Source organism: Ranitomeya variabilis, chromosome 1 (assembly GCF_051348905.1).
Source record: "Ranitomeya variabilis isolate aRanVar5 chromosome 1, aRanVar5.hap1, whole genome shotgun sequence".
Lineage (NCBI taxonomy): Eukaryota > Metazoa > Chordata > Amphibia > Anura > Dendrobatidae > Ranitomeya > Ranitomeya variabilis.
This window is the reverse complement of record NC_135232.1, coordinates 724,516,737-724,660,915: the sequence shown is the minus strand read 5'-3', so window position 1 is coordinate 724,660,915 and position 144,179 is coordinate 724,516,737. Positions and strand designations below refer to the sequence as shown.

At 46.6% G+C, this 144,179-nt stretch overlaps 2 protein-coding genes across 6 annotated transcripts; one reads left to right on the top strand and one right to left on the bottom strand.

The window, feature by feature from the left end:
* The first annotated feature begins 37,408 nt into the window (after positions 1 to 37,408).
* LGMN (legumain) lies at positions 37,409 to 65,903 on the top strand. The gene is made up of 14 exons (XM_077268006.1): positions 37,409 to 37,529; positions 39,811 to 39,955; positions 40,259 to 40,356; positions 40,456 to 40,537; positions 40,623 to 40,708; positions 41,063 to 41,138; positions 41,805 to 41,867; positions 42,045 to 42,111; positions 42,847 to 42,965; positions 45,447 to 45,536; positions 46,946 to 47,146; positions 54,486 to 54,656; positions 54,980 to 55,047; positions 65,014 to 65,903. The coding sequence occupies exons 2-14, from the start codon at positions 39,818 to 39,820 to the stop codon at positions 65,054 to 65,056; spliced, it is 1,302 nt and encodes a 433-aa protein (XP_077124121.1). The 5' UTR covers positions 37,409 to 37,529; positions 39,811 to 39,817; the 3' UTR covers positions 65,057 to 65,903.
* An 853-nt stretch (positions 65,904 to 66,756) lies between these two features.
* On the bottom strand, positions 66,757 to 120,495 carry RIN3 (Ras and Rab interactor 3). Of its 5 annotated transcripts, none has more exons than XM_077267943.1 (10): positions 120,324 to 120,495; positions 102,928 to 103,105; positions 100,561 to 100,666; positions 99,981 to 100,053; positions 98,832 to 98,923; positions 89,377 to 91,131; positions 88,505 to 88,813; positions 85,333 to 85,464; positions 84,673 to 84,836; positions 66,757 to 67,669 (listed from the first exon to the last, which is right to left on the bottom strand). In XM_077267943.1, the coding sequence occupies exons 1-10, from the start codon at positions 120,347 to 120,349 to the stop codon at positions 67,370 to 67,372; spliced, it is 3,135 nt and encodes a 1,044-aa protein (XP_077124058.1). In that variant the 5' UTR covers positions 120,350 to 120,495; the 3' UTR covers positions 66,757 to 67,369. The 5 variants fall into 5 exon arrangements, with proteins under 5 accessions (XP_077124058.1, XP_077124076.1, XP_077124069.1 ...); XM_077267961.1 differs by having other exon boundaries at positions 102,928 to 103,097; positions 120,324 to 120,450; XM_077267954.1 differs by lacking the exon at positions 120,324 to 120,495 and adding an exon at positions 114,997 to 115,025.
* Between the last annotated feature and the right edge of the window lie 23,684 nt (positions 120,496 to 144,179).

Sequence of the window (144,179 nt, the reverse complement as noted above, 5' to 3'; positions counted from 1 at the left end):
TTATGATTAGGCACCACCTGCTGGCAGGTAGTAAACGCCCCCAATGAAAAGAAATAACACCCACTTGGCTCTTCCCCTTTTTTTTGGCCAAATGGGTGTAATCAGTTCTCACTGGGGGCGTGTACTACTCCCAGTATGTTTCCCAATCCTAACCAGGCAGCTACACTCAAAGAACAAGGCCCACCACAATTTAGATGTCTCCATGTGTGAGATGTAAGGACACAGCTCTGATCTCCTGGTTCTACGTGCTGCACGAGTCAGTGTGGGGGGAGAGCAGCTAAGGCTACTTTCACACTAGCGTTAACTGCAATACGTCGCAAATGCGTCGTTTTGCCGAAAATACGCATCCAGCAAAAGTTCTTGCTGGATACGTTTTTTCGTCATAGACTAACATTAGCGACGCATTTGCGACGCATTGCCAAACGTCGCGTCCGTTTTGCGACGCTTGGGCGTGTGGTAGCGGACCGTCAGGAAAAAAAAACGTTACATGTAACGTTTTTTGCTCCCGACGGTCCGCTTTTTCCGACCGCGCATGCGCGGCCAGAACTCCGCCCCCACCTCCCCGCACTTCCCCGCACCTCACAATGGGGCAGCGGATGCGTTGGAAAAATACATCCGCTGCCCCCGTTGTGCGGCGGAGACCACGCTAGCGTCGGGAACGTCGGCCCGACGCACAGCGACGGGTCTTTCCCGACGCTAGTGTGAAAGTAGCCTAAGTCCATCTGTGACACACTACAAACCCATCAGCTCTCATAGCACTGTGGCTCTGTTGTACTGTCCCTCTCCTCTCACACTGACTCATGCAGGAGATCAGAGACACATCCTTATAGCTCACACACAGAGAAACCTAAGCTATGGTGGATGCATGCTCTTTTATTTGAGTGTTGTTGCCTGAGACTCATACTGGGAGAAGTACAAGCCCTAAATGAAACCTGTTAAAGCCCCCCAAAAAACTTTGTGCACATGGTCTAATGGGCTGTAAGTTGGCATGCATAGTGCACTACACATATGTGACCAGCATCTTCTATACATGTATCTGCGTGCATCTATAATAGAGCATCGACCTCTCATGGACATTGATCATATTTTCCAACCGTTCTCTTCCATCCCTGGGGTCATCTGCATCCTTTGAGTTGGTATTCACCACATACAGGTAAGTTTGGCCTTTCTTTTTTCATTTATGTTGGTTTATTTTTGCTCCTAACCCAAACTAGTGTAGAAAAAAGGTGAAAATGACTGTGTCCTCCATCTTTATGCTGTAACTTCCTGCTTTTCCTGCCGCTCAATGGGCTTCTCCTGAACAGAAGGAAGCGAGGTCGCACATGTCCCCGACTTGCACCTTTCAGGTAAGGTCCTTGTGGAGGAAGAGTAAGGGCAGCTGAGTTTAGCTGTGTAACATTACAATCCCTTCCATCAGCTCTGCTCCTCTCATCAGGCTGTTCGCATTGCTGTGCTGCACCTCCCCCACACTGCTCTTCTGAAGAGAAGTCACAGGTATGTCTGTTGTGCTCATAGCATCTTGTAATCTCTCTGCAGTCAGAGCAGAGCTGGGTGTCATTGCACCTCATACAGGAGGAGCTTGTTGTGCTGTCACTGCAGAGTGATTACAAGTTGCCTTTAGCACAACATGCATAAGTGTAGCGCCCCCACTGCCGCAGGGCCGAGGGGGACCCGGTACCGGGCCTCTGAGTCTCTGCCCTGGGATTGTCACAGTGGCTAGACCCGGTCCGTGACCCTGCTGAGGGGCGCCCAATAATAGGTGTGGAAAGTGGTGGTAGTGCGGTGGAGTGCCGGTCGCAGTAAATAACGAGGACACCAGGTTGCAGTCTCTTTACCTCTTTACTGAAGGCTTCGAGTTAGCCAATCCAGAGCACTGTTAACCGAGCTGTCTGAGACCGGCCGGTCCAAAGGCACATTAGGAGTTCCCTTTGACAGGTGAGAATCAGCGTCTACCTGCTAGCGCCTATGTGTTGTAGTCCTTCCCTGCTGAGCACCCCGGGATAGTCCTCACAACTGATTCTGTCTGCCTCTGATGTTCGTTCTCTCTCCGTCCCCCAGATGATATGGCTAGGACGCACCCGTATGACGGGTAGGCTCGGAGTTCTTCCAGGACCCTAGAGTCGCCCCTCTCCTGTTGTTGCCCCCTATGTCTTCTTAGGTGAATTGGGTGAGACAGCCCGCCTATAACTGACTGTCCTGCCGTAGGTTTGAAGTTAGGCCTGGAGCTCTATACTTCCTCGGCGTTCCGGCCACCGACTGTTTGCGCCTCAGAAGGATGTTGCCTCGATCTTACAGCACGACTCCTTCTGGTCCTATTGCCTCTTTGCTGTATTCCCGTTGCTCACTTGTTGCGTTGTTCTCTTAGGAGTCTGCCAGGATCCCATCCCAGACAGGTCCTCTCTCTAGCTCTTCCCAGTTACTTCTCTCTCTGTCTTCCTGTCCAACCCCCAGTTTTACCAGAGTGTGAGGAGTGGCCTACTAGATAGAACCACCCCCCCCGGTGGCCAGAGTGTGAAGTGTAGTGTGTGATACCTGGTCAGGTGAACTCCCTTAATGCAATCAGACGCAACATCACTCCCCTTAGCGGCAGAGCGACGTTACTGCAACGACCAGGACTCTGGGGCGCTGCATAAGCGTGACTCCTCTCCAGACGGACAGTGTGGGGGAGGGATAGTACAGCAGAGCTGACAGTGCTATGATAGTAGTGTTGATGTAAGGGTTTGTAATGTGGCAAAGCTAAACTCAGCTGTGCTAGCTCTTACTCCTCCAGTGACCTTACCTGAGTCATCTGTGCTCTAATCTCACAGCACTTCCTAATCATACAGGAGGTTGGCCAGACTATCAGAGCTGTATCCTTGCAACTCACACACTGAGAAACCTAAGTTATTGTGGGGTGTGTTATTCTTTCTTTTGAGTGTTGCTACTGCTTCTGATAGGGAGAGTACTTTTCTGTGTAGGAGTTGCAGAAGCAGGCAGCAACCCTCAAAGGAAAGAAGGACTGTCTGCATAGGATGACTGTTCAAATTAAGCACAGGCGTTACGTGTAGTACACTTCACCTGCTTGTTTTCCCTGTACAGCCCCTACCCACACCCATTTCGATTGTCAGCTTTGGCTTCATAGAACCAGAGAACAGTGGAGGTAGGAGGGAACGAAGTTGCTCTTAAAAGTTTGAACAGAACAGTCTTTCTGTGCTGACAGTCTCTTCAGTATCTCAGTGGGTGAGATGTAAGCATTCAGCTCTGATCTCCTGCTGTAACTTGCTGCCTGAGTCAGTATTGGTGATATTGCAAATGTGCTTGGATAAGGCTGTTAGGCAATCCCTGCATGTGTTGTGGCTGTCGAACAAAAAATCACTGATGTGTTGCGGATGCTGAACAGCTGCAAGATATTTAGCCAAAGGGATTTGAATGTATTTTTCGAGCAAGCTAAAGACAGTCGGTTAGCACACGAGCATGCTCGGATAACTCCTTATTTGAGCACGTTCGCTTGTCACTAGTCAGTATGGCAGAAGGTCAGTGCAGCTGAGTTCAGCTGTGTCACATTACAAACACTTCATCAGCTCTCATAGCACAGTCCTTCCCCCACACCACCTATCTGGAAAGTAGTCTAACTTATGTATGTGCTCACAGCATCTTGTAATCCCTCTGCAGTCAGAGCATAGCTGTGTGTCATTGCACCTCACACAGGAGTAGCTTATTGTGTTCCCACTACAGAGTGATTACAAGTTGCCTTTAGCACAAGATAACTTAGTGAGACTCCTCTGCAGATGGGTTGTGTGGGGGTATTATGACAGAGCTGATAAAAGGTTTATAATGTGACATAGCTGAACTCGGCTGCTCTACCCCTTCTCCCTACATGGATATTTGGGCAGCAGATGTGAGGATAAAGCTCTGATCTTACACACTAAAATCTAAACTAAATGTCAGGACTCTGAACATTTTTTACCTTTTGTGCATTACTGCCCTTTTCCAACATGGCGTCTTTGGTCTCATGTGCACTTGTCTTCCTGCTATAAAACTCCACCCCAGCCTTCAGTCTGTGCTAGATTATTCTGCTTTGCATCCAGCTCCTGATTACTCCCTGGCCTTGCACCTGTACCTGCTCCTGTGAACCTGTGTTGGAGATCCTGCCACTCTGCTCTGAGTTCCTGCTGCATACACCAGTGTTCAGTAATCCTCCTTCATCTGCTGCTCCTGTTACTTCCATCTGCATTTGCTGGACATGTAAGCTGTGCTGCTCTGCCATAACCTGAGACTATTAACCCTATCCCCTTGACAAAAGAGCTGACACCTTCCTTAAAAAGGCTTGGGAATCAGCAGGGGGAAGTCTAAGACCAGCCATAGTAGCTACATGTACCTCTAGGTCCGTAATGATATGGGTGGGTAAGTTAGAAAAACAGCTGCGGGAAGGAGTACGTAGGAAGGTGTTGGAATCCATCCCTATAATAAGGAGTGCAGTGGATTTGAGTCACCCAGCCAGGGCAGTGGGGTACTCGGTACCGGGTCCAGTCCATCCATCGTGGAATGTCACGGTGGCTGCGACCCGCTCCGTGGCCCTGGGGCTCAAAGTTAAAGGGGAACGGTCTTTAAAGAGAAAAATGTTTGAGTCTGTCGTGACGCCACCTGTGGTGTTCGGTCAGTAGTGGGACCGACGCTGCATTGAAGGGGTCCCCTGGGGGATGTTGTGGCAGCACGGGTGTTACACTTCCCACAGGTGAAGCGGGGTCCTATGGTGTGTGGCCAAGATGATGGTATCTGCCAATGAATAAATGGAGGAGACAAGCTGTAAGTCTTTACCTGGTTTACTGCAGATGGTAGGCCACAGTCCAGGGCACCGACAACAGGTACATTAGGAGTCCAGGCAGTCCAGAGACAAGTGGAATCCCCTTAGCAGGTCAGGTTGGGGGCCTTCCACGCTGCGCTTGCTGTGTCTGAGGTCCGTGCTGCCACTAAGTGCTCCAAACAAGGTCCTAGTTGTTTCCCCTGTCCTGGCACAGGTACCTGTATGGTAGGCAGCTAGAGCCATCCCTTCTGGGGGTCTCCGCATGGTGACTGTGTCTGAGGTCCCTGCTGCCACTAAGTGCTCCAAACAAGGTCCTAGTTGTTTCCCCTATCCTGGGACAGGTACCTGTATGGTAGGCAGCTAGAGCCGTCCCTTCTGGGGGTCTCCGCACGGTGACTCCCGGCTCCAGGGTGCTGCTGTACGACAGGTGCAAATGGGCAATGTCCGTATGATCTTATGCCCTCCAGTTCTGCTGAGAGTCCTGTAGTTCCACTCTAGCCTCGGGCTCCCGGTACCCGGTCTCTATGCACTGACTCATCGGAGGCCTATTCTCGGCCTCCTTGAGCCCTGAATCTCCTCTGCTCCTCTCCTGTCTGTCCTCGCTCACAGACTGTCTGTACAAACTGAACTAGCTCCTCCTCCAAACCAGGATCTTTATCCAGGGATGCTGCCCTAAAACAGGGTTTTGAGCTCCCCCTCCTGGCCTGGATATGGAAGGTGTTGTGTGTGATAACTTGGGGAATCTCACTTGTCTCCAGGCATAGCACTACCCTCCCCGAGAGGAAGGCAGCACTACTGTGGTACCCGAACTCCTGGGGAGCCACAGATTCATCGGCTGATTTAGTTAAACCTACATCTAAATCCGCAGCCCTTTTAAATGCAGCCCGTAGGACACTGTGGCTCAAATGTTGGCTTGGTGACTTACAAACAAAACTTAAACTCTGCTCAATCCCATGTGAAGGGCAATTTTTGTTTGGGGACACCCTGGACAATATCCTGCAAAAAGCGAGGGATAAGAAAAAAGATTTCCCTAATTTGGTCCCACCATTACTGAAACGGTCCTTTTGGAATAGAAATTTTTTTTCCGTAGAAAGACCCCAAGGGAGCCAAAACAGATGGGATGAGGGAAAAAGGAGAGACAGGGGTTTCCTCTTTGGGAATTCCTCCCGGGATAAAAAGACCTCCAAGTGACAATCTTCCCCCCACCCTGGGGGAGCTATCTCATTTCTTCCCGGCCTGGGAAAAAAATCAACTAACCCCTGGATATTAAACCTGATCAATTCGGGGCTTCGGATAGACTTTCTTTCCCTCCCTCCTCAAAATTATGTGGTGACTCCCCTAAGGTCCTCCCTCCAACAACAAGAAGCCCTAGAATGTGAAGTAATGAAACTAATAGACAAGGCCGTCATTCAGGAAGTCCCTCCTCAGGAAAGGGGGAAGGGTTTTTACTCCCCGTTATTTCTAGTTCCAAAGCCAGATGGGTCTTTCAGAACAATAATAAACTTACAGAAATTAAACTGTTATGTAAGGAATCATAAATTCAAGATGGAGTCAATAAAATCGACCATCAAAATTCTGTTTCCGAACTGTTTTATGGTTGTCTTGGATCTCAGGTACGCGTATTGTCACGTCCCCATTCACAAAGACTCACAAAAATACCTCAGACTCGCGGTGTCCAAGAAAGGGGAAATAAGGGAATTCCAGTACAGAGCCCTTCCTTTCGGCATATCAGTCGCGCCCCGCATATTTACCAAACTAGTGGCGGAAATGATGGCTCATCTGAGAGAGCAGGACATTTTAATAGTCTCATACCTGGACAACTTTTTGATTGCAGTGTTGAGCAGAGTCACTTGCTGACAGCAGCGGGACAGGGTAATGAATACCCTATTAGATCTAGGCTGGCTTCTGAACCTGCAGAAATCAAGGCTAGAGCCAAGCAAGGTTCAGGAATTCTTGGATTTAATATTGGACTCTACAAAACAGGAGTGCCGCCTCCTGGTTCAGAAAAAAAAAAGATTATGAATCTAGTATCGAAGGCGTTGTTAAACCCCTCCATGACATTGAGAAAGGCGATGTCGCTGCTGGGTTCCCTTTCTGCCTACCAGCAGTTAGTGGCCACAACTCCACACAAGGGATCTCCAATGGGACATTTAAAAAAAAACAAGTTATTGTTATTATTTATATAGCACCATTAATTCCATGGTGCTGTACATGAGAAAAGGGGTTACGTACAGGGTTATAGATATCGTTTACAGTAAACAAATTTACAGAGGGGAGAGGACCCTGTCCTTGCGGACATACATTCTACTGGATAATGGGGAAGAGACAGAAGGTCGGGGGTGCGGCAGCTCTGGTGGTGGTGAGACGGCAGCTCTGGTGGTGGTGAGGCGGCAGCTCTAGCGGTGGTGACGAGGCAGCTCGGGTAGTGGTGAGGCGGCAGAATGGTTACTGTAGGCTTTCCTGAAGAGATGCGTTTTCAGGTTCCGTCTGAAGGATCCAAGGGTGGTGGATAATCGGACGTGTTGAGGCGTGGAATTCCAGAGGATGGGGGATATTAGGGTGAAATCTTGGAGGCGGTTGTGTGAGGAAAGAATAAGTGTGGAGAAGAGTAGAAGGTCTTGGGAGGATCGAAGATTACGTGAGGGAAGATAGTGGAAGATTAGTTCAGAGATATAGGGAGGGGACAGGTTGTGGATGGCTTTGTAGATCAGTGTTAGTAGTTTGAACTGGATTCGTTGGGGAATAGGGAGCCAGTGGAGGGATTTGCAGAAGGGAGCAGGGGAGTAGCAAGGAAAGAGGTGGATCAGCCGGGCAGCAGAATTGAGGACATACTGGAGCGGTGCAAGAGAGTTAGCGGGGAGGCCACAGAGGAGGGTGTTCCAGTAATCAAGGCGGGAGATGAGGGCATGTACAAGAGTTTTAGTAGATTGTGGGCTGAGGAAGGGACATTACACTAAGGGGTCGCTTAGAGGGTCACATGACTCTAAATTCAACCACTATTCATTCCCTAGTTTGGTGGAAGGATATCAACAACCTGTCAGGAGGAATCCCTTGGGTGATAGAGATATCTCAGATAATTACCACCAACACAAGCCCCATGGGGTGGGGAGCTCACCTTGGCAACGAAGTCACTCAGGGGGAATGGATAGGTCAAGAGCGCAAGGCATCCTGAAATCAAAAGGAACTTTGGGCAGTGGGTCAAGCCTTATCAGCCTTCCTACGCATTCTACAGGGCCATAATGTTCGGGTATTCTCGGACAATCGGGTGGTGGTAGCCTACCTAGACCATCAGGTGGGAACCAGATCCCGAGCCCTAATGGACCATTTCCAAAACCTTCAAGTTGGCATAGAACATTCTTCTATCCCTTTCCGTGAAAATCAGAAGGCAGACTTTCTGAGCCGCACTCAATTGAGACAGGACGAATGGGTATTAAATCAGTCCATTTTCAATCAGATTGTGAAAATGTGGGGGACCCCAGTAATAGACCTGTTTGCCAATATTAACAACAGGAAGGTGAAAGCCTTTTTTTCTCTAGACCCCAGTGGGAACCCTCAGGCCTTAGACGCTTTCATGAACCCTTGGACGCAGAGTCTTGCATACACCTTTCCCCCCAACCATCCTTATCGCAGCAGTTCTACGGAAGGTCAGAGAGGACAGATCAAGGCTAATATTAATAGCTTCCTTCTGGCCAAAAAGAACCTGGTTCTCCTGGCTGAGGATGCTATCGCTTACCGATCCTTCGGTTCTTCCAGACCTTCTGTCTCAGGGACCGGTGTTCCACCCTCAGTCAGAGAATCTCCACTTAACAGCATGGAATTTGAAGGGGTGCTGTTGAAGGGAAGAGGGTTTTCGGATAAATTAGTCACTACACTAATGAAGAGTAGGAAAAGCGTCACCACAAAAATCTGTAGCAAAATTTGGAAAAAATTACTGTCCACTTCAGGTGTAAAGCCCCCGTCTCACATAGCGAGATCGCTAGCGAGATCGCTGCTGAGTCACAAGTTTTGTGACGCAACAGCGACCTCCATAGCGATCTCGCTATGTGTGACACGTACCAGCGATCAGGCCCCTGCTGCGAGATCGCTGGTCGTGTCGGAATGGCCTGGACCTTTTTTTGGTCGTTGAGGCCCCGCTGACATTGCTGAATCGGTGTGTGTGACACCGATCCAGCGATGTCTTCACTGGTAACCAGGGTAAACATCGGGTTACTAAGCGCAGGGCCGCGCTTAGTAACCCGATGTTTACCCTGGTTACCAGCGTAAATGTAAAAAAAAAAAAACAGTACATACTCGCCTTCTGATGTCCGTCAGGTCCCTCGCCGTCTGCTTCCTGCTCTCACTGACTCCCGGCCGTACAGTGAGAAGTGAGAGCACAGCAGTGACGTCACCGCTGCGCTCTGCTCTCACTGTACGGCGGCACTCAGTCAGAGCAGGAAGCAGACGGCAAGGGACCTGGACACCGAAAGGCGAGTATGTACTGTTTGTTTTTTTTGGTAACCAGGGTAAACATCGGGTTACTAAGCGCGGCCCTGCGCTTAGTAACCCGATGTTTACCCTGGTTACCCGGGTGCTGCAGGGGGACTTCGGCATCGTTGAAGACAGTTTCAACGATGCCGAAGTCGTTCCCCTGATCGTTGGTCGCTGGAGAGAGCGGTCTGTGTGACAGCTCCCCAGCGACCACACAGCGACTTACCAACGATCACGGCCAGGTCGTATCGCTGGTCGTGATCGTTGGTAAATCGCTTAGTGAGACGGGGCCTTAAGAGTACAGGATGGGATCCCAATTACTGAGATCTTGGAGTTTCTACAGAAGGGACTAGAACTTGGCCTGACAGTAAGTACCATTTAAAGGTACAGGAAGCAGCCCTAGGAGCATTGTATAATGAAAATATAGCGGGCAACCCTTGGGTAGCAAGATTTATCAGGGCAGCCGCAAGGTCTAAACAGTTAGCTATTCAAAGACTACCACCTTGGGACTTAAATCTAGTTCTATCAGCTCTAACAGATCCTCCCCCCCATTTGAGCCTATAGAGTCAATCCCTTTCAAAATCATATCACTTAAAACTGCCCTCCTGATAGCTCTAACGTCAGCCCAGAGGGTAAGTAATCTCCAAGCCTTGTCTGCAGGTCCTCCCTTCACAAAAATTCTGGATGATAGGCCGGGGTCAGGTTTTAGGATAACCCTATCTATTAATGCTAGCATCCCGATTCCATAGGTCCCAAGAGATAATCCTTCTTTCCTTTTGCCCATTCCTAAGAATAGGGAAGAAAAATTTCACACATTAGATATGAGAAGATGTCAGGTTCAGTAACTAAAGTCTACCCAGAGGTGTAGGAAGGAAGGGTCTCTCTTTGTATGTTTTCAGGGACCTAGGAAAGGACTCAAGGCTTCCAAGAGCACTATAGCGAGATGGATAGCAGATGCGATAGCCTTGGCCTACTCATCTACTTGAAATGTAGTTCCAGAGGGGCTGAAAGCTCATTCCACATGGGCTATGACGACTTCCTGGGCTGAAAGGTCGGAGGTATCAATAGAACAAATCTGTAAGGCGGCCACCTGGTCATCACCTTCTACCTTTTTTTCAGGCACTATTGCCTAGACCTAGACTCTTCTACTGACAACCTTTGGAAGAAGGGTTCTTCAAGCTGTGGTCCCTAAAGATACCGTCACACTCAGCGACGCTGCAGCGATATAGACAACGAGCCGATCGCTGCAGCGTCGCTGTTTAGGTCGCTGTAGAGATGTCAAACACAGCAGCTCCAGAACGATGCAGGAGCGATCCTGTGATGTAACGGTGACTCATTTATCGTTCTCACAGGTCGTTAGCTCCATGTAAAACATTGCTGGCATAGTTGCTTTTGCTGTCAAACACGACGATACACGCCGACCTGACGACCAAATAAAGTTCTGGACTTCTAGCTCTGACCAGCGATATCACAGCGGGATCCAGATCGCTGCTGCGTGTCAAACACAACGAGATCGCTAACCAGGACGCTGCAACGTCACGGATCGTTGTCGTTCTCGTTGTAAAGTTGCTGAGTGTGAAGGTACCTTTAGGCTACGTTCACATTTGCGTTGTGCGCCGCAGCGCACAACGCAAACAAAAACGCGGCAAAACGCACGCTAAAACGCTGCGTTTTGCGCCGCATGCGTCCTTTTTGGCCGAAAGTTGGACGCAAAAAAAATGCAACTTGAAGCGTTTCTTGCGTCCAACGCTTGCGGCCATGCGGCGCAAAACGCAGCACAACGCATGTCCATGCGCCCCCATGTTAAATATAGGGGCGCATGACGCATGCGGCGCCGCTGCGGCGCCCGACGCTGTGGCGCTGACCGCAAATGTGAACGTAGCCTTAGTTACAAATCTCTGTAATTCTCTCTGTGGTGCTGTCATGGGGGACTGAGAAAAGCATAGTTACTTACCGATAATGGTATTTCTCTACCTTTTACCAGACTCTCCCCGCTCCAATCTGTCCTGAATGCTGCTGCCAGGATCATATTCCTCGCCAACCGTTACACCGATGCCTCTACCTTGTGCCAGTCATTACACTGGCTACCCATCCAATCCAGAATCCAGTACAAAACTACTACCCTCATCCACAAAGCACTCCATGGCTCAGCACCACCCTACATCTCCTCTCTGGTCTCAGTCTACCAACCTACCCGTGCCCTCCGCTCTGCTAATGACCTCAGGTTAGCATCCTCAATAATCAGAACCTCCCACTCCCGTCTCCAAGACTTTACACGTGCGGCGCCGATTCTTTGGAATGCACTACCTAGGTTAATACGATTAATCCCCAATCCCCACAGTTTTAAGCGTGCACTAAAAACTCATTTGTTCAGATTGGCCTACCGCCTCAACGCATTAACCTAATTATCCCTGTGTGGCCTATTAATAAAAAACAACAACATAATCACGTTCCTCCATCATGTTCTCATACACTTTATGCAGTTAATAGCCTCTGTGTCTGTACTGTTACATACTTAGGCAGTTAACTGGTTCATGCAGCTTTACATGAACACCCAAGCCTTACACTATGGCTGGTCCAAATAACTAAAGCAATTGTTACCATCCACCTCTTGTGTCTCCCCTTTTCCTCATAGATTGTAAGCTTGCGAGCAGCAGGGCCCTCATTCCTCCTGGTATCTGTTTTGAACTGTGATTTCTGTTATGCTGTAATGTCTGTTGTCTGTATAAGTCCCCTCTATAAGTTGTAAAGCGCTGCGGAATATGTTGGCGCTATATAAATAAAATTATTATTATTATTATTATTATTTCTCAGAGCCCATGACAGCACTCGCTTATTCCCCCCATCACGTATGTTGAATGCCCATCAGGGCTGTGGAGTACTCGGAACCGGATCTGGTGCTTTAAGGGGATGTGGCGGCGACCTGGTCCGTGGCCCTGGGTGCCTATTTAAAGGGAATTGAATAAAGTTTGTGATGCCACCTGTGGTATTCAGTCAGAGGGGACCGACGCTGCTTAAAGGGGTCCACTGGGGTGATGTTATGGCAGCTAGATGGTATAACTTCCCACAGGTGAAGTAGGTCCCCAGGGCTCCCGGTGTGTAGCTGGTGATGGTGGGTAGTGTATAAAGAAACGGAGGACACAGGTGTGCAGTCTCTTTACCTGGTTTACTGGAGACTTCAGAGATCCACAATCCAGGGCACCAGATCACAGGTGCAGGCAGGGTCTGGTCGGCTTGGAAGCAAGTTCACCTTTACCAGGTGGAGTTAGAAGCCTTCCTATTAGCGCAGTGATGTTGTAGTCCCTTACTGCCTATAGCTTCTGGCAAGGTCCTCACAGTTTTCTGTTCTCCATGAAGGTTAGGGCACAAACCCATATGACAGGTGGCTAGAGCCTTTTTATAGGGTCTCTATCACGACCCGGGCTCTGTGTCTCCTGGGTATTAGGGCAGACAGGTTACTTGTAGTAATCCATCTGTCCTTCCGGTTTCTGCTGTGCCTCCTAGAGTCTGACACAACCACAGTCTTCCGGCTACCGGGAATCTGCGCTCCACAGGGAGATAGCCCATGCACTGCTGTCCGTCCCTGGTGTCACTCTCTTGCATGCCCACTTTACACTGTTCTTCCTTCTCTGTTTCCCTGTCCAGGAGCTGCAGCACCTCTGGCTGCACAGCCCCTCACACGTCTCTCTTCTTTCCTCTTTCCGCCAGGAGCTGCAGACCTCCACGTCTGCTCAGCTATTCTCCTATCTTACAAGCTCCGCCTCAGCTGGAGTTCCGTGACAAGCTCCTCACTGGCTTTTTCCAACTCTCCTTCCGGCCTCAGACTGCTCCAGTCTGCTTTCTGGCCCTCTCACTCACTCTGCTTTGTCCCTCTGACAGACTTCCTTCTCTCTTGGTCTCCCTGGACTGACTGACCGCTTTCCCTCCAAGCCAGAATGTATAAATAGGGAAGTTCCCCTGAAAACCAGATTCAGAGCTCCCCCTTCTGGCCTGGAGTGTTAACATGTTGTGTGCATTGTGGTTACCTGATAGAAGAGATCTTCCCTTGCTTCCAAGCATGACATCACTCTCCCCGAGAGGAAAGCAATTCCACTGTGACAACCAGGACCCTGGGGCGTCACATGCAGTGAGCACGTTTTTATTTTATGTAGTGTGTTTATGTATAGACACGGTGTGTTCCTATTAAGCAATATGATAACAGCATATTTTTTGTTGTCACTAACCTGGAGGACCTCCGATGCTCTGTAAACCAACTGATGTGGGGGAGAAGTACCACCCTATTATTCTGTAGGTTCCCTGTCCCTGAAGGGTGGATCCCCTCTCTCCGTGGTGCTGTTATGGGCTCTGAGAAATACCGTTATCAGTAAGTAACTATGCTTTTTGTTTGCATTTTAGAAGGTTTAAAAATGTAGCAGTAATCTTTCATGGAAATGTACAAAACTTTTTTTTTTTTTTTTTAGGGATTTGTTAGGTTTCGAAGTGACTTTGAGGGTTCTATATATTGGAAACCCCCCAAAACTGATACAATTTTAAAAACGGCACCCCTCAGCATATTTAAAATTTACCTTCAGGTAGTTTATTAACCCTTCAGGTGCTTTTCAGGAATGAATTCAAAATGGCATAACGGGCATGAAGAATTTGATTTTTACCACATAAATGTTGTATATGTTCATTTCTTATGAAGAGACTCGTCTTGGTGAATTAAAAAATGAGATTGATGCTGTTAATGCTGATCTGAATGGCTTTAAATCTTGGTCTGAATTTGATAACGGCATGAAAAAAGTCCAGAATAACATCAAGTCCATGGAAGAGAGTATAATTAAGACTAAAAAATCCAAGCTGTCCAGAGACACTATGGACTATAAAAACAGCAAGGTATATACCTGGAACAAAAACTCATTTCATAGTACTTTTAAAAAATCCATATTGAAAAATCAATCTTTTGACCGCCAGGTGGGATATAAACATAATAAGATCTGTTGTTTTTTCCTCATCTGAATTCAACAGTTCTGAATTTGATTCTGATAATTCCATACATGGACTTGATAACTGCCAACATGAACCAAGACACCTTTCTACTACTCCGGCAAAAAATGCAGGAGGTGCAGAAGAGGAGGTCGGAGGAAGAGAACAACACACCTGGAAACGTTATCCTGTGAGAAACAGGCGAACAAGGTATTACAATCCGTTTCCTAGTGTTGTGGTTTTGACACCTAATGTTCTCTCAGGCTCAATTGGGAGTTTTCGAAAAGGGACCCAATTTTGTGCCTACCAAGAAATTTGTTTTATTCCAGACTATAAAAGACGTAAACAGATTTACAAGATTATTGACGGTTAAAAGACATTTTGTCACTCACGATATTGGTGCAAAATCATAATTTGATCAACACCGTATGACTATTGAGAATTCTGCTGCTTTTTCCTTACTGGAACAAAAAACTATCACAACTTTATAGTCTCTGCAGGATCCTAGATGTAATCTGGATGCTATATGTGACATTCCTCAAAATTCATCATATTATCCCTTGCAATCCAGACTACAATCCCTGGATTTATTTCAGTCATTGGTAGAAAAAGATCTAAAACTTTTGGATCCGAAAACTAACACGTGTGAATATTTAAATAATTTGTCAGTAAATGAATCTCTGGCCATTAAGGAATTGCAAAATAATTCTAACCTTGTAATCAGACAATTGGACAAGGGGGTGTACAGTGGTATTTGTCCTTCAAACCGCACATCCAAGCTCTTTCCACCTCCTGTCGCCTCCAGCTCAAAAATATCTCCAGAATACGTCCTTTCCTCAACGGTCAATCTACTAAAATTCTTGTGCATGCCCTCATAATCTCCCGCCTTGATTACTGCAACATCCTTTTCTGCGGCCTTCCTGCTAACACCCTTGCACCTCTCCAGTCCATCCTTAACTCTGCTGCCCGACTAATTCATCTCTCTCCTCGTTACTCCTCCGCTTTCCCCTCTGCAAATCTCTTCACTGGCTCCCATTCCCTCAGCGTATCCAGTTCAAATTACTAATACTGACCTACAAAGCCATCCATAACCTGTCTCCTCCATATATCTCTGAACTAATCTCCCGATATCTTCCCTCACGTAATCTCCGGTCCTACCAAGACCTCCTTCTCACTTATTCGCTCCTCAACCAACCGCCTCCAAGACTTCTCCCGAATATCCCCCATCCTCTGGAATTCTTTGCCCCACATGTCCGACTATCAACCACATTCGGATCCTTCAGACGGAACCTGAAAACCCACCTCTTCAGGAAAGCTTACAGCCTGCACTGACCCTCTTGCCTCCTCACCACTACCGAAGCTAATGCCTCACCAACAACAGAGCTCCTACAACCCTCAACCTATTGTCTCCTTCCCCACCATCCTGTAGAATGTAAGCCCGCAAAGGCAGGGTCCTCGCTCCTCTGTATCAGTCTGTAATTGTTAGTTTGCTTACTGTAAGTGATATCGGTATTTTGTATGTAACCCCTTCTCATGTACAGCACCATGGAATTAATGGTGCTATATAAATAAATAATAATAATTAAATAATGATTTATATATCACTTTGGTACACAGCATACTTAATGATTCATTCACCTATCTGGCTAATACCTGATCACCCTATTGTGTCTATTTTTCATGGCCTTCACAAAACCCATAAAAATGTTTTTCCCCCTCCCCTCCATCCTATTATATCTAGCATCGGATTAAAATCTGGGTTCATGGGTTGATAGTCATTAGTATCCATTGGTTGTCAGAATTCCAGGGTACCTTGAGGGTATGTGTACACACTGCGGATTTTGCTGCGGATCCGCAGCGTTTCCGCAGCTGCGGGTCCGCAGCAGTTTCCCATGACTTTACATTACAATGTAAACCTATGGGAAACAAAAAACGCTGTGCACATGCTGCGGAAAAAAACGTGCGGAAACGCTGCGGTTTACATTCCGAGGCATGTCACTTCTTTCTGCGGATTCCGAAGCGGTTTTACAGCTGCTCCTATAGAAAACCGCAGTTGTAAAACCGCAGTGAAATCCGCAGAAAAAAACGTGGTAAATCCGAGATAAATCTGCCGCAAAAACGCAACGTTTTTGCCCTGCAGATTTATCAAATCCGCTGCGGAAAAATCCGCAGTGGACCATTATACATGTGCACATAGCCTAAGGATACATCTTCTATTTTGACAGCATTGAAACTGTATTGGGAAGAAAATTATTACATTTTCACATGTGATGTGAATCTTTATTCATCTGTACCTCATTCTTTGGCTGTTCAGGCTGTCAGTTATCATTTGGATCGTTACAGCGACTATTCTGCAGAGTTGAAGCACTTTATTATCAGATCGCTCACATATCTGCTCAAGCAAATTTTTTTTATTTTTGAGAATTTTTTTTTTCTGCAAATTCTTGGTGCTCCTCTGGGCTCGAAATTTTCACCTTCGCTTGAAATTTTGTACATGGCTTGGTGGGAGGAACATTTTATTTTCAATGATTCTAGTCCTTTTGCTGATGATATACAGTGGGGCAAAAAAGTATTTAGTCAGTCAGCAATAGTGCAAGTTCCACCACTTAAAAAGATGAGAGGCGTCTGTAATTTACATCATAGGTAGACCTCAACTATGGGAGACAAACTGAGAACAAAAAATCCAGAAAATCACATTGTCTGTTTTTTTATCATTTTATTTGCATATTATGGTGGAAAATAAGTATTTGGTCAGAAACAAAATTTCATCTCAATACTTTGTAATATATCCTTTGTTGGCAATGACAGAGGTCAAACGTTTTCTGTAAGTCTTCACAAGGTTGCCACACACTGTTGTTGGTATGTTGGCCCATTCCTCCATGCAGATCTCCTCTAGAGCAGTGATGTTTTTGGCTTTTCGCTTGGCAACACGGACTTTCAACTCCCTCCAAAGGATTTCTATAGGGTTGAGATCTGGAGACTGGCTAGGCCACTCCAGGACCTTGAAATGCTTCTTACGAAGCCACTCCTTCGTTGCCCTGGCGGAGTGCTTTGGATCATTGTCATGTTGAAAGACCCAGCCACGTTTCATCTTCAATGCCCTTGCTGATGGAAGGAGGTTTGCACTCAAAATCTCACGATACATGGCCCCATTCATTCTTTCATGTACCCGGATCAGTCGTCCTGGCCCCTTTGCAGAGAAACAGCCCCAAAGCATGATGTTTCCACCACCATGCTTTACAGTAGGTATGGTGTTTGATGGATGCAACTCAGTATTCTTTTTCCTCCAAACACGACAAGTTGTGTTTCTACCAAACAGTTCCAGTTTGGTTTCATCAGACCATAGGACATTCTCCCAAAACTCCTCTGGATCATCCAAATGCTCTCTAGCAAACTTCAGACGGGCCCGGACATGTACTGGCTTAAGCAGTGGGACACGTCTGGCACTGCAGGATCTGAGTCCATGGTGGCGTAGTGTGTTACTTATGGTAGGCCTTGTTACATTGGTCCCAGCTCTCTGCAGTTCATTCACTAGGTCCCCCCGCGTGGTTCTGGGATTTTTGCTCACCGTTCTTGTGATCATTCTGACCCCACGGGGTGGGATTTTGCGTGGAGCCCCAGATCGAGGGAGATTATCAGTGGTCTTGAATGTCTTCCATTTTCTAATTATTGCTCCCACTGTTGATTTCTTCACTCCAAGCTGGTTGGCTATTGCAGATTCAGTCTTCCCAGCCTGGTGCAGGGCTACAATTTTCTTTCTGGTGTCCTTTGACAGCTCTTTGGTCTTCACCATAGTGGAGTTTGGAGTCAGACTGTTTGAGGGTGTGCACAGGTGTCTTTTTATACTGATAACAAGTTTAAACAGGTGCCATTACTACAGGTAATGAGTGGAGGAAAGAGGAGACTCTTAAAGAAGAAGTTACAGGTCTGTGAGAGCCAGAAATCTTGATTGTTTGTTTCTGACCAAATACTTATTTTCCACCATAATATGCAAATAAAATGATAAAAAAACAGACAATGTGATTTTCTGGATTTTTTTGTCTCAGTTTGTCTCCCATAGTTGAGGTCTACCTATGATGTAAATTACAGACGCCTCTCATCTTTTTAAGTGGTGGAACTTGCACTATTGCTGACTGACTAAATACTTTTTTGCCCCACTGTATATTGGTCTGGCAGATATGTGGACGATCTGATCTTTATATGACAGGGTTCTACAGCAGATCTGGAAAAATTTCATATATATCTTAATACCAGTGATTTAACCCCTTAACGACCGCCGATACGCCTTTTAACGGCGGCCGCTAAGGGTACTTAAACCACAGCGCCGTTAATTAACGGCGCTGTGGAAAAAGTGAATAGCGCCCCCCAGAGTCGGATTTTCTCTGGGGTCTCGGTTGCCGAGGGTAGCCGAGACCCCAGAGAACATGATTCGGGGGTTTTTTACCGACCCCCGAGTTGCGATCGCCGGTAATTAACCGTTTACCGGCGGTCGCAACAAAAAAAACAAAAACGCGATGTGCCGTTTAATTTCTCTGTCCTCCGATGTGATCGCACATCGGAGGACAGAGAAATAGGGTCCCCGATGGCCCCCAATAGCCCCCCGATACTTACCTACCTCCCCCGGTGCTCCTCGTGGGTCCCCATGGGCGCCGCCATCTTTTTTCCGGGAAAAAATGGCGGGCGCACGCGCAGTACGCCCGCCGCCCGGAAGATCTTTGGGGTCTCGGCTGCCGGGGGTAGCCGAGACCCCAAAGAACATGATCGGGGTCGGTTTGCACCGACCCCTGTTTTGCGATCGCCGGTAATTAACAGTTTACCGGCGACCGCAAAAAAAAAAAAAAAAAAAAAGCGATCTGTATTTCTCTGTCCTCTGATGTGATCACACATCAGAGGACAGAGAAATAGGGGGATTCGGGGACCCTAAAATACTCACCCGGTGTCCCTGGGTCCTCTTCTGTCTTCTCCTGCCAGCCGGCTTTTTCCTTATGGCGGGCGCATGCGCAGTGCGCCCGCCATCTGCTGCCATCTGCCGGCCGGCAGGAGAAGACGAGTTGGGGCTAAAATTAGGGTTAGGGTTAGAGTTAGGGTTAGAGTTAGGGTTAGGGTTAGGGCTAGGGTTAGGGCTAGAGTTAGGGTTAGGGTTAGAGTTAGGGTTAGAGTTAGGGTTAGAGTTAGGGTTAGAGTTAGGGTTAGGGTTAGAGTTAGGGCTAGAGTTAGGGCTAGAGTTAGGGTTAGGGTTGGGGCTAAATTTAGGGTTAGGGTTAGGGCTAGGGTTAGGGTTAGGCTACTTTCACACTAGCGTTTTTTGGCTTCCGTCGCAATGCGTCGGAGAAAAAACGCATCCTGCAAAAGTGCTTGCAGGATGTGTTTTTTCTCCATTGGCTTGCATTAGCGACGCATTGCGACGGATTGCCACATGTCGCATCCGTCGTGCGACGGATGCATCGTGCTTTGGCGGACCGTCGGCACAAAAAAAGCTACATGTAACTTTTTTGTGCGACGTGTCCGCCATTTCCGACCGCGCATGCGCGGCCGGAACTCCGCCCCCGCCTCCCCTCACAATGGGGCAGCGGATGCGTTGAAAAAACAGCATCCGCTGCACCCGTTGTGCGGCGCTTACAACGCTAGCGTCGGTACGTCGGCCCGGCACACTGCGATGGGCCGAGTACGACGCTAGTGTGAAAGTAGCCTTAGGCTTCTATCACACTTGCGTCGGTACGGGGCGGTCGCAATGCGTCGGCCCGACGTACCGACGCACGTTGTGAAAATTGTGCACAACGTGGGCAGCGGATGCAGTTTTTCAACGCATCCGCTGCCCAGTCTATGTCCTGGGGAGGAGGGGGCAGAGTTACGGCCACGCATGCGCGGAAATGGCGGACGCGACGTACAAAAAAAAGGTTACATTGAACTTTTTTTGTGACGACGGGGCTAAAGTTATGGTTAGGGTTGGGGCTAAAGTTAGGGTTAGGGTTGGGGCTAAAGTTAGGGTTAGAGTTGGGATTAGGGTTTGGATTAGGGTTACGTTTGGGATTAGGGTTAGGGGTGTGTTGGATTTAGGGTTTTGATTAGGGTTATGGTTAGGGTTGAGATTAGGGCTGTTTTGGGGTTAGGGTTGTGATTATCGTTAGGGTTGTGATTAGGATTATGGATCGGGTTAAGATTAGGGTTAGGGGTGTGTTGGAGTTAGGGTTGGAGTTATAATTTGGGAGTTTCCACTGTTTAGGTACATCAGGGGGGTCTCCAAACACGACAGCCAATTTTGCGCTAAAAAAGTCAAATGGTGCTCCCTCCCTTCTGAGCTCTGCCGTGCGCCCAAACAGTGGTTTACCCCCACATATGGGGCATCAGCGTACTCGGGATAAATTGGACAACAACTTTTGGGGTCCAATTTCTCCTGTTACCCTTGTGAAAATAAAAACTTGGGGGCTAAAAATCTTTTTTTGTGGGAAAAAAAAATATTTTTTTATTTTCACTACTCTGCATTATAAACTTCTGTGAAGCACTTGAGCATTCAAAGTTCTCACCACATATCTAGATAAGTTCCTTAGGGGGTCTAGTTTCCAAAATTTGGTCACTTGTGGGGGGTTTCTACTGTTTAGGTACATCAGGGGCTCTGCAAACGCAACATAACACCCACAGACAATTCTATCAAAGTCTGAATTCCAAAATGGCGCTCCTTCTCTTCCGAGCTCTGCCGTGCGCCCAAACAGTGGTTTACCCCCACATATTGGGTACCAGCATACTCAGGACAAATTGGACAACAACTTTTGGGGTCCAATTTCTCTTGTTACCCTTGTGAAAATAAAGATTTGGGGGCTAAAAAAATCTTTTTTGTGGGAAAAAAATTGTTTTTTATTTTCACTACTATGCATTATAAACTTCTGTGAAGCACTTGGGCATTCAAAGTTCTCACCACATATCTAGATAAGTTCCTTGGGGGGTCTATTTTCCAAAATGGGGTCACTTGTTGGGAGTTTCTACTGTTTAGGTACATTAGGGGTCTGCAAACGCAACATAACGCCCGCAGACAATTCTATCAAAGTCTGCATTCCAAAATGGCGCTCCTTCCCTTCCGAGCTCTGCCGTGCGCCCAAGCAGTGGTTTACCCCCACATATGGGGTACCAGCATACTCAGGACAAATTGGACAACAACTTTTGGGGTCCAATTTCTCTTGTTACCCTTGTGAAAATAAAAACTTGGGGGCTAAAAAATCTTTATTGTTAAAAAAAAAATATTTTTTATTTTCACGACTCTGCATTATAAACTTCTGTGATGCACTTGGGCATTCAAAGTTCTCACTACACATCTAGATAAGTTCCATGGGGGGTCTGGTTTCCAAAATGGGGTCACTTTTGGGGGGTTTCTACTGTTTAGGCACATCAGGGGCTCTCCAAACGCGACATGGCGTCCGATCTCAATTCCAGTCAATTTTGCATTGAAAAGTCAAATGGCGCTCCTTTGCTTCCGAGCTCAGCCATGCACCCAAACAGTGGTTTACCCCCACATACGGGGTGTCAGCGTACTCAAGAGAAATTGTGCAACAACTTCTGGTGTCCATTTTCTCCTGTTACCCTTGGTAAAATAAAAATTTGGAGGCAAAAAGATCATTTTTGTAGAAAAAATGCGATTTTTTTATTTTCACGGCTCTACGTTATAAACTTCTGTGAAGCACCTGGGGGTTTAAAGTGCTCACCACACATCTAGATAAGTTCCTTAAGGGGTCTAGTTTCCAAAATGGTGTCATTTGTGGGGGGTCTCCACTGTTTAGGCACATCAGCGGCTCTCCAAACGTGACATGGCGTCCGATCTCAATTCCAGCCAATTCTACATTGAAAAAGTAAAACGACACTCCTTCTCTTCCAAGCTCTGCGGTGCGCCCAAACAGTGGTTTACCCCCACATATGGGGTATTGACGTACTCAGGAGAAATTGCACAACAACTTTTGTGGTCTAATTTCTCCTGTTACCCTTGTGAAAATAAAAATTTGGGGGCAAAAAGATCATTTTTGTAGAAAAAATGCGATTTTTTATTTTCACGGCTTTACGTTATAAACTTCTGTGAAGCACTTGGGGGTTCAAAGTGCTCACCGAATATCTAGATAAGTTCCTTAAGGGGTCTAGTTTCCAAAATGGTATCACTTGTGGGGGGTTTCCACTGTTTAGGCACATCAGGGGCTCTCCAAACGCGACATGGCATCCGATCTCAATTCCAGCCAATTCTGCATTGAAAAAGTCAAACGGTGCTCCTTCACTTCCAAGCTCTGCGGTGCGCCCAAACAGTGGTTTACCCCCACATATGGGGTATTGACGTACTCAGGAGAAATTGCACAACAACTTTTGTGGTCTAATTTCTCCTGTTACCCTTGTGAAAATAAGAATTTGTGGGCGAAAAAATCATTTTTGTGAAAACAAATGCGATTTTTTATTTTGACGGCTCTACGTTATAAACTTCTGTGAAGCACTTGGGGGTTCAAAGTGCTCACCACACATCTAGATAAGTTCCTTAAGGGGTCTAGTTTCCAAAATGGTATCACTTGTGGGGGGTTTCCACTGTTTAGGCACATTAGGGGCTCCCGAAATGCGACATGGCGTCTGATCTCAATTCCAGCCAATTCTGCATTGAAACAGTCAAACGGTGCTCCTTCACTTCCAAGCTCTGCGGTGCGCCCAAACAGTGGTTTACCTCCACATATGGGGTATCGGCGTACTCAGGAAAAATTGCACAACAAAATTTGTGGTTAAATTTCTGTTTTTACACTTGTGAAAATTAAAAAAAATGGTTCTGAAGTAAAATGTTTGCAAAAAAAAGTTAAATGTTCATTTTTTTCTTCCACATTGTTTCAGTTCCTGTGAAGTACGTAAAGGGTTAATAAACTTCTTGAATGTGGTTTTGAGCAGCTTAAGGGGTGCAGTTTTTAGAATGGTGTCACACTTGGTTATTTTCTATCATATAGACCCCTCAAAATGACTTCAAATGAGATGTGGTCCCTAAAAAAAAATGGTGTTGTAAAAATGAGAAATTGCTGGTCAACTTTTAACCCTTATAACTCCCTAACAAAAAAAAAAATTGTTTCCAAAATTGTGCTAATGTAAAGTAGACATGTGGGAAATGTTATTTATTAACTATTTTTTGTGACATATCTCTCTGATTTAAGGGCATAAAAATACAAAGTTTGAAAATTGCAAAATTTTAAAAATTTTCGCCATATTTCCATTTTTTTCATAAATAATCGCAAGTAATATCGAAGAAATGTTACCACTAACTTGAAGTACAATATGTCACGAAAAAACAATCTCAGAATCAGTGGGATCCGATAAAGCGTTCCAGAGTTATAACCTCTTAAAGTGACACTGGTCAGAATTGTAAAAATTGGCTCGGTCATTAAGTACCAAATTGGCTCTGTCACTAAGGGGTTAAATTTATCTTTTACCATCAGTGGTGTAGGCACAAAAATTCCTTTTTTGGATGTATTGTTAACAGGTGATTCCATTTTACATAAGGTACATACCTCGGCATACAGAAAAGGTAATTCAGGAACTTCTCTACTTCTTTCTTCCTCCTCTCATTCGAAACCAACTATTAAAGCGATCTCTAAGGGCTCATACTCACTTGCGAGAAACTCGGATGAGTCTTGCACGGCAATACCCGGCACTGCACCCAGCACTCAGGAGCGGAGCGTGCGGCTGCATGTATTCCTGTGCGGCTGCACGCTCCGATCTGAGTGCCAGGTGCAGTGCCGGGTATTGCCGTGCGAGACTCATCCGAGTTTCTCGCAAGTGAGTTTGAGCCCTTATGGTGAGTTTATCAGAATCAAACGCCTATGTTCTAATCAGGATATATATATATATATATATATATATATATATTTTTTTTTACAAGAAAGTCATGTTGTCCCTGAACGTTTGATAGATAGAGGTTATAATTGTCATTATATCAGAGAAGCTTTCAACAAGGTTTGCAGACAACCTAGATCCCTTTCATCCACCCCCTATAGTCCCCAATTTCACTTAATAAAAAATATAGTGAAAAAATATTTACCTGTAGTTAATCAGGATGACATATTGCGTCAAATTACCAGGAATGGCTGCAGATATGTAGCAAGGAAGGGTTTTAGTTTAGGAAATGGGTTTCTCCTAGTGTTCTCTAACAACATTCTACTCCTAAATCCTGGTTGTTCACTACTGGTTTTTACAAATGTGCTGGTAACCGTTGCAATGTGTGCATTTATGCACTTGATAACACTAAATCTATTAGTTCTTTTTCAGGTTTTTCACAGAAGGTTACGTCTTTCATGAATTGTGACACACAATATGTAATTTATTGCATCTGTTTATTGCATCAGACTTTCAAGAACTCGGATATGGGGCGCCGTGTGTATGGCAAAAATTTTAATTTTCCACGGCCACGACCTCTCCCCAACACTCAAGGTCCACCGATGCCATTTGTTATGGTTGGGGATGAGGCCTTTCAGATGTGTGAAAACCTACTGAAGCCATATTCCAGTCGGGACTTGAACCACACTAAAAGGATCTTTAACTACAGACTGACCAGGGCCCGAAGAACAGTAGAGTGTACCTTTGGGATTCTAGTCTCAAAATGGCGCATTCTTGCAACAGCCATTAATCTAAAAATAGAGACAGTCGAAGTGGTGGTCAAAGCCTGTGTGGTCCTCCACAATTACATATTGGCTAAGGAGCGACCCAACATTGAACTGGATGAACCAGTTGCAAACCAATTGCCAGATTACCAGCATCACCCGCTGTGGTCAACTGCTGAAGTTGGCCACGTGCGGGACCAATTTGCTGCCTTTTTTGATTCTGATATTGGACGTGTGGCATGGCAGGACAATATTGTGTAAAATGTCCTGTTGGGTTTGGGTCTGTACCAGTTATGTTACTAATATTTGTTGTTAATAAACTTTATATTTTTGGTATCTTGACCGTGTCTCCTATGTATTTCCTCTACAAACCACTTAGATTGTTAGTGGTAAGGTTGTTGATGTCATTGCGTCCTGATTCTGTTCTGCAGTATCTATTGGACGTTGACTGAAGAGACGATGGCTGTTTAATACAAAACAGATCTATACTCATCAAGTCAGGTATCAGAAATAATGAATTCATGATGCACATATAACAGCCTTATGAATTCACTATTTCTGACACATGTCCAGGTGAGCATAGATATGCCTTGTATGACCGCCATCGTCCCTTCACTTTGTGTGAAATAGATTACGTACACATAAGAGAAAATGGAGGTTATACAAGGCAGTTCTCTAATCACCAGGTCAGGTGTCCTAAGTAATGAGTTTTTGGACACATGATCTGTTGAGTATAGTTCTGCATTGTATTGTCGCCATTTTCTCTTCAGTCTGCAACACTAGTCACAGACTAAGCAGAAGGAAGAGATTATGGATAAAATTCAAGTATACATTTTTTGGCCCACCTCATACAGTTATATGAAAAAGTTTGGGCACCCCTATTAATCTTAAGCTTAATGTTTTATAAAAATTGTTTTTTTTGCAACAGCTATTTCAGTTTCATATATCTAATAACTGTTGGACACCGTAATGTTTCTGCCTTGAAATGAGGTTTATTGTACTAACAGAAAATGTGCAATCTGTATTCAAACAAAATTTGACAGGTGCATAAGTATGGGCACCCTTATCATTTTCTTGTTGTAAATACTCCTACCTACTTTTTACTGACTTACTAAAGCACTTTTTTTGGTTTTGTAACCTCATTGAGCTTTGAACTTCATAGCCAGGTGTATGCAATCATGAGAAAAGCTACTTAAAGTGGCCACTTGCAAGTTGTTCTCCTGTTTGAATCTCCTCTGAAGAGTGGCATCATGGGCTCCTCAAAACAACTGTCAAATGATCGCTTTTTGGGATCGGCGCTGCGGTCTGGGGAGCCTCAGCGGGCTCATTTCTTGTGGCCTGGTCATAGTGGCCAAACTGTCACTGTCTTTGTCCCGCTGCTGCGTCTGCACGGTTGCGGTAAGAGTTTGTAAGGCCATGCCAGGGTCCTGCTGCATCGTGGTGGCGGAGCGGAAGGCCATGCCAGGGTCCTGCTGCATCGTGGTGGCGGAGCGGAAGGGAATGCCAGGGTCCTGCTGCATCGTGGTGGCGGAGCGGATGGGAATGCCAGGGTCCTGCTGCATCTTGGTGGCGGAGCGGAAGGCCATGTCAGGGTCCTGCTGCATCGTGGTGGCAGAGCGGAAGGCCATGCCAGGGTCCTGCTGCATAGTGGTGGCAGAGCGGAAGGGAATGCCAGGGTCCTGCTGCATCGTGGTGGCGGAGCGGAAGGCCATGCCAGGGTCCTGCTGCTGCATGGTGGTGTCAGTGGAGAAGGTCCAAGCAGGAGCAGCAGTTGTCATGGTGGTGGCGGTGGGCTGTCCAACAGCACTCGGCATGGTGGTGGTGCTGTAGTGGTGGCCGGCAGTGTTTGGAATGGAGGTGGCCATGCAGTGGTATGCAGCAAAGGTCGGCATTGAGGTCAAGCGTGACAGTGTAGGCACAGGTGGATATGCCGCAACTGTCTGCTGAAAATACCAACTCTGCTGCATAGCCTGCACGTAAGTAGCATTGCAGGCCTGCATGACACTAAGCTGAAGATCAGGAGTAAGGTGTTCCGACATGCCCTGTTCAATTTGATTAAAAAAATGATGTGCTGGCCTCTGGAGGTCGGCTTTTACTTGGTCAAGGCTTTTGGTGACCTCCTGGATACGTGTATTAATATGCCTAATGGCAGTATCCAGTCGGTCACCCAAAGCCTTAAGTCCATCGTGAAAAACCGAGCTCAAGTGCAAAAACTCGGGCATGAGTGACCTGTCCGATGCCCTCTGCCGCTGCCGGGAGGAGCCCCCCAAAAAAAGGGGCAGAGGCAGAGGACTGGGAAAGGGGAACACCTGATGGACCAGCTTCCTGGTCTCCAGTTAGTGTGGCAGGCACACTTGCTGCAGCGCTGCTGGATGGCTGGGACGGGTCCGTGGCTGTCTGATGGAGGACCGCTCCAGAACCTGGGTCAACAGTGCTGCTCCATGTGCTGTGAAAAAAAGAAAAAAAAATTAATACCAAAAATTTAGAAAACGCCAACTCCTGTGGAATAGAAACATACAGATTATGGCAATACAACACAACTTAATACACCGAAAAATTTCTTACGCTCACTGGGCAAGGACCGGTCTTAAAAATGCCAGAATGTAGTGGTATTTATATTTTCGGATCCTTGCTCCAGAACCACTGGTAACACGGCTCTCTTTGACGCAGGTCCTTGTTGAAGCAGTCCTTAATTGAACGCCAACGTGTTTTGACTTTGAGCACTGTTGAAAAAACAAAAAATAATGGTTAGACAATGGACTTCTGGCCGTGCTCACACAACTGTGTGTGATGACAGAAACTCCTGAGAGTTTCTGTCATCACACAGAGTTTAGTGATCCCGGCCAAGGTCTCTGCTGCATCACACTGCATTGCAATACTTACAAAATGCATTTCGGACCCGAGTCGGGGCATTGTCCCAGCCATCCCACATCGCTTTGGCCACCTCATTCCATAGCCGCTGGATCGTCACGTTGTCCGAGTGCTGGGGAACCCGGGTGTCCCACAAGGGGACTCGCTCATGGACCATGGAGATGAGGATATCGTTGTCAATGAGGTCCTCATCCTGTTCTGGAACCTAAAAAATAAATAAAGACTTTAATGTTGGATACATTAACATAAGGAAAAGAAAGAAAACAGAGGCAGAGAAATGGCATGAATAATGAAAGTCAAGATAAAAAAGGAGTCCAGAAGAAAAATGTAAAGAAAGAGGAAAGTAAAGAAAGCAAGATTCAAGAATACTAAAGTGAGGATACAGTAAACAGTCAGCCAGGTATACCGTATATACTCGAGTATAAGCCGAGATTTTCAGCCCAAATTTTTGGGCTGAAAGTGCCCCTCTCGGCTTATACTCGAGTCATGATCGGTGGTGGGGTTGGCGGGTGAGGGGGAGAGAGGACTGTCATATACTCACCTAGTCCCGGCGCTCCTGTCGCTGTCCCTGCCTGTCCCATGATCTTCGGGTGCCGCAGCTCTTCCTGTCAGCGGTCACGTGGTACCGCTCATTAAAGTTATGAATATGGACTCCACTCCCATAGGGGTGGAGCCGCATATTCATTCCTTGTAATGTGCGGTAACGGTGACCGCTGACAGAGGAAGAGGCTGCAGCACCTGGAGACCATCTGTCCGGGAGAAGGAGCCAGGGACCGCGCCGGAGCAGGTAAGTATGTCATATTTACCTGTCCACGTTCCACACGCCGGGCGCCGCTCCATCTCCCCGTCCTCTTGCTCTGACTGTTCAGGTCAGAGGGCGCGATGACGTACTAGTGTGCGCGCCGCCCTCTGCCTGAACAGTCAGTGCGGAGAGACGCCGAGACGGGACGCTGAGGAGCTGCGGGCAGCAAGAGAGGTGAGTATGTGTTTTTTTTTATTACAGCAGCAGCATTATATATGGCACAGCTTGAAATGGAGCATCTTATGGGCCAATAATGATCGCTATAGAGCATTATATATGGCACAGCTTGAAATGGAGCATCTTATGGGCCATAATGATCGCTATAGAGCATTATATATGGCACAGCTTGAGATGGAGCATCTTATGGGGTAATAATGATCGCTATAGAGCATTATATATGGCACAGCTTGAAATGGAGCATCTTATGGGGCAATAATAAACGCTATAGAGCATTATATATGGCACAGCTTGAAATGGAGCATCTTATGGGGCAATAATGATCGCTATAGAGCATTATATATGGCACAGCTTGAAATGGAGCATCTTATGGGGCAATAATGATCGCTATAGAGCATTATATATGGCACAGCTTGAGATGGAGCATCTTATGGAGCAATAATGAACGCTATAGAGCATTATATATGGCACAGCTTGAGATAGAGCATCTTATGGGGCAATAATGAACGCTATAGAGCATTATATATGGCACAGCTTGAGATGGAGCCTCTTATGGGGCAATAATGAAGGCTATAGAGCATTATATATGGCACAGCTTGAGATGGAGCATCTTATGGGGCAATAATAAACGCTATAGAGCATCATATATGGCACAGCTTGAGATGGAGCATCTTATGAGGCAATAATGAACGCTATAGAGCATTATATATGGCACAGCTTGAGATGGAGCATCTTATGGGGCAATAATAAACGCTATAGAGCATCATATATGGCACAGCTTGAGATGGAGCATCTTATGAGGCAATAATGAACGCTATAGAGCATTATATATGGCACAGCTTGAAATGGAGCATCTATGGCGGTAGCTGCTGCATTTCCTACCCTAGGCTTATACTTGAGTCAATAAGTTTTCCCAGTTTTTTGTGGCAAAATTAGGGGGGGTCGGCTTATACTCAAGTATATACGGTACTTACACGCTGCCGCCTTACCACCCGACCGTGAACCCGCTGCTCCTGCTCACCCTCTGCCGCAGTGGAAGAAGTGCTCTAAAAAAAAGGAAAAATCAATTGTCACATGTGTAGATGTGACAGTGAATACTTAACAATCTGAGGAGTTGAGTACTCACTTCACTGACATGTTTGGCTTGTGAAGGCCCAGGATGTTGCTCCTCATCAGAAGAAAATGACATTCTGATGCATGCAGAAAGAAAGAAATGGCAGAAATTAGGACATGTAGAGACAGAAAATAGAAACTAAAGGCATTGGCTAGGATATACTCACATTATTCAGTCTTGTTTCCTCCAAGGTGATTTTCTCTTTCTGGTCTGCTTCTCTGCTGAGTAGTGACCTGCAAATGTCCACTCCCTCCCTTTATCACTTAGTATGTGGGGGGTGGCTAATCAGTGTCTAGACATGTTTTCCTGTGGTTCAACGCATGCGTTCACACACGCAAGCAAACGCATGTGCTTGCGGCCGCTTGCGTTCATATAGACAGCAATGCGTTTTTTTGCCGCATTCCATCCGCATACGTTTCTAGGCGGCAAATTGACGCCTCTAAAATTACTACATGTAGCGTTTACTGCGCCAAACCGCAGACGACGAAACTACGCATATGTCGTCAAACGCGGCAAAACGCGACCGATCGCAGACACATGCGTCTCTAATGTTAAATATAGGAATACACAGCGCATGCGGAAAATTGTGGAAGAAACGCTGCGGACACAACCGCAAATGTGAAACCGGCCTTATCTCCCAAGCCCCTCCACCTGCCCCGGTAGTTCCTCCTGCACTTGCCCCCCCTCCAGCCACTGTCCCTCCGCCCCCTCTTATACAATACCAGCATCCTGCCCGTACCAGTTCCCAACCACATCATCTGCGCCTCCACTACCACCAGTCTCCTTCCACACCCATCATGCCCCAAACACAACCCTCTTCTCCACCCACCAGCTCTTCTGCCTCCCAATCCCTCCACTCCACCCCTCCAACCTTCCAAATTCCAAACACTACTCCTGGTTTCATGTCCACACATTCTATTTCTTTCTCCACCCCTTCACCTTCTGTTTTTCCTCCTGATCCGTCACCACCACAATCCTAACAATCAACAAGAAAGAAAGAAAGATCATGCCCACATGAATGGGAGCACCTCACCATATAAAACATATACAATTTTATTTGTCAATATAAACAAATAAAAAATATATATACAAAGGACACATAACACACAAAGACTTAAAAACACTAAAAATGCAATAGGCAACACGAACCTATATGTAAGTCATGCCCTGATAGGGGGGCAATGACATCCCACATACAAAATCCCCCAAAGCAATGATATAATATAGTGCAATAGGATATCATATAATATGGCTTCTATAATCAGTTTGATGGAATTGAATATCCCAGCCAAAATAAGGAAGCAATAAACATATATAGCCGCCTCAATATCACAGTACCATATAGGCCTTGAAGAGGGACAGAATTTTGTCCTGGCACAAAATACGTGCCTACTGCAGGAACCTGCAGAAAAGCCTACAGAAAGAAAGCCCTTACAAAATTGGCATAAGTGCAACAGACCTATGATGGAAAAACACATCCAGCAAAACCATATTGGGAAAAGAGCAGGGGGAAGAAGAGCTCAAATGAACAGACCTGATAATCAGAGCAATGAGTCCCTGTGCCCAGAGTCCAGTGTATCCCTATGCTCAACATCCCAGAATTCAACCTATCGCCATGTATGCAATGGGGGAGAGAAGAAAGAGGATGTGAGATAGGCTCCCACGCGTATCGCCGCAAGAATTGCGGCTTCCTCAGGGAAATAGCAAACATTAGTACAAAATACCAGCAATAACATTACAGTTATAAGTCAGCTTTAATAATAGGAGATACAACAAAAATAGTTTAAAAATACCAGCAACATTAGTTATAAGTGCTTTAACAGTAGGAGATACAATAAAAATGGCTTACCTAAGAGTCACCATCAGACTCTCTGCCAGTGAAATGGAGAAGCAGCAATATGTATCACTTCTTGCGATGAGGTGTCCAATCCGTTCCACCAACAATTCGACGTTCTCAGCATTCATCCGCACATAGCTGAAAAACTTCTCGGGGTTTCCTCGTAACTCCATGTATAATATTGAATACACCCCACGCGTCATTCTCTGTGCTGCGATAGGGTAAAGCCACAAACGTCGTTGGCGCTGACGCATGATGAGCTGCTGTCTCTCTCGCTCCTTCTCCAGAACAATCGCTTTCAAACAATTCGCCTCAAAAGTAAAATCCACAGAAATCTTCAGAATGGTTTGCCATCACGCCTTCCATCTTCGCCACATGCTCTACAACCTGTCAAAGATGGGCTGTAGGAACACTGTATATATAGGATTTTCAGTAGCCAATCACGTTTGGGAGCCTCCCATGGGTGTTTTTAAAAACCGGATCCGCTGTAAAACGGTTTAAGAAAAAAAAAAAACGGACGACACGGATGCAAAACGTTTTTTTTTGCCGGTTCCGCTAGTCGGATCCGGTGGAAAAACAGATCTGTCCCATCAGTTTTTCACAATTTACGCCGGATCCGTCGCTCCGTTGGATTCAGCCTGACAGCAAAAACCTGATGTGTGAAAGTAGCCTAAGGCTTCTTTCACACTTCCGTCGGTACGGGGCCGTCACAAAGCTTCGGCGCGACGTACCGACGGACAGTGGTGGTTTTTTGCACAACGTGGGCAGCGGACGCAGTGTTTCAATGCGCTCGCTGCCCATTGTGATGTCCCAGGGAGGAGGGGGTGGAGTTCCGGCCGCGCCTGCGCAGTTCAAAATGCAGGACCCGACGTACGAAAAAACGGTCCCTTGAACGTTTTCTCGCTACGACGGTCCACCAAATACTGACGCATCCAGTGCACGACGTATGGAACGTGTGTCCATACGTCGCGATGCGTCGGTAATACAAGTCTATGGAGAGAAAACGCATCCTGCAGCCAACTTTGCAGGATACGGTTTTTCTCCAAAATGACGCATTGCGACGGAGGCCAAACGACGCAAGTGTGAAAGTAACCTTAGGGCTTGTTTCCACTTGCGAGAAACACGTCCATGTCTCGCATGTGGAAACCGAGCTCTGGCGCCGGCACTCCAGAGCGGAGCGTGCGGCCGCATAGGAACACATGGAGCTGCACAGCTCCGCTCCCAAGTGCCGGCGCCAGAGCTTGGTTTCCACATGCGAGACACGGACGTGTTTCTCGCAAGTGGAAACAAGCCCTTAGAGAAAATATCAAACCACGGGCAATGTTACAATATAGCCAAGCTCGGACTGGCCCATAAGGTAACAGGGCAATCCCCCAGTGGGCCCCTGTGCAGATTTGGGCCTCCAACTCCCCTGGGCAGTACTTGGCATAATTCACTTGACTCACTCTGTACAGGAAAAAAGCAGCATCTCATCATTCACTAACCAAACTACCCAGTTTATTATTATATAGAGATATAGGTACATTTGTGAACAGGGGTAGCGTAATATTTGAATGCAAGTGAAAAGTGGGCCCCCTCCCAAAGTCAATCTTACTGGTGGTCCCTTGTCACCCCAGTCGCACACTGAATATAGCTGTTATAAATCCCTTCATTCACTTTTAGGCCGGCGTCACACTGGCGAGTTTTACAGACGTAAGAGCGCAGAAACTACGTCCGTAAAACTCGCATAACATACGGCACAATTATTCTCAATGGGGCTGCTCCTATCAGCCGTATATTACGGTTCAGTATTATACGGCTTTCTACGGCGGTACAAAATCGCAGCATGCTGCGTTTGTCAGCGTATTGCGCAAAAAAATTGCCAATGAAAGTCTATGGTGGCGAGAAAAATACGGATTCCACACGGACCAGCAGTGTGACTTGCGAGAAATACGCAGCGGTGTTAGTGAAAAGTCGGGAATTCAATTGCCGGCTTTTCATTTCTCCTTCACAAACCCGACAGGATATGAGACATGGTTTACATACAGTAAACCATCTCATATCCCCTTTTTTTTGCATATTCCACACTACTAATGTTAGTAGTGTGTATGTGCAAAATTTCAGCGCTGTAGCTGCTAAAATAAAGGGTTAAATGGCGGAAAAAATTGGCGTGGGCTCCCGCGCAATTTTCTCCGCCAGAATGGTAAAGCCAGTGACTGACGGCAGATATTAATAGCCAGGAGAGGGTCCATGGTTATTGGCCCCCCCGTGGCTAAAAACATCTGCCCCCAGCCACCCCAGAAAAGGCACATCTGGAAGATGCACCTATTCTGGCACTTGGCCACTCTCTTCCCACTCCCTGTAGCGGTGGGATATGGGGTAATGAAGGGTTAATGCCACCTTGCTATTGTAAGGTGACATTAAGCCAGGTTAATAATGGAGAGGTGTCAATTATGACACCTATCCATTATTAATCCAATTGTCTGAAAGGGTTAAAAAACACACACACACACATGATTTAAAAGTATTTTAATGAAATAAACACAGCGGTTGTTTTAATAATTTATTGCTCTCTCAATCCATTTCCAGGCCCTCGCTTGGCAAAATAATAAACGCACAATATACATACCTTCTGCTGACCCGTTACGTCCCACGAGGTAATCCATCTGAAGGGGTTAAAATAATTTACAAGCAGGAGCCCTGCTAATGCAGCTGTGCTCGTGCTTGTAATTCCCCGGCGAATGAATGAAATGTAGGTCATTGACCTACATTTCCTTCAGTCGCGGTGATGCGCCCCCTGGTGGATGTCCTCATATGACCTGGAGCGTGGGAAAAAGTTCCCAGGCTGCAGTTCATGAGAACATCCAGCAGGGGCGCATCACCGCGACTCAATGTAAGTACAGATCCAGCTTTCCTTTCAGCACCCGGGGGATAACAGGCACGAGCGAGTGGTTTATCGCAGCTCGTGCCTGTAATATTAGTTAACCCCTTCAGATGGATTACCTCGTGGGACGTGATCGGACATCAGAAGGTATGTATCTTGTGCGTTTATTATTTTTCCAAGCGAGGGCCTGGAAATGGATTGAGAGAGCAATAAATTATTAAAACAACCGCTGTTTATTTCATTAAAATACTTTTAAATCATGTGTGTGTGTGTTTTTTAACCCTTTCAGACAATTGGATTAATAATGGATAGGTGTCATAATTGACGCCTCTCCATTATTAATCTGGCTTAATGTCACCTTACAATAGCAAGGTGGCATTAACCCTTCATTACCCCATATCCCACCGCTACAGGGAGTGGGAAGAGAGGCCAAGTGCCAGAATAGGCGCATCTTCCAGATGTGCCTTTTCTGGGGTGGCTGGGGGCAGATGTTTGTAGCCGGGGGGGGCCAATAACCATGGACCCTCTCCTGGCTATTAATATCTGCCCTCAGTCACTGGCTTTACCATTCTGGCGGAGAAAATTGCGCGGGAGCCCACGCCAATTTTTTCCGCCATTTAACCCTTTATTTTAGCAGCTACAGCGCTGAAATTTTGCACATACACACTACTAACATTAGTAGTGTGGAATATGCAAAAAAAAGGGGATGTGAGATGGTTTACTGTATGTAAACCATGTCTCATATCCTGTCGGGTTTGTGCAGGAGAAATGAAAAGCCGGTAATTGAATTACCGGCTTTTGACAGATATCGCGCTGAATGAAATCTAAATACAGAATATATATATATGTGTCTCAATGATATATATATATATATACTGTATATATGTTTTCCCGAACATTTGAGCACATAAATCCATTAGATGTCGGTTTTGCAAGCCTGCGAGAAAATCTCGCAGTACGGATGCCATACGGATTACATACGGAGGATGCCATGCGCAAAATACGCTGACACACCGTGACTACGGATCAATATTTTGGGAACATTTCTCCGTATTACGGCCGTAAAATACGGACCGTATTGTCTTACGCCGAGTGTGACGCCGGCCTTATAGTGTTTTTTTTTTAGGTTATTGCCTAGGTTACTGACCACCTCCTCAGGTGTTCAGTGCAAAATGGAGGCATGGAGTGATCCAGAAGCTTCTCTCTAAGGTCCCTCACCCCTTTCTGTGAGGACTGGGTGCTGTAAGGGTGCGTGTCCACGCTCAAGATGGCCGGCGGTATCGCCGCTCGACGCTAAGCCCCGCCCCCTTTCTGGGACGCGATGGTGCCGGATGTGTACAGTTCACATCCGGGATCATCGCACCCCTCGCCATAGGGCCCTGTGATATGCCTTGCGGGGACGCTGCGTCCCCGCAAGGTGTACGGACATGCTGCCATCTGAAAAGACGCGCAGCATGTCCGGAGTCGCAGGGCCGCCGCGTGCGGGTTTCCACGCATAGTGGACACGGGATTTCAACAAATCCCCTCCACTATGCTGGAACATCTGGACGCTGCGTGTTTGACGCTGCAGCGTCAATCACGCAGCGTTTACTTACCGTGGACACTCACCCTAACAGAAACATATGCACCACTTCTGCATTTATCACCCACTCCTGGTTTTGGCTTACAAATCCTGATGAAAAATCCTGACCAAATCCTGAACGTGGACATATACCCTTAATCCGGCTAATTTAAAAAAAAACGGATCAGGCGAATGTTGCCGCCGGATCAGTTTTTTTCCCATAGACTTGTATTAGTGCCGGACTGCACCAGATGCTATTGCGTTTCGGCCAGTTTTTGCAGGATCCGGCAAATCTGCCGCTTCCGGTTTCTTGAAAAAACGTTCATTGCAAAGTTTTTTGTCTCCGGCGAAAAAGCCTGAAGCGCCGCATCCGGCGCTTCGGGCTGTTTGCTACAATGAAAGCCTATGGGAGCTGGAAGGTGTCGGATCCGGCGGCCTGATCCGGTTTTGTAAACTGAGCATGCTCCAAATTTTTTTCTTTATCCAATACTCTAGATAGGCTAGCCGGATCCGTAAAAAGAATGGATCCATTGCATCAGTTTTTCAAAATCTGCGCCGGATCCAGTTTTTCCAACATTCGCCGGATTTAGGGCTTGTGCACACGCTGTGGATTCCATTGCAGAATTTTCCGCCGCGTTTTTGATAAATCCGCAGTGCAAAACCGCTGTGGCTTTTACTGCGGATTTATCGCGGTTTCCTCTGCGGGTTTTCACCTGCAGATTTCTATTGGAGCAGGTGTAAACCCGCAGCGGAATCCGCACAACATGCTGCGGAATATAAACCGCTGCGTTTCCGCGCAGTTTTTTCCACAGCATGTGCACTGCGGATTTCATTTCCCATAGCTTTACATTATACTGTAAACGCATGGGAAACCGCTGCGAACCCGCAGCTGTGGAAACGCTGCGGTTCCACAGCAAAATCCGCAGCGTGTGCACATACCCTTAGCCTGACACTGAAAACCTGATGTGTGAAAGTAGCCTTATTGTGCCCAGCTGGCTATGTACAAACATGGCGGCCAGCAGTGAGGGGGAACGTCGCTCTCTGCTGTTAATTAAAATTCTGAGGTAAATTTATCAGAAAATGTTTAAATTGAGCTCAGTAAGTGCTTAGTGTTCATCCTCCAGGTCCCATTCTGACATACGACCCTCAGAATATGACCCCAATTGAAACGGAGGGGGGGAAGGTTCCTCGTCTATGAAGTTCTCCCGCCCGCCACAGCTCTTCTAGGGACCCGTCACCCCCGACAATGAAAACAGTAAAATCGACGAGTCAGGGTCACGCGCATCCAGGCACATGACTCATGGGCGGGATTTTTTATGGGATAACAGGTGTGTGATTGGCTGTTCCCGCTGGTCGGTTGCCCTCGGTATTCCCGCTTGAGGATTGGTCTCCTGAGCTGTCAGTGTGTGTACGCCCCGCCCCCTGTTGTGTATAGAGCTGAGGTACAGATACTGCAGAAATTACACTGTGACCGCAGCGCGACCGGAGCAGGTAACGAACGCGGGGGAGAGGGAGACTGTGTGTATGGTGTCATGCGGTTATCTTTGTACAGACACTTATCAGCCTGAGTGGTCTGCTCTCCTCCTGTCAGTGCCTGGGGTGGGGGTGGGGAAATGATGGCTCCCTGATCTCCTCCTGTCAGTGCCGGGGGTGGGGAATGATGGCTCCCTGATCTCCTCCTGTCAGTGCCGGGGGTGGGGAATGATGGCTCCCTGCTCTCCTCCTGTCAGTGCCTGGGGTGGGGGGGAATGATGGCTCCCTGCTCTCCTCCTGTCAGTGCCTGGGGTGGGGGGGAATGATGGCTCCCTGCTCTCCTCCTGTCAGTGCCTGGGGTGGGGGGGAATGATGGCTCTCTGCTCTCCTCCTGTCAGTGCCTGGGGGGGGGGGGGAATGATGGCTCCCTGCTCTCCTCCTGTCACTGCCTGGGGGGGGATGATGGCTCCCTGCTCTCCTCCTGTCACTGCCTGGGGGGGGGATGATGGCTCCCTGCTCTCCTCCTGTCACTGCCTGGGGGGGATGATGGCTCCCTGCTCCCCTCCTGTCACTGCCGGGGGGGGGGGGGGTGATGGCTCCCTGCTCTCCTCCTGTCACTGCCTGGGGGGGATGATGGCTCCCTGCTCTCCTCCTGTCACTGCCTGGGGGGGGGGGGGTGATGGCTCCCTGCTCTCCTCCTGTCACTGCCTGTGGGGGGGGGTGATGGCTCCCTGCTCTCCTCCTGTCACTGCCTGGGGGGGGGTGATGGCTCCCTGCTCCCCTCCTGTCACTGCCGGGGGGGGGGGGGGGTGATGGCTCCCTGCTCTCCTCCTGTCACTGCCTGGGGGGGGGTGATGGCTCCCTGCTCTCCTCCTGTCACTGCCGGGGGGGTGATGGCTCCTTGCTCTCCTCCTGTCACCGCCTGGGGGGGGGGTGATGGCTCCCTGCTCTCCTCCTGTCACTGCCTGGGGGGGGATGATGGCTCCCTGCGCTCCTCCTGGGGGGGTGATGGCTCCCTGCGCTCCTCCTGGGGGGGTGATGGCTCCCTGCGCTCCTCCTGGGGGGGTGATGGCTCCCTGCGCTCCTCCTGAGGGAAGGGGGGGGGGTGTGTGTGATGGCTGGCTCACTGCTCTCGGTGGTTGGCACGGTGTCAGTTTCCGCAGTAATTTTCATATCTCGGCGATGAATAGGTTCTTCTGTCACCCTTTATCTGGGACATCGTTCCTGCAGAACAGGTCCTGCGGCGGCTCTGCACAGTTAGATCAGGAATCTCCGGTGTTCCTGATGTTTGGTGTCTCTGTGGCTGCTGGATTTCACTGTGGCTATAATGTACACTTATTTTATTTTTTTCCATGAAATTTCCCCACACTTGTAAAATCTGCTCTTCTCATTCCCCACTCCCTCCCTGGCGGCTTCTCTCCTCTTAAGATTTGTTCACTGCACATTCTTCTGTTATCACAGATTAATCATTTCTGTTTAAAGTGGGAAATCCTGCAGATTCTCCCCTGACCGCTGTGTCCCAACATACAGGATTATGCGTCATGCCTTACCTTATTAATTCGGTCTGAACAAGCAGAGCTGCAGTGTAAAGCAGTGATGCATTTGCTGACACAATCCATACAGCTGATGCAGCGACATAGATGCCCCTGTGGTGGGGGGATCCCATCCTCATGATTTCCTTTCCCCAGGACGTCCGGCTGGGTCATCTGTCATGAAGACTGCTGGTGTGTATTTAGTGATTCACCGTCATCTGGTGCTGTGTGCCCTTACGTCACAATTATAATTGTCCTGTGCTCTTCTATCAGGGTCGTCCAGTAATAGACATATCCCCCGCCATACCGTGCTGTTCTATAGAAGGTGTCCAGTAACCCGCCGCCGTACCACACTTCTATACGGGGCTGTCCAGTAATAGATGTATATCGTGCTTTTCTATGAGTAATCCAGTAATAGATCTATCCTGCCGCCATACCGCGCTCTTCTCTAGGAGTAATACAGTAATGGTTGTATACTGCTGCCATACTGCGTTCTATATAGGGGGGATGGATGTATACCACAGGTTAAACTGGGGTGGTGTTTTTGGTTTTTTTTCTCGCCCTCTCCATTCTGGCCTCCACAACTTGTGCTGCCTGCGTCACATCCACAGACACAATGTGATCTCTGACCACGAAACGCCATGTGACCTGAGTTTATTCCTTGTGGCTGTCCACATGACAGCCCACAAATGATGAGGATAAATGATCCAGGGCTGGAGCTGTTTAGTCTGTGACCGGCCATTAACCTAGTGTTGTCTCCTCCGCAGGTTCACCATGGTTCCCACAACTCTTTTGCTGTTTTGCCTCGTGGCTCTGTCCACGGCGATTCCCAACGAGGATCCTGAAGATGATGGCAAACACTGGGTAGTCCTGGTGGCCGGCTCCAATGGCTGGTACAACTACAGGCATCAGGTGACTTGCATGTAGTAATGGGGGTTATCCCCCACACCCTCCTTTGGTACTGTCACATGCCAGTGGCATCATAGGGACGGTAATACTTTGGGTTATGGCAGCATTCCTGCCACGTCATGACCTTTTACTCTGCATGAAGGATTTTTACTTTGCGTTCCATAACCTCTGTTTAATTTCCTTAACGCTCTAGATCTCTGCTTGCTGCCCGTGTTATTTTACATGCATTCGCTGCTATGTTTGCTCCCGAGTTGTTACTGACATGACTTGGCCTCATAATGACTTTTCCTTCCCATATTCCTGCAGGCCGATCTGTGCCATGCTTATCAAATAGTGAAGAAGAACGGCATCCCCGACGAGCAGATCGTGGTCATGATGTACGATGACATTGCCGACAATGAGGAGTAAGTGTGAATCCCATTGTGCTGCCATGCTCGGCGCGCTGTCCGTAAAGTGCATATGGCACTGCTTCACAAACCTGTTTATGTTCTTGTCTTTTGCAGAAACCCGACCAAAGGCATCATCATCAACAGACCCAACGGGTCAGACGTGTACGCTGGGGTGCTGAAGGACTATACCGGGGAGGTAGGGGATGAGGGTGACACTGTAGATTTAGGCTGTTCTGCTCCAGGAACCAATAATGATTTTCAGTCTTATTTCCTGGCTCTAGGATGTCACCCCAGCAAACTTCCTGGCTGTCCTGAAAGGTGACTCAAAGGCAGTGAAAGGGAAAGGATCCGGGAAAGTCATTCAGAGGTTTGCCGATTGCTAGTAGGCTGCTATATCCCAGAGCAAACATGGATGTCCTGATAACGATTGCCCCAGTGTGAGGGGATTATGTCTATGGCTAGCTCCACACTGACCTTGCAAATACCTGGCCTTAACCTGGTGTCTGCAGGGGCTGAGCATGAACATGAGACTCTGGATTTTGTGTATGTTTCAAGGAGATGAGCAGTGTTGCTTCTGCTTACTTCCCCACCCCACAGTGATTGACTAGGGGAGTGTGAGTGGTTTGTGGCCTTTTATCTGCGGGTTATTGTATCACTGCTGATAAGATGCATTATCCCACCAGATCAGATACTGACTCATATATTCTATCCTGTCTTTTAGTGGCCCGAATGATCATGTGTTTGTCTACTTCACTGACCACGGAGCCCCGGGACTGTTGGCTTTCCCCAATGATGATGTAAGAGACCTTTCCATCCCTGATGCTGTTTTGCTCTGTCAACTCGCTGCCCCCGACTTTTGGTCATCTCTCTGTTCTTGCTGCTTTCGGCTTCGTCCTTGCTGCCTCCGCGCTAGTTTGCCTCTCTGCTCTGTCCTTGCTGCCTCCCCCCGCTTTCGGTCACTGCTCTGTTCTTGCTGCTTTCTACTTTGTCCTTGCTGCCCCCTGCTCTAGGTTGCCTCTGCTCTGTCCTTTCTGTCCCCGCCCCCACTATCTTTTCTCATATTCTCAGTGTTCCCTTCCTTCTCTCGGTCCTTGCTGGGTTTAGTCTTATACAGCAGTTATTTTTATGTATCTGGTATCCAGATGTAGAGAAGAGCAGAAATTTAAACTAGAAAGCATTATCAGAGTATTTGCATTTATTAACTCTTTATTGCTCACTGTGGAACGTGCAAATCAGAAATATAGGATTCAGCTGCAAGGAGACTGCAGACCCACTCAGGATTTTTTGCCCTTGGTCAAACGTCACCTCTATCTCCTCTGTTCAGAAAATGTCAGACGTTCTTTATAATTTTTCTGATTTGTTGCATTGAGCTTTGGGGAATAATGCCTTATATACAAGTGACTTGATTCTGCTGCATTAAGTGATATATAGCGTACGTGTATAACCAGTGTTTTCTTTTGCAGCTGCACGTTGAAGATCTAAATAAGACCATTAAGTACATGTACGAAAACAAGAAATACAAACGGGTAAGCGCATCCCTGGTGCTGACGTTTGCCCCAGATTTATATCGGTCGTACATCAAGGGTTAACCATAGTACAGCTGAACACAGGGTGATCCTACCGCTGTCTGGATGGGGACAAAAGTGTTGTACAGAATATCTATCTATCGATCATGATGTGGTGGCTTGTCTTTTCTCCTGCAGATGGTTCTCTATATTGAAGCCTGTGAGTCCGGCTCCATGATGAACCATCTCCCCAGCACCATTAATGGTAGGTACGGTTGGGGGATGGAGGGGAGTAAGTTTTTGGCCGCAATCTGATTGGCTGTTCTTATGAATGCACTATAGTAAATTTATCAGTTCATGATTTAGATGTACTTTTTAAAGCAGCATCCCTATCAAATTACAAGTAGTTTATCTGATAATCCGGCACCTGGGAGCGTTTGGTGTAGTCTGTCAGATCACAATGGAGTCGTGAGTGTGAGACCCAAAAAGCGGTGCATCGGGGTGCCATTGTGATCTTTAGGGGCCAGCTAAATGTGTGTATTCGATAAAACCGAGTCAAAAGATCAGAAGATCCGATAATTTCCCTTGTAGTCCTGAAGGTGCCGGAGTATTGAAATGTTGCTGTGGTGGTTCATGTTTGCCTATTGCATCTCTTCCCCATCCCGTAACTACACCCATCACCCTCAGCACAGCTGGCAGTAGCTCGTGACAGACCATCATCACCCGCTCGTACATCACAGATGCAGAAGTGAAACTGGTGCAGGATCGTGTGGGGAGGCCTATGTGTGTAGCTGTCGGCCGTCATGTCCGGCGCTGAGCGATCATGTGATCGGCTGCGTACGTTCCAGAAGTCAGACTGGTTGATCATTGAAGAAAATTCCGCTGATGCTTCAAAAAAATAAAAAGTGCTGGATCATCAGACATTAAGGACTACAGGGTGTTAGTAATTTTATTTATTTTCATCCTCCATCTAATAAACTATTTCATTGTGTATTTCCAGTCTACGCCACCACAGCTGCCAATCCTCACGAGTCGTCGTACGCCTGCTACTACGACGCCGAGAGAGATACCTACCTGGGCGATCAGTACAGCGTCAGCTGGATGGAGGACTCCGATGTGGTGAGCCGTACTGGCCTGCATGTTTAGTAAAACTAACAGCACGCTCAGGTCTTCTTACCAATATTGACGCTGGGCATTAACTGGCGAAAACCCTGCAAGATCCAATCAGAATGGGTATTCCTGGGCTAAATACTTCTACTGAATACAGTCTTAGTAATATTCATTAGCGCTCAGGTTTTGTTTTTGTTTATTTGTTTTTTTGCTCTCGACTGCAAAGGATTAATTTTAAGTAAGTGCCTGTCTGTCGTGGGTGAATGCCATCCATTCTGGTGAAACCTGCTGCTTCAACCTGAGCATTTTCCCCCCCCCCCCCACTGTTTTTGATATTCCTTACAGGACTTGAAGCAGCTTCGTCCGATCGCTTGGTATACATGGCAGTGCTGATGCCCTGCAATACATAGTTGAAACTGCGAACTGCTATGAATACCGGCCACAGGCTGCCGTTCACAGGAGATTCATAATGCCAGGCAGAGGGGTCATCTGCAAACCCCCAGCCTTCATAACAACCCATCAGTGTCCCACAATCGTATCATGGATGCGCTGATGGAAGCATGGAATTATGCACCCTTTCCCCCACGGCCAACTGTTAAATGCCACTGTCAGATTAACAGCAATATTTAACAGGTTAACAGCCTCAGGCCGAGATCCACTCCAAACATGGCTGTTGGAGGCACCTAATGGCAGATTAAATCAGTCATCATGTGCAGGGAGAAAATCCGGGCTCTTACATTTCAGAGCTTTTTGGTTCACATTACTCACCTGGAAAGCTGCTATGAACATTCAGGGCTGAGCTCAGGTTTTGCACGGCTGCCTCTCACGTGGACTTATCCATGCCGTAGTTCACTGACATTTCTAACCCATGGTCTCCAACGGTTGTGATCAGTCCTTCTTTATGGCAGGCGCTGTGATCCCTCCCAGGGTAGATAACTTTGCCCTATCTCTTCTCTCCTCTTTCTCTGCGTTCTGGGGTCACCAGCCTCACCAGGCATGACCTTATCTAGCTGGTCGTAGATGCTTCATGGCTGCTTCCTCCTAGTATGACCTCCTTTCACAAGCTTCTCTGCTCCATCCCAGATTTCCTCCTCTGTTTTAACTCTGTGGCTGTTGTCGGCGAGGAGGTTCTGAGATTTAAAGGGTCTGACTTGGTTGGCCAGACCATGCCAAGGTTTATCACCTGACCTGGAGGTTCTAGTTTGGTGTGATTCTAAGGATTTCCATCTCTATTGGGTCCATTAATTTCTGTGATTCTTCTTTCTTTGCTTCTTCAGTTTGGTATGGATGTAAGCCTCATCTTTGCCTCCTTTTTAAAAGGCACAGGTTTCTTCCTCTCAGCATACCGTAGCTTTTCACAAACAGATTAAGACCTTCGTTTCAGCGGTTGGTCATTACAACCCTCCTTATAGGTATCGGGGGAGCCTTGGGACCTTCAACTTGTCCTGTGTCTGCCCCAGGAGTCTCTCTTCGAGCATCTCCCCAAGTTTCCTTTAATGGAATGTTGCCCTTTCTGGTGGACATAACCTCTATATGCCGGGTGTCTGAGCTCTTCCTGCAGGTCTCCATCAGGACAATGGGTTGTGCCTAGCTTTAGCTTCCACATCGATGGGGGAAATCATCCCGCCCTCATTTTTCTAATTTCCAGATCAATCCCGGGATGGTTTTTTTTTTTTTTCTTCTGTGTCCCTCAATCCTTTTAATGTTTGTTTGTTCTCTCTTTCCAGCAGTTTTTTTTTGTTCTATACATTTGGGGTACACAGCTCCCACCCTATTCCATGTTTTCCTGGCTGGAAACATGTTCTTATTGTCAGGGGGCCAGTGTGTGTGTGTGTGTGTGTGTGTGTGTGTGTGTGTGTGTGTGTGTGTGTGTGTGTGTGTGGTTTTTTTTGTTTGTTTTTTTTGGTGCACAAACTGAGCTGCCTGGTTTCTGAGGAGCTGCATTTTTCAATGCAGTGTTGCCTCTTCTAGTGGCATACTGAATACTCCTAACCCTGGGTCTCTGCACATTCCCCACCCCCAGTGAACAAGCGAGGGATTTTATGGTATCTATTTTATGTAAAAATCAGATCTCAGTTTTTCCACGATGAACATGCTTCATGCAGATATGTCACAGGGAGAAAATAAATGTTTAGAATGTGTTTTTTGTTTTTTTGTGTTTTTTTTTCTATTAATTTGGGAAACTAAAGTAAAATTGCCCAGTGTTTGAGAGGATTTAGGAAACACAATAGTGTCTAATACTTGTGATTTGCTGTCAACTCCTTGCATTTTTTTCATGAGACGTTTTAGTGTGGCTCTATTCACAGCCCAAGGCAACAGAAAAAAATGTTTTAATTTATATATATATGTATATATATTACTGTATATATAATTTTGGAACAGCACCAAACACAGTACCTTAACAAAGTGCACTTGCAATAGTGGAGAAATGTAAAATATATTATATAATTTCTTTTTTTTTTTTTTTCTTTTTTTTTCAATATTTTCCAGGAGGATTTGACCAAGGAGACCCTACACCAGCAGTTTGTCCTAGTGAAGCAGCACACGAACACCAGCCACGTCATGCAGTACGGGAACCGGGTGAGTGACTGAGCACCTTCCACTATAGGTGGGCATTCAAAATGTTTTACTCTGCGTTTTTTTTTTTTTTTTTTTTTAATGCTTCTAAGGCTACTTTCACACTAGCGTCGTGTGACGGACGTCGCAATGCGTCGTTTTGGAGAAAAAACGCATCCTGCAAAGTTGCCCGCAGGATGCGTTTTTTCTCCATAGACTTGCATTAGTGACGCATTGCGACGTATGGCCACACGTCGCATCCGTCGTGCGACAGATGCGTTGTGTTTTTGGCGGCCGCGACGCACAAAAAAAAGTTCAATGTTACGTTTTTTTGTGCGTCGGGTCCGCCATTTTCGACCGCACATGCGCGGCCGAAACTCCGCCCCCTCCTCCCCGGAGCTCAGAATGGGCAGCGGATGCGTTGTAAAACTGCATCCGCTGCCCACGTTGTGCTACATTAACACACTGTCCGTCGGGCCGACGGTTTGCTACGGCCCGTACCGACGGACTAGTGTGAAAGTAGCCTAAGAGGGCTGGGAGCTCGCCAGTATGGCTGCCAGTTTAAAATTTCCAGGGACTATTCTGTCACCGATTTCATGCTTTGGTATGTCAGCAGATTTTCTACTCTAAAATTGCTGTCCATAAGGGTATGGCTCCACGGTCCGGAGGGGCGGCGGTATCGCCGCAGCGGCGAAGCCGCTCGGCGCTAAGCCCCGCCCCCTTAATGGGACGCGATCATGCCGGATGTGTTAACTCTTCACATCCGGGATGATCGCTCTCTCCCATAGGGCCCTGTGATATGCCTTGCGGGGACGCTGCGTCCCCGCAAGGTGTACGGACATGCTGCGATCTGAAAAGACGCGCAGCATGTCCGTAGTCGCAGGGCCGCCGCGTGCGGGTTTCCACGCATAGTGGAGACAGGATTTCATCAAATCCCCTCCACTATGCAGGAACATCTGGACGCTGCTTGTTTGACGCTGCAGCGCTGCGCAGCGTCAAACAAGCAGCGTTTCCTGAACGTGGAAACATACCCTAATAATGGCATAGACCTCACGTGTTCATAGGATACGTGTCTGATTACCGGTGTCCCACCGCTGTTCCTGAGAAATGGGGTTTCTATTTTTGTGTGATTGAAATGGCTGCTGCTATGATCGGTGAAGAGGGCATTGATTGCACTTGCAGTAGATTCAGATCATTACCAATCCATTTACATGGGACCTCTTGTAGGGTCCCAGCTGTCGGACCCTCACAGATTGGTATCCTGTGAACAGGTGACCCATTTTGGACACCGGACAAGCTCTTTAAGAAAAGCCGAAAACCTGTTGGCAAAAACTAGGTTTACTTCCCCAAATAGGTTCAGACTTTGCAGCAGAGCTTGCAATCTCCACTCTCAGTTCTGACGTTTTCCTCTGGCTTTCCTCTTCTTTTTGCAGACCATCGCCCACATGAAGGTGAAGCAATTTCAAGGCAGCGGTAAATCTGTGGCCCCTCGTCTCAGCTTGCAGCCCGTGAAAAAGTTGGATCTGACCCCCAGCCCTGACGTTCCCATGGCCATCCTGAAAAGAAAACTTATGGCTACTAACGACCTGACATCGGCTCGGGATATTATGGCGAGAATCAAATCTCTCCAGGAGGTAAGAGACAGTGGCCCAATGACTGGTGCTCAATGTTGCGTTTATGATGTTCTCTCAGGAGTTGGCGTTTGCTCAGTACATAAGTGGAATGTACTACTTTTTTGGATTAATAAAAAAAAAATAAAAAAAAAATCTCATATGGTTATATGAAAAATATCAACTTGCCCTCAATGATATGGTGTGCGGTGCACATTTTTGGTACTTGGTGCAAAATCCCTTTCTCATTAACTTAATTGGGAGACCCTTAGAATCATGGCTGCAGCAGCTTACGCCCATGGTTTCCTGTATCCACCTCAATGACGTGACAGAAGAGGTGTGTTTTGTGTGGTGTTTTTTTTTTTTTTTTTTTTCTTTTCCTTGCACTTTTACTAAAATCCCTTTCTTGCAGCCTTTATTGGGGACACCGCTAAACTATGGGTGCATGCTGCTGCTATGGTTTCCTGTGTTCCACCCCTCAATGAAGCGAGTTAGAAATAAGAGTTGTGGTATTTAAAAAAAAACAAAAAAAAAACTCCTGGTCAAGGTTGAATTGATTGATTCTTTTTCCTGGTCATTGGTTCGTCCCATCCCAAGTAGATCTGGTCTGTGGTTCAATGTCTTCTTGCAAAGCATCATCATTGCTAAAGCTTCTCCATAGTATTTCTTTATCGCTTCATTGGGGGACACACAACCGTGGGTGTATGCTGCTGCTGCCAGGAGGCTGACACTATGCAAAAAAGGAAAGAGTAGCTCCTCCCTGACAGTATACACCCACCGACAGGCACCAAGCACCTCAGTTTGTGCTTAGTGTCTGTAGGAGGCGGACCTGGATCGTCAGATCCGCTGCTAACCTTTGTTCCCTTACAGGTTTTATTGTTTTTAGTAACATTCTCTTTTTGTCTTTCAAATACAGCATTTGAGGGAAACGGGGTGTTATTCTCACTCTGCCTTCCCAGGAGAGGCGGCTGAGCAAGCAGTGTGGTGTCGCCCACATCGCAACTCTCAGACCGCCGGCAGGACATTATCCCCTGTCACCCTCACAGGTGCTCCAGGGTCTAACTGGTGGCGGTCCTAGCCAAAAATGTCCCCCTCACCTCTCTCCTCTGAGAGGAAGACTGTGGTCACCGGCGGTGACCTTCCCCTGCGCTTTAGGGGTTGATGCCGTCTTCAGGATGAAGGATTCCTGATCAAGCGACCCTCTCTATCATGGGCCCCTGGACGATCCTCATATCATGTGGAGCCGGCTTACAAGGAAGGTAATGGATCATCGTCCCTTAGCTCCACATTAGTATTCTAACATTACCAGGTGTCCCGGCGCTCCTTCGGTTCTCTTCCTTCCCGACATCCTACTTTCACTTTCGCAGCCCGGCTGGCCACGCTCCCCGCATCGGGCGCGCTTTCTCGGTGCTCTTTTTCCACCACTCAAGACCGCTCTTTCAAATGTGGCACGTCCACTTTATTGCTCGGCCCTATCAAGAGCTTTGCATCACTCACCTCAGCGGTCAATCTTTAGGCACGCTCCTCCTCTTCACCGCAGAGACTCCTGCTTCTGCAACTCTGTGCACGGAGGGATCATGGTGGGGGGACTCAGATAACTCTATCTGCACTATGGTAGGCTTGTTTTTCGGCGCTATCTCTGCTCCTCTCCTCGGTATCTCCCTTATACCGCTACAGGTTCACCTAAGCCTGTTATTATCAGTATAGCGTTTTCAGAATCTCCTTATGTCCAACTCTTCTGGAGCCTCCCTCTCCAAACCTACCATAACTCATTACACCTGCGCTCGCTGTCAGAAAAAGTGGTCAGTCGGCCAGTCGTCGCCTTTCTGCCAGTCCTGCAGGCCTCCTACCATGTCTGCACCGCAGGAAGCTTCCAACTCTCGGGATGAGTGCACTCCCCCTCCCCCAGAGTGGGCCGTTGCTATGGCCCAGTCAGTATCTGACTTGACTAAGGATTCCCAGTCTCTGGTCCAGGCGCTTGAACGACTTCCACAGCTGTCCACAGCCATCAGTGCTCCGAGCGTCTCTCATGGCGATTCGCACGCACCTGATAACGACCCTCAGAGAGACAAACCAGCCAGCCGTTATAGAAAAAGGACTCTGTCTGGCTCTTCATCCAGCTCTCCGGGTCCCTCTGCAGCACTCACGCTGCTCTCCTCTTCCCAATTCCCCTCTTCGGAGGAGGACCTTAGGTTTGATGTGGATTTCCAGTCCTGGTCTGACTCCGGTTCAGACCAGACTTCTAGTATGCAGGCTATCGTGGATAGTCTCATCTCAGCTATTTCTCAAACTAAAACAGGACGAGGCTTCTCCCCAGGATCCTTCCGTTTCCTTTAAGCGGGTCAAACGTCCCTCTCGCTCCTTTCCCGACCACGAGGAGTTTGAGTCTACCCTGTCTAAGAACTGGGAGCATCCCGAAAAGCGTTTTTCGGGCAGAAAACATCTGAACGTTCTATATCCTTTTAATGCCGATCTTCTTTCTAAGTGGGCAGAGTCCCCCAAAGTGGACCCGCCGGTCTCTCGTCTTTCTTTTAAGACTGTTCTGTCCTTACCGGATGGTGTGTCACTTAAGGACACAACGGACAGACAAATTGAGGCACTAGCCAAATCAGCCTTCGAGGCAACGGGTGCTTCCCTCTGTCCCAGTTTCGCCTCCACCTGGGTGGCGAAGGCGGTCTCTGCCTGGGCCAAAATTCTTTGCCGGGGCATTTTGGCTTCAGCTTCTCCAGACGAGCTAGCCGAACTTGCAGACCAGATTAACCACGCCAGCAAATATCTTCTCACTGCCTCCTTGAATGTAACAGCCTGTGCAGCCATGGCGAGTAGCAACATCGTCGCTATTCGCAGCGTTCTTTGGCTGAAGGCATGGAATGCTGACACTACTTCTAAGAAGTCCCTCACCAACTTAGCCTTTCAGGGTTCCAGGCTTTTTGGAGCTCGGTTGGACCAGATTATTTCAGACGCAACTGGAGGCAAGAGCACATCCCTTCCTCAGTCCAAGCCATAACGCTTTTTCAACATAAAAGGCCCTCGGCCATTTCGTCCCTTTCGCCCGTTTGCAGCCTCAGACTCCTCATCACAACAAGAGCGCCCCGTGGCCTCGGGCGAACGCAGAAAACCTTCTTAAAAGCCAGCCCCCAGTTGGAGGCCCAGGGGTCAACCCTCCAGGTCCTCTGGGTCCCATTCCAACAGATACCTTTCTAAGTGACGGCTCGCCCCCACCTAGGACTCTTTCCAGGGTGGGAGGCAGGCTTCTTTTCTTCAAGGACATCTTGTTGTCGGCGGTCAGCAACTCCTGGGTCAGAAAGATCATTACCTCCGGCTACAAAACCGAATCTTCCTCCTTCCCGGAAAATCGTTTTTGTCTCTCTCGTCCACCCAAACAACCATCCCAATTACCCGGTTTGCTTCAGGCCGTGGCATCCCTGGTTGCCGCCGGAGTAGTCGTCTCCGTTCCTTCCAACGAGCGGTTTTCCGGTGTCTACTCGAACCTCTTTGTAGTCCCCATGAAGGACGGTTCTCTCCATCCGATTCTGGATTTAAAGCTTCTGAATCGCCATGTTTGACCCCACCACTTCAGGATGGAATCCCTGCGGTCATTAATCGCCGCCATGGAACCCGGGGAGTTTCTCTGCTCGGTGGACATTCAAGATGCGTACCTTCATGTTCCCATTTGTGTACGGTGTCAGAAATTCCTTTGGTTTGCAATCCAAGACAATCACTACAAATTCACGGCCCTTCCTATCGGCCTGGCATCTGCCACCAGAGTTTTCACCAAGATCATGGCGGCAGTCATGGCCATTCTTCGTTCCAGGGTGATTCTAATTATCCCTTACCTGGACGATCTGTTGATCAAAGGGTCGTCTCATCGAGACTGTGCTCGAAGTCTCCAAATCTCTCTGGACACTCTGACTCGTCTCGGCTGGATTCTCAACCGAGACAAGTCCTCTCTGATTCCTTCCCAGTGCCTGTCCTTCCTGGGCATGCAGTTCGACACGAACTTGGCTCGGGTTTTTCTCCCGAAAGACAAATTCACCGTTCTCCTCAAAGCGGTCCGTTCTCTGAAACACCCAGCTCCCCGCTCACTTCGGTTCAGCATGGGGAGTCCTGGGAAAGATGGTTGCCTCCATGGAGGCCGTACCCTTCGCCCAGTTCCACACGCGCCCTCTCCAGCTGTTTCTGCTATCCACCTGGAACAGGTCCACGAATGTCCTGGACCGTCCCATTCGCCTTCCTCTCCAAGTTCGTCAGTCCCTAACTTGATGGACTCTGTTCTCCTCAGTCCTGAGAGGAAGATCCTTTCTTCCCCTTCAGTGGCAGGTCATCACCACCGATGCCAGTCTGCTCGGATGGGGAGCAGTCTTTAGAGATCACACAGCGCAGGGTCGCTGGTCCACCCAGTAGGCTCTTCTTCCCATCAACCTCCTGGAGATCAGAGCAATCTTCCTTGCCCTACTCCACTGGCTGTCTCTCCTGACGGGCCTACCCGTCCGCGTTCAATCGGACAATGCCACGGCCGTGGTGTACTTGAACCACCAAGGCGGGACTCGCAGCAGTCAAGTAATGGCGGAATCAGCAAAGATTCTTCGGTGGGCGGAACGTCACGTTTCGGCTATATCAGCCGTTCACATTCCAGGGGTCGAGAATTGGGCAGCCGATTTCCTCAGCCGCCAAGGTCTGGCAAGCGGGCGAGTGGTCTCTCCATCCCGCAGTCTTCGATCAAATTTGTTTTCGCTGGGGCACTCCGGACGTCGACCTTATGGCGTCTTGGATGAACCACAAGGTGCCTCAGTTTGTCGCCAGATCCCGGGATCCTCTGGCCATCGGCCACGACGCTCTGGTAATACCGTGGTTCCAGTTTCAACTTCCCTACCTGTCCCCCCCCCCCCCCCCCCTCTCTTCCCTTGATCCCAAGGGTAGTAAAAAAGATAAAGTTAGAGGTGATTCCTGTTATCCTGATAGCGCCACACTGGCCAAGGCGTCCTTGGTACGTGGAGCTAGTAAACATGCTCGCGGATGCCCCTTGGAATCTCCCAGATCGGCCAGACCTTCTCTCGCAGGGCCCTCTCTTCCACCAGTGTTCTCAGTCTCTGAGCTTAACGGCATGGCCGTTGAGGCCGCGGTCTTTAAGGAGTCCGGCCTTTCTCCACAGGTCATACAGACCATGATCAGTGCCAGAAAGCGGGCGTCTTCTCGCATTTACCATAGGTACTGGAAGGCTTTCTTCCGGTGGTGTGAAACAAATGAAGTCTTTCCGATGTCCTTTTCCCTTCCGGACTTCCTTGGCTTCCTTCAGTCAGGTCTCGACTCGGGTTTGTCCCTCAGTACCCTAAAGGGTCAAGTCTCCGCTTTGTCCATTCTTTTCCAAAGGGACTTGTCTTACGTTTCTCAGGTAAAGACTTTCTACAGGGAGTTGCGCATCTTGCCCCTCCTTTCCGTTCCCCGTTGGAACCTTGGGACCTTAATCTGGTTCTCGGTGCTCTTCAGGCCGCTCCCTTCGAACCTCTTCAGGACGTGTCATTTTCCCTTCTTTCTTGGAAGGTGGCCTTCCTCATTGCTATCACATCTATTAGGAGGGTCTCAGAGTTGGCAGCCCTATCCTGCCGTTCCCCGTTTCTGATTCTTCATCAGGATAAGGTCGTTCTTAGACCGGTCCCTGAGTTTCTTCCCAAGGTGGTCTCTGCTTTCCACATCAATGAGGACATCGTCCTCCCCTCATTTTGTCCTTCCCTGGTTCATCCCCTACAGCGGTCTCTTCACAAACTGGACGTGGTCAGGGCCATTCGGGTCTATCTTTCTAGAACTGCCTCTTTCCGTCAATCCGATTCTCTCCTTGTTGTTTCCGGGGGTCATCGGAAAGGCCTTCAAGCGTCAAAATACGCAATCTCGCGTTGGATTCGATCAGGGATATCAGAATCCTACCGTGTTCATGAGACACGGCCCCCTCCGGGGGTGCGGGCCCACTCCACCAGAGCTGTCGGAGCTTCTTGGGCTGTTCGTCACCAGGCTTCTGCCTTGCTGGTTTGCAGGGCCGCAACCTGGTCGTCTTTGCACACTTTTACGAGGTTCTATAGGGTTCATACCCAAGCCTCGTCTGATGCAGGTTTTGGTAGGAAGGTACTACAGGCGGCGGTTGCGCACTGGCCGACCTGAGCGATTCTCTTAGTTTCTTTCTACCCACCCTGTTCTGGGACTGCTTTTGGACGTCCCACGGTTGTCTGTGTCCCCCAATGAAGAAAGTGGGATTTTTGATACTTACCGTAAAATCTTTCTTGCAGCCTTCATTGGGGGGACACCGCACCCTCCCTACTTGTTTATTCTGGTACCGTGTTTGGGGCCTGGTGCCCCAGTTGAGTTGGTACTTAACTCAGTAAGTATATGTCGCGTCTCCTGCTTTTTACACCAACTGAGGTGCTTGGTGCCTGTCGGTGGGTGTATACTGTCAGGGAGGAGCTACTCTTTTTCCTTTTTTGCATAGTGTCAGCCTCCTAGCAACGGCAGCATACACCCACGGTTGTCTGTGTCCCCCAATGAAGGCTCCAAGAAAGAGATTTTACGGTAAGTACCAAAAATCCCTCTTTTGCAATTATTATTGCTTTCTTCTTGTCTCCATAAACTGATGGAGGAAAGATTTGTCTGCGGCTCCGGGGCAGAATGGGGTCATACACTGTAGAGGTGCCTTATAGTTTGGCTCCATTTCTCTAGCCTTACACTATTCTGCAGAAGGATGGGGGAGTCCTGAATTAAATGTCCTTACTTAACATAGTCTGTAACTTGTTAAAAAGGGATTTTTTCGGGCCAGACTATGTCTCTACTGTCCACCAGTCAGCAATCTGACCACTGCAACTGGGACTGATGCATCACGTGATGACCCTCGTGTCAAGTTCTGAACGGCCTGAATTTAGGCTAATCAGGGTTGTTGTTTTTTTTTTTCTTCTTCTTCTTCCTCTTGTTTTGACCTCAAATTAATCCTGCTGAGCAGGTTCTGCTGTGCACATGTCCCGCCTGAGTCATTATATTGTCGGAGTTCCTCATTCTCATGAATCCATATGAGGATGACGTAGATAGATTGCTGAGCCGGGGAAAACACATCTGTGTCACATGAGAACCACATGGTCCCTTCACTTCTCTGCCGGTTACACAGTTCCTGTGTAGAAGAAGAACTCTGCCCATCGCTGGCGCTGTGGTTCAGGTGCTGACAGTGACTGGTCCGTGGCACCGGTTTATTGAGGACATGAGTGCAACGTCTTCCAGCAAATATTGGCTGCGTTTAGCACACAAAGTTCTGGAACGTTAGCCAGTATCTACATTTGTGTTCTCAGGTGACTTTATTTTTTTCCTTTTTTTTTTTTTTTTTCCTCAGGCAAAATCATTGATCCAAGAATCGGTGAAGAAGATCATTTTACTGGTGACTGAATCTGATGAGCTGGCAACTGAAATCTTCAGCGATCAAGTGATCATCAACGATGTGTCCTGTTACCGCTCAGCGGCTGAGCACTTCAAGACGCGCTGCTTCAACTGGCATTTCCCGCTGGTGCGACATTATGGGGGGCCTACGGCAGACCACCAGTCCGTGATGTATTAGTCGTCTTATCTCCTACCATGTGGCATCAGTCAAGCAGACGTGCCCCCATTACTGGCACTCGGCTGCTCATACTAAGGGCACAGTCGGCTCCTCATTCCTGGCTGTATTTATATATTGATTAGGCACTGGGCTATAATATATAATTTTTTTTTTTTTTTTGTGTTGTTGAATTGGAAGCTGCTGCAGTGTACCCAGGATCTGCCTGATATTATTTCCTGCTGGTCCCAGTAGTGTGATTTGAGCAGTAATGTATTTTGTTTTTGTCCCTGCAGTATGAATATGCCATGAGGCAGTTGTACACGCTGGTGAATCTCTGTGAGGCCGGCTACCCCCTGGACAGGTAACATTTTGACGTTCTTAAATTCAGACAGAACAGAGAAGTGATATCTGCCATCAGTCTGTTCCGTGCTGGGTCGGACCAGCCGAATCTATCTCTAATCACTAACCAAATATTTCTGGCTCCAAATTTAAGCATTTTAGCGATTTATAGAAATGGATGTGGAATATGTTTTGCTGATCAATATGGGCTTCTGGTGCAGATTAGATTTTCAGCTTTAATTTGAGGGTATTTACTTCCTAATTGGAGGAAGCGTTCAGGAATTACAGCTGCCTAATATACAGCTGCCTCTTTTTCAAGGGATCAAAAGTATTTGGACGTTTACAGTGCCTTGCGAACATATTCTGCCCCTGGGAACTTTTCAACCTTTTCCCACATATCATGCTTCAAACATAAAGATAACAAATGTAAATTTTTGGTGAAGAATCAACAACAAGTGGAACACAATTGTCAAGTTGAACAAAATTTATTAGTTATTTTAAATTTTTGTGGAAATTCAAAAACTGAAAACTGGGGCTTGCAATATTATTTGGCTCATTTTACTTTCAGTGTAGCAAACTCACTCCAGAAGTTCACTGTGGATCTCTGAATGATACAATGCTGTCCTAAATGCCTAATGATGATAAATATAATCCACCTGTGTGTAATCAAGTCTCTGTATAAATGCACCTGCACTGTGATAGTCTCAGGGTTCTGTTTTGAAGCACAGAGAGCATCATGAAGACCAAGGAACACAACAGGCAGGTCTGTGATACTGTTGTGAAGAAGTTTAAAGCCGGATTTGGATACAAAATGATTTCCAAAACTTTAAACATCCCAAGGAGCACTGTGCAAGCGATCATATTGAAATGGAAGGAGCATCATACCCCTGCAAATCTGCCAAGACCTGGCCATCCCTCTAAACTTTGATCTCAAACAAGGAGAAGACTGATCAGAGATGCAGCCAAGAGGCCCATGATCACTCTGGATGAACTGCAGAGATCTACAGCTGAGGTGGGACACTCTGGCCATAGGACAACAATCCAACAATCAGTCGTACACTGCACAAATCTGGCCTTTATGGAAGAGTGGCAAGAAGAAAGCCATTTCTCAAAGATATCCATAAAAAGTGTTGTTTAAAGTTTTGCAACAAGCCACCTGGGAGACACACCAAACAAAAAATTGATGGGAAGATGGATGGAGCCAAATACAGGACAATTCTTGAAGAAAACCTGTTGGAGTCTGCAAAAGACCTGAGACTGGGAAGGAGATTTGTCTTCCAACAAGACAATGATCCCAAACATAAAGCAAAATCTACAATGGAATGGTTCACAAACGTATCCAGGTGTTAGAATGGCCAAGTCAAAGTCCAGACCTCAATCCAATCGAGAATCTGTGAAAAGAGCTGAAAACTGCTGTTCACAAACGATCTCCATCAAACCTCACTGAGCTCGAGCTGTTTGCCAAGGAAGAAAGGGCAAGAATTTCAGTCTCTCGATGTATAAAACTGATAGAGACACACCCCAAGCTACTTGCAGCTGTAATCGCAGCAAAAGGTGGCTCAACAAAGTATTACGTTAAAAGGGCCGAATAATATTGCACACCTCACTTCTCAGTTTTTCAATTTCCACAAAAATGTAAAATAACCAATAAATTTCATTGAACTTCACAATTGTGTTCCACTTGTTGATTCTTCACCAAAAATGTACATTTGGTATCTTTGTTTGAAGCATGATATGTGGGAAAAGGTTGAAAAGTTCCAAGGGGCCGAATACTTTCGCAAGGCACTGTACATTAAGTTCTTTTAATGGCCTTCTCCCTCATTAGGGTATGTTTCCATGTGGCGTACCAGCAGCGCTTTGAACAGAGCGGATCCCCACTCCGGCCAAAGCGCTGCCGGCTTTTGTACGTGCGGTGATTCCACATGTGTTCATTGAACCATGCGGTATCACCGCATCCTATACATAGAACGGTGCTATTTATCTTGCAGAGACTGAGCGTCTCCGCAAGATAAATAGACGAGCCACGTGTGTAAATGCAGGATTGCCATCTGTGTTTTTGTACGCACAGTGGATATGGGATTTCATAAAATCCCATCCACTATGCTGTAACATCTGGCCGCGGATTGGACGCTGCAGCTATACGCAGCATCCAACCCGCAGCAAATACTGAACGTGGAAACATACTCTTAAAGGGAACCTGGCGTGTTTAACTAAAAGAGCCAGCTTGTGCAGCACTAATGCTGCATTCTGTGAAGGTGGCTCTTCTTTTTCTGCTCCCTTCCAATACAGCAATATTAATTTTTATAATTTTTGCACCATACCTTTAGTCTGTCCGGGGGGCACATCTTTTCCCCTGGACACAACTGCCTCCCAGCCATCAGTCAGCCCCTCCGGGCGCCGCCTCCTCTGTCTTCAGTAACATACCCGGCGCCTGCGCTGTACTTTTCTTTTTCGGGCATGCGCTGCCCTTCGACTCACATCACCTGATGGAAGTCATCTCGCACCTGCGTGTACCAGAGATCCTGTCCCGCAGTGTGAATAAATCAGAACACACGGCGGGTGGGATTCTCAGGATTCTTCCGCCCACCAATGTCCCTGGACAGTCAGGTGGCGAAAGACCGCACCCCAGCATCTGTCGTCACCACCTGCCACGGGAAGAAAGGACCGACCCTGGAAGATGAGAGGGGATGACAGCCACCAATTGAGAGATCATTTGACTCGGGGAGAGAGCCGAATAGGGTGATCCAGAGAGAGAACAAACCTGTTCCACAGAGAGAATGGCCTGCTGAAGTGGTCTTGAATGGAATTGCGCAGAAGAAATTGCTTCAGACGCTGCCACCATCCTTCCAAGGACTGTCATGGCTGTACGGAAAGATGGAAGCTGAGGGCCCTGTAGAGAACGAACTCCCTGCTGGAGGATTGCTCTCTTCTCTTTGGGAAGAAAAACCCTTGTCTGGTGGGTGTTAAACAGCATGCCTAGAAAAATGAGGACCTGAGTCAGAACAAGGCAAGACTTTGTCTCTTTTCGGATGGCTAGTCAACAAAGCAGTGTGTCCAGAGCGATGGCCAGACGTTCCTGGGCCTGAGAGAGACTGATCCTTGAAGAGGATGTTGTCAAGGTACAGGATGAGCACTAGGCCCCTGATCCGCAGAATGACCATTCACGCTGCCGTGATTTTTGTGAAAACCCTGGGACCGGTTGTGAGCCCGAACGGCAGGGCGATGAATTGAAAAGGTCTGCAAAACACAGAAATCTGATGCCCTAGTAAAATAGGGACAATGGAGATGGGGGTCATGGATGTTTATGGAGTACAGGAATTCCTGCCCCTCTATGGAAGCAATTACTGAACAAAGGGACTCCATCCTGAAATGATGCAGGCGGACCCGTTTGTTCAGTAACTTTAGATCCAGGATGGGACGAACCGCACCGTTCTTCGGCACCACAAATGGGTTTGAATAAAACCATGTGAACAGTTCCCGGTCTGGAACGGGAACAATGACCCCCTGAACTGAGAAAGGCGATGGAAGCAAAGCAACCCAGAAACAGAAGCTTCTCTTGGAGGACGAGATTCGGAGAAACTCTCTCGAGGCCACGTAACAAAATCTGTTTTGTATCCTGAGGATACAATCTCCCTGACCCATGCGCCTTCTACTGAGGCAAGCCAAAAGTCTCTGAAAAACAGAGATGACCGCCCAGCCTGATAGACCTGGTAATCTTCCTTGGCATGACTCATCTCAAGATCCCAGCGTATCTAAGTCTGGTGGATCTACTCTGGGCGATACAGGGACGCCAGGAAGGGGTGGGTTTAAAGGAAGCCTTTTTCGTATCCTGGCGATCCTGCGGCCTCTGCTGGTGGGAAAAATCCTTCGTTGCATTGAAAGGAACAAAAATCCCAAAACTGATGCTTCAGAGGAGATCGACGAGGTTTGAACTGAGGAAGGAGGGAACTTGTGCACCCAGTGGCCTCTTTAATAATTTGGTCCAACCTGGAGCCAAACAGACTGGATCCTTGGAAAAGCAAGCTTGTAAGGGACTTTTAGAAGATAAGTCTGCCTGCCAGGCCTTAAGCAAAATCTGACGAATGACCACAATATTGCTTGAAGCCTGAGCCGTGCATGAAGCAGTGTCCAGGGAGCCAGATACCATGTACTTCACCGCATGATAAATTTGATCCACCAGGTCTGCCAGTTTCTCCGGTTGAGCTCCAGCAAGAATGCCCTGACGCAGCTGTTTAGCCCATGCAGATATGGACTTTGACACCCAAGTAGAGGCAAAGACTGGGCACAACGTAGAAGCAGCCGCTTCAAAGGCTGACTTTGCAAATGATTCTACGATCCTGGTGAGTCCTTGAGGGATGCTCCATTAGTAAGCGGGAGGACAGTGTTGGACAGTCTGGAGACAGGCAGGTCCGCAGTTGGAGAAGCCATCCAATTAGCCGTGAGCTCAGGGGCGAAGGGATATAGGATGCCGGTGCGCTTCCCTCTTTGGAAGCGTCTGGTTGGGTTCTCTTTCCCTGGCAAGAACCTCCTCAAATTCTCTATGTGGGGCAAAATCCTTGGGAGCTGGTTTTGACAGTCTAAACGAAACCGCCTGTTCTGCGGGTTCCGTAGAGGTGTCCTTAATGCTAAAGGTCTGGTTGACCTCCACAATGAGGCTCTGGACCTTGTCTCTCATGTTAGAGGCTTGGTCCGGTCATCCTCTGATAGTGCGTCTGAAAACGCTTTGCCTGACTCTGGAGAGGAGGATCGGGAAGAGGCAGACCGCTGGGGAAGACCGGAGGGAGAGATGGAGCAGGAAAAAGACATAGAACAACGCACCTGCCTGGATCTCTCACGCCCTATGGGTTTAGGCACAGTCTGAGTTCTGCGACCCACTAGCAAGGGTGGAGTCTGGGAGGGGCAACCTGTCAAGAACGGACACCAGGGTCTATGATGCCGTGGTGAGGTCTGCCACGGACTGAGACAGAGGGAAAGCCCACACTGGGATAGGGGCATCGCTATCACCTGGGACAGAAGGGGGCTCCTGGGTGGTGGGCACAGGGGGAATGCTGCAGTCGTGACATAGAGGAGAAGAATGACCTGAAGGGAGCTTGCAGTTACACAAAAAGCATACAAGGTGTCTGACAAGAGCAGAGGAAGCAGGGGGACGGGAACGCTCTCCTTTAGGATTAGGCATGATGAGCAGACCCACTAACTGATTCAAGAAGGTTAGGGGACAGAAGGGGAATGTAGAGTAGAGTGTCCGTCTGCAGAGCAGAGCTACTCACAGTAAAATGCAGGTGACCCGTAGTCTGCTTCCAGCTGTGAAGGGCGATGAAGAGGAGATGCAGGTCCCACAAAAACAAAATCACCTTCCGGATCCACACAGACAATGGCGATCGCAATGAGGGTGAAAAGGATCTGCAGCAGGGTGAGTGAACGCTGAAGGTAAAAAAGCCCGCTCTAGGGCTGGAAGAAGGGGCTGATCTAACAGCCGGGTCCGGAAGGAAAAAGATGCCGACTACTGCAGCGCTGCCTGAATCCGGGAAGAGTGGGCGGAGCTAACCGCCGGGAGAGGAGGAAGCGACTGGCTGGAGAATGGGAGGGAGAAAAGCTTTCCTCCCGCCCAAAGTGCTCGGAAGAAGGTGCTGAGAAGGGGGCGGAGCCAATGCTAGGCTCGAGAAGCAAGGGCCTAGATTGCAGCCGGTGACCGCCGGAACAGAGGGGAGCTGTGCGTAGGCCCTAAAAGTGCAGTAAAAGGTAGTCCAGCGCCCCAATCTAAAAGCCCTACTACCCCAGCACCCGTTAAAAATAAAGAGAAAAAAATACACTTCTGTCTTCATCCTTTGATCTTTTGTATCTTCTTCTTTCTGTGGATCTTTACCTTGTCGCCTCTGGAAGGAACCTGTAGAAAAAGGAGATGTACTTATCTATCCAGGAAATGTCAGCCGTCCGAAAATGCTGTCTTGCAGGACGTCCTCACCTCCTAAAACAGGCTCTGGTGGGTGAGTGGGTAGGAGATGGGAGCCACGACCAAATCCGGATCACCTAAACATTCTTCTGTGTTAGGGGGTTGGGGTCCTGCCGATTAGACATATGAGAATACGGGGTGGCAGTACACGCCGTACTCAGTCTCGACGTGGGAGTACAGTTGTGGTTGTTCACACTGTATCCCCCCCAGAGGTAGGGGAAAAGATCCATCTGAAAAAGGAGACGTTACTGGAAAACGATCCGTGTCGACCTCCTACTGACACTAAGCTAAAACTGATTAACCTAGTCCTGGTCGGTGGGGTGTACCCTGCTGAGGAGGAGCTAACTTTTTTTTTTGTGCATAGTGTCAGCCTCCTAGTGGCAGCAGCATACACACCCATGGTTCCTGTGTGTCCCAATGAAGCGATAGAGAAAAACCTTCACTACATCCCTCCCAAGTGGACTTTCCAGGAAGTTGGTGTCTCGAGATCTAAGTCCACCATTAAGAGAAGATGTCATAAGCGCAAATACAGGGGGTCACCACATCGTGCAAACCATCAATCAGCCTGGAACTAGGCCAGATTAGATCTTGCATTTAAGGAAGCTGCCCAGTTCTAGAAAAGCAAAACAAAGATCAACCTGTCCCAGAATGATGAGAGAAAAAAAAAGAAAATAGGCCAGATTAGATTTTGCCTAAAAATTTAAGGAAGCTGCCCAGTTCTAGAAAAGCAAAATCAAGATCAACCTGTCCCAGAATGATGGGAGGAAAAAGAAAAAAAAGTCTAGAGAAGGCTTGGAGCGGCTCCTGATCCCTGGCTTCGAACATCCTCTAACACATGGTGCGGGGATGCATGGCTACCAAAGGTACCAAGTCACTAGTGGTTATTGAAGCCAGAAGCCAGCGGATGAATCCTGTGTATCGGGCGATACTTTCTGCTCTGATTCAACCAAATGCAGCAAGGTTGATTAACGGCACATCACAGGACAGATGAACAATGACCGAAAATATCCTGCAAAAGCAAAGAAGATAATCTGCAATGGCCGAGTCCTCACCAGGTTTCAGCCCATTGAGCTGTATTTAACTGGCTGAAGATGAAATTGATGGCAGAAAGAGCCACAAACGAGCGAGAACTGAAGTTACTGCAGTAAAGGCGGCAAAGCCTCACATGGTAGGAGACCAGTGATGGTGACGTCTATGGCCTCCAGACTACAGGCCGTCATTGCTGCAAAGGATTCTCTGCAAAGGGTTAAAAATGACCATTTTGTTTATGGGAAAGTGAATTTGTTCAACTACTATTGAGCCCCTGAAATGAGGTGGCTTTGTAGAAAAATGGCTGCAATTCCTAAAATGTTTCACAGGAGATTTAAAATCAACCCCTTCAATTGTAATTAAACCCTTTCTGACGTTGGGCGTACTAGTACGCCCACGTCTGCCTCCCTCCCTTTGATGTGGGCACAGCTGACCTTTGCCCTGGACAGATATAGATTATTAAGTGCACAGTAAACATGCGATAATGCTCAAAAACATAGCTCAGTCTTAGGGCATATCATTAACACAAAACTGAAAATAAAAATTAAGAAGCAACCACAACAAGACTGATTTCATCAACCCAGGCATCATTTTATTCAGTATAACGGCACCGACCTGACACTGGCTGTAGGTTACTGTGCACAATCCTGCTGAGAGGTTCTTTTTAACATGCATTTCCAGCGATCGCGTCGGAAATCCACCAATCTGTAACGCCCCCCATCACGTGATCATGGCACAGGCATAGGTAGGCATGACAACCAGAGGTTTCCTGGAGACCTCTATGGTTGTCACTGCCGGATTGCTATGAGCACAACCTGATGGTCGGAGCTCATGGCAAGTGAGGTATTTGCTATATACAAGTGATTTGATCATCGCCTACATGTAGCAGAGCTGATCGGGTTATGGCAGCTTCTAGCCTCCCATGGAGACTATTGAAGCATGCCAAAAGTTACAAAAATAAAAATAAGTTCAAATCGCCCCATTCAAAATAAAACAAACAAACAAAAAAAATCAAACATACACCTATTTGGTATCACCGCGTTCAGAATCGCCTGCTCAATAAAAAAAAAAAAAGTCATAACCTGATCGCTAAACTGCCTAACGAGGGGGAGTGGGGGAAAAATCAAAACGATCAAATGCACGTATCTGCGTCAGCTCAGCACGCAAAAAATAAGCCCTCACCCGACCCGAAATCAATGAAAAATGGAGACGCTACTTGTAACGGAAAATGGCACTTTGTTAATTAAAAAAGAACCTAGACATGTTTGGTGTCTAAGCGGTGAAATTTTTTATCTATGAACTCGTAATGACCTGGAGAATCATAATTGTAGATCAGTTTTAGCATTTAGTGAACCTAGTAAAAAAAAAAACTGTCGGATTGCACCTTTTTTGCAATTTCACTGCACTTTTTTTCCCGTTTTCCATGATATTACATGTTAAAACCTATAGTGTCGTTCAAAATTAAAACTCATCCCGCAAAAAACAAGCCCTCACATGGCCATATTGACGGAAAAATAAAAAAGTTATGGCTCTGGGAAGAAGGGGAGCAAACAGAAACACAAAAGTAAAAATTTGCCCAGGGTGAAGGATTTAAAGTTGGACTTCAGAAAGGCAGATTTTAATGGACTCAGAAAAAGGGTAGGAAAGGTCCAATGGCTGGAAGTTCAAAAGGACAGAAATGTCCGAGAAGGATGGGAGATTTTGCTAAATTAAATTTTCTATGGCTCTGGGAAGAAGGGGAGCAAAAAATGAAAATGCATAACCAAAAATGCCTGCGGTCATGAAGGGGTTAAAGTGGAGACCTTCAAGCTTAGTTTTGTTTTTTTTTTTATTAAAAAAACAAAGTGTCCTGCAGCGGTGAGATTGGTCAGATCCAGAAATATTTAGCTTTTCACTAAACAGATTTATAAATGTTTAACCAAACACTAATCTTCCCAGTGCTTCCTATTCACATGCAGGCGCTGTCATTCTAATATGGGCACAGGCACAGCTCCTCTCCGCGCCTTTCCTCCTCCAGACTCTTATTTGGCCTCGGTCCCTTCTTCTTACCACCACATTAGCTGCTGCATACTCTCTGCCCAACGCTGGTGGCCGATCTCATGGCTACAAACCTTTCCTTATTTTTATGCAAAAGAATAAGTCAATTGGACTCTAAATGACAGAAGGAGAGTTTGCATATTAAAGGTTTTGTTTTCCCTTTTTAATATATTTGGTAGCTGTGACTCCCCATTTGCAGACTTTAGCACTCACAACCTCGGGTCCATCGGTCCTGCTGGATGGGGGTTACTTAGCACGAGAAGGATTTCTGGAGTTGTCTGAACTGGGTGCAAAAAGCTGTTCCTCCACCTATCATACATGTGTGTAACTTCCAGTTGAGACTGGTTTGATGCCGCACTGCTCCTTGTAGCCGGAAGCGTTGGATTTTAGAGGATTTAAGTGTAAGCAGAGTAATTAGTTTAATTTGATGTAATATGCACTGTATATGCAGCACATCCAGGCTGCGGGGGCCACATATTGATGGGATCCGCTGCAGGACATTTTTTTTTTTTTTTTTTGCCTGGACATTTTGCACTTTTGGCCAAGGCCGTGTTCAGTGACATGAAAATGTGACTTAATGTCAAAATTAACAGAAATTTACAAACTTACAAAATACATAAAAATCACATACACAATGTATAATGTACTTAGATTAAAAAAAATAATAAATTCATATGATTAGTACCAAGATGTTCACCAATTGCCACAGTTGGGTTCTCTAAGAGCAGTATTAAGTGTGATAAAACACCCCGTCATGCAAACTTCATTCTATTTATGGCTTTAAAAAAACAAACTGCATTGAGTGTAAAGGGGCCTCTGGGTTTCTTTGGGGAGGACGCAGGAGTTATTGGGGGGGGTAATTATATTTTTATATATTTATTACGCGCACTCATTACCACTTTCAGGCCACCAAATGAGTTAATATGCTCCATTGTGATCTGATGTAAAAGTCTGCCATCCTTTTTTCTGCAGAATCCTCCAGGTTATGGAGAACGTTTGCCACAATCTGCACTGATGGCTGCCAATCACCAGCAGCTTCTGTAGGGAACCTGATCACTACCCTCCAGCTGCTCGTCCGCTCCTGGTGCAGCAGAGCCAAATCTGGGACCCCCAAGGTGGCTGCTCACACTACAACCAAACTGGACAGTCCTTGGTTAATGATTAAGAATATAAGCAAGAAGCAAGGTGTTTTTTTGCGATCCTCAATGATTGGGATGAGACGGCGCCTGACAAGAGCAACCAGAGGCGACTGGCAGCTTTGGTCACGTTCCAGCCAGCGCCATGTGGAGACCTGGTAATGTCAGATACTTTTACCTCCTGACCTAGTGCCCATGATGTCCGTTTTACCTCCTAAGAAAAAATGACTGCCACTTGATTTAACTTGCTTTTAAAGCAAATTCCTGCATTTCACTGTGCTATACTGACATGTTACATCCAGAGCTGCATTCATCATTCTGCAGTTCCTCACATTTTGCTGCTACATCTCCGATATCTGAGACCAATGCAGGTTGTTATAAGTTCCACACATTATATTGTAAGATCAAGAGCTGCGCTCACAAATCTGCCGCTCATTATGCAGTCACCTAAAGGCTTCAGATTTGCCTAAATTTGCTCGAGTGTGAAATGTATAAATTATCCTTAATCTGACTGCTCCACGTCACAGACCTTTTGCAGCAGTCTGAAGAACTTGCCTTTAAATTTTATTTTTGCTTTTGACCTTCTAATGGGATCTGACTGTTTTTGATTGGAAATTACAGCAGCAGACTTTTTTTTGACATCTATGTAATGATTGTAAAAGATGTTAAATGCTGATTTTTATTTTTTTTCTCCTTATGTTTGAAATAATAAAATTGGCTCCATCAGCCCCTGATGTCCATTATGTCCCGTCCAGCACTGATGCTCAGTACAAATATCGGCATTTTCCCGCTGAAGTGGTGTGTTTTTTTTTTTGTAGGCTATACAGAATGAGCAATGCTCCATGTGTAATTAAATACCAAATCATAGCAGACATCCTATGTGCATTTTAATTTAATGCTATTCTCCACCATAGAACAGCTGTACAGGTAAAAACTTGGCAACATTTACATTGGCTTCAATAGAACTAATGAAGGCCCAGGAGCAGTTTTCCTAGCTATCAGTCAATGTATATCTATGTATATGCAAATGCTTTAAAGGGAACCTGTCGGCAGGATTGTGCACTGTAACCTACGGACAGCGTCAGGTCAGTGCCGTTATACTGAATAATGATACCTGGTGATGAAATCTGTCTCGTGGTTGTGGTTTTTTAATCTTTATTTTCAGTGTTGTGTTAATGCCTATGTCCCGGGGCAGCCTGTGGGGGGGCTTCATGTTGTGCTCTGATTAGGTATTCTGCCTACAGAAGGGGATTTTTTTTTCAAGCTTTATATATAATATTCATTGTTAACTAGGGGGCAGGTCAGTGGGGATCAGTGACCTGTCAGCAGTCCCAATTATGAATACCTAATCAGAGCATCACATGTAGACCCCTCACCCCTACAGGCCGCCCCAGGGCACAAGCATATCATTAACAGAAAACTGAAAATAAAGATTAAAATGATACCTGGTGGTGATATACTGATACAACAACAAGATGGATAACTGCACTGTCCTGATAGAGATTGTGTGTGTGTGGTGTAAGTGTGCACAATCGTGCTGACTGGTTTGCTTGGCCTTAAAGGGTACTTATCCGTCGTATGTTAGTCAACAAGTTTAATAGGGTCCATGTGCACTAGACCCACGAGAGAGGCCCTATGTGGGCAGGTTGTGTTGCTGCAATAATCTAATAATCCAGCAGGAGGCGCTCTGGAATGGTCCAGCCATTCCCACATCCCTGGAATTGTCTTGGTAAAACAAAGCTGAGACTGGCGCTAGAGGAGGTTAAGCTCGCTGAGCACAGTGTCCTGGGCGCTAGAGGAGGTTGAGCTCACTGAGCACAGTGTCCTGCGTGCTAGAGGAGGTTGAGCTCACTGAGCACAGTGTCCTGGATGCTAGAGGAGGTTGAGCTCACTGAGCACAGTGTCCTGCGCGCTAGAAGAGGTTGAGCTCACTGAGCACAGTGTCCTGGGTGCTAGAGGAGGTTGAGCTCACTGAGCACAGTGTCCTGGATGCTAGAGGAGGTTGAGCTCACTGAGCACAGTGTTCTGCGCGCTAGAGGAGGTTGAGCTCACTGAGCACAGTGTCCTGGGTGCTAGAGGAGGTTGAGCTCGCTGAGCACAGAGTTCTGCGCGCTAGAGGAGGTTGAGCTTGCTGAGCACAGTGTCCTGGGTGCTAGAGGAGGTTGGGCTCCCTGAGCACAGTGTCCTGCGCGCTAGAGGAGGTTGAGCTCGCTGAGCACCGTGTCCTGCGCGCTGCGCTGTCTGTACACAAAGTGGAAGTCCAGCTTCTGCTCGTTCTTCAGCAGCTGGGATTTCACCTGCTGAGGGAAGGCGTCTTCTAACAACCGGATGCAGCGCTCATTCACCTGTACAAACAGTCCGTAATTCTCTGCTTGGGACACCTCAAATTTCTCGGCGCACTGTTTGGCCACCTCGGCCACGTTCGTGTCTGGTTTTGTGGCCAAAGTTCTGGTTTGAGAGTTGGAGTCCTCAAATGAGATGGTGATGAAATCCTGTGATGAGAAAGTGGGAAATGATAGGATGAGAGAGGAGGCCAAATATCTCCCTCCAGAATAATGGAGGCCCATTCAGTATCACACATCACCACAGCTGTGTACCAAAAGGACAGCAGGAGGTAAGAGATCTAACAAACCAAAACCCTAACCTGTCCTCTTCAACTTGTCTGGCTTTCCAGCAATGCTGTTCTTAAGCTTTTGGTTTAATTCGCACAAGTTTCCCATAGGAAACGCCTCCAATGACATTCACTACTAAACTGCTGATGTTTTAAAGGGAACTTGTCACTAGGAAAATGCAGTTCTCCGATTGTACTGACAGGCTGTCGCTTTTACTATTGAATCTCAAAACTTGAAAGTGATTTGTTATCTAGACTCAGACAAGTGAGCAGCTTTTTTTTTCTTACTGAAACTATAAAATAAGTTAAAGATATAAATGTCAGAACATATATAAAATGTTTTGATGTAGGTACTTTACCTCTCTCCAACAACCCCCTTCCCCAACATGTATCAATACGTTAATTTGTTGAAAGTATCCGCAATATTTGATGTACCATTATATCATGGCAATAGTTGACCACAGGAGTTTTGGCTAAACGTTATGGACAAAGCTGATCTTATGACAACAACCCCTTTAAGCTAAATAGATATAAAAATGGTGGCAATAAATGTAAAGTGAAGGTGTCCCTTTTGTGTAATGAACTGACCGTACAGGAGCATGGTCTGATCCTCCCCTGCCCAGATGTGGTAATGCTCAGACACAGCCATTACACAATGTCCTGTGCTCCTGCATAGTACAGAAGTTTAATTTTGGAATAACTGAGTTTCTCCACAAATACATTTTACAGCTGGAGCAAATTGATTGTATTTAACCCCTTCCTGACATGCGCCGTACTGCTCTGCAGGAATTGCGTTCCCGCAAACAGCAGAACTAGTATGGCGGCACTGATCGCAGGCATTTAACCACTCTGACACTGCTGTCAGTGACAACAACATTGTGCAGGGGGGGGGGGGGGGGGCTTCCTGCGCACTTCCATCAGGACAACGCAATGCAATCGTGTTGTCCTGATGGTCTCCATGGAGACCCCCGGCCCCAAGATGGTCACAGGGTCCTGCAGGGAAGGTGGCTTGTGAGCTCCTGCTGAGAGCAGCATCTGATGCCAGATCCGTGATCTGCTGCAAAATAGTAGTGTCCCATCCTGGGACAATGTAAAAAAAAAAAAAAAAAAAAAAAAGCAAATTTTGAAGTGTAAAAAAATATATATATATTTTAAATCCCTAAATAAGGTACACATTTGGTATCACCACATCCCTAACAACCCGTTCTATAAAACTGTCCCACAAGTTAACACCATAAAAAAAAAAATAATAAAATAAACGAGGCAAAAAGTCATAGTTACTCACCGATAACGGTGTTTCTCGGAGCCCATGACAGCACTACGGAGAGAGGGGATCCGCCCTTCAGGGACAGGAAACCTACAGATACATAAGGGCGGTACCTCTCCCTCGCATCAGTTGGTTTACAGAGCATCGGAGGACCTCCAGGTTAGTTTACAACAGAGAAAATACCACATTATAACATTTCTTAACAGAAAAGGAACCCCGTGCCTAAATTGTAATATATGAACTATATAAATCATATGTGATTAAAGGTGCTCACCGCACTCGTGATGGGAGGGAAATAAGCGAGTGCTGTCATGGGCTCCGAGAAACACCGTTATCGGTGAGTAACTATGACTTTCTCGGTCCCCCATGACAGCACTACGGAGAGAATTGCAGAGATTAAGCTTAGGGAGGGACCACCGCCTCAAGAACCCTTCGACCGAAGGTCAGGTCAGACACAGAGGCTAGATTTAATCTATAGTGCCTAAAAAAGGTCGACGGTGATGACCAGGTGGCCGCCTTACAGATCTGTTCTATTGATACCTCTGACCTCTCAGCCCATGAGGTAGCTACTGCTCTTGTGGAATGCGCTCTTATACCGTCCGGGATCGCATTCCCCGTGGATGAATATGCCAACGCTATTGCCTCTTTTATCCACCTTGCCAAGGTACCCTTGGATGCCCGGAATCCTTTTCTGGGACCCTGAAAACAGACAAAGAGAGAGCCTTCCTTCCTATACTCCCTAGTGGAATCTAGGTATTGGACTAGACATCTTCTGACGTCTAGGTTATGGAAGTTCTGCTCTTTCTCATTTCTAGGGTTCGGGCAGAAGGACGGCAGGGATATTTCCTGTGACCTATGGAATTTTGTTGCCACTTTTGGCAAATAGGCCGGGTCAGGTTTTAGAGTGACTCTATCATCCATGATTTTTGTGAAAGGGGGGTTAGAGGACAGGGCTTGAATGTCGCTTATCCTGCGTGCCGATGTTAAGGCTACTAGAAGAATGGTTTTTAGTGACAGTATTTTTATGGGAATCACATCTATGGGTTCGAATGGTGGACCAGATAATGCTGAAAGGACTAAGTTTAGGTCCCATGAGGGCATCTTTTGGGTAACTACAGGTTTTGATCTTGTTACCGCTTTAACGAATCTTATTATCCACGGGTTGGCTGCTATATTCTGGTTATAGAGAGCACCCAGGGCTGCTATCTGCACCTTAAGGGTACTAACCGCTAATCCTTGTTCCAGCCCTTTTTGTAGGAACTCAAGTATCTTATTAATTGAAGGTCCCTCCTGGATTTTGACTTTAGATACAGACAAGAATTTTTTCCATGTTTTGCCATAAATTTTGGTAGTAATAGGTTTTCTACATTTTAATAATGTTGTAACCAAGTTGTCTGAAAAACCTCTTTTTATTAATAGTTCCCGCTCAAAAGCCAGGCTGTCAAATGCAAGTTCGTCTCCTGTGGGTGGAGGATCGGTCCTTGCTGTAACAGGTCTGGCAAATTCGGAAGAACCCATGGGTCTGAGACTGATAGCATCCTTAGCCAGGAAAACCATGTCCTTTTTGGCCAGAATGGGGCAATAAGGATCATCTTTGTTTTGTCCTCTCTGACCTTGCGGATGACCGCCGGAATTAGGATGGTTGGTGGAAAGGCGTAAGTTAGTTTGTGTGTCCAAGGAATGAGAAAAGCATCCAGAGCCTGGGGATTCCCTTCTGGGTTTAGAGAACAAAATTTGTTTACTTTTTTGTTTTTGTGATTGGCGAACAGATCTATTGTTGGGGTTCCCCACATTCTCGTGATCTGGTTGTAAACGGACTGATTTAGGGACCATTCGCCTTGTCTCAACTGAGTTCGACTCAGGTAGTCTGCTTTCTCGTTTTTTGACCCTTGAATATGTAGTGCGGAAAGGGAGAGTAGATTCGTTTCCGCCAGGCGGAGAATTTTGGCGGAGGAATTCATCAGTAACTGAGACCTTGTTCCCCCCTGGTGATTGATATAGGCTACTGTCACTATATTGTCCGAGAAAATTCGGACATGATGTCCTCGAATGTAGGGAAGAAATGATAGGAGAGCCTGATACACTGCCCAGAGTTCTTTTTGATTCGAGGATGCTGATAGTTCCTGAATTGACCAGTTGCCCTGAGTCACTCTGTTTCCCATGTGGGCTCCCCACCCCCTGGGACTTGCATCGGTTGTTATTACCCGGGATATTTCGGGTACCCAGGGAATCCCTCTTGAAATATTCTGGCTCTTTCCCCACCAGAGAAGGGAATGAATAACAGAGGAATTTAGAGTGACCCTGCTTTCCAGATTGTTTTTTAATATTACCTGCCATTCTAGTATGTGCCACTGAAGCTCTCTTGTGTGGAATTGTGCGAAGGGTATCGCCGGCAGGCATGAGGAAAGGGACCCCAATAGGGACATTGCCCTCCTTAGAGTCATGGAGGGGTTTTGCAGCGTTTGTGCTATCATGGCTAGTATTTTGTCCTTTTTGGGGCCCGGGAGCCGGCACTCTTGAACCCGGGAATCTAACGTCAGCCCTAGGAACTCCTGTACCTGAGAGGGTTCCAACTTCGACTTTTTTATATTTATGAGCCAACCCAAGTTCGTTAGAATAGTCATTACTCGGTCTCTCTGTTCTCTGCAACTTTGAGCCGAGTCGCTGGCAATAAGAAAATCGTCCAGGTAGGGAACTATGATAATGTTTTGTTCCCTTATGTGGGCCATCATCTCCGCTACTATTTTTGTGAATATCCGCGGAGCTATAGAAATCCCAAACGGAAGGGCCCTGTACTGGAAGTTTCTTATTTTCCCTTTTATGGACACCGCCATCCTGAGAAACTTTTGAGAAAGCTCGTGGATGGGCACATGATAATATGCGTCGGTTAGATCTATCACAACCATGTAGCAATTTGGAAAGAGAATCTTTATTGTGGATTTTATTGTCTCCATTTTGAATTTGTGATTTCTTACGTAGTTGTTTAAGTTCCTTAAATTTATAATTGTCCGAAAGGACCCGTCGGGTTTCGGTACCAGAAAGAGAGGGGAGAAAAACCCGTCCCCCATTTCCTGAGGAGAAATCTCCCGAATTACAGCTTTTTGTAGAAGGGAGATAATCTCTTTTTCTAGTGCCGCTTGCTCTATCGTCGAAGACCTCATTTTTGTCACAACATAATTTCGAGGAGGGAGGGAAAGGAAATCTATTTTTAGACCAGATTGTATGAGTCTTAGAATCCAGGTGTTGTTGGAAATTTTCTTCCAAGCAGGAAGAAATGTGGTGAGCCTTCCCCCCACCGCAGGGAGAATGTCATTTGGCGGGTTTTTTATCACGGGAGGTGTTGCCAAAGAGGTAGCCTCTATCTCGCCTTCTACCTTCTTCCCACTTATTTTGGTCTCTAGGTGGTCTTCGACGAAAAAATTTTCTACTCCGAAAGGACTGTTTAAATGGGGCTGGTCCCAGATTTGGAAACCCCTTCTTTTTGTCACCCGCTTTCTGGAGGATGTCATCCAGGGTTTCCCCAAATAAGAAGTTTCCCTCGCAAGGTATAGAACACAGCTTCAACTTTGTTTGGAGATCCCCTGGCCAGCTTTTAAGCCAAAGGGTCCTTCTGGCCGCGTTGGAGAGGGCAGCGGCTTTGGATGTTAGACGCACTGAGTCCGCTGAGGAGTCTGCTAGGAAAGCTGCTGCAGCTCTAATTGCAGGGATTGAGTCTAATAATTTATTCCTGGGTGATCCGTCCTTGATCTGGCTTTCCAACTGGTCAACCCATACCATTAAAGACCTGGAGGTGCAGGTTGCCGCGACTGCAGGTCTCAGGCTACCCCCAGCCGATTCCCAAGCCCCTTTGAGAAAGGTATCTGCTTTTTTGTCTAAGGGGTCTTTGAGGGTACCCATATCCTCAAATGGGAGCGCGAATTTTTTTGAAGCTTTGGCTACTGCCACGTCCAATTTGGGTGCCTTGTCCCAAGAAGTGGACGCTTCATCATCGAAGGGATATTTTCTTTTCAGCGAGGGTACTGAAGAATTTTTTCTGTCTGGTTTCTCCCATTCTTTTTTGATTAGAGTCTGGACATTGGAGTTTAACGGAAAAGCTCTCCGCTTTTTTTGTGTCAGACCTCCAAACATGATGTCTTGAGCCGTTTTATCAGGCCTGGGATCCTCAACCCCCATGGTGGCCCTGACGACTTTAACTAAAGCGTCCACTTCCTCTAATGGGAAACAGTGACGGCCCGAATCTTCATCAGAGGAAGATAGGGAGGATTTGGAATCATCAGAGTCCGCGTCCTCAGATGAGGATCGGACAGAGTGAGCATATACCGTCTCCTTCGCCTTTTCCTTCCCTTTTTTGGAGGATAACAGGGCATTCTGAACTTCTGATCTAATTATATTCTTAAGTTCAGAGGCAAAGTCAGGGGTTTCTTCACACAATAGATGCTGGATACAGGATTTACAAAGCTTTTTTCCCCAAGTTACCGGCAAAGCTTTGTTACATGTGGGGCAGACTCTATTTTTCTTTTTCTCCAGGCTCTTCTTACCCTAGTAAGGGAGAAGAGGGAGCCCTATTATAGGAGTGTATACTTTCACGAAGATCACTCACCATTCAGATGTGAAGGCAGGTACCGGTTCTGGAAGAGGGCCGGGATCTGGTAGTGGAGTCTCCTGAGGAGGGGAGTTAGTCCTTGCAGCAGATCTGCTGCGCTGTGTGGATCGACTGCTTGATCCACTTCTTCTGGAGCTCTTTGGGTCATTTTTCTTATGCTGCTGCTGCCTGGCTGGCAGCTGCTGGGAATCGCTGTCCTCCATAATGAAAGGGAGATAGTGCGACAACTAAGTGTGCACCATCTCCCTTTTTGAATCCGGCGCTCCCCCGGCGTTCTTCCTCATTTCCGGTCCTGCGCACATCCCCGGGAGAGGAGATATTACCGCGCATGCGCGCGGGGACGACCCGGAAGTTGATGCCGCATTTCCGGAGCGGCGGCCATCTTTCTTCACCCAGAGCGTGCAGCAGCCTGCACCGAAGCTCCGGGTGACCAGCGCCCCTTTGTCCATCGGAGTCCGGCGGCGGCCTCTCCCCCGCACACCCTGGAGAACCCCTCGGTCCCAGCGGTGGCGGCTTCGGGTGCCGGACACGCCGCGGCAGGAGCCTCCTCGCTGCCGGAACTCGGCTGCCCGGTCCCGGTCCTTGGATACGACGTCTTCTTTGCAGGTACTGCCGAAGAGAGGTTCCCCGTCAGGGACAGGAAACCAACTGATGCGAGGGAGAGGTACCGCCCTTATGTATCTGTAGGTTTCCTGTCCCTGAAGGGCGGATCCCCTCTCTCCGTAGTGCTGTCATGGGGGACCGAGAAAACAATGCTTTATCATATCGCCAAACAAAGTGGAATAACGTGATCAAAAAGACGGATCTAAATAAACATGGTAGCGCTGAAGATGTCATCTTGTCCCGAAGAAAAAAGCCTCCATACAGCTCTATCAGCATAAAAATAGTTATAGCTCTCAGAATAATGCGATGCAAAAAAAAAAAAAAGGAGATTTTTGTGTACTCACCGTAAAATCTCTCTCTCTTAGCCTCTAAGGCTGCCGTCACACTAGCAGTATTTGGTCAGTATTTTACATCGGTATTTGTAAGCCAAAACCAGGAGTGGGTGATAAATGAAGAAGTGGTGCATATGTTTCTGTTATACTTTCCACTAATTGTTCCACTCCTGGTTTTGGCTTACAAATACTGATGTAAAATACTGACCAAATACTGCTAGTGTGACGGCAGCCTAATTAAGGGACACCGGACCATGGGTGTTATGCTGCTGTCCACTAGGAGGCGACACAATGCGTAATCTGAATAAGATTAACCGTGGCTCCTCCTTTGCAGTATACACCCCTGGACGCGGTCAGCCTTCTCCAGTTTTGTGAAAAAGCATTAGGAGGAACGTAACATGCATAACATAACCATGCCTATAAGAAGGCAACTTATGTACGAGCTCAAGAAAACTATATACGAGAACTCAACAGTAACAACGACCCGGAAAGGGGAACAGGGTGGGAGCTGTGTTCCCCAATTAGAGGCTGTGAAGGAAGCCCCTGTTCCTCCCACGTCACCAATCCGTGACGTCACTACACAGGCACAGCTCTCCGGTGCCCCCTTTGTCTCTCAGGTCAGTAAGGGCACTGCACCTAGAGCAAATGGCCGCCGGGGAGACTGCCCGGTTACCCACACTGGGTATTCTAGGATTCGCAATCAGAGTAAAAGGATCAGCCCAAAATTAATTTATGATTTAATTGCCTTAAGGGCGCACTAGGTAATTACAAGAAATATACAATCACAATATATCAAGAGTTACAGTCAGAGTACAATACAACAACAATGATACAAGGCTTAAGGTATAAAGCTGGAGGTCACTTTACCAGGTTAGAGGTCGCTTGTGGAAGCCGGGGGGCGCAGCGTTCCGCAGGTCCAAAACTTTAGTTGCCGGGCCGCCCCCAGAAAGCGTGTGCTTGCCCCCCTCTGGCTGGCATGCCCTGTTTCTTAGCTGGTCATCTTCTGTGTGTCCCACTCTCCACATGTTCCAGCTCTTAACCCTGCCGTGTCCCTCCCCCTGTAGCTGGGTGGGCTTAGCAATCTCCACCCCTCTGCCTCCCTGCAAGATTTATTCCAATATCTAATAAATGGGATAACTTCTCTCAGGATGATCGGATCAGTACCCGGGCAGTACCAGCGCCTGTAGTTTGTTCTGCCGGTCGTACAGGGATCAAACCTGGACCCATTCGGTCCCCGTGGGAGGCTGATCTCTATATCTCGGGTTTCAGACCCCCCACGGACACAGGAGTCGCACTATTAGATGCACAATTTCTTTAGGACGAGGGGAATATTTTTATGAGCCGGTACCTCGGATTATGCGTCCATAATTCATGATTTCCTGTTGTAGACGGTTTGACTGGACAGCCATAAGAGATGTGTATCCAGTGGCCACTTGGAAATGCCTGGGGGCTTAATTAAACCCCGCATGTCAAGCCCCCTGCTGGTGTGGCTTCCTCCCTGAGCTTTGAAGTACCTTCTGCAATCTACACTGAGCTCAGCCGATTACCATACTAATAGGCACTATGTTCATTAGAAAAGGTGGGGGCCAGGAGCACTCCTCTCTGCAGACCTGTGGCCAGGAGACAAAATGGAGTCACGCCAATCTCTGTTAGTATGCCCGTCCAAGATGGCGGCTGTTCCCTCATCACAGAGGCTAAGAGAAAAAGATTTTACGGTGAGTACACAAAAATCTCCTTTACTCTGTCACCTCACTGGGGGACACAGGACCATGGGACGTCCCAAAGCAGTCCCTGGGTGGGAAGCAATGGACAAATATTGTGTAGACAGGCCCCTACACTTGGGGCACCGCCACCTGCAGAACACATCTACCCAGGCTTGCGTCCGCTGAGGACTGGGTATGAACTCTGTAGTGTTTAGTAAATGTGTATAGGCTAGTCCAAGTGGCCGCCTTACACACCTGTTGTGCTGAAGCCTGGTGCCGAATGGCCCAAGAGGCCCCTACCGCCCGTGTAGAGTGTGCCATAATACTGGCTGGAAGAGGAGAATTTTTAAAGGCGGTATTCCTCTTGTATGGAGGATTTGATCCACCTGGCAAGGGCAGCTTTGGAAGCTGGCAGACCCTTGCGGCCGCCTTCCGGAAGAAGGAAAAGAGAATCAGACCTCCGGAAGGACGCAGTCCTAGACACATATATGCGCAATGCCCTGACCAGGTTAAGCGTATGCAGAGCCTTCTCCACTCTATGAACCGGGACCGGACAAAGGGCCAAGGCAGAGAAATTTCCTCATTGAGGTGGAAGTTGGACACAACCTTTGGAAGGAAGGATGGGACCGTACGGAGGACTACCTTGTCCTGGTGAAAAACCAGAAAGGGCCGTCTGCAGGAGAGTGCTGTCAGTTCAGACACCCTGCGTAGCGAGGTGATTGCCACCAGGAAAACCACCTTCTAGGATAGAAGGCGGAGCGGGACCTCATTGAGGGGTTCGAAGGGTGGTTCCTGCAATGCTGTCAGGACCAGGTTGAGGTCCCACGTTTCTAGTGGTCATCTGTAGGGGGGAACCAATCGGGAAACCCCCTGAAGGAATGTCCTTACTTGCGGCTTGGTAGTAATGCTCCTTTGAAAAAACAATGAGATGGCTGACACCTGGCTCTTAAGCGAGCCCAGGGACAGCCTGGCCTCCTAGGCAGAGAGCCAGTGCCTTGTCCTTGGGAAGGAGCACTAGACCCCTGGAGGTGTTGAATAGCATTCCCAGGAAGGTCAGAGACTGACTCGGGGTTGGTTATAACTTTTGTAGGTTGACTAACCAGCCCATGCGACTCAGAGTGTCGGTTGTGATTGAGACGCTGAGCTCGCAGTCCTTGAAGGTGGGAGCCTTGATGAGTAGATCGTCCAGGTATGGAACGACTACTGTGCCTCTGGAGTGCAGGACGTCCATGGTGGCTGCCATGACCTTGGTAAACACTCTGGGAGCCGTGGCGAGTCCGAACGGGAGAGCCACGAACTGGTAGTGGTCCTGGACGATTGCGAACCTGAGAAATCTCTGATGGACGGGTGCAATAGGTATATGCAGGTATGCATCATGTATGTCTATGGAGGCGACATATTCCCCCTTCTCCAAGGACACAATGATGGACCGTAGGGACTCCATGCGGAAGTGACGGACCCGTACATATTTGTTGAGCTGTTTTAGGTCCAGTATGGGCTGTACGCTACCTCCTTTCTTGGGAACTACGAATAGGTTAGAGTAGAACCCTCGGAAGCGCTTGGCCGTGGGGAGCGGTACTATGATTCCTACTTGAAAAAGCGAGTAGACCGCTTGGTGGAAGGCACGAGCCTTGGCTGGTGGTTTTGGGGGGACAGAGAGGAAGAATCGGTCCGGTGGGTTGGAGGTGAACTCTATCTTGTATCCGGAAGACACTAGTTCACTGACCCACCTGTCTTCTGTAATAGGCAGCCAGACTGGATGAAAGAGCAAAAGTCGGCCGCCTATGGGTGTGGTGTCTTCCGGAGTCCGTGAGTCATGATGAGGAGAAAGTCTGAGATTTTCCTCCTCTGGGCTTAGACTGGCCTGCTTTTGACTGCCAGGTCTTGTCCGACCTTTGCGTCGATCGTGAGTTTTCCCTGCGTTGGGAACGGTTACGATTTTGTGCTGGACGTGAGACGGACCAGCCCGAAGAGTTCTTAAAGGATCGGAATAGAGTTTGGTTACGCTTCTTGTAAGTGCGTTTAGGTTTCAGTTGGGGTTAGAGAGGTACTCTTACCCCCGGTGGCATTGGATATCATCGTGTCCAACTGTTCACCGAAAAGTCACCCACTGAGATAGGGGAGGTGCGTGAGGGACTTCTTTGAGGCTGCGTCCGCTTTCCATTCCCGCAGCCAGAGGATACGTCGAATTGTGATGGCGTTTGATGCTATCCCCGCTACACCCCTTGCTGAATCCAGAGCTGCATGAAGCATGTAATCTGCTGCAACTGCTATTTGAACCGCTTGGTCTGACAGCTCAGGAGCAGATGCTTGGAAGCCAGCCTGTAAATTTTTGGCCCAGGCCAGAATGGCCTTGGCAGCCCAAAACTGAAGCGAACGCAGGAGCCAGGGATGCCCCTGCAGCCTCAAAAATTGAACGAGCCATGCGTTCTACCTTCCGGTCTGCTGTGTCCCTGAGGGTTGAGCTATCTGGCAGTGAAAGGAGGGTCTGTGCTGCTAGCCTAGAGACTGGGGGGTCCACTTCGGGTGGATCTGTCCATTCTTTGGTGTCCTTCTGCGGGAATGGGTTCCTCGCCTCCAGATATTTGCGATTAACAAATTTTTTCTGAGGTTGTGAGAGCTGCTTTTTAAGGATCGCCTTAAACTGGGTGATTAGAGAAAACCTTAGGTGGCTTCAGAGGTCCTTCAAAGGAAATCTTGTGCTCTGGGGCCTCTGGTGGCGGATCAGAAATGTCCAGCACCCAATGGATGGAAGAGATTATGTCCTCAACTAGCGCTGTATTGCTAGGGAGGGGGATTGGGATCAGGGACCCCTTCGTTTCCTTGTCTGAGTCACAGATGCCTTCCAAATCCTGTGTATCACTGAGGCGTCCTCTGCTGGGTGAGATCTGCATTATCTGCCCCTGGAAGGGGACGGTCTAGATGACCTGGAACTACGGTGCCTCCTCCCTGGAAGGGGATGACCGTGTGCTATGGGATGACACAGATGGACTTGACCTATGGGTCCTCTTGCGTCCTGACCTAGACGTGGATGTGCCAGGGTCCTCCTGTTCCCGAGTCAAGCTCTCCGTAACGGTCATAGCCGAAGCATGACACTGCAGAGCCTGAAGCAATGTGGAGGTTAGGTTATCTATAGACTGCTTCATAGATTGCGACATCTGAGTGACCTATTCCGGCATGGTATTAGACACCAAAGCATTGGCAGGGGCTTCTTGGGGCTCTGACACAGTAGTCTGGATGCAGTCCTGGCAGTGCAGGTACGTGCTGCCACTGGGGAGAGCGGTCCTGCAGGCTGTGCAGAATGCATAATAGCAGTCCTGCCTGGTTCTCTTGGACCTTGAGCCCGGCATAGTGCACAGAGTGCAGAAGTGCTGCCAGCAGAGGACCTTACAGGGGTAGAGAAACCTATAGGGGAGCCTTATAGGTAATATGGATTCACAGCTGAGTAAAAAACCCAGCTGTGATCTTATCCCACCAGTGTGCCCCTAGGTCCAGCGCCGAAGATCCACAGTCCTGTGCCCCACGGAGACTGGCTGGCCTGGTCCTGCTGACCGGGAGATGCAGGGTTAATCCATGTGCTGCAGCAGAAATGGCCGCCGAGAAGAAGAGGAAGGGGGAGAAGGGGGCGCAGAGCTGAAAAAAGGGCGGCAGAGCTGTGTAAAAACGTGCCCTTTCTGTCTCGATCCGCCCCCCTCTGACACTGTAGAGTGTCATTTGTCATCCGGGGGGCGGAGAGGAGGCGACGGCTTCAGCTAGGCCAAAGCCGGGGCCTAAATTAGATGCCTGATGCCCAGAAAGGCTCCAGGCCGGCGCAAAAGTCCGGGAGGGGGGTCGGATCTGAACCGGACCCCCTCAGATTTAAAGGCAGGATAGCGGTGAGGCTATAAGCGGAAGGGGGGGCCCAGTGAGGGGTCCCCCTGAGGCAGTATAGAGCAGGTGCTGCCGCAGAGACGGGCACAGGGAGCCCTGTGTCTCAGATGTGCCATGCCTGCCTGCACTCCCCCCCCCCCCCCCGGCCCAGACAGGAGCCCGCAGCTCGGCTGGGGTCCCTGGATGCAGGCACAGTGTGCTGGCCCATTGCTGGGAGCTGCAGAGTGCTGCCTGTACAGGCCCTACCTGAGGCGTCTCAACCTAATGCCCCCAGAGGGGGATTAGGGAGGGTGCTGCTGTCACCATCAGGGGGCTTTATCTTCGCCTTGACCTCAACCCAGAAACCAAAAGGAATTGGGGAAGGAGGGGGGTCTCGACTTCGAACCAGCACCCGAGGGACTGGGGAAGGAGCGACATGGGGAATAGCCATCTCGACTTCAACCGGGCACCCCGTAATAGGGGGCCGAGGAAGGAGCCATGCCGGGAGTCTCACGGGAGACCCACTTTTCTTAATCTGTAATCTCGTCGGAAAAAACGGAGTAAAAAAAATTTTTTAGGTGTGCCTCCTATGCGACACTAAGCAAAAACTGGAGAAGGCCAACGCCGTCCAGGGGTGTAAGTGCTCACCGCAGAGTGCCGGATAAATATGATCCCAAACTTTATGTAAAATGTTCCCAATAAAAGCTTCCACTCAATCCACAAAAAAAGTACGTCCCCACTCAGGTCTGTCATCTGTTAACTGGAATATAGGGGGCTTCCACATTACTGGTATTACAGAGGCTCTGGATAAGAGAAATGGCTACACGCTCCCCAAAAGAAATTCAGCAAATTCTCCAACCCCAAATCCCCCTTCCCTTCTGAGCCCCAGTGTGCCTAAACCACATTTAGTGCCCACATGATAAGCAGGCTCTCATCACTACAGAAATGCCAAATTTACGGGTGCATGTCTCCAGCAGCACAGGCTGGGCATAACGTACTGGCCACTACAACGACAGTTTGCAATTTTCACTCAGCAACATCCAATGCTGCCTGTTACTGGAAAATACCCATGAAGTCAAAATAGTCACTACATCTGTAGATCTATTCCCAATGGGGTATAATTTCCAAAATGGGGTCACTTGTGGGGGTTTCCACTGTTTAGGCACATCAAGGGCTCTCCAAACATGACATGGAGTAGACGATAAATATGCCAGCAAATTTTACACCCAAAAAGTGAAATGGCGCTCCTTCCCTTCAGAGCCCTGCCATGTGCCCAAACAGTAGATTCCTCCCCCCCCCCTCATATGGGGTATCGGCATGCTCAGGAGAAATTGCACAACAAATTGGTCCATTTTCTCCTTTTACCCTTGAGAAATTAAAAGAAAAAAAAAAAAGTCTAAAGGAAAATTTTTGTGAAAGAAAAGTAAATGTTTTTTTCCTTCCACATTCCAAAAATTCCTGTGAAACACCGGAAGGGTTAATAAACTTCTTGAACGTGGTTTTGAATACCTTGAGGGATGCTGTTTTTAGAATGGTGTCACTTTGAGGGGCCTATATGATAAAAAAAAAAAAAATACCCCAAAGTCTCTTCAAATGTGAGGCGGTCCCTGAAAAAAAATAGTTTTGTAAATTTTGTTGGGGAAAAAAAAAAAAAAAAAAAAAAAAAAAAAAAAAATCGCTGGTCAACTTTTAATCCTTATAACTTCCTAACAAAAGTATGCTAATGTAAAGTAGACATGTTGGAAATGTTATTTATTAACAAATTTGTGCGATATGACTGATTTAAGAACATAAAAATTTAAAGGCAAGTCATGCCCAAAAAACTTTACCACTATCATTAAGTACAAGATGTCAAGACAAAACAATCTCAATCAGTGGGATCCGTTGAAGCGTTCCAGAGTTATGCCCTCAAAGTGACAGTGGTCAGAATTGTAAAAATTGACCTGGTCAGGAATGTGAAACAGGCTTGGGGGTGAAGGGGTTAAACACATCCATATTATTATTTTTATTTTTTTTAATTCTCTAGGCACTTTTAAAGTTTAACAGCCAGAGGAATGTAGTCGCCAGCCACGATCCATAATGATTGGCCCAATTCAAAGCCTTGATGGCACAGAGTGCCCCATGATGTGATGGTAGGCCAAGGCCATAATAGTAGACTGAGAATGGTATATGTCTGACAGAGGCAGTGTGGCCGGTTACAGCAGGAGCAGTAATGCTGACAGCTGTAATGTAGTATGTAACCTTCTCCTGCCATGGTCCAGGAGTGTCTATGGAACTTAAACCATCTAAGAGTATGATTAATTCACTTTAAATCATACAAAATTAGGCGATGTGCTATTATTCCAATTTACCAAGGATACACTGATCTTAAATTCTCTTCACTGTAGGGTTTAAAAAAACAAAAAAAACGTCAGGTCCCTCAGCTGTTGATGAAAATATAGGGGTGACCACAGTCTGGTAGCACAAAAGCTCTGGAAAAGCTCCACCAAAACTAAGCCAGTTAAATCTGCACTCCAATATGGCGCTTCTTCCCTTCTGCGCATCACACGACTGAAAAATAAGTAATTAGGAGGAGCACCTACATTGTTACTTAGGAGAAAAAGGACCATACAAACTGAAAAACCTGAAAGGTAATTGGGTTTACCCTTAAATGCTATGAAAATCCTAAAAATGTGAAAATTGTCATAGCTGCACCCTTCAAAAGATATTCATCCAATCCAAAGTCACCACCACACATTGTTAAAAACGGGACAATGCTGCAATTCTAAATACTCTACTCTTACCAATTGAAGACCAATCTAAATGTGAAGATAGGAATAATTTGTGGAGGCCTCCGCACCGCTGTGTATGAAAGACGGCAAATCTTTGTGTTATTCAAACATGGTTTTTAAGTGCCGGAGAGGTGATGTCTTCCATCCACAAATTATTCCTATCTTCACGTTTGTTGGTTGTGTAACCTGTGGATCTGCAGCAGCTGTACAAATGATCCAAAAGTCAGGTCACTAAACTCAGGTCTTTGTGTGTCAGATATTGTCAGATGAACTTATTTTTAACATTGTAGGGAGAAAGTAGCGCAAATGTCAATGTGTCAGTCACAGGGCGATGTGGAAGCTGCACAATTATCACCACATCAAGTGACACTGATCAGTAATGAAAACTTTGCTCTGATGAGGAAGGTGGAAACAGACGAGGATGCGGTTACTGAGGAATCCTGTGTTGGGCACAGGTTCCTCAGGACACTTGACACAGGATCCTTGGCCAGCTGCCATATGTGGCGTAATGTGCACATTACAAATGTATAAGCCAACTTTAATGGCATAAATAGCTCCGTGCAGAAGTGTCTTTCGAGCCCCACACCTTATATCTGCCTAAATAAATAACACTCACTTAGTTTGTCTGGAATGAGAGTGTCTCAAGTGACCAAATTTGCCCAAAGGAGTGGGAGAGTGTCACCTGACTAGGCAGTACTTCATGTTAATGTTTTGTTGATTTGGCCACTCAGTAATTCCCAGTCACGAGACATGAAAAAGTGTCTCGGACAAAATTAGAGTATTTCAAAACGCTTTACCAAAAGGGGGCAACATTTGGATTTGTTAGAAAACCCCTTATTGTAATGGCACAACAGTAGCTGCAGTGAGGCTTTGACCTACATTTACAACTCATGTACCGCTTGCTCACATTAGGACTACAGTACTGGGCAGGGGTCTGCTCCGTATGTGACATCACATCGCCCCTCCCCAACAAAATGGCTTCTCATTGTGATCCAAAACCTTGCACTCCACAGATCAGACCTGTATGTGAAGAGGACGCTGGGCAATGGCTGCTCTCTGTACACTACACGTTTGTGCTAAAATGTTGCACAGTTTTGTTGCATAGAGCCTCACGCAACACAACTGTGCAATTTTGTTGGTTGAAGGGGGGCCTCATTTTTCTTTACTTTTGTTTTTAAAGAAAGGGCTAAAAAACAGATGATGTAAAAGTAATTATCCCTTCCTCTTGAAGCCCATAGATATCACCCATAAAGTCTAATGCCAACAAATGAATTCACTGTGGGGGGACATTGACAACACCCTCCACAAGCACATTGTGGGATGGCCCTACTGTATCCCCCTTAACTGCCCCAAGCATAATGACCGCCCGACACCGCTATCCATTCAATATGGGAGCCATTATACAGTGCGGTGAAGTGTGGACCCATTAGTTTTCTCCATATATTGTGTATGGAATGCACATATACCCCAAAGAAGTGGAGGACCACACAATCTAGTGGTCTTATAGCGTGGGGGCTGCCTCTTAACCTACTAGATGCTGTAAACAGTCTAAACACTAGTCACAATTAACATCTCCATGATCACTGTCAACATCAATTGTGCCCAATGCAGCTGGTGTCAGCCATAGTGGACAGCCAGCTCATTTGCACCTGTGGTGGTGGGGTTTAGGCTATTCACTTATTAACCCTTTAGTGATCACCAAAACATCTGAAATGTAATTTTACATCTCTTCATCCCACTTTCTGCACTTGGTTACCTGTATAGAGGAGCGAGAAACCTTGGCTTTGTTGAGCGTGCGCCTCCGCTCCCATCGGTGGATGGAGTCCTGCACCTCCAGACTCAGGTGCCTGGTGACCGTGATTTTATCATAGTTCTTGATATGTTCCAGCGCTCCATACGTCGTGGTCAGATAATAGGAGCCTGGAGAACAAGCAATAGAAAATATGACTGATAAGAGCCAAAACAAGACAACACCAGAAGAAGCTGGCGGCAAAACCTGCATCGGGGTGAGGGGACGCCAGTGGTGGCCATTCCTTATTCAAGGGTTATCATTAACGTCATCACATACAGGTACCTCTACTAACATTAGGGATTTGGATTTGAGCAGTATATGGGAGGATGTACAGGTTTAGATATAGTGGAATTCCACTTTTTCCTTTGCACGCACTTGTCCCTATTACTGTACATAACCTGTTGGTGCAGTATGCATCTAAAGTATATACTGTGATTCATCCTTACTTATGTCACATATGAACTATAACAGAAAACGGTCTGAACTACATGGACCAGACACTTGTCCTCCCCCAACTCTACAGGTCTATAGTGTGGAGCGGACAAGGGTAGGGAGGTGATCGGACAGGCTGCAGATTCATGCAGCTTTGGTGTCTTCATTGACAATTGGTATAGTAGATGTTACCTTCTCCGAGCTGCAAAGCCGGATCCATCAGCTCCATCATGTACTCCACATCCAGGAGGAGAGACACAAGGTCACACTGGGCCAGAACGTACATGAGGACCGGCAGGAAGTCGTCGGCTCCATGGGGCTTCCCTAAAAAAATAAAAAAAAATTCAAAACACAGCCCTAAAAGTTGATAGCCAAGTCACCAGAGAGAAAACTTACTACATTTTGTGCTCAATTCCCATCACGTCACTGGCAGTCCTATGTAACACCTATCAGTGTGTGCCTCTGAGTAGTGGTATGTGCCCTTACATAGGCATCCTGACATATGGCCTGTTAATCCCGCTGCTATAAGTTGTCCCCTCTCCCCTCACCAGATACAGGTTTGGCCAGGGTAGGTAGAACAGTCTATGCCCCCAGGCCATCACAGCACCACAGACCAGGGAGCAGCATGCAGGGGTGTGGGGGGCAGCACTGCTACTTCTACCTGGTGGAGAGGAGCCGTCAGTGGGTGTGAGCTCTGGCTACAGATGCGGTCCGATGCATCGGCTCTCCAGACAGCGAGGGGCTGGCAGGACGCTGCTCACCTCTTCATATAGGATCTGGCTGTGGACATAAATCTCACTGACCCCATTACTAAGCGGCTGCAGACATTACAGCACATGGAACTCGCTACCAGATCTGCAAAAAAAGCTCAGTCTGCAAAAGAACTCAACTCCCCCCTGTACCAGAGACAAGGAGGTCCTGCACCATACTGATCAACCCCAAACCTGGGCACGGGACAGGCACTGATCACGTCCGACTCCGGGAAAATATACTGTGTAGACTGAGCTGTAAATATGGCATTGGAATAGAATATCCAGTGTAAAGAATACTATATACAAACATAAATACCTTTATCACAGTATAACATAGATATCTACACTGTGTATACACCTCAATGTGCACAGTATCTGATATTACAGTGTCAGACACCTTCACAGATTGTCTGAGATGTGTAATACAATCAAAAGAAATCAGGGCTTGGATTCAGGGCCTTCTCAGCAGGGTCAGTATTCTGCGACCACTGGATAAACTCTGCGGCACATCTTTATTCTCAGCCGCTCGTTTGATCTGCGCTCCTCTCATGTAGTCATCCTTGCGTCAGCGTGACACATACACGACGTTAGGCCGAGCTACAAGCCAAAAGCCACCAGGGATGTTGGCTGGTTCAAAGCTGTTCCCATGCAGCAGCTACAACTACTGACCTGCCAGCCGAACCCGGGAAATTAATTTGCTCATCTCCATTTACTGATCAGGTATTATCCGGTATGTATATACTAGGTGCACCAACATTATGGTATACACACAGGATAATCCAGAGTAGGATTCTGTGAGCTCTTTTCTGGGCAGCTCAGTTGGACATTGGTGACTTGCTGGAGTCTGAATTGAATAGATTACTGCATCTATGTATTCAGGGGCCATTACAGGCTCAACATAAATTCCTGTAGTAACTTTATGGAGCTGCAGATTGCATTGCACACTGTCACCATTCCCCTGGATTTCCAGAGTGAACAGTTGTCCACATAGTCACAATGCAATTCACAGGCACATCCCAACTAGAGTCTGTTATTCCCCTCGGTAGCACCTTTTGTAGAAGCAGATGAGTCTTGTCAGCATGTGACCACAACTCTGCAAATTAGATACTTGTGATCATGTCACCACCCACTCATGTTGGGAATATAGGGGAATTGTGAGTTATCTGCAGTGTTCAAAAACCCATTTAACCTTGGGTATGGGTCTGGTACCATATCTATATAGTAGACCTGTCTGTTTTTTAGCTAACTACATAGAAGCAGTACATTTTATATGACTAGTCTTAGTACACAGATACAGTACCAGAACCAAGTGTAACATACATTGAAAATGTACCAAGGGTCAGACCATATGGAAATAAATCATTACACTCCTTTGATGAAGATTAATCCCTCAATGGTAGACAACTAGATTTCCATTTGGGATGCCGATGTTCCATAAAGGTTATTATATCACTGAAAGCTGCAAATCTTCCCAGGTTTCCCAATATTAACTAGTCAATTACAACAGTCCATCCACCTGTATATAAGCCCCCAATGTATAAAAAGGTATTCTGTAGACCATGCTGATTAGAAGATGAAGCAGGAGACTTCTCCCAGTCTGATGGGTGTCAGTGGTCTGCACCTCCTCTGTCATCAGAAGTGCCATCCACAGATCACTGCAGATCGTGCACCAGCACAGGCACTTCCTCAATAAGGTCAGCACTGGCACATTTTAGAACTTTGCTCTGCCCTTTGTTTGGGACGTATAGGAGGAGCTGGGGGCTAATATACAGGTTGATGGACTGCAATAATAAACCAGTTAAAGGCGGTTTATATTTGCAAAACCTGGTAACAGGTTTCCTATAAAGCCCTGTTCACTCAACTCCATGAAGCAACTAGAAAAACACAAACACCCAGATTGATTTGAGTGCTGTCATCACGAAACGCCTTCAAATGTCCTCAAATGACTGCACAACTCGGAAGTCAAGCAAAAATTGTGATTTGGCATTTACACGCCGGTCGCGGAGAGCACCGCCAATATTGGCAGATCACGAGCAGGACGGGACATGGTCAAGCCTGTTCCTCGGCTTTATCAAAATGTATGCCAAAGGTGATGTAAATTGTACAGGAAATGTACTACGGTCAGGTAGTGAATTACAATCCTGGTGAAGTCTTCAAACTTTGAGATGGAAGTGGATATAAAACCTGTGCTGCCGAGGATGCAAAATGCAACAGGAGACCAGGATTCTTACATTGGCAGGATTTATATCCACTTCCATCTCCAAGTTTATATACTGTTTTGGTGGATCTGCAGCAGTCATCTTGGCTTAAAAACAAAAAAGGGAGTGAGACTTTCACACCCCCCCCCAGGTGAGTAGACCCCGTTTTGCTCTTTTCTTACTAATTCGGATAAGACCCTATCACACGCTTTGTCATTCCAGTTTTTGATATAACCACAATTCTGGTGGAGCGATACCGCACTCCTCAGATGTGATCTGCACCTCTTACTCCAACACACCCCTCTATTAACACTGGCCACATAATGACTGGTTTTTAAGTATAGGCCACTGCTTTGTGCATGCCCCAGCCACGTTTTGCCAGCCAGCCCCTGGGTTTGCCATATCAGTAGTTACCTGGATTTCCTGCCGCCATGGAGTCGTAGATCAGCTTGCACGCCTTCAGAAGGTAGGTGATCTTCTTCTCTGGGGAGTAAGTCTTGTGCATGGTTCCAAACTTGTGCAGGATTTTCTCCATAACGCTGCCGTCCGGCACACTGGTGGTGACGCCCAGCTCGGTGGTGGTCGTCTCCTGGATGACCTGTTGGTTCTCCGTGAGCAGCCGCAGCGAGCCGTCCTTGTTGTGGATCTCTCGCAAATAACATTCAATAGCCGATTTTAGGGGCTTCAGGACGCACTTACACAGGGCGGCTTCCACTATGGCATCTGCATGGAAAGAGTGGGGGGGATTATAGTAAAAAGTGAAGAGTGGATATAGGATGTAACATACTGCCAATTTCTATACTTCATTCATCAACATGTCCAATAACAGCAGCAGAATCTTTTCTAAAGGAAATGGTGCGACCTCCCCTGACAGCCAGATATAGTGTATAAAAGGGAGAAGGCAGATATTCCCTGGTCTCATGGGATCACGCACCGGACAACTTCATTACAGGCTCCACACCTACCTGTATCATTAGGGTGGAGTTGAGGCGCAGATACTACAGCTACCACTCCTGTTAGGACCACAGCTAACTAAGCTGCCATTTGTCAGGAAATCTTTATCTGTAGACTAATATCTGCTATGTGGTTGATGGTGAATACACACAAGATTATCGGCAGATGTGACTAATAAGCTAACATCCAGGAATCTGCTGCCATCACATGACTATGGCCACCATTACACATGAGACATCAGCACAGGTCATACGTGGTCGACATTTCTCTACAATGACTCAAAATCCCCACAATGTGATCTGATCGGCGCCAATCCAATCCTTTAGTCTTACCTATCTTGTCATCGGTGTAGAGGGTATAATCCACCATGGACTTCAGCTCAGTGCTCTGCACCAGGTAGCTTTTTAGTTGGGTCATCATGAGCCGAATCTCCTGAAGCATCTCCGTGCTGGAGCTCTGTTTGGCCATCATCTCCAGGCTGTAAGCTTTATAGTCCTGAACCAAGTTCCCAAAGTAGGAGGCTTTATCATGAGCCAACTCTGTGATCTTCTTCTGCAACTTGCGGTCTGCCGACATGAAGGCAGAGAAGACGTGGGTAATGGCCACAATGGACAGTCGGTTCTTGGCCCTGTCCAGCATGAAGGAATGTGACTTCTTAATTGAGGCGCTAGTGGGTGGCTCAGAGTCTTCATCTGCGCTGCTGGTAGAGTAAGAGTCTGCCTCTGGGTTCGGCAATGACTGCTCTGAGCTATGTGAAGGCAGAGGTGGATTGGAGGCCCTGTGCATCGGGGAGGAAAACCGCTTATTCCGGGACATTTTGCCTTTAACCACATTGATTTTGTTTTCAGAATTTTTTAAAACATTTTCCATCTCCAAGACACGTTTGCCATCAGATTTGCCTTTATCTGGTGGCACTGAGGATGACCTACCGCTGAGTTTCTTCTTTCTGGGTGGTGGGACCGGGCAAGTCTTCTTTCCGTTTTCCACTACAGCCCTCGGCTGCTCCGCCAACGTCCCGGATTTGCTTCCAAGAGTTGCAGATTTTTCAGCAACCTGCCTTGAGCTTGGTCTTGCCTCAACTTCATCCTTTACTGCATTAATACTGGCCACATTCTCATGAACCTTACTAGATTGTCGCCTTCTTGGCACCGCTGGGGGAACCCGAACTGGAGACAATGTTTGGGGTCCTTGTTGTGGAGGGGAGTTGTTATCGAACACATTGATTTTCATGTTTTTCAAAGGTTCCTTAAGAAGGTCCACGTTAGCGGAAGAAACTGGAGATTCCTTAGTCTGGGGGACTTCTTTGTCTGTGGTCTGAGAAGTAAACGAGAGCAGGGTAGATTCTGACTGTGATGGAAGAGAAGAATCCAGGCTGGAATCACTCAGAGAAAGAAGATCTGGTGAAGAGACCAGGGGAGGATCTGATGGAGGAGATCTACTGGGATGATCAACGAGAGAAGAGCAGTCTAGTAGATCCACAGGGTTGGGTATAGAAGTCGTAGGTGGCAGACATAGACTTTGAGACAGAGAAGGCTCAGGTGGGCAACATGGAGCAGGGGTCTCAGAGGCAGAAGACACAATAGGGGTCTCTGATAGAGGAGGCTCGGCAGGGATCCCAGTTGGAGGACTCTCAGGAGTTGGAGACTTTCTTTCAGATGTTGATGGTCTTGACCACGTTGGAGAGTTTAATGCATGTGAAGCAGAGTCTGGACAGCTATAATTTGAGGGTGGAGCAGATGGAGGAACAGAGGGCAGCGGAGGTTTATGTAACGCAGGGGGAGGAGGAGGCGGTGGCGGCCTCCGATGCATGACTCTGGACCGCTGAATGTCAGGCTTGCCAGTACAGTGAGGAAGAGGAAGTTTCTCAGAGGAGTTTGTGTTGCTACATTCTTCTATAAATATTGGACTGACAAACCACAGACGGTCATTTCCTACAGAAATCTCAATCTCGCACGTACAGTCACTAAATTCGCCTGAACCCTCTCGCACGCGCCCAGTGTCGTTACTTTGGAGATTCCCAGGAGCGGTGGATTTCACAGACTGAAAGGAGGTAGAAAATCTGTCTTTTAGGGCAGAACTCCAGAATCCTGTGCAAGAAAAAAAAATATATATATATGAAAGGAATGGAACATTTAACAAATCTTGGGTCCAGTGACGTGCGGAGCAGGTAGAAGGGCGGAGGCTGCCGGCGTCATATCACACAAAGATCCCGGATGGCATCTGCACTGCCACTGTTCCGCGGAAATCAGGAGCCGCACAGCGGATGGAGGACCCAGCCTTGGGGCTGCACTAGTGAGGGAAACCAGAGACACATGTAACCAGCATCATCGGATGCATCTGGTGCATGCGCAGAGCTAAGAGCAGAGCTCATGTACTCCACACGTGTGACACACTCATATCCACTACAGCACAAACAGCTGTAGTGGATATCCCAGAAAAAAACAGCAGCAATTGACTATTACATAGCAGTGATCTAAGTATTAGGAGGACATCCAAAAGTTACAAAATAGCTCCTTAAAAGCTGTTCTTCCTGTTTCCCAGCAACATAATCTTAACCCTCCCTGGGTCCAACAGCGAGTCTCCCAGTGTCCATTATTGGCTGCAGACTAGAACAAAGCACAGCGACTTGGTGCTGGCAGCCTGGGCAATTATTATTATTATATGAGCTCAATTATTGACAGCAGACATCGGAGCAGTGATGGGGATGCTAGACTCAGAAAGAGTAAGGAAATAAAAAGAAAACCTTTGTTGTAGAAAAACCATGGCCTTTAAAAAGTTTATATAGTTTTATTTAAATCTCTGGGCCCAAACATCAAAGGCTTATTGCTGAAAACTTCACCCAGCACCCACTAGTGATGATACAGAGATACATGTTAAGATTCAGCCACCACTAGGGGGAGCTCCCTGTATACAGAGATACAGTGGGGGAAATGAGTATTTGATTCCTTGCTGATTTTGTAAGTTTGCCCACTGACAAAGACATGAACAGTCTATAATTTTAAGGGTAGGTTAATTTTAACATTGAGAGATAGAATATCAAAAATAAAATCCAGAAAATCACATTGTATAAATTAATGTATTTGCATTGTGCACTGAGAAATAAGTATTTGATCCCCTACCAATCATTAAGAGTTCTGACTCCTACAGACCAGAGAGAAGCTCCTAATGAACTCGTTACGTGCATTAAAGACAGCTGTCTTACAGTCACCTTTATAAAAGACTCCTGTCCACAGACTCAATTAATCAGTCAGACTCTAACCACTACAACATGGGCAAGACCAAAACATTTTATAAGGATGTCAGGGACAAGATCATAGACCTGCACAAAGCTGGAATGGGCTACAAAACCATAAGTAAGACGCTGGGTGACAGGAGACAACTGTTGGTGCAATAGTAAGAAAATGGAAGAAATACAAAATGACTGTCAATCAACATCGATCTGGGGCTCCATGCAAAATCTCACATCGTGGAGTATCCTTGATCATGAGGAAGGTGAGAGATCAGCCTAAAACTACATGGGGGATCTTGTTAATGATCTCAATGCAGCTGGGACCACAGTCACCAAGAAAACCATTGGTAAAACATTACGCCGTAAAGGTTTAAAATCCTGCAGTGCCTACAAGGTCCTCCTGCTCTAGAAGGTACATGTGCAGACCCGTCTGAAGTTTGCCAATGAACACCTGGATGTTTCTGTGAGTGATTAGGAGAAGGTGCTGTGGTCAGATGAGGCAAAAATCGAGCTCTTTGGCATTAACTCAACTCGCCGTGTTTGGAGGAAGAGAAATGTTGCCTATGACCCAAAGAACACCGTCCCCACTGTCAAGCATGGAGGCAGAAACATGTTTTGGTGGTGTTTCTTTGCTAAGGGCACAGGACTACTTCACCACATCAATGGGAGAATGGATGGAGCCATGTACTGTAAAAATCCTGAGTGACAACCTCCTTCCCTCTACCAGGACATTAAAAATGGGTCGTGGCTTGGTCTTCCAGCAAGACAATGACCCAAAACATACAGCCAAGGCAATAAAAGGAGTGGCCCAAAAAGAAGCACATTAAGGTTATGGAGTGGCCTAGCCAGTCTCCAGACCTTAATCCCATAGAAAACTTATGGAGGGAGTTGAAGCTCTGAGTTTCCAAGCGATAGCCTCAAAAACGGTAATTAGACCTACCGGTAATTGTATTTCCAGGAATCCATCCTGACAGCACCATGGAGGACGTCCTTCTTAACCATAGTGGGACAGGAAACCACGAGAGTTTAAAAGGACCCTCCCCCTACCACCCTTCAGTGATTTTCCAAAGTAACACCTCTGGAAGGATGCAAAAAGAGAATTTTATTTGAACATAACAATCATTATACAAATGTTACTTCACATAAGTATGCAGCGTATTTGAAATAGGGAGGGAACTAAACAGTGCTGTCAGGATGGATTCCTGGAAATACAATTACCGGTAGGTCTAATTACCGTTTTCCAGGTCACCACCTGACAGCAACATGGAGAAGTTCCAAAGGAGATTTTTGGTCCTAGGGTGGGACTACTGCATGAAGTACCTTCCTACCAAAGGCTAGCTGAGATGACACTATGTCTAGTTTGTAATGCTTAGAAAAGGTACTGAGACTAGACCAGGATGCAGCTCTGCAGATCTGATCTGCCGAAGCAACCCTTTCTCTGCCCATGAAGCGGCTACAGCCCTGGATGAATGTCAGTTTTTAGGCTGCCTGGGGGACTCTTTCCCTGCGCCTCATATGCTAGGCTAATGGTGGACCTAATCCATCTCGCAATGGTAGATTTTGATGCTTTTCTTCCTTTATTAGGGCCTCTAAAAAAGGACAAACAGATTAGTATCCTGTCTCCAGGCTCTAGTTGCCTCCAAGTTCTTAAGTACAGTCTCCCTAACATCCAAGTTATGATAAAATTTCTCCTTCTGGTTTTTGGGAAACTGACAAAATGATGGAAGCACTACCTCCTGATTCATATTTGAATCTGAGACAACTTTAGGAAGAAAGCCTGGGTCAAGTCTTAAGACTAGTCTATCATCAAATATTTGCAAATAGGGATTTTGAGTGGACAGGGCCTGAAGTTCCCCCAGTCTCTTAGCCGAAGTAATGGCCACTAGAAAGGCTGTTTTGAGGGAAAGATTATCGATGTCTATATCTTCAGCTAGATCAAAAGGATTTTTGCACAATTTATTAAGGACCAGGTTAAGATCCCAAGGTGGGATGGTTTTCCTGATTAAGGGTTTTAGCCTCAGAACTGCCCTGAAAAATCGAGCTATCCAGGGGTGGCAGACTAGGGAAGAATCATAAAATACGCTGAGGGCTGCCAGTTGAACTCTCAGAGTACTCGGTTTAAGACCTTTCTTAAATCCCTGCTGAAAAAAAAAAAATAAAGAATCTTGGGAATGTCAGGGTGATCAAGATCAACCATCGTGTCTCCACAAAAACTGCAGAATTTCTTCCAAATTTTTAAATAAATTGCAGAAGTTACTGGCTTCCTACTTGCTTGGAGGATGGAGATGACCTCTTCTGATAGACCTTTTGCTTTCAGGATCTGGCGTTAATTTGAGGCTGTCTGGGTTCTGATGAAGAATCGGGCCCTGGAGGAGTAAATCTCTTTTCGGAAGGAGAAAAGGTTCTTCTACCGCCAACTTCTTTAGTAAGGGGAACCAGCTCCTTTTGGGCCAGAACGGAACCACTAGAATGATCTGAGCTCTGTCCTCGTATATCTTCCTGAGGATTCTTGGGATTAATGCAAGAGGGGGGAAAACATATAAGAGACCCCTGCTCCATAATTGGGAGAGCGTGTCTACTCCCGCCGGTCTTTCCCAAGGGTTCAGTGAATAAAAAGGTTCCGACCCTCGCGTTCTGTCTGACTGCGAATAAGTCCACCTCTGGTGTTCCCCAGCGTTGGCATAGCTCGCTGAAAACTTCGCTGTTTAGCTCCCCCTCTGTAGCTGACAGCTTTTTTCTGCTCAGAAAATCCGCCACTTGGTTATTCGAACCCTCCAGATGTACTGCTGAAATTGAGAGTACCGATCTCTCCGCCCAACTGAAGATCTGATCCGCTAGAAGTTGTAATTTTGGATGTCTTGGACCACCCTGATGCCAAAGAAAGGCTACCGTCATCGTGTTGTCACAGAGAATCTTCAGGTGTTTGTTCTTTAGCAGAACTTGTGCTGAATAGAGGACCTTCCAAACCGCGTGTAGTTCTCTGTGATTTGAGGAATTCTTGCTGTCTTCTGAGTTCCACTGCCCCTGATAGTATCTTCCGAGGACTAGACCACCCCAACCTTGTTGGCTTGCGTCTGTGGTCACCGTAAATGCTGGAGACTGGATCCACGGAACGCCGACCTGGAGATTTCAGGGAACAGTCCACCAGTGTAGGGATCGTCTGACCTGATGGGATAGACGGAACTCCCTGTCCAGTGAGGCCTGTCTTCTGTCCCAGGAAGCAAGTACTGCTCTCTGTAACTGACGGGAATGAGACTGGCTCCAGTTGACACAAGGAATGCAGGCCGTCATTAATTCAAGAATCTTCATTGCATCCCTGATGGAGACTCGGCTTCTTAAAAAATGGCAAATTCTTTTTGTTAAATAGGTCCGCTTCTCGTCTGGAAGAAAAGATTGTCTGACATTTGAGTCTAGGATAACTCCTAGAAACTTTATTCTTGGTTTGGGCGTCAGGTCTGATTTTGACCAGTTCACCACCAAACCTAATTTCTGCAGAGTGGAGATCACCAACTGACAATCGATCTTGAGCTGCCCTATAGAGTCTGCCACTATTAGGAAATAGTCTAAATAGGGTACTATCGTGATGTCTCGATTTCTCAGATAAGCCACTATTTCTACGACAAGCTTTGTAAAAACTCTGGGCGCTGTTGCCAACCCAAAAGGGAGGCAGCAAAACTGGTAATGGTAGACTCTTCCTTCTTTTTCTACCACAAATGTGAAGTATTTTTGGTGATCTGTGCAGATTGGTACATGAGAATATGCACTCTTTAGGTCTAAAGTGCACATTACCACGTCTTTACCTAACAGGGGAATTGTAGAGGGTATAGATTCCATTTTGAACCTTTTGTATTGCAGCCATTTGTTTAGGGGTTTGAGGTTTATTATAGTTCTGGATTCCCCAGAAGGCTTCTTTATAGAGAAGAGGCCTGCGTAATGACCTCTTACTATCTCCCGAGGAGGAACTGGGGATATTGCTGCCATTCGCAGAAGATCCTGGATGTCCAACCACATAGGGGACACTGAAGAGAGATGGACGTTGGACACAAAAAAATTTTCTGGGGGAAGGGAGTTGAATTCTATTTTGTACCCCCAAGAGATAACCTGGAGAACTCAAGGACTTCTGGTAAATTCCCCCACTCTACCCCGAAGTTCGACAGCCGCCCTCCTATTCTGCTGGCATCATTTCCTTCGGAATTCTGATCTGGAGGTCGAGGGACCTGAATCCCTATCTTGTTCCTATTTTCTCCCCCTTTTTGATAGCTCCATCTCCCCTGCTTTCCCTTACCCCTATAGTCTGATCTTTGACTATAATAGGGCCTGCGAAAGGGCTGGTACTTTCTATGTTTTTCCTCTGGAAACCCCCTTCTTTTCAGCTGAAGCTTTTTCCAGGATATCATCAAGAATGAGTCCAAAGACTCTACCCCCCAAGAAAGGAATGGAGCACAGCTTATTTTTAGAATGGACATCACCTGACCAGTTTTTCAACCATATAGCTCTCCTGGCTGCATTTGATAAACACTGGCCTCTAGCTGTGAACCTAACCGACTCTGCAGTAGCATCTGCTAGAAAGCCGGTTGCTAGTTTTAGTAGAAGAATTGCTTTAATAATGGTTTCTCTAGGGGTTCTAGCTGACAACTGATCTTTCAAGTCATCTACCCACAAATGCATAGCCCGCGCCACGGATGATGCCGCTATATTTGTGCGGATTACTGCCGCTGAGCTTTCCCAGGCTCTCTTTAAGAGCCCATCCGCCTTGCGATCCATCGGCTCCTTTAAGTTAGAGGAGTCCTCAAATGGAATGGCGGTTCTTTTAGAAACTTTTGCAAGAGAAATGTCAACTTTTGGGATATCCTCCCAGTCCTTGACTTCATGATCGAAAGGGAGGCGGAGTCTGAAGTCTTTAGGAATTGATAACCTCCTTTCCGCTTCTTCCCATTCTCCTAAAATCATAGAATGAATATGGGCTTTAACAGGAAAGACTTTTGAGGTCTGAGAACGTAGCCCCCCAAACATTTCATCCTGAACCGTCGGAGTAGATGCAGGTTCTTCAATCTGCATAGTCTGTCTAACTGCTCCCAAGAGCTCTTCTATATCATTAGACGAAAACAAATATTTTTCCCCCTCTCTGGAAGATCTCTGCTTAACTCTTCCTCTTCCAGATCTGATTCAAAAGGGCTGTTCTCGGACGACAGATCCAATTCTCCCTGTCTTTTCTTGGATCTCTGTGGATCCTGGGGGTCAGACTGGATAGGCTGGGGAAATGTTAAGCCAGATATTGAGGCTTGCACCTCCTCTCTGACAATGGCCCTCATATTCGTCATTAGAGAGGCTTGTTCTTCTCCCACGATACGGCTGGTGCATGACTCGCAGAGAGACTTCTGCCAGGAATCCTTAAGTCTTATGGCACAAATGGGACATTTCCTGCACTTCCCGGATTTCTTAGCCACCGCAGAAGCCTATAACACATAATATATATAGAAGAAAATGTCGCATGGTCCTATACGTGATCAAAGATCTGAGGGAGCAGGCCTCCGCCTGGGACTCATATGCACCTGGTCCTCCTGCAGTATCTCAGGTTTCAGATTATCCTCCATACCGCTGGATAAGCCCCCACAGCCCACACATACCTTTATACTGTTGCCACCCTGTCCCAGACCTCCAAAACGCTCAGGGAGTAGGAGGAGAGCAGACGCTGACCCATGCTGCCAGCCGCGACCCGGAAGTGACATGCGCGACAGCTGAGAAATGGAAGTGACTCGCGCAGGGGCGCGATCCGGAAGCGAGCATGCGCCGCGCTCCCGGACTGCAGCCACGCCAATCCCAAATCTTCCTCCGAGATGACCTGCAGCATAACCCCCAGATCCGCTTGCAAAGGATTTCACCCAGCAGAGGCGCCCACTTATGGCAGGTACATCGGGGTCTTGCGCCAAGGGTCGAGAGCCCCCCCCAGGGGCAAGCGGCCCTAAACCAGGAGCTCCTCAATGGTGCTGTCAGGTGGTGACCTGGAAATCTTAATGATTTAGAGATGATCTGCAAAGAGGAGTGGACCAAAATTCCTCCTGACATGTGCGCAAACCTCATCATCAACTACAAAAAATGTCTGACTGCTGTGCTTGCCAACAAAGGTTTTGCCACCAAGTATTAAGTCTTGTTTGCCAGAGGGATCAAATACTTATTTCTCACTGCAAAATGCAAATAAATGTATATAATTTATACATGGATCAAATACTTATTTCCCACACTGTTCATGACAACATTCTGTCTGCAGCCACCACTAGGGGGAGCTCCCGGTATATAAAGATACAGGATAAGATTCTCTATGTATGCAGGGAGCTCCCCCTAATGGTAAAGGATTAAATATATAGTGGATTTCTTGAAATAAAATACAAAAAAAAAAAACTTAAGTGCATTAAATGTATGACTTTAGAGTTAGGGTAAAACAACAGATGTACTTTAAGTAATGTTACTTTAAATATGTAAATACAAACTCCCCACCGCAGGCGTCCAGGCTCCTTATCTGCTCAAGTTCTCAGAGAAGAATACTGCGCTATCACGCACCTGTGCCAAGGTTGGAAATCTCTTCCAGGTCTCGCAGGCTCTGGGCTCCAGATATCGCAGGAGGCAACTTCAGGACAGACGGTAGAATATCCCTGAGAGAGAGGACGATGGATGATAGTAAAGTTTGCAGAACTCTGTAAATGTCAGAATTGTGTTTCGCCCATCACCGGGCGCAGAGGAAGTTTCCCAATCACAGGAAGAGCAAAGAGCTGAAACCCTCCAGGCCACACGGTGATCGCAATGTGGAGAGACTGGGACGGTGCCGACACCTGAGCCGGAGACATGACGCTTCCTAAGTGAAGTTCACCCTGCAAGACGGTGATGGGAAGTCGCAAGGTCTGGGGGACTGCTGGGATGGGGGGAGCAGGACGACACTGTGCAAACACGGGAGAAGCGATCAGCATACACAGGACTGAATATATTTGCCCAAACATCTGCAAGAGGGAGATGGAGACCATGACCAGATCCAATATGGAGATTGTGGGCAAAAGGGACGACGCTCCTTAAAGGGAATCAAGTCAAACGTGACAATGTAACCTATTAATATGGGCACACAAGTTATAGACAGCGGAGGAGAGGGACGCCTGTGTGTCTCAGATCAGAGGCCTTGTTGCTGATAAATCCTCTTATCACTTTATGTAAATAAGCTCTTCCAGGCTATGGGCGGTACACTGTCTGGAAGATAACTCCGCCTCCAGAGATTATTTTAAATAAGGGATGTCACCAGTGTGATGATTCCCAGTGTCACCAGTATGACGTGATGAAAGCAGTCCCTGGGGACTTAAACAAATACTAGTATTATGGGAGGAAGAACAGAACTCCCTGAGGCTACCACCTCAGCTACTGCCACAACTTGCATCCATTGGCACAAAGCTGAGCGCTCCGCACCGAGGTGGGCATCAAGTTAAAAGGAAGAGAAGGAGCAGCTGATTTTTGTGATGCATTCTTAGTGTCGGCCTCCAGGGGGCAGCATATCACCATTGGTGTCTGTCCCCTCCAATGAAGGCAAAGAGAAAGTTTACAGATTCCATTAGTATCTCGGCTGAGTTTGCAAAATGCGCTGATCACAACCCCAGTGTGAACTGTGACGAGGCACATGGTGGGGGAGTTACACCGCTGTGCAGACACCACATTACACCGGTTCCTTACCTGCTCACACAGTAGAACGCCACCAGCTTAAAGATGTCCTTAAACACCAGCCTGGAGCCATCCAGGTACAACACTGGGGGGAGAGGAGAGAGACGTATAATGCACCGAGCATCTCATGACGAGGGGAGAATGCTGCAGACGGACTACTGAAACTACTGCTGGTGGTGCACTACATGTCCCAGCATGCATTGTTCCCTCAAGTATCTGGGTTACATAGGACTGCAGGACACACAGTGATCTCACCATACACTATGACTCGTTCTGCACTCACTTCCTTACAGAGTGACATCACCGCCTCCTGCTCCGCACACCGACTCCGCATTGCCACGTCCCTCCCAGTCCGGCCACGGATCTCTCCCCGTGGGCCGAGTCTCTGGACCCTCCGGGGGTCACAATTCTGGTGTTGAAAATGCAGATTCTTTTACACAACTGTGCCGTCAGCGAGGAGCGTCCGCTCCAGACCTCACTCAGCTGAGACTTTGTAACACTGCACCTGTACTTTCCTGATCTTGGGTAACAATGTATCAGTACCTCTCCTGCCCCCTCTGATGACAGCAGCACAGAGCATTTAAGGACTTACTGGTTTTCTCCTCTCTAATGTTGTAATGGAGAAGATCAGCGGCTTCCGAGGAGCGAACCCAGAGCACCATACACCCGGCGTCTACGTCCCGGGTCACCAAGAAGACCTGTGAGACCAAAACACCAGAGTAAACACACAATCGCAGCTGGGTACCCAAGCCTGTGTGGTACTGTATCTAATCCCATCATGTGTGGTGCAATGTTAGAGAAGCAGTCAGCACTACCACCCCCATCATGTACCATTACAGTCTCCCCCAGGGACGCTGCGGTTATTACACACCCCGGTCCAGATGTGAAGACTAAAACTCCAGAAAAATGACACATGGAGACATCTGCGGACCCCCACAGCGACTAAAAGGGCAAGTTCCCCTATTGTGCTGCAGCTGATCCGTATGTCCTGGGTGTTTAGGAAATTGTTTGGGGGTCTGGTCATTATAGGGCCAGGGGGTCACACTCAATGCAAGAAACTCGCATCAATACTCGGCACTGCCGCCAGCACTCGGGACCGGACCGTGCGGCTGCATGTATTTCTATACAACTCAACGCTCCGGTCCGAGTGCCGGTATTGATGCGCGAGTTTCTTGCATTGAACTTGCAAGTGTGACCCCGGCCTAAGAGTCACAGAATACTGGAGGAAAATGCGGTAATCACAGCGAGGGGCCAACAGGTCTTATAACCGAGAGCAGGAGGGGCCACATCTGGGATCTGTGCACAGAATACATGTGCTGCCATGTGATGGTGTAAAATGTCTGAATTTGCACTTTCAACTGCACCACCTGCAAGTGGCCACCAAGAGGTGCTGTATTTTTAGAAAGCAGAAACCCGCCATACACTGGTCACCGGCAGTCAGGACTAGCCGAAATATTACCCATAGTTCCCATATCCTACTGGGCACGTCCGGACCGCAAAATACTGCAACGCCCTAGCTGCAAAATACCGCAACGCCCGGGCTGCAAAATACCGCAACGCCCGGGCCGCAAAATACTGCAACACCTTAGCTGCAAAATACCGCAACACCCTAACTGCAAAACACCGCAACGCCCTAGCTGCAAAATACCGCAACACCCTAACTGCAAAACACCGCAACGCCCTAGCTGCAAAATACTGCAACGCCCTAGCTGCAAAACACCGCAACACCCTAACTGCAAAATATTGCAACGCCCTAGCTGCAAAATACCGCAACGCCCGGGCAGCAAAATATCGCAATGCCCTAGCTGCAAAATACCGCAACGCCCTAGCTGCAAAACACCATTTCATCAGAATGCTCTACCCAAACAATACCGCTACAATCTGTAGCCAATACTCCGTGGCTTATTTTGCACCACCTAGTGATTAAATCTTTGACTTCAGCGATATTCACAAGTGGCATTTTTACAGGTTTCTTTCGGCATGTGGATTACATATTTAATAAGTCAATCACATGCAGCACACACACACACACACACACACACACACACACACTGCTGCGCACTCTCATTGCTTTCTATGGGTGAAAAAAATGCTGCCAAAAACTAAAATAATTGACATTCTGCAGATTTAAAAAAAGAATTGCATGAGATTTCTGAACTCATCGCTTTTCCTGATTTGGTACAAATTACCTTTTAAATTTACAAAAAGGATGAAAAAAACAAAACACAACGTGTGAACATCGCCTTAGGCTACTTTCACACTAGCGTCGGTACGGGGCCGTCGCTCTGCGTCGGCCCGACATACCGACACATACTGTGCAAGCGCCGCACAACAGGGGCAGCGGATGCTGTTTTTCCACGCATCCGCTGCCCCATTGTGAGGTGCGGGGAGGGAGTTCCGGCCGCGCATGCGCGGTCGGAAATGGCGGACCGTCGGCACCAAAAAACGTTACATGTAACTTTTTTTGCGGCCGGCGGTCCGCCACAACACGACGGTTGCGACATGTGTCAATACGTCGCAATGCGTCGCTAATGTTAGTCTATGGGGAAAAAACGCATCCTGCAGACGACTTTGCAGGATGCGTTTTTTTGCCAAAACGATGTATTGCGACGTATGCAAAAAAACGCTAGTGTGAAAGTAGCCTTATACTGGGTGATCCTTGAACAAATTGTGTAGAATGACAAGTGAAGACAATTGGAAACTTTGCTTCTTGGCAGCGAGTGGAAAGATTCTTGTCTAGAGAAAAATCTCTACGGACCAAACACTTCTCACAGCTGATGGTTTGTTACAGTAGGTCAGTGCAGACAACAAGTTAGCCAATCACGCCAGCAGCACAGGCCTCCGGCTGATATCCTGCACTGACACACTGTAACAAACTGCAGATGAGCAGTTGTCCACATCAGGAGCAGACAGAAAAAAAAAAGAAAGGTAGTAATAATGCAGATTTTGGACCACTCACCCCTGCGGCCTCCCTGCAGAGCATCTCCACCACCTGCTGCGCTCCCATGCACAGCTGCAGCCAGACTGGGCAGGTTTTGATGAGTCGGTCTAATATACTGATACCAGATAGTAATGGCTCCCCATTCTGTAATGGATCAGGGGGACGCGGCGCCTCCATGACTCTGGTATCTGTTGGACTTAAAGAAACAAAGCCGTTATTACTAGGATCTGACATTACCTTTAAATTGCAGGTCCTTTGTCTGAGGTCATTGGACCTGGCACAATGTAACACTGCTGCAGCTATTCCACATACCATCGATGCACCAGGGATTCCACTGAGGTCTCATGCTAAAATAATCACATAAATGCAGCGCCAGAAAATGTGACAATAAAGTAAAGCAGACGGCAAAATCTGGAACCAAAAGCGTGGAATTAATGACCCAAAAAAATGGAAAAGGGAAGGAAACTGCGCAAACGGAACAATTTCCAGCCGCTGCGATCCAGGGACGAGAGCGAGTGATAACCACACGGGACTATGGAGCGGCTCTATTCATAGTACACAGTAACTGCACCAGCAGAATAGGGAGTGCAGCTCTGGAGTATAATACAGGATGGAACTCAGGATCAGTAATGTAATGTATGTACACAGTGACTGCACCAGCAGAATAGTGAGTGCAGCTCTGGAGTATAATACAGGATGTAACTCAGGATCAGTAATGTATGTACACAGTGACTGCACCAGCAGAATAGTGAGTGCAGCTCTGGGGTATAATACAAGATGTAACTCAGGATTAGTAGAGGATCAGTAATGTAATGTATGTACACAGTGACTGCACCAGCAGAATAGTGAGCGTACAGTATGTAACTGAGGATCAGTAATGTAATGTATGTACACAGTGACTGCACCAGCAGAATAGTGAGTGCAGCTCTGGAGTATAATACAGGATATAAGTCAGGATCAGTAATGTAATGTATGTACACAGTGACTGCACCAGCAGAATTGTGAGTGCAGCTCTGGGGTATAATACAGGATGTAACTCAGGATCAATAATGTAATGTATGTACACAGTGACTGCACCAGCAGAATAGTGAGTGCAGCTCTGGGGTATAATACAGTATGTAACTGAGGATCAGTAATGTAATGTATGTACACAGTGACCTGCACCAGCAAAATAGTGAGTGTAGCTCTGGGGTATAATACAGGCTGTAAGTCAGGATCAGTAATGTAATGTATGTACACAGTCATTGCAGCAGAATAGTGAGTGCAGCTCTGCCATCTCTGTTGGATGGAAGTGGTATGGGGTTGCGGTGTGCCATTACTATCATATTCGGGGTGACCGCAGTATTCCGTGCTCTCATTATTGTCCGTCACATGGGATCCAGGTTCCCCTCATACATTGTTTGGCCGGATTTCCGTTTTTGTATAAGAGAACAAACAAAACTCCACAGTCTTGTTCTTATCTGCATCTGCCCGGAGTCCCCCCGATGCGCAGGGAATGTTCGAGTCTTTCCTGTACTGTACACAGCCGCTTCCTTTACAATGTGTCAGCCCTTGGACAATCACCAGATCGGAGAAGTCACATTCACACATTAGTACAAGTATTGAAGGAATGAATAAAAATTCTGTAACTTTCCATTTACTGATTATTATTATTATTATTTATTGTTATAGCGCCATTTATTCCATGGCGCTTTACATGTGAGATCTTCACAATTTGGTATAATAGTGAATGTTGGTTTTGCACATCAAGTACATCAGACCCAATACTTTACAGCTGAAGGTCTGTTACAGTTGTATCCAGTTACACAATGTCACCTATGACCGTAACCACCAAATATTCCGCACAGCAATAGTATCAGGATCCGGTGCAGGATGGAGCCTCATCCTTCCTCCAGAGCAGCATTCAGGGGTCAGTGTGGGGGAGGTGTATGGGCCATTGTCCTGCAAGGTACGCAGCTCTCCTGCACAGAACAGTGACAAGAAGACATTTTGGGGAAAAAAAACACAACCTTATCCAGACAACTCCAGTCAAAGGCGGGGTCCACAAAATCTATCAAACCCCCAAATGAAAGTGCAGTCGAGCCCCTTCCACCATAAATCAGACACAATGGCCCTCTCCATCCCACACTGTAGAGGGGGAGCACTGGTGGATCTTATGTTTCATTCATTTCCTCTGGTTGCTACTAATAAACTACAAGCCTCAGATGGAAATGTTTTCAGCTCAGAGATCGGTCCACACCGGCCGCTGGACCAACAGCTCATCCTCTGGTGCAGATACAGACAGAAGGGGCCCCTGTGTAAGGACACTATAGGGGCCCTGTGCAGCCCCACAGCTCATCGTAAAGTACCACTCCATGCTATGGAGGTAGATGTGGGCCCCTGACCTCTAGGGCCCCTGTGCAGCTACATGCACCACTAGTATGTCCTCCCATGACAGCCCTACACAACCAGGACCATCACTGTATACAGCAGGGGGCCCGATCCCAATACAGCTGCTGCAGCTGTCATGCTGGGAGTTGTAGTTTTGCAATAGCTGACAGGGCTGCAGGAATAATGCAGCCTGTGCTCAGCTATGGCATGCTTAATAGTTCAGAGCTGCATTCATAATTCTGCTGATTGTGGTTGGATACAGTAGCAGGCAGGATAATACAGAGGTGCACAACTGTTTTTGGTTCAAGAGCCACATGATAATATGAAACAATCCAGGGCTACAGTAAACTAAGACATTTCTATTGACATGCCATAAATGTCTCAGAAGGTAATACTGCTCTATACCAATAATATCTGATGGGTATAAATTCTACTTCCAGGCCTCGACCTCCACCGACCCGCAATCTAAGGCCGTGTGTCCATGACGAGGATTTGCGCAGCTTTTGACACAGATTTTTATTTTTGTTTTATTAATGCAGAGAAGGGAATTTATAGAAATCTCCGGCCCAACGTTTTGTTTAATGTGTTTACTTCATGTAAACTGAGCTGCGGAGCATTCACATCATTAACTTGTCAATATCGGAGTTTTATGTGTGGATTTTGTCAAAGCCAAATACTAAGAAGCACAAAAAACAAAACATAGTAAAAAGACAAAAAAACAGCAATAAAACAAAAACAAGAGTAATGTAAGTAGGTGCAAAAAAAAAATAAATAAATAAAAAGAAAGAAAATCTGGAACTTCAGTTTTTGACGTGGATTTAGAACTAGATTCTGCTCCTAAATCCACATCATAATCAGCATCCGATATTGATGGGAAAAGCTCCTGGACGGCACGAGGCAGTTTTTTTTTCACATTTTGAACATTTTTCAGTATAACTAACAGGATTATTCAGAGTATTTGAAGATTTCTTTTTTTTTTTTTTTTTTTTTAAATGTTGATTTGCAGTAAATTCCTCAGAAAAACTGACCCTGCCATAAAGAGGAAGAGGTCACTGTATGCACACAGCTCTACAACAGAGCATGGGGTTAGATTACTGCCCAATGGAGCACAACTCAAACTGCAGAGAATCCATGTCATTCACATACTACTTTCTGGCAGGGCCGCCATCAGGGCATTACTGCCGTTACTGGTGTATAGGGTCTAGTGAGCAGAGGCTGAAAGGGAGGCCCCAGGGTATAATAATGTACTGGGAGTTTTCCTGATACTGCCTCTTCTGTGACTCACTGGTGACGGCGCCTACGCGATGATGTAAACGCGCCACTCGCCAGGACACCAGAAGTGGAGCTGGAGAAATAGTAATGAAAACTTTTTTTTTTTTTATAAATGAATTAAAATATTTGTAAGGGAGTAAATGATGTATTTAGACTAGGTGACAACAAATGATGATGAATTTAGTGGAGGGGAGGAGACCAAAGGAGGATGAGGAGTAGAGTGTGGAAGCGAGAGGACAGGTCAATGAAATGGGGCGGAATGGGCAGGTAAATATAATGAATTGGGGGAGCGGGTTGTACAGAGTGGGGGCTGTTGAAGATGCAGTGACTGATATCAAATTATGAGAAAGAATATTGGCCAATTAATTTATACATTTATTAGGTGTGGAAAGTGGCTATTTATAGTTGGTGGGGGCACCGTGGTGGATTATATTTGGAATGGTGGGTTGCATACTAACTAATTATGTATTAATTGTGGGTGCACGTCTGCATTCAGATGTCGTTTAGAATTAAGGGAAAAAGTGGTGAATGTGCTCTGGAAGCGGGGCTCTAGATAACTTATTTTCTTAAGGCTTCTTTCACACTTCCGTTGGGACTCTCCCGTCCTGCTGCGTCGCCGAGACGTTGTCAAAACGTATGTAACGTGTGCACTGGGCCCATCTTTCTGACGGACCCGTCGAGGCTATGTGCACCTGTTGTGTATGCGTCATTGCAGTGATTTTCCGCTGCAAAAACGCATACACAACACAAACCAGGTGAAAAAAAAAATCAAAAAAAAATAATCGCAGTATTCTCACCTACTGGCGTCCCGTGCAGCGATGCTCCCGGCAGCTAGCGTTCCTAGTAATACATTGCGAAATCTCACGAGAAGTCGCTGTCTCGCGACTTCTCGTGAGATTTCGCAATGTATTACTTGGAACGCTAGCTGAGATTTCGCAATGTATTACTTGGAACGCTGGCTGCCGGGAGCATCGGTAACGCGGCGCGGGACGCCAGTAGGTGAGAATATTGCGATTTTTTTTTTTATTATTATTATTTTTATCAATAGTAACAAGATATAATGTTGCTGCATAGGCAGCATCAATAGTAAAAAGAGAAAGAGCGAGCGAGAGAATTTCCCTGACGGGAAATTCTTCCACGCATGCTCAGTTTGATAAGATGGGACCCGTCGCTGGATTCCTGCTTTTCACAGTCAGCGACGCATCCTGCGCCTATAGGCTTCCATTGTAGCCAGTGACGGGCAGCGCAGGATGCGTCGCTGACCGATTTTCCGACGTGCAGAAAAAACGTTCCTCTGAACGTTTTCTCTGCCCGACGGACCGTTTTTTTTTTACGCAGGATCCAGTGCAGGACGGATGAAACGGATGGCCATCAGTTACAATCCGTCGCTAATACAAGTTTATGAGAAAATGCATAATCCTGCAAATTGTTTTGCAGGATCCTGCATTACCAAAAATCGACGTATCTCGACGGGAGCTGAAAGACGGAAGTGTGAAAGAGGCCTTAAAGGGAACCTGTCACCACGTTTTTGGAAGATGGGATAAAAATAGCGTTAAATAGGGGCAGAGGTGGGCGTTACATTAGTGTGTGTGTTATGCGTTTATTACCCACCTAAGTTGCCGAAATAACTTTGCAAAGTCTCCGTTTTCGCCTGTCAATCAGGCTGGTCAGGTCGCATGGGCGTTGTCTTCCCCCAGATTTGGCGTAGTTTTCCGTTGGTGGCGTAGTGGTGTGCGCATGCCCAAAGTCCGGAATCCTCTTCCAGGGGATTTAAAATAGCGCGGTGTTCGTTATTGCATTGGTGATCGGTGGGCGCGGCCATCTTCCTTTGGCCGCGCGTGCGCAGAAGCGGCGCTCTGCTGGCCGCGGCTTCAGGAAAATGGCCGCCGCGATATCCATCTGCGCACGCGCGGCATCCCGCGGCCATTTTCCTGAAGCCGCGGCCAGCAGAGCGCCGCTTCTGCGCACGCGCGGCCAAAGGAAGATGGCCGCGCCCACCGATCACCAATGCAATAACGAACACCGCGCTATTTTAAATCCCCTGGAAGAGGATTCCGGACTTTGGGCATGCGCACACCACTACGCCACCAACGGAAAACTACGCCAAATCTGGGTGAAGACACCACGCCCATGTGACCTGACCAGCCTGATTGACAGGCGAAAACGGAGACTTTGCAAAGTTATTTCGGCAACTTAGGTGGGTAATAAACGCATAACACACACACTAATGTAACGCCCACCTCTGCCCCTATTTAACGCTATTTTTATCCCATCTTCCAAAAACGTGGTGACAGGTTCCCTTTAAAGACTAGACCTGGCTGGAAGTAGGGATGGCGGTCTGTGATGGATGAAGAATAAAATCAAAGATGAAGGACTTCAACTAGAAACATCACTGGTGAGTCAGTATATTACATGTACACAATACACTATATACTGTGTACAGAGCTCCTGTTTATAATGTCCCCGGGGATCCCTGTATTATCTGTACACTGACACTATATACAGAGCTCCTGTGTATAATGACACCAGTGATCCCTGTATTACCTGTACACTATACACAGAGCTCCTGTAAATGTCACTGGTGATCACTATATTACCTGTACACTGACACTATATACAGAGCGCATGTATATAATTTCACTGGCGACCCCTGTATTACCTGTACACTATATGCAGAGCTTCTGTGTATTATTGTCACTGGTGATCCCTGTATTACCTATACACTATATACAGAGCTCCTGTGTATAATGGCATTGAGTATTGTAGTGTTCGGTCACTATATGGTGTTAAAATCTGGTCTGGTCATGGTCCAGCAGTATTGGTCCCTTGTATGTGGTATTATTGGGCATTAAAAAAAATTATATACATATACACACACACACACACATTACATATGTGACACATTACCTTAAAGAAAAAAACAAATTAAAATATACCTAGGGTAAGGGCAGAGCTGGGTTCGGCCAAAAGAGTCTTCCTAGTCAAGGTGGCAGCTTAAAAATCTTTTGGCCAAAACAAAAGCTGCAGGCCATGTATGTGATCTGGTAATGGGAACTGGACGTGGTGTAGAAATGGAGACTTTCAAAGAGTGGAAGGTGGGAGTGTGGAAGGTTTGAGTGGTAGATGCGGAGCTGGGGTGAAGCCTGGGCGGAGTCTCAAGAGGGCCCAAAAATGTTGCCAGTATGTGACCCGAAATTCCTGGCAGCAGCCCTGTTTGTGGAGCCAATCACCTGATGCATGAGGCATCCAGAGATGTCTGCACCGGGCACCACCAGCACCTTCCAGTCCCAGCTCCTCAGCTGGTGTCTCTATTCTGTCTTTGGCTTCTCACATATACTTAACTTGTCAGACGAGCATATAGTTGAGAGGCCGCAAAACATGGCATCACAGGCCACATATTGCCCCCCGAGCCGTAGGTTGTGCACCCCTGTTTAATAGGACCATAATGTAACATGGCATTGACGCCTCCTGACGAAGAAGCTGCAAAACGCGCGTAGGGCGGCAGGCCGGGGGAATCCTCATTCATTTGGCACTATTGTAAGTATTGGCTTATCGCCAGTAATCTTGTCACGGGACAATTTATTCACAATAGGCACTAATTAGCACTTTATTAGATGGGCAGCCTGAGTTTAGGTCCCAATGCAATTTCTGTATGGGAGACCATAGGATTGACTTTCGTGCACATGTATCCAATTTGGACATAGCCCAGCACTTTATCTCAGTGTTATACTCGGTCATATTTTCTCTTGGTCACTATTGAGCATTAATTGAATTCCCTATACGGGATCATATGATTTTGACCTCATGATGCAAAGGGAATATTAGTTAGGATACATATTTAGGTGTTCCTGTGGCTAATTTATTAGTCACTCTAGATGGCGATTTTGTACTATATTAATTGTGGATTCCCCTTCAATTTTCTTGCCTGCTTAGTGAGAGTGCTCTGTTCTCTGCATTTTAATCTTGTGGTGCATTATTTTTTGTATTAAAATAAAGCATGGTTTTTCTATCTAAAAATACTCTGTGACCGTTTTTGTCTGAATTGACGCTTAAGGGTATTCATTGAATATGGCATTCATGCCAGCCTGATCTGGGCCCTTCTCCCAAGGGGCCCCTCTGTGCAACTCTTCATGTCATCTGTACTTTATAGAGGAGACCCTAATTACTAATGTCAGTGGGACCCCCTGCAGCCTCAGTGTAGCAGCGCCCCTAGTGGCCATGGACCATGATAATTTTTCTATCTATATTATCTTATTACTCTGCCACCATATTATGCAGTCCCATCAATCCCCAGACCAGGGTGAAGTCTGCAGGGATCGTGCCCCAACATTTGCACGCAGCCCCCTAGTTTCCTCACCCAAAGTCAGCATTTAAATTAAAGATATGTGGACATATGTCACTGGTTACAGGAAACGCAGCGCTGACAGCACCGAGCGGCGGAAGCTGCTGACCCAGGAAACCTGCAGGCAGAGGTGAAGCCACACGAACGTATTTATAGCTCCTGCGGCAAATAAAGCAACGTAATGGTGGGGGTCTACCGGCTAGGACCCCACTAACCCCTGTTAGAGAACACAGCTGATATTCTAGTTGATGTGGGGGAACACAAAGAGTCAATTTACCATTGTATAACAAAAAGAATGAGACATTTTTCATTCCTTTCCATTATAAAGATCTCTGCTTGCTTTAAAGTGAATGGAAGCTGTGTACAAGTATCAAGAAGCCGACAGCGGATCCATGATGCCCAAACCACAGGCAGGAGGAGGACCAACCTCTTGGACTCAGACACAAGCCCACACTCATCATTTGCAGGGTTTTTAAACACCGTTGCTGCCTTGTGGTTATTTTTTGTGCCAAATACTTAAAAGGCCTCACACAGTTTGCGTTTTGCACGTAAAAAACCCACAGCCCCTTTATTTTTGTGCAGTTCAAGAATTAAAGAAAAAAACCCAAAAACCATGTTCCATTATTTGAAGACATTTCAGGCATCGATGTAATCACTCCAGAGAGACTAGAGAACATTGGCAACTTTTGCCCCACACATGACATTAAGGTGCAAATGCAAAAATAAGAAGCCAGCACCTGCGAACAGAACAAAGCAAGTGTGAGCAGGTGCGACTGCATCATATACGAACAGACGTCGGCCAACATCGAATATATGAAGCCTGAACTGCATTACCGCAATACAGAAAGTACTTAGAAGATGAAGGGATGTGGTGCACAAATTCACATATAATTATATATAGAGCTAACACTGCTCACAGCTGAGGGTTTGCTACAAAACTCTGAGCTAACGAGATAGGAGCTGGTTGGTGCTCGTGCAGTTCTACGTTGAACTATAACTTTCAGGAGAACTTGCAGCAGAACGTCTGTGCCTCCTCAGACATGGAAGATGACCGTTGTGCTTATAAGATTCTATCTCAATAACGACAAACGTCTGTTTTCACTAAAGACAAATTTTACCCCAACATTGAGTTTAGAGGATAATGTATAATACAAATATTATTATTATTATTATTATTATGGTACCATATTAGCCACATAAAAAAAACCTATGGAAATACTTTTATGCCCAAAAAAGACAAAAAGTATACCAGGGCCGATCAGTTTATTGACTACTGTAATCAGAAAAAAGATAGTTGCAGCTTCCAGCGCACAGATCCTTCTTCAGGCTGGATTACAAATGAATGAGACAAGAGCACAACCTGGAAGACGGTACAGCGGGGGGACAGGTCTGCACGGGGTGATGGGACGGACGCCTGGGGGAAACATTTCTCTGGACCTGGACTCTATGAAAGATTTAAAAATCTTAATAGTGAAAGTTTAATTTCAGGACAGAGAAGATCTGGGAATGATGAGAACTTTGGACTCATTGTATCACCTGCAGGTATGACTCCCTCCACCAGACTGCAGAGCCTTGGCTCCCAGCTCCTCACCACTTGTAGCCCTTTCCTTGGGTCCTCCACCTCCTCCAGCACAAGTGTCCTGGTGTTTCAGTCACTTATTTGTAAGCTGGCCTGACGAAGGAGCCGCTGGGCTCTGAAAGCTGCAAATATTTTTCTCTTTAGCTAATAAAAGAGATCACGCCTAGGATACTTTAATCATTTTGGGCATAAAAGTTTTGAGAATTACCGTACTTGACTTTGTTTTGAGTTTGCACCTCAGATTCTTGCGGCCTTACGTGACATTTCTAGAAACTGAAGTCCTTACATTATTGCACATACAAAGATTAGAAAGTAAAATCTTATAGGGATTGCGCATGGCAGAAATTGCGTCGTATGTAGGACAATTATACTAATGTGTGACGCATTTTTAGGCAGAAAACTAATGCAAAAAGAAGAAATAAGTATCAAAGTTGCTGCACTTTTCAAGGCGCATTGCGGGTACTTTACCTCCTCACGCCCCGGACGGCTGCCCCAGACCCTCGGCGGCCCATGTCTGCCCTCCGGGCCCGTCCTGAGGGACCCTTGTCCCTTTTCAGCCTCTCGCTCTCCATAAAGCAGCAGGTTCCTGGGTTTCTCAGAGCTGCAGGACAAGCTGAGATGTGTTCAGGGTGGAGCGGGTGTGTCCTACAGAAGAACATTCCTCCTCCACCAGCAGCAAATTCCACATATCTCAGAGAACCCACTCCACACAAAAATAAGAGGGATTTCCAGGAAAGATCTGCGCCCCCACAAAGTCAGTGGGCACTACATCTCCCAGCATGCTCTGACAGCCATTAAACTTGTTTCTAGCCTATATTATACATATCTCTGGTTGCGGTCAGGATTATGAACGGTTTTTATTTTGGCCAGAAGCGAATCTGCACATGACCTGTATATAAAGATTAATCATTGTACAATGGAAACTTAACGTTTCTTAGAAACTCTGTTTCCTTTTGTAAGAGCTACGCTTGTTGTCAGTGAAAGAAACATCCAGATGCTGAAAAATAGTACAGTCCTAATAATTCTCACAAGAAGTATCCAGCCCAATAAACCTCTGAGCCTAGGATCCAGACGGGTCCATTGTACCGTACGATCAGGACAGGGAGACGCTGATGGGTTTATTTCAGGCCATGGTCACACCGTCATAGATTCCCATCCGAGAGAAGCGGATCGATGAAGCAAATGACGCCCTTATCAGAGCGATCCAATCCTCTCAGACGAGGAGAAGATGGAAAACAAAATGTCTCCATCAGTAGTCATCAAAGTGCAGCCCGATGATTTCCAGGCACCCATTGACTTGTATGGCCGTGTACGATCTGATAATCTGATCAAATTCTGACATGCTGTTTTTCCTTGGCTTGGTCAGAAGGAAAAAACAAAAAAACACGGGCCTCTGGATGTTGTATCCCTTCACTGACAGCAAGCAGAGACCTTATAGTGAGGAAAGACTGAAGAGAATGAAAACCCAGAGGCTACTGCGTTCAACATACTCTGCATCCAGAGCGCGGCTAGTTCCAGATCGTGGCGGGGCACCCGGCCTCAATGATTCCCTTCACAGCCTTAGGCCATGTTCACACATTGCGTTTTTTTCCCGCAGGCAAAACCTGCTCTCTTGGCAGTAAAGAAGCAACGCCAAAACAGGATTTGCTGAGTTTACTTTTTTTTTTCCTTTTGTGTTTTTCCCCTTGTGCAATATTGGATTGAAGTTCATGCTGTGTCCTCCGTAGTACACGCCAGCGCAAGGCAATATTACCTTGTGCAGGCATGTACTCCGGAGGACAGAGAATGAACTTCAATCCAATATTGCGGCCAGCATGCAGCCAGCGGGTAAAGAAAGGGTGAATCAAACACCCGAAAACCCCGCCCATATGACCCAAAACTGGTCCCGCCAAATTCAGGTGACAGGTTCCCTTTAAGGTTGAAGAAGTCAAACAGAACATAATAGAAACTGCAAATTGTTTCAATGACTTAGTAATATTAGATACGAGGGCGGAGAGATATGTGGGCCCTCAGGGCTCCGGGGCCCGGTGCCACTGCCGCCTCTGCACCCCTACATGTCCACGATTTCTTGTGTGCACATACAAGGACAGGCAGCGCTGAATGAACAATCTTCCACCTCCGGCCCCACAACTTGTAGCGACATAAGAAAACTTTCCGGCTGCCTGAGTTTCATCAACTGATGTGAGATCATCCAAACACGGGACCGACGGCAGAGCTGCAGATCCGCAACAGTGTGTCAGAAGAGGCCGACTGAACCCCAACATCAGAAAAACTGCACAAAGTTGAATGGGTGGAATTCGCAGGGGGTAAAAAAAATCCACCATACCTGTCAGTCCTATGTAAATCATGCTCAGAAGCTTTGAGTTTATTTCCGCCACTTCTGTAGCTGTCAGGGCATAGGTACATTCTTGTTTACATCCAGAAGCTGAAAATCAGTCCTGACCACACAGCTGAGGGTTTGTTACACTGTACATGGAAACAATTCTCTGGGCAGCAGCAAAAAGCCAAACATGATAGCTCTTACCTGCACTGACACATTGCAACAAGCCATCAGATGAGGACGGCTGCTCAGCCTCTCAGCGTAAGAAAGGAAGTTTCCATTCACCGGCAGCAAAGAGATGGAAAATGGGAAGGAATATTTAAAAAACAAAACAACTTGTACAAAGCTGCAGCATAGCCAATCTCCAGGTTATAACATCCACTGACATCTATTGCTCTCTGTTGTCAGCCATTGAGTGACTGATATCAGCCGCTTCTCTTCTAACGCTCCAGCATTATTAGGGTATCTTCCCACAGCCAGTAAAACACTGCAGGTTGGACGCTGAGTACATCCGCAGCGTCCAGATGTTACAGCATAGTGGAGGGGATTTTATGAAATTCCATCTCCCTATGTGTGCATGGACGCCTCCAGCTTCCCTGCGTATCTGGACATGCAGTGCATCTTTATAGACCGCAGCATGTCTATTTATCTTGCAGAGACGCTCCGTCTCCGCAAGACAAATATCACAGTCCTATGTATAGGACGCGATGATTCTGCACGGTTCAATGAACACATGCCAAATCACCGTGCGTACAAAAGCCGGCAGCGCTGCCGGATCCTGATCCTGACCGTGGAAACATACCCTTAGAAGCTGCACATTCAGGGTTCATTCAAAAGCAAGATCCAGAATTTGAAGAGGAGGAAACAAAATAAACATGTACATTTCTGCAAAAAAACAAAATTATACTACAGGAAGAGACAAGATGAGAAAATCCCCTCAAAATAACATGGAAAACCGCAAAAAGAAAGACCCTCATCCAGAGTAGGATAGTCCACACTGCAGAAAGCAAAGTGAATATGATCCATTACTCCCTGTTATCAGCCATTACTGGGGACAGACAACTGTAGGACAGGAGACTACAATCTGTTACTCTTAATAAAAGACCCACAATCTGTTACTACCTGTTATCAGCCATTACTGGGGACAGATGTTTATAGCCTGGGAATGGGGCGATACCCATGGAGCTTCCCAGGCTATTAATATCAGCTCACAGCCTTTACTGGCATTTAAAATGGAGTACCTAAAAAATAAAAAAAAAGACGTACGATCCCCTTATAATTAATAACGAGCAAAGACTATGCAGACAGCTGCAGGCTGATATTAATAGCCTAGGAAGGGGCTATGGATACTGGCCCCCTCCCAGGCTAAAAATATCAGCTCTCAGCCACGATAGAAAAGGCGCATCTGGCACATAGCCTCACTCTTCCCACTTGCCCTGTAGTGGTGGCAAGTGGGGTAATAGTTGGTGGGTTGATATCACCGTCAGGACCGCGACCGTGACACCCATCGGACCGGACCGGGATCGGGACCGCCCCTGGGTGAGTATAATCTAACCTCTTTTTCTCTTTTAGGATACATCGGGGGCTTATCTACAGCATTCCAGAATGCTGTAGATAAGCCCCTGGTGCTGGTGGGCTTAGCTCACCTTTGATTTTGGGGGTGACAGGTTCCCTTTAATATTCTTAATTGAGTCATACTTACGATGTTGCCTACTCCCCCGATGCCCTTGTCCTCTGTAAAAGAGGTAAAAAACAAACAAAACAAAAACAGTATTCCTCCCCTTTCTGCAGAGATGCTTTAAATCCATTTGTCCCTCGACGGGTCTAGCTCTGCTACATCTAGATGGCAGGCTGTATGGTTGCATGATGCCACCATGCAGCCTTTCATCCAGCAGAGTCACTGAGCAGCGTGCTCAGTGTCTCTGTGTGAACTGCTATTCCCCATCTGAGGGCACCGCAAGCGTGAGAAAGTTCTCCTGCTTGCAGTGCCATCTGACAGGGAATAGGCGTTCACAACCAATTGAATCACCTCACCTATGTTATGCGACATCGGCGTGAGTGCTGTGGGAAATTTTCCCACGGCGCTCGCACTGACGTCAGAAAGGTGAAGTGAGTTCACTGGCTGTGAACTCCAGGGACCTGTCAGATGGCACCCAAGCAGGAGGACTTTCTCACACTCGTGGTAGCCTCAGACAGTTTAGAGGAGCTGAGAAAAAAAAAAAAAAATAGTGATGTGCTCAGATAACACGTTCGCTCATCACTAGTTATAAACTCTCATAATATTCCAATCTGAATAGATTCACTGATGGATCCTCAGTGCACTCATTTCAAGTGGAAAACCCCTATAAGAATCAATTTGAAAACTCTAAGGGCTCATTCTCACATGCGAGAAACTCGGATGAGTCTCGCACGTCAATACCCGGCACTGCACCCGGCACTCAGGAGCAGAGCATGCGGCTGCATGTATTGCTGCACGGCCGCACGCTCCGATCTGAGTGCCGGGTGCAGTGCCGGGTATTGACGTGCAAGACTCAGCCGAGTTTCTCGCATGTGAGAATGAGCCCTAATTGTGTGGTAATAGCGCATGTCAATGTGGTTTTTGTCCTTTGTAGAATGCAATCTGTCAAGTTAACTACAACAAGAATTGAATGTCTGCATCTGTCAGGGCATGCAGGGAAGCATGAGACCACCATTAATCCAACTTCACTGACCATTCTAGGTCTATGGGCCAAGGGGAGGCCGAAGCTGCCACCTTATGTCATCTCAGCCCAAGACTCCACATAGTCACTAATTTAATAAATTGTCCATTTTTTTTTTACTATTTGCGGCCTCTTTACACTGTGCATAAAGTGTAGGGGTCCAACACTTTCACAGGAGCCCCCCAGAGACTCCCTTGTTTCCCTTTAGGTCAGTCTGAACCTGGAGGCAGATTTCAAATAATGCTCGAGAACTGTTATAAGCTGCAGATATTGGGGTACTGGCCCTTTAATAATGAGTTTTTCATAAGGAATATGTATGTAGAAGAGGAAACAGCTGATCCTGGAGGAGGAGAAGTCGGAGGCCGCACATAGGTGTCACCGACAACCGCAGACCTGACTCAGACATATCTGAGCGAGGCGGTTCCAGCACACAAGGAGTTAATAGGCGCACATATAGGCATCCGTGTTCTCTTGTGCCATTCTGCCCGGGGAGAACTAAGCCTTTCATGTTATTTTTACAGTTACTCTGCAAAGAGATGAAAGAAGAAGAAAAATCCAGAAAAACTTCAACCATATAACTTAGATTAAAAGGAACAGGAGAGACCAGGAGGGATGCCGACCTCACCGACCCTCCACCGAGGCCCACCTCACCGACCCTCCACCGAGACCCACCTCACCGACCCTCCACCGAGGCCCACCTCACCGACCCTCCACCGAGGCCCACCTCACCGACCCTCCACCGAGGCCCAGCACACGCATCTTCCTATGGCTATGTTCCCACACTGCAAATGCTGGGGTTTTTTTTGCTTTTTTTTTTTTATTGGGGAATGGGGGAGCAAAGACAATCTGATACAATTCACAGATCAAGAGAAGTGGATGTGATGATGCTGCAGGCCTCTGTCTGGAGCCGGAAAAAGCCCATGACCCAAAAAAAAAAAAAACACACACACACTGCTGCTTAAAGTGCAGAATCAAATCTTCTCTGGACACAAAACAAACAACAAATAAAACGAATGAGATTTCAGAAATATAGCTTCTGCTGATACTGAAAAAACAGTTTACATAAAAAATTAAGTGTGTGGACAGTGTCTAAGAATAGAAGCAGAATTGACAGAGTACTCTCTGCTAAGACTAATATACAGGTCACCTGAAACACTCTGTCCTGCTGGGACCACGGCACGCACCCCACTTCTACCAGCATCACTCAGTATTCTCCCCAATACTAGGCCATTTCTCCTCCCAAACACACTGACAATGAGAAACATCCTCCTTTCTCTATGCACATAAGTGCAATCTCTCCTGAAAAACTCTGTGCTGCTGGAGAAAAAATACTGCACTACTCTATTTATGTAAAATAGTTCAATTTTATAAACAACAAATCACAAAGTTGACAACACAAAGCAGCAAATGAAACATTGTAACAATAAACACTTCAGAAAACGTCCTGAATATTGTGGACAGAGCTTGGATCAGGTCACAGCAGCACGGAGCAATCATGGCCCGAAATCTGCGCAGCTGCCCTGGAGGCAGAGTCCAGCCTGTGTAATCACTGTCTGCCCAGGCAGCTCTGCGGACGGTATACACACACCAGGGCGCCAAAGAAATGCATGGTAGCATCTGCTAGCTCTATCTGCGCTAGCGGTGATGGACCCGGAATCGCCGCAAAGGGACACTTTCAAAGTTTGCCCAATTTTTCGGACTGACTGACCTTCATTTCTTAAAGTAATGATGGCCACTCGTTTTTCTTTACTTAGCTGCTTTTTTCTTGCCATAATACAAATTCTAACAGTCTATTCAGTAGGACTATCAGCTGTGTACCCACCAGACTTCTGCACAACACAACTGATGGTCCCAACCCCCTTTATAAGGCAAGAAATCCCACTTATTAAACCTGACAGGGCACACCTGTGAAGTGAAAACCATTCCCGGTGACTACCTCTTGAAGCTCACCAAGAGAATGCCAAGAGTGTGCAAAGCAGTCATCAAAGCAAAAGGTGGCTACTTTGAAGAACCTAGAATATAAGACATAATTTCAGTTGTTTCACACTTTTGTTAAGTATATAATTCCACATGTGTTAATTCATAGTTTTGATGCCTTCAGTGTGAATTTACAATTTTCATAGTCATGAAAATACAGAAAAATCTTTAAATGAGAAGGTGTGTCCAAACTTTAGGTCTCTACTGTATAAACACACTATACACATACCAGGACGACTGATCCGCTGATCCGCAGTATACACACAATATATACACATCCCAGGACTGAGAACACACACGAGCCGCTAATAGATTGTCAGCTCCGCTGCACAAATCACATACACTCCCTACAACTTGGACACCTCGGGAGAGACCTCGCTTGACAACAGTTGGTAAGTAGACAGCTGGGACTTGCAGTCATATAATCACTGGGCTGCCACCATCCACAATTTACCACCTGGGCTACAGCCAACTCTTGTGACTAAGAAGATGGGGATTGTAGTTCTGCCACAACTAGAAGTTAGACTCACCCCACTTAACCCATAAATCACCAGGAGGTCAGTAAAGTGAAGGGTGGGGAGCTGGAACTTGTGTATAGAAAGATTTTACCTTAATTCGAGCAGAGTTTTACCTTTTGCCAAAGTAGTTTGCAATCTACAGCAGCCCCTCACCTCCCATACACACCCATGGGCAGCAAGGGTACTGAGGATTAAACATAAAGAGGGGCCGGTACCTGTAGCTCTCCCCTGCTGGGGCAGCTGGGTTGTCTAATGCCCGTTTTTGGAGCCCCCATCCCTCACTGATCTTTGCTGCCTTGGGGCAGGGTGACCACACAATCATCATCTTTGTTCTTACCCCGAGTCTTGCACTGAACCCTCCATCTGCAGCCTCTGACCCAGGGAAGCTCACCAGGGGCTCCTGGACAGCCTCACACAGGGACCCCCGGCCATTCTGGCTGCTCCTGGAGATTCTCGCACCAAGTTGCACATTCAGAAGAGCAGAACTTCCTGTGTGTTGTGTTGGGGGGATTCAGGAAGGGGCAGGACCGTGGTTAGTAGCTGCACAGCTGGAGGAGGCAGGGGAAGCCCTAACCCTTTCACTGCACCCTGTAGTATGTGCCACATCAGTGCCCAGGTCTTCAGCAGTAGATGCTGCAAAGCTGTCCACAGGGGGCGCCACTTACATGAAGAGAACCATTCTGTGCAGGGGTGAACACTGACAGCTTGGGGGCCCTTGTGCAAGAAATATGTCTGGCCCTGTCCTGTCCTGCATGCCTTTATGATGAGGACAATGTGGCCATGGGACCCCCAAGCCTGGCGCTCTGAGCAACAGGTCAGATTGCCCTCCTTATCACCATCCTGCAAGCAGGGGCGTACATATCGAGCACAGGACACCATAGCAAAAGTTCTATTTGGGCCCCACACCTCTAATAATACATATTTATATTATTTTCCTGAGATGGAGATATGTATTGCCATTAGGATTCGGTTCTCCTGAGCCTAACCTTGTATATAGTATATATGTCTGGTATCTGATAAAGGGCTATTCCCCAAATAATAACTTACTGACTTTGGGGGAATGACCACTGGGACCCCAGTAATCCTAAGAACAGGACTGTGCAGCTCAGCCATGAATGCATTGGAGGCTTGACTTCTGCTCTATTCATTGTCTATGGAAGCGATGGAAATAGCCAAGTGCAGCACTCAGCACAGAGGCGGACACACCGCATGTGCAGCCACTGCGGCTGCATCGGAGGTGAAGGGGAGCCCCTGCATGGCGGCTGACACTGAGGGAAATCTGGCCCGAGGTGTCCCTGGCCAGATTACCCTCATGTGCGACAGGCAGGGAGCGATCCCTGCTGCCTATAAAATGGCATCGGAACAGAGCTGCATGGATGTGTACTGCATACTGTCTAATACAGCAACATGGCTGGAAGACGTCAGCATTCAGCACGCGGCTGTGCCAGAAAGAAAGCTGCCGGTGACAAAGATACTGCGGCTGCCGGGGAACGTGCAGAGAGGTGTGTGTGTGGCTGTGGGGAACGTGCAGGGAGATGAATGGTGTGTGTGTGTAGAGGGCAATGATGGGGGTGGTGGGGGAGAAGGCAATGATGGAGGTGGTGGAAAGGGCATTGATGGGGGGAGGAAGCAATGATGGATGTGGTGGAAAGGGCAATGATGGGGGTGGTGGGGGAGAAGGCAATGATGGAGGTGGTGGAAAGGGCATTGATGGGGGAGGAAGCAATGATGGATGTGGTGGAAAGGGCAATGATGGGGGGTGGGGGAGGAAGCAATTATGGAGGTGGTGAAAAGGGCAATGATGGGGTGGAGGAGGCATGATGGTGGTGGTTGAAAGGACAATGATGGTGGTGCAAAGGGCAATTGTGGAGGACAAAGCAATTATAGTGGTGGTGGAGAGGGGGGGTGGGGGAAAAGGCAATTATGGAGGTGGTGGACAGAGTAGTGATGGAGGTGGTTGAGAGAGCAATGATGGAGGTGATGGGGAGGGCAATGATTGGAGTGGTGGAGAGGGCAGTGGTGAAGAGGGCAATGATGGGGTGGAGAAGGCAATGATGGAGGTGATGGAAAGGGCAATGATGGAAGTGATGGAGAGGGCAATGATGGGATGCAGGGGGGAAAGAGGACAATGAGGGGTGTGGGGAATTGGGATGGGACGAAGGGGAACTTATAATGGACTTTATGAACAGGGGGAGGAGGACGTTAGCTATGGATATAAAATTAATTGGGTGGCGGAGGAGAGTGCTAAGCCCCAACAGGTCCTTCCTCATCTCACAATTCATTGTGATGCTATCGGGGACTTAAAATTTATTGGAGAGTGGGAGAGAAGGCGATAAGGTGCATAGGACACTTTATAATTAACTGAAAGGTGGGAGAAGACGCTGTCAGTGACTTGTAATGAATTGGGACGTGGAGGAGGATGCTCAGTACTTGATAGCTTCTTCTCCCATTCTTTTTGATGCTATCAAGGACTTATAATGAATGATGGGGAGACAGGACAGGGAATAAGGCTATGTGCTCACGTTCAGGATTTGCAGGAGAAAATTCTGCTGCATATCCTAATGTGTTGGCAGGGAGAAAGTTGCGTAAAATACATTTATTTTTTTCCCACGTTTTTGCCATGCTTTTGTTACGTATTTTTCCCCATTGGTACAGGGGAAATACGCTGCAAGAATTGACATTATGTAGATTTTAATCTGCTGTAAATCTGCAAGGAAAAAATAAGCAGCATGTGCATGAGACTTCAGGGATCTCGTTCACTTCGCTTGTACTTTAAAACCTTGTGTACTTTCCGTGTGCACATAGCCTTACAGGTAATTGGGGAGAATCACAGACTGAATAGTTTATATTATTGGGAGTCAGAGATTATAGTTAATGGGAGGCACAGTGCTGCTTATCACGTTATACTTTTAATGGTGCGTGGCTAATAGTATATTAATGGTGGGTACATATATGTATTCATGGGGGAAACACAAGTATGTATACAATGTATGTGACCTTGTTATTTTCAGGGCTGTGAAGATCATCGTGACAAGACGAGTCATGACTGGGAGATGTCAACATAAAGGTCTAACCAGATGGATAAGATACAGGAGAAAGTGGCTCTAAACAGATGAGGCGTCAGTTGTAAGTGCCTGGATGTAGATATTATTCTGTATCTGCACTGTGTGACGTGGAGTGATAATGTTTTTTTGTAAAATCCCTTATTCTACATTCTGAAATTTTGTGAAATATCTGTGTGCTTCCAGGTTTTATTATCGGATGGCACATGGGGTTGTAGAGCTTTATAGGTTTATTCACACACGTGAAAATCACGGATCTGAGAATGAGATCCGTGAGGGTCAGAGATTGTTCTGTTCTGATGTTGAGGATCAGAATAGGATATGCTCAATGCATCTGTAAAAGCGGGCAGCACACCAAAACTGCACACAGATACAGAGATGTAGCCTTATTATGTAGAACACAGTCCCTTAGTATATAATGTACTCACTTATTATGTATAGCACAGTCCCTTAATATATAGTGTACTCACTTATGTATAGCACAGTCCCTTAGTATACAGTGTACTCACTTATTATGTATGTAGTGTACTCACACAGTCCCTTAGTATACAGTGTACTCACTTATCTAATATATAAAGCTGAATGTGTGTATGTGTGTATGTATGTATGTATGTCCGGGATTGGCATCTGAACCGTCGCAGCTACAGCCACAAAATTTTGCACAGTCACACGTCTGGACCCCGAGAGCGTCATAGGCTATGTTGTGAGGTGAAATTTTAACCCCGCGCTTTCCAATTCACCAAACAATTTTGCCCCTATCTACATAATGGGGAAAAAATGAAAGGAAAAGTGTTGGAGGCAAATTAACAGCTGCCAGATGTGAACAAGGGGGACTTAAAGAATGACAGCGATGGCGCCAAAGAGTATATACTGTACAGTTGCTAAGGTGGGGCCCCGACATGGGATAATCACCACACCACCACGGGGATATGAACACACACACAAAATGTGCCACACACTACCACGTGCTCGAACACATATACCACCCTCAGCGCACATTTCACCACACATACACCAACCTCGCCACATAAAAGTAGAAACACAAAAGTCGCCGTTCAAAACTCGCCACGCGCAAAACTCTCCACATGCAAAACTCGCCACACGTGCAAAACTCACCTCATGGAAAACTCGCCACACGCAAAACTTGCACACGCAGAAAAATTGCCACACGCAGAAAAATTGCCACATGCACAAAAGTTGCAACACATGCAAAAGTTGCCTCACACAAAACTTGCACATACTCAAAAGGCACCACACATAAAACTCGCCACGCGCAAAACTCGCCATGCGCAAAACTTGCTGCACACAACTTGCTACACTAACCTGTCACATGCAACTCGACACACAAAAAGTTGCTACACGCATGTCGCCACACAAAACTCATCTCACAAAAGTCCCTACATGCATGTCGCCACACGCAACTCAACACACACAACTTGACACACGAAACTCGCCCTAAAACACACACAAGTCTGGTATTATCCTTCAAAAATAAAAATCTGATTAATAAGCAGACAAACTACAAGAGCAACAAATGTACCATATAGGAATCCGGCAGCTGTCAGTCACATGACCAGTCTATTATGTGTATGTGTGAGCTAATATATACTGCCAGGGGGTGGGCTTACTGTTGGCTGGGGATTTATCAGGCTGCCATTTTAGCTTGCAAATACTGAGGTAAAAATACTGACCAAATAACGTGTGAACGAGGGCTAATACAGGAGGAGATGACATACAGATATATACTATATACAGGAGGAGATGACACACAGGTATATACTATTTACAGGGGAGATGACACACAGGTATATACTATATACAGGAGGAGATGACACAGATATATACTATATACAGGAGAGATGACACACAGGTATATACTATATAGAGGAGATGACATACAGGTACATACTACATACAGGAGGAGATGACATACAGGTATATACTATATACAGGAGGAGATGACACACAGATATATACTATATATAGGTGAGATGACACACAGGTATATACTATATACAGGAGATTACATACAGGTATATCTAATATATAAAGCTGAATGTGTGTATGTATGTATGTGTGTATGTCCGGGATTGGCATCTGCACCGTCGCAGCTACAGCCACAAAATTTTGCACAGTCACACGTCTGGACCCCGAGAGCGTCATAGGCTATGTTGTGAGGTGAAATTTTAACCCCGCGCGTTCCAATTCACCAAACAATTTTGCCCCTATCTACATAATGGGGAAAAAGTGAAGGGAAAAGTGTTGGAGGAAAATTGACAGCTGCCAGATGTGAACAATGAGGACTTAAAGAATGAGAGCGATGGCGCCAATGAGTATATACCGTACAGTTGCTAAGGTGGGGCCCCGACATGGGATACTCACCACACACCGGGATATGAACACAAACACAAAATGTGCCACACACTACCACGTGCTTGAACACATATACGATACTCAGCACACATTTCACCACACACACACCAACCTCGCCACATAAAAGTCGAAACACAAAAGTCACCACTCAAAACTCGCAATGCGCAAAACTCGCTACATGCAAAACTCGCCATATGCAAAACTAGGCTCACGCAAAACTCGCCACACGTGGAAAACTCACCTCATGCAAAACTTGCACACACAGAAAAATTGCCACATGTACAAAAGTTGCACCACATGCAAAAGTTGCCTCACACAAAACTTGCACATACTCAAAACGCACCACACATAAAACTCGCCACGCGCAAAACTCGCCATGCACAAATCTTGCTGCACACAACTTGCTACACTAACCTGTCACATGCAACTCGACACACAAAATGTTGCTACAAGCATGTCGCCACACAAAACTCATCTCACAAAAGTCGCTACATGCATGTCGCCACACGCAACTCAACACACACAACTTGACACATGAAACTCGCCCTAAAACACACACAAGTCTGGTATTGTCCTTCAAAAATAAAAATCTGATTAATAAGCTGACAAACTACAAGAGCAACAAATGTACCATATAGGAAATACGGCAGCTGTCAGTCACATGACCTGTCTATTATGTGTATGTGTGAGCTAATATATACTGCCAGGGGGGAGGGCTTCCTGTTGGCTGGGGATTTATCAGGCTGCCAATAGCAACCAATCACAGCTCAGCTTCTATTTTGCTACAGTTAATTAACCTGAGCTCTGATTGGTTAATATAGGCAACAAAGACATTCTCAGTATAACAAAGCTAATATATGTTGTGAAATTCTTCTATTAGCTTAGTTTTTGCCTTTTAATAATTACATTTCTATCTATTTGTTTTGTGTTTTTTTTGTGCAGAATAAATTTTTGTTAACACATTCTATTTTGCTAACAGCAGTCATTAACCCGGGCGAAGCCGGGTAGTACAGCTAGTCTACTATATAATTGTCTAAGGGTCACTTCCGTCTTTCTGTCTGTCTGTCTGTCATGGATATTCATTGGTCGCGGCCTCTGTCTGTCATGGAAATCCAAGTCGCTAATTGGTCATGGCAAAACAGCCACGACCAATCAGCGACGGCCACAGTCCGGCGGCAAATGGCAGCTCCTTCCTCCCCGCAGTCAGTGCCCGCTCCATAATCCTCCCCTCCAGTCAGCCCTCACACAGGGTTAATGCCAGCGTTACCGGACCGCGGTGTTCGCACTCCGTTACCACTGCTATTAACCCTGTGGACCAACTTTTTACTATTGATGCTGCGTATGCAGCATCAATAGTAAAAAGATCTAATGTTTAAAATAATAATTAAAAAAAAAAAGTTATTCTCACCTTCCGTCGCGCGCTGTCCTCGGCAGTGCAAGAGGCAGGTTCCGGTGCCAAGGATGCTATGCGAGAAGGACCTGCCATGACGTCACGGTCATGTGACCGCGACGTCATCACAGGTCCTGCTCTCATACCAACCCTGGGACCGGAAGTTGCCACGTGCACCGCACACAGGCGCCAGGACTTCATGGGGCCTTCGGAAGGTGAGTATATGTTTATTTTTTATTTTACGTCTTTTATAACCACGCATATAGTGCCCACATTGCTATATACTACGTGGTTTAAAAACACAGAACACCTGAAACTTATCCAAAATATAGATTATTAAAAATAATATATACTAATAATACACATGTAGTCGTGGTGTGCTGTGAAGGTTTTTTTAGTGGAAATCACTACAGAGAGGACACCTAAGCCAAAGTAATACCGGACATGAGACTACCAGGAACTATACAGGCTAGATTCAGATTAAAATATGCCTTTATTTATCACAAGGTGGCAGATGGTTACAATAAAATAAAAATTATAATAGTTAAGAACGTGCGCAAGAACAGGACTAATTAATGTAATATTTATATATTCATAGCTACCCCGGAAAAGAACTCAGTGTAAGGATGATTATTTACTCAACTATGTATATATTATTGTAAAAAAGCACAAAAAAACACAAAGAAAGTGTTTATACCACAATAAGGTTAAAAAAAGTGCATACGACTATAGACCAAGTGTAATATATAAAAGAATCAATCATCAATAAATCATATAATAAAGTTCATGCATGCAAAGAGTCACATATTAAAAGCAAACCAATGTGCAAATTATGCATAGATATACACTCACCGGCCACTTTATTAGGTACACCTGTCCAACTTCTTGTTAACACTTAAGTTCTAATCAGCCAATCACATGGCGGCAACTCAGTGCATTTAGGCATGTAGACATGGTCAAGACAATCTCCTGCAGTTCAAACCGAGCATCAGTATGGGGAAGAAAGGTGATTTGAGTGCCTTTGAACGTGGCATGGTTGTTGGTGCCAGAAGGGCTGGTCTGAGTATTTCAGAAACTGCTGATCTACTGGGATTTTCACGCACAACCATCTCTAGGGTTTACAGAGAATGGTCCGAAAAAGAAAAAAAATCCAGTGAGCGGCAGTTCTGTGGGCAGAAATGCCTTGTTGATGCCAGAGGTCAGAGGAGAATGGGCAGACTGGTTCGAGCTGATAGAAAGGCAACAGTGACTCAAATCGCCACCCGTTACAACCAAGGTAGGCCTAAGAGCATCTCTGAACGCACAGTGCGTCGAACTTTGAGGCAGATGGGCTACAGCAGCAGAAGACCACACCGGGTACCACTCCTTTCAGCTAAGAACAGGAAACTGAGGCTACAATTTGTACAAGCTCATCGAAATTGGACAGTAGAAGATTGGAAAAACGTTGCTTGGTCTGATGAGTCTCGATTTCTGCTGCGACATTCGGATGGTAGGGTCAGAATTTGGCGTAAACAACATGAAAGCATGGATCCATCCTGCCTTGTATGGAGCATCTTTGGGATGTGCAGCCGACAAATCTGCGGCAACTGTGTGATGCCATCATGTCAATATGGACCAAAATCTCTGAGGAATGCTTCCAGCACCTTGTTGAATCTATGCCACGAAGAATTGAGGCAGTTCTGAAGGCAAAAGGGGGTCCAACCCGTTACTAGCATGGTGTACCTAATAAAGTGGCCGGTGAGTGTATATACACACACACATTATATATATATATATATATATATATATATATATATACACTCACTGGCCACTTTATTAGGTACACCTGTCCAACTTCTTGTTAACACTTAATTTCTAATCAGCCAATCACATGGCGGCAACTCAGTGCATTTAGGCATGTAGACATGGTCAAGACAATCTCCTGCAGTTCAAACCGAGCATCAGTATGGGGAAGAAAGGTGATTTGAGTGCCTTTGAACGTGGCATGGTTGTTGGTGCCAGAAGGGCTGGTCTGAGTATTTCAGAAACTGCTGATCTACTGGGATTTTCACGCACAACCATCTCTAGGGTTTACAGAGAATGGTCCGAAAAAGAAAAAAAATCCAGTGAGCGGCAGTTCTGTGGGCAGAAATGCCTTGTTGATGCCAGAGGTCAGAGGAGAATGGGCAGACTGGTTCGAGCTGATAGAAAGGCAACAGTGACTCAAATCGCCACCCGTTACAACCAAGGTAGGCCTAAGAGCATCTCTGAACGCACAGTGCGTCGAACTTTGAGGCAGATGGGCTACAGCAGCAGAAGACCACACCGGGTACCACTCCTTTCAGCTAAGAACAGGAAACTGAGGCTACAATTTGTACAAGCTCATCGAAATTGGACAGTAGAAGATTGGAAAAACGTTGCTTGGTCTGATGAGTCTCGATTTCTGCTGCGACATTCGGATGGTAGGGTCAGAATTTGGCGTAAACAACATGAAAGCATGGATCCATCCTGCCTTGTATGGAGCATCTTTGGGATGTGCAGCCGACAAATCTGCGGCAACTGTGTGATGCCATCATGTCAATATGGACCAAAATCTCTGAGGAATGCTTCCAGCACCTTGTTGAATCTATGCCACGAAGAATTGAGGCAGTTCTGAAGGCAAAAGGGGGTCCAACCCGTTACTAGCATGGTGTACCTAATAAAGTGTCCGGTGAGTGTATGTAGACTAGCACATACACATATAAATGCGCAGTTTTATAATTAAGAAGTATATAAAAGAAAATGTGAAAGACTGCATATATCACTATAGTTTATCCCATATATAGGTTACAAATATTAACTTGCATAATTGACTACAAACGAAAAATCAATATAAATGTAGAATAATATTATATAAAGTAAGAAATGTGCAAAATTTTCATATGACAAGTACACGCACATATACATACGTATATATATACATATTCTAACACACACATCATCAAATTGCATATAATAGTGCATAAAAAGGTATAATAATAAAGAAAAAAAATGTTAAAATAAAAATTAAAATATTAATGATGCGTGAAGGAATGTACACATAATTAAACCTATATAAAAAAACACATACTGAAAAATATAATAATAATGACATAAAAAATAGTAAAGACAAATTGTTTTTTCTTTTTCAGAGTTTTCAAGCAGTCCAAACATGTAGCTTCAGCGAAATCCACGATCTTCAATCATCAGTGGTCCAGAGTCCTCTATCCAAACCAGTTGGTGGGAACAATGCATCCAGACCCATGGTCCGCATAAGGTAAGTAAAAAAATATACTAAAATGAATAATAAAAAAGTGTTAAAACCAAGAAAATAGCCAATGTAGATAAAAAGATAAAAGAATAAAATAGTGGTTTACAAAAAAGGTACGAAACTCAGGTTCTCATTCAAACCTTTTGTTGACACTGTGTCAAGAGTCCAAATCCATTTAGTTTCTTTTTTGGCCAGTGCTATACTAGTCTCACCACCCCTCTCATTGACCTTGATCATATCAATACCAGCTACCTTCAGCAAGGATGCGTCGCAGTTGTGGTTTAGCTTAAAGTGTTTTGGAATTGTTTTTAATAGGGAGATATCCTCCACTTCTTTTGCAGCTATTATTCCCAAAGCATGCTCGCGAACGCGAACTTTTAGCTGTCTGGTCGTCATGCCCACATAAACAAGGGAACACAGGCATGTGGCGTAGTAAATTACAGCTTTTGAAGTGCAGGTAATGGCCTGCTTAATTTGATATGTACTTGTCCCGTTATAATTACAAAAAGTATGAGTCTTTGCAATATTTGGGCATGCGACGCATTTGATTTGCCACATGATCTACAGCCTGGTATTGGTTTTGAATTCATTAAAAAGGAGGGTATTATTGGGTTATGGGTATAATGGCTCCTGACTAGGTGATCCTTTAAATTTCTGGACCTGCGATAGGTGATATTGGGTATCTCCCCAATATACTGTGGCAAAACCGGATCAGCTCTTAGGATTGCCCAAGATTTAGCTAAATAGGATCTCATTAATTCAGTTTGCCCGTGATATATCTTACTACCCGATTTGATTTCGATGGCTTATTTCCATATAGGGCTTGATGCCTGGTTATATGCCTAGCACGATTGTAACCTTTCTTTATTGAACGTCGGCTATACCCGCGTTCTAAAAACCTATCTTTGAGATCGGAAGCCTGTTTCACAAAGTCCGTCTCATTAGAGCAGATCCTGCGCAAGCGTAAGAACTGACCTATAGGAATAGATTTAATCATTGTTGGGGGGTGTGATGAGGTAGCATGCAGAAGAGAGTTTACTGCCGTAGATTTGCGGAAGATGTTGGAGTACAGGCAGCCATCATCATCCCTATGTACATCCACATCGAGAAATTCCATAAACTTCATATCACACCTGTAGGTTAAGCGGATATTTAAAGAATTTTGATTAAGGTGTTCCATAAAGGTGTGAAGTGATTCCTCGGAGCCTTGCCAAATAAAGAATATGTCATCAATGAACCACACCCAAATCAGGATGCGATCCATTGATGACACCGGTTCAGAAAGAAAGAGGTCCCTCTCCCACAGCCCCAGGAATAGATTAGCATAAGATGGCGCAAAAGAAGCACCCATTGCGGTGCCCTGGAGCTGCAAGTAGAGGGACCCCTTAAATAGAAAAAAAAATTTTGTTAGAGAAAATTCAAGCAATTATATTACAAATTGTCTCATGGCTGTGGGTGTGGATGATTCCAAAAAATACCTTGCTGCCTGCACCCCATCACTATGACGGATATTAGTATATAAGCTCTCAACATCACAGGATACTAGGAGGGTGTCATCTCCAACATGCAGGCCATCGATTTTTTTTCAAAAAGTCATCTGTGTCTTTTATAAAAGAGGGTAGATTTTCAACTAATGGTTGTAACCTTGAGTCAATAAATTTATTAATTTTTTCTAGGTACCGTATTTTCCGGCGTATAAGACGACTGGGCGTATAAGACGACCCCCCAACTTTTCCAGTTAAAATATAAAATCTTCTTAAAAGTCGGGGGTCTTCTTATACGCCGTATGTCGTCTTATAGGGCCGGTGACTAATGTGCCTTTTGGGGGGGCGTCTCACAGGAAAGTGTGAGTGGAGTATCCCCCATTACCTCATTGTAGCTGCAGCGTGGGGTGCTGGGGAGCAACGGCAGCTGCTCCTCTTTGTGCCGCGTGGGTGCCGTGCTGTGGGGCGACGGCTCCTCTTCGTGCAGCGTCGGGGCTCTGTGCTGTGGGGCGGCGTATCTTCGTGCAGAGTCAGTCGGGGCTCCTCCGGCATTTCCTCAAAGCCCGGAGGCCCCGGCAGCTCCATTGCTGCGATGCGGTGGCCTCTGGGAAAATGGCCGCTGGGGGCGGCGCATGCTCAGATTCAGATCTCGTCTCCCGAGATCTCGGGACAAGATCTGAATCTGAGCATGCGCCACCCCCAGCGGCCATTTTCCCGGAGGCCACCACATCGCAGCAATGGAGCTGCCGGGGCCTCCGAGCTTTGAGGAAATGCCGGAGGAGCCCCGACTGACTCTGCACGAAGATACGCCGCTGCCGCCCCACAGCACAGAGGCCCGACGCTGCACGAAGAGGAGCCGCCGCCCCACAGCACAGCACCCACGCGGCACAAAGAGGAGCAGCAGCCGCCACCTCTCCCCAGCACAGAGACCCCACACTGCAGCTACAATGAGGTAATGGGGGATACTCCACTCACACTTTCCTGTGAGACGCCCCCTCTTCATCATCGGGACCACTCCCCCCCACCCACCATATACACATTGGTGTCTGCACTCGGCGTACAAGACGACACCCGGCATATAAGACGACCCCCGACTTTTAAAAAGATTTTCAGGGGTTAAAAAGTCGTCTTATATGCCGGAAAATACGGTAATTACCACAACCCGAGATTATGGGTCTACCCGGTGAAATTTTTGATTCTTATGGATTTTCAGCAATAAATAAAATGTTGAAACTGTCGGTTCAGATACTTGTAGTGCTGAAAATAATTCTTTATTGATAACCTCAGTATCTAGGGCTTCCCTTAGAGTTGTTACGAGTTCAGCTCGGAATTTCTCAAGAGGGTTAAAGGTAAATTTTTTATAGTACACACTGTCCCTTAGCTGTCGAAGTGCCTCATTCTCGTACATCTGCTTCGGCCAGATGACGACATTGCCACCCTTGTCGGCTGGCTTGATTACTACATCAGATAAATTCTCTAGATTTTTCAAAGCTATTTTTTCATCTTTGTTAAGATTTTCCGCATATGGAAATCTGGGAATTTTATCAAATTCCTTGCTTACAGTTTTCAGAAAGATGTCGATAGTAGGACAGGCCGACAGAGGGGAAATTTTCGTGACTTGGGCTTAATAGATATCAGGATCTTACCTCCTGCTGGGCCGTTATGTTCTTGTGCTAGTTCATCCAGAATCTCTAGTGCCTCCAGTTCCGCCTCTGTGGGAAACAATTGTAATGTTTTTTCATTATGAAAATGTTTCTTAAACAGCAGCTTTCTTGCAAATAATTGCAAATCTTTTATAGCTGTAAACTTATCGAATTGTGCTGTAGGGCAAAACGTGAGGCCTTTTTTTAGGACATTAATCTCAATTTCCGATAAAGTATAAGTGCTTAAATTAATCACCTTCAAATTATTTCTGAAATTTTCCGGAGAATATCCAAAGTTCCATTTGGCTGGTGCATACCGTGGTTCGCGTTTGCGCTTGGGGGTAGAGGCAACGGAAACTGATGTGGAAACAGAGGCGGAAGTGGAGGCACCAGAAGTATTAGCTGCAACAAGGTTTGATGAAGCAGAATCGATACGATCCTGTGTATTACCATTCGGGTGGTTTTTCCTCCAGCTATAGATCCTACCATTCGAGAAGTCCTTTTGATCCCTTAACAGCTTATTCTTTTGGTTGGCTTGAATATCTTTTATCCATTGATCGATCAATTTCTCCAATGAACTATCTATGGATGTCACCAGCTCAGGAGACAAGCATGCTTTAGCCTTCACCAATGTTTCTTCCAGAGATTGATCAATTTCAGCTAAATTTTTGGAATTGTATTTTACCAATAGTTCCATTAACTGCCTGGAGGCCGTATTACAGACCTCTTCCCAGTTTTTTTACAAACTCCTCGTCAGTAACGGGGAAAGCCGGAGTTACATGTATCCGTAGTCCAGTTGGAATTAACTGGTGTTGGATATAGTTTTCTAAAAAGGCCCTATTCCACCAGGACCGGGTTCTTTTGTATGTTAGATTTTTAATTACTTTGAATAGTTCATCAAATTGTAAACCACCAGTAACCGCAGTTGCCACATTGCCATTAGAGAATACTGCATTAATCTGTCCCTGCCAGGACAATGCTCTGGTTTTAAAGTCCATGTTCATATTTACAAGACAAGAGACCTGTGCAAAACACAGTAACATATAAGTTTAAAAACACAGAACACCTGAAACTTATCCAAAATATAGATTATTAAAAATAATATATATATACTAATAATACACAGGTAGTCGTGGAGTGCTGTGAAGGTTTTTTAGTGGAAACCACTACAGAGAGGACACCTAAGCCAAAGTAATACCGGACATGAGACTACCAGGAAGTATACAGGCTAGATTCAGATTAAAATATGCCTTTATTTATCACAAGGTGGTGCGCAGAGATGGGACCCAGCTTACCCCCCAGGTATAGAACATATACTTTACTGTGCCATTATATTCTATGAGCATTTGTCCTTATTGTGGATCGTTGGAGATTTTTGCACACCATTTGGCCCTAAATGTGCAGCCCTTTGCACTTCAGTGTTTATCCCAGGTATAGGACATATGTCTAAGCATGATATATTCTATATATATTTGCTAGTTATATAGATCTAGGCGTATTTTGCACATTGGTTTGCCCTAAGTGAATGGCCTTTTGCATTTTTGCACTTTAGTGTTCAGGTATAGGATGTATATCTCACTATGATATTTTCTTGTATGTATTTGTTAGTAGTATATATCTATGCATAATTTGCACATTGGTTTGCTTTTAATATGTGACTCTTTGCACGCATGCACTTTATTATATGATTTATTGATGATTGATTCTTTTATATATTACACTTGGTCTATAGTCGTATGCACTTTTTTTAACCTTATTGTGGTATAAACACTTTCTTTGTGTTTTTTTGTGCTTTTTTACAATAATATATACATAGTTGAGTAAATAATCATCCTTACACTGAGTTCTTTTCCGGGGTAGCTATGAATATATAAATATTACGTTAATTAGTCCTGTTCTTGCGCACGTTCTTAACTATTATAATTTTTATTTTATTGTAACCATCTGCCACCTTGTGATAAATAAAGGCATATTTTAATCTGAATCTAGCCTGTATACTTCCTGGTAGTCTCATGTCCGGTATTACTTTGGCTTAGGTATATACTACGTGGGCTGTGTTACATACTGCGTGGGCTGTTATGACCCCAATGGCAGAGGGTCTCAGAAGTAACTACCAAGTCTGCAAACACAAAAAAACAGCTCATAGGGCAGTGGTAACTGGGCTGACCGTATATCTAATCCTAGCACCACAAATAGCAGCAGCCGTGGAACGTGCCTACGTTGGTTCTAGACGTCTCGCGCCAGCCGGAGAACTAACTAACCCTAGAAGGGAAAAGATAGACCTTTCTTGCCTCCAGAGAAAAGACCCCAAAAGTTGGATACAAGCCCCCAACAAATAATAACGGTGAGGTAAGAAGAAAAGACAAACGTAAGAATGAACTAGGTATTTAGCAAAGAGAGGCCCACTGACTAATAGCAGAATATAGTAAGATGACTTATACGGTCAGCAAAAACCCTATCAAAATATCCACGCTGGATATTCAAGAACCCCCGAACCGTCTAACGGCCCGGGGGGAGAATACCAGCCCCCTAGAGCTTCCAGCAAAATCAGGAATAACATTTAGTACAAGCTGGACAAAAAATAAGAGCAATGCAAATAACCAAAAAAAACAAGGAAGCAGGACTTAGCTTAATTTTGCAAGAACCAGGACCAGCAGACAGGAGCAAACAGAAAGGAACTGATTACAACGATGCCTGGCACCAGACTGAGAATTCAGGAAGTTTATATAGCAACACCCCTGGACTAACGACCCAGGTGGGTGCCAAACTGGGGAAAGACAATCCCAGAGTCATCTCACTAGTGACCACAAGAGGAAGCCAAAAAAGTCTAATTCACAACAGTACCCCCCCTTTAAGGAGGGGTCACCGAACCCTCACCAAGACCACCAGGGCGATCAGGATGAGCAGCGTGAAAGGCACGAACTAAATCGGCCGCATGCACATCAGAGGCAACCACCCAGGAATTATCCTCCTGACCATAGCCCTTCCACTTGACCAGATACTGAAGACTCTGCCTGGAGAGACGAGAATCCAAGATCTTCTCCACCACGTACTCCAACTCGCCCTCAACCAACACCGGAGCAGGAGGCTCAACAGAAGGAACCACAGGTACAACGTACCGCCGCAACAAAGACCTATGGAACACGTTGTGAATGGCAAACGACACCGGAAGATCCAAGCGATAGGACACAGGATTAAGGATTTCCAATATCTTGTAAGGACCGATGAAGCGAGGCTTAAATTTAGGAGAGGAGACCTTCATAGGAACAAATCGAGAAGACAGCCATACCAAATCCCCAACACGAAGTCGGGGACCCACACCGCGGCGGCGGTTGGCAAAACGCTGAGCCTTCTCCTGTGACAACTTTAAGTTGTCCACCACATGATTCCAAATCTGCTGCAACCTATCCACCACAGAATCTACCCCAGGACAGTCAGAAGGCTCCACATGTCCCGAGGAAAAACGAGGATGGAAACCAGAGTTGCAGAAAAATGGCGAAACCAAAGTAGCGGAACTAGCCCGATTATTAAGGGCAAACTCAGCCAACGGCAAGAAGGTCACCCAATCATCCTGATCTGCAGAAACAAAACACCTCAAATAAGCCTCCAGAGTCTGATTAGTTCGCTCCGTTTGTCCATTAGTCTGAGGATGAAAGGCAGACGAAAACGACAAATCAATGCCCATCTTAGCACAAAAGGATCGCCAGAACCTGGAAACAAACTGGGATCCTCTGTTAGACACGATATTCTCAGGAATGCCGTGTAAGCGAACCACATTCTGAAAGAACAAAGGAACCAGATCGGAAGAGGAAGGCAGCTTAGGCAAAGATACCAAATGGACCATCTTGGAAAAGCGATCACATACCACCCAGATGACAGACATGCCCTGAGACACCTGAAGATCTGAAATGAAATCCATGGAAATGTGTGTCCAAGGCCTCTTCGGGACAGGCAAGGGCAAGAGCAACCCGCTGGCACGAGAACAGCAAGGCTTAGCTCGAGCACAAGTCCCACAGGACTGCACAAATTACCGCACATCCCGTGACAAGGAAGGCCACCAAAAGGACCTAGCCACCAAATCTCTGGTGCCAAAAATTCCCGGATGCCCTGCCAACACCGAGGAATGAACCTCGGAAATGACTCTGCTGGTCCACCTATCAGGAACAAACAGTCTGTCAGGTGGACAAGAGTCAGGTCTACCAGCCTGAAATCTCTGCAACACACGTCGCAAATCCGGAGAAATGGCTGACAAGATTACTCCCTCTTTAAGAATACCAACTGGTTCTGCGACTCCAGGAGAGTCAGGCACAAAGCTCCTTGAAAGAGCATCAGCCTTCACATTCTTTGAACCTGGTAAATACGAGACCACAAAGTCAAAACGGGAGAAAAACAATGACCAACGGGCCTGTCTAGGATTCAGGCGTTTAGCAGACTCGAGATACATCAGATTTTTGTGATCAGTCAAGACCACCACACGATGCTTAGCACCCTCGAGCCAATGACGCCACTCCTCAAATGCCCACTTCATGGCCAACAACTCCCGATTGCCAACATCATAATTCCGCTCAGCAGGCGAAAACTTCCTAGAGAAAAAAGCACATGGTCTCATTACAGAGCAACCAGGGCCTCTCTGCGACAAAACAGCCCCTGCCCCAATCTCAGAAGCATCCACTTCAACCTGAAAGGGAAGTGAGACATCAGGCTGGCACAAAACAGGCGCCGAAGTAAACCGGCGCTTCAACTCTTGGAAAGCTTCCACGGCTGCAGGACCCCAGTTAGCAACATCAGAACCTTTCTTGGTCATATCCGTCAAAGGTTTAACAACGCTAGAAAAATTAGCGATAAAACGACGGTAGAAGTTAGCAAAACCCAAGAACTTCTGAAGACTCTTAACTGACGTGGGTTGAGTCCAATCATGAATAGCTCGGATCTTGACTGGGTCCATCTCCACCGCAGAAGGGGAAAAAATAAAACCCAAAAAGGGAACCTTCTGTACTCCAAAGAGACACTTTGAGCCCTTAACAAACAAAGCATTCTCACGCAAAACCTGAAACACCATCCTGACCTGTTCTACATGCGAGTCCCAATCATCAGAAAAAAACAGAATATCATCCAGATAAACAATCATAAATTTATCCAGATACTTCCAGAAAATATCATGCATAAAGGACTGAAACACTGAAGGAGCATTAGAGAGCCCAAAAGGCATCACCAAGTACTCAAAATGACCTTCGGGCGTATTAAATGCAGTTTTCCATTCATCTCCTTGCTTAATGCGCACAAGGTTGTACGCACCACGAAGATCTTTCTTGGTGAACCACTTGGCACCTTTTATCCGGGCAAACAAGTCCGACAACAGAGGCAAAGGATACTGAAATTTAACAGTGATTTTATTCAGAAGCCGATAGTCAATACAAGGTCTCAAAGATCCGTCCTTCTTGGCCACAAAAAATAATCCCGCACCAAGAGGGGAAGAGGATGGACGGATATGCCCCTTCTCCAGAGATTCCTTGATATACGAACGCATTGCGGTATGCTCAGGTACAGACAGATTAAATAATCTTCCCTTAGGAAATTTACTACCTGGAATCAAATCTATAGCGCAGTCACAGTCCCTATGAGGAGAAAGAGCACTGGACCTGGACTCGCTGAATACATCCTGATAATCAGACAAATACTCAGGAACTTCCGAAGGAGTAGAGGAAGCAATAGACACCGGCGGGGAATCACCATGAATTCCCTGACAGCCCCAACTTGACACAGACATTGCCTTCCAATCCAAGACTGGATTATGGGTCTGTAACCATGGCAGACCCAAAACGAACAAATCATGCATTTTATGCAGAACAAGAAAACGAATCACCTCCCGATGTTCAGGAGTCATGCACATGGTCACTTGTGTCCAATACTGCGGTTTATTTTCCGCCAATGGCGTAGCATCAATACCTCTAAGAGGGATAGGATTTACCAACGGCTCAAGAACAAAACCACAGCGCTTGGCAAATGACAGATCCATAAGACTCAGGGCAGCACCTGAATCCACAAACGCCATAACAGGGTAGGAAGACAATGAGCAAATTAAAGTCACAGACAAAATAAATTTAGGTTGCAAATTACCAATGGCGACAGGACTAACAACCCTTGTTAGGCGTTTAGAGCATGCTGATATAACATGTGTAGAATCACCACAGTAAAAACACAACCCATTCTGACGTCTATGATTTTTCCGTTCATTTCTAGTCTGAATTCTACCACATTGCATTAAATCAGGTGTTTATTCAGACAACACCACCAGAGGATTAGCGGCTTTGCGCTCCCGCAAACGCCGGTCAATTTGAATAGCCAGCGCCATGGAATCATTCAGACTTGTAGGAATGGAGAAACCCACCATCACATTCTTAATGGCTTCAGAAAGGCCATTTCTGAAATTTGCGGCCAGAGCACACTCATTCCACTGAGTAAGCACGGACCATTTCCGAAATTTTTGGCAATACACTTCAGCTTCATCCTGGCCCTGAGAAATAGCCAGCAAGGCTTTTTCTGCCTGAATTTCAAGATTGGGTTCCTCGTAAAGCAATCCGAGCGCCAGAAAAAACGCATCAATATTTGCCAATGCCGGATCTCCTGGCGCTAGCGAGAAGGCCCAATCCTGAGGGTCGCCCCGCAAGAAAGAGATAACAATTTTAACTTGCTGAGCTGAGTCTCCAGACGAACGGGGTCTCAGAGATAGAAACAATTTACAATTATTCCTGAAATTCCTAAACTTAAATCGGTCTCCAGAGAACAGTTCAGGAATAGGTATTTTAGGTTCAGACATTGGACTACTGGTAACAAAATCTTGTATGCCCTGCACACGAGCAGCAAGCTGATCTACACTTGTAATCAAGGTCTGGACATTCATGTCTGCAGCAAGCTCAAGCCACTCAGAGGTAAAGGGGAGGAAGAAAGAGAGGAAAAAAAAAAAAAACTCAGAATTTCCTTTCTTATTATCCCACTTCTGCAATGCATTAAACATTCAACTTTGGCCTGGCATACTGTTATGACCCCAATGGCAGAGGGTCTCAGAAGTAACTACCAAGTCTGCAAACACAAAAAAACAGCTCATAGGGCAGTGGTAACTGGGCTGACCGTATATCTAATCCTAGCACCACAAATAGCAGCAGCCGGGGAACGTGCCTACGTTGGTTCTAGACGTCTCGCGCCAGCCGGAGAACTAACTAACCCTAGAAGGGAAAATATAGACCTTTCTTGCCTCCAGAGAAAAGACCCCAAAAGTTGGATACAAGCCCCCAACAAATAATAACGGTGAGGTAAGAAGAAAAGACAAACGTAAGAATGAACTAGGTATTTAGCAAAGAGAGGCCCACTGACTAATAGCAGAATATAGTAAGATGACTTATACGGTCAGCAAAAACCCTATCAAAATATCCACGCTGGATATTCAAGAACCCCCGAACCGTCTAACGGCCCGGGGGGAGAATACCAGCCCCCTAGAGCTTCCAGCAAAATCAGGAATAACATTTAGTACAAGCTGGACAAAAAATAAGAGCAATGCAAATAACCAAAAAAACAAGGAAGCAGGACTTAGCTTAATTTTGCAAGAACCAGGACCAGCAGACAGGAGCAAACAGAAAGGAACTGATTACAACGATGCCAGGCACCAGACTGAGAATTCAGGAAGTTTATATAGCAACACCCCTGGACTAACGACCCAGGTGGGTGCCAAACTGGGGAAAGACAATCCCAGAGTCATCTCACTAGTGACCACAAGAGGGAGCCAAAAAAGTCTAATTCACAACAGTGGGCTCTGTTATATACTACATCTCTGTGCTATACACTATGTAGCTGGGCAATATACTAAATCGCTGTGCTTTATACTACGTAACCTGTGTTATATACTCCATGCGCGGTGTTATATACTACGTCTCTGTGTTATATACTACATGGCTGTGCAATATACTACGTAGCTGTGCAATATACTACGTAGCTGTGCAATATACCACGTGACTGTGCAATATACAACGTGACTGTGCAATATACTATGTGGGCTGTGCAATATACTACGTGCTCTGTGTTATATACTACGTGGCTGTGCAATATACTACGTGACTGCAATATACTACATGGCTGTGCAATATACTACGTGTCTGTGTTAAATATTACGTGGCTGTGTTAAATACTACGTGGCTGTGCTATATACTACGTGCGCTGTGTTATATACTACGTGGCTCTGTTATATACTACGTAGCTATGTTATATACTACGTCGGTAGTGTTATATACTACGTGACTGTGCAATATACTACATGGCTGTGCAATATACTACGTGGCTGTGTTAAATATTACGTGGCTGTGTTAAATACTACGTGGCTGTGCTATATACTACGTGCGCTGTGTTATATACTACGTGGCTCTGTTATATACTACGTAGCTATGTTATATATTACTTCGGTAGTGTTATATACTACGTGACTGTGCAATATACTACATGGCTGTGCAATATACTACGTGGCTGTGTTAAATATTACGTGGCTGTGTTAAATACTACGTGGCTGTGCTATATACTACGTGCGTTGTGCTATATACTACGTGCGCTGTGTTATATACTACGTGGCTCTGTTATATACTACGTAGCTATGTTATATACTACGTCAGTAGTGTTATATACTACGTGACTGTGCAATATAGTACATGGCCTGTGCTGTATACTACCTACATATTCTAGAATACCCGATACGTTAGAATCGGGCCACCATCTAGTTATGTATAACACTGTCCTTAGTTACATAGTTTCCTTTTATTATGTATCAAACAGTCCCTTATTAAATCCCATCCTCTCTAGTTCTATATGGTGCCGTCCCTTATTGTATAGCTTCCTCTGCTGTTATGTACATTGCTGTCGCTTACATAGTTTATTCTTGTTATTCACAGCGCCCTCTCTTATTGCATAGTCCCCTCTCTTGTTAGATATAAAATGACTGCTGATGGAGCAGTCGGTGAGCAGACAAACAGTCCAACAGCCTTCTCCATTAGAAAAGAAGCTTTCCCATGCTCAGTCAGCTGTTATTGCATTATACATCTAACAAGACAGGACGGTATGTAAAAAATACATGGCTCTATATAATCCGATATGTAAGGGACGGCACTGTACATAACAAGAGGGGAGACTGTGTAATAAGGGAAGGAAATATACATAATAAAGCAGACTATGTAATATGTACCATACTTTTCGGACTGTAAGACACACCAGACCATAAGGCGCACCCCAAATTTTCAGAAGAAAAATAGGGGAAAAAAATAATGTGTCAAATGAGAGTCCGTTGCACAGTCCGAATTCAGCTTATCGGGGGGATAGGGTGTGATCGGGAGCAATAGTGGAGCAGGATCACAGGAGGTTTTCGGTGGTCTGGCGATGATCTGACTCATCCCAGACTGGTGCAGCAGGTTCGGTGGTTCTGCCATTTTGTGAAAGCCCCCACACCTCCAGCAGTTTCTCAGATGCTCGGTGGTGCGGGGGCTCCGCTGACATTTTGTGAAATCCTAGAGCCCCCACACATCCAACTCAGGCTAGTACGTGGCAGTTTTGTAAATGCTCGGTGGTGCGGGGGCTCCACCGACTGTTTGTGAAAGCCCGGAGCCCCCACACTTCCATTGCTGTAATGCTGTGGCCTCCAGGAAAATGGCTGCCGGAGATGGTGCATGTGCAGAATGAGATCTTGGCACCGAGATCTCATCTCCCGAGATCACATCTCCCGAGATCTCAATCTACACATGCGCCGCCTTCGGCGGCCATTTTCCTGGAGACCACACCATTACAGCAATGGAAGTGCAGGGGCTCCAGGCTTTCACAAAATGTCGGCGGAGCCCCCGCACCACCGAACATCTCCAAAACTGCCGCGCATCAGCCTGGGATGGATGTGTGGGGGCTCCAGGATTTCACAAAATGTCGGCGGAGCCCCCATACTGTTACGGATCTGCAACACAGGACTAAGGTAGAAGGGGGAAAACTGACCCTGCACTATGACTAGGCTGAAACCCTACGATGGAGTGGGCAACCTTTGCGAATAAACCCACCGACGATCCTAGGATAATCTCAAGTGAAGACCTATAGATAAAGGGAAGGGGTTCCCTAAAAGAACTAAGGACTGGGTACAAAAACGGGTCACCTCCTAATCTCCTGTGAAAAGCCTTAATTAACCCTGAGGCTGAGACGTCCACAGCTGTCACCCAGGAATTGTCCTCGGGACTGAAATCCTTCCAGGACACAAGCTACTGTAAGGGCCCCTTCACACTGGTCGATTCTGCTACGATTACGACGCATTTGCGTCATATTCGACATCGCAGTACGAGCTCGTAGCCAGCGGTCACACTCTACGATGTTAACGCTTTTTCTGACGTAGTTGCGATGTGAACGTCACGCGTCGCAATCGTACGCTACCCTTCACACCGCCATAGTCCTACGACTCCGAGCGTGACGTATTACCAGCATGGGCGTGCTAAAACGTCACGCCCAATCAGGAGACAGGTATGCGGAAGCCCAACCCACGTAGTCGCATTACGAGCTCGTATGACCGCCGTCACATACTACGATTTCGACCGCCACAGCGAGACATTTACGACGAAAGAAAGTTCTGCTCTTTCTTTCACATCGTACGATGCTGGGCTGCGTCGCAAATCGTAACGCCATGTCACACTTTGCAACCTCGGAACGAGGACGGATAAACGTCACAAATCGAACGCTCGTTCAGACTTTGATTGCACAGTGTGAAGGGGCCCTAACCCTCCTCTATGCCACCTGGAATCAAGAATGCGTGAAATCTCAAACTCGCCGTCCTCATCAATTGGAGGAGCAGACGGCATGGCCACCTTATCTGGCGTGTCAACCTTCTTCAGCAAAGATACATGAAAAACTGAATTAATTTTCCAGGACAAAGGAATGTCTAATCCCATCGCTGCCGAGTTGACAATGTGAAT

Coding starts and splice junctions, on each gene's coding strand:
- LGMN (XM_077268006.1), top strand. CDS start 39,818: ATGGTTCCCACAACTCTTTTGCTGTTTTGCCTCGTGGCTCTGTCCACG. Junction 41,139..41,804: donor TGGCTTTCCCCAATGATGAT/GTAAGAGACCTT, acceptor TTTCTTTTGCAG/CTGCACGTTGAAGATCTAAA. Junction 47,147..54,485: donor GAATCAAATCTCTCCAGGAG/GTAAGAGACAGT, acceptor TTTTTTCCTCAG/GCAAAATCATTGATCCAAGA.
- RIN3 (XM_077267935.1), bottom strand. CDS start 113,044: ATGGAGAGCGAGAGGCTGAAAAGGGACAAGGGTCCCTCAGGACGGGCC. Junction 100,667..102,927: donor TCTGCAGGGAGGCCGCAGGG/GTGAGTGGTCCA, acceptor TTGGTCTCACAG/GTCTTCTTGGTGACCCGGGA. Junction 98,924..99,980: donor GCGTTCTACTGTGTGAGCAG/GTAAGGAACCGG, acceptor CCTCTCTCTCAG/GGATATTCTACCGTCTGTCC.